This window comes from Gopherus flavomarginatus, chromosome 4, assembly GCF_025201925.1.
Source record: "Gopherus flavomarginatus isolate rGopFla2 chromosome 4, rGopFla2.mat.asm, whole genome shotgun sequence".
NCBI lineage: Eukaryota > Metazoa > Chordata > Testudines > Testudinidae > Gopherus > Gopherus flavomarginatus.
Window position 1 is genome coordinate 114,098,858 of NC_066620.1, and position 144,179 is coordinate 114,243,036.

General features: G+C 41.9%; 3 protein-coding genes across 6 annotated transcripts; 1 reads left to right on the forward strand and 2 right to left on the reverse strand.

Annotated features, from left to right (window-relative positions):
- The first annotated feature begins 30,495 nt into the window (after positions 1 to 30,495).
- Positions 30,496 to 69,049, forward strand: SLC2A12 (solute carrier family 2 member 12). Of its 4 annotated transcripts, none has more exons than XM_050949646.1 (5): positions 30,496 to 30,762; positions 38,900 to 40,237; positions 59,509 to 59,631; positions 65,647 to 65,779; positions 68,462 to 69,049. In XM_050949646.1, the coding sequence occupies exons 1-5, from the start codon at positions 30,636 to 30,638 to the stop codon at positions 68,559 to 68,561; spliced, it is 1,821 nt and encodes a 606-aa protein (XP_050805603.1). In that variant the 5' UTR covers positions 30,496 to 30,635; the 3' UTR covers positions 68,562 to 69,049. The 4 variants fall into 4 exon arrangements, with proteins under 4 accessions (XP_050805603.1, XP_050805604.1, XP_050805605.1 ...); XM_050949647.1 differs by having other exon boundaries at positions 59,509 to 59,589; XM_050949648.1 differs by lacking the exon at positions 59,509 to 59,631.
- A 7,635-nt stretch (positions 69,050 to 76,684) lies between these two features.
- Positions 76,685 to 94,953, reverse strand: TBPL1 (TATA-box binding protein like 1). The gene is made up of 7 exons (XM_050949942.1): positions 94,783 to 94,953; positions 86,129 to 86,315; positions 84,655 to 84,737; positions 82,913 to 82,976; positions 80,772 to 80,875; positions 80,577 to 80,671; positions 76,685 to 77,214 (listed from the first exon to the last, which is right to left on the reverse strand). Exons 2-7 carry the CDS (start codon positions 86,261 to 86,263, stop codon positions 77,135 to 77,137), a joined length of 561 nt encoding a protein of 186 aa, XP_050805899.1. The 5' UTR covers positions 86,264 to 86,315; positions 94,783 to 94,953; the 3' UTR covers positions 76,685 to 77,134.
- Positions 94,954 to 105,125: 10,172 nt separating this feature from the next.
- Positions 105,126 to 108,084, reverse strand: TCF21 (transcription factor 21). Its single transcript, XM_050949950.1, has 2 exons — positions 107,484 to 108,084; positions 105,126 to 105,598 (listed from the first exon to the last, which is right to left on the reverse strand). The coding sequence occupies exons 1-2, from the start codon at positions 107,931 to 107,933 to the stop codon at positions 105,509 to 105,511; spliced, it is 540 nt and encodes a 179-aa protein (XP_050805907.1). The 5' UTR covers positions 107,934 to 108,084; the 3' UTR covers positions 105,126 to 105,508.
- Positions 108,085 to 144,179: the final 36,095 nt, after the last annotated feature.

Sequence of the window (144,179 nt, forward strand, 5' to 3'; positions counted from 1 at the left end):
GTTGATAGTGCAGAATGAAATTTTACAACACTTTTGTCAAGTCAAGCTCTCCAAGAAAAAGAATTGGATTTGAAAACATGTGCAGACCTCTGTCAATCATTAGCAGACCACTAACATGTATGAGGAATGATTTTGAATGATTTGAAGACATATCAAAAGATATCTTGCCTGATACTAACTACAAAGAAGCCCAGTCCTGCAAGTGAATCAGGAGAAAAACAAGCAAATGATAGCAGTGCAACAGAGGCAGCATTGAATCCTAGAGACAAATTTCGCATATCTACTTACTATGCTATAATTGATACACTTGAAGCTCATATGAAGAGGACAGGTGACATGTACAAACAAGTATCAAGTAGATTTTCTTTTCTAAATTATATGGACTTATCTGACAAACAATATTCACAAGGTTGCCAAAAGCTAGTTGACTCACACCCTGTTGACTTGAACATGAATCTCTGTGGAGAAGTACGGCAGTTCCACTGTCATAGGTGCACAAAGTTTAATGAAACTGTGAAAGCTTCGACTGCTGCCTCGGTCCGCTTAACTATCTCTGGGCCCCGGGCACTGCCCTTGTGGGGAAGTGAGGGATGAACCAGCAGTAGTACCCCACTATCCCTAAGAATGCTCTGACTTGCTTCTTGAGGATTGGGTAGGGTCATTCCTGTATTGCCTTCATTTTGTTCCATTGGTACTTCACCAGGCCCCTTCTGACTACATACCCGAGGTATCTGGTCTCAGCTAACGCTATTGTACATTTGGATGGATTAATGGTGAGGCCAGCCTGAAAGCATCTAGTACCACTTCCACTTTCCCCAGGTGCATCTCCCAGTCAGGGCTATGGATTACCACATCATCTAAATAGGTGGCAGCATACTTGGCATGGGGTCAACGTAATCTGTCCATCAATCATTGGAAAGTCGCAGGGGCCCCATAGAATCCAAAAGGGAGGATGGTATATTGGAAGAGGCCATCGGGTGTAGAGAAAGTTTGTTTTTCCTTGCCGTCCTCAGCCAGTGGGATCTGCTAATAGCCTTTTGGCAAGTCCAAGGTGGTCAAGTATCAGGCCTTGCCTAACTGATCCATCAGCTCATCAATATATGGTATTGGATAGGCATCGAATTGGGATACCTCGTTTAACTTCCAGAAGTCATTACACAGCCTCAGGGTGCCATCAGGCTTGAGGACCAAGAAAATAGGGCCGGACCACTGGCTGTGTGATTCTTCAATCACCCCAAGTTCCAGCATCTTCCTTACTTCTGCCCTAATTTCTTCTCTTCTTGCCTCTGGTATGCGATATGATTTTATCATCACCCTTGCCACGGGACAGGTGATGATGTGGTATTTGATCATCATCATGTGGCCTGGCTGTGAGGAGAATATGTCTTAGTTCTGCTGGATCATTTCAAGAACCTCTATTCGTTCTTCTGGGGCTAATTCGGGGGATATCTTTACCTGCCCTCATGGGTCATCTGCCTGGGATAGAGCTGGCAGGACGGCCAGGCACGTCTCCCAGTTGATCCAGGGTTTCAGTAAGTTGATGTGGTATATCTGCTCTGGTCTTCGGCGGTCTGGCTGCTTCACCTTATAATTCACCTCCCCAATGGCTTCCACGATCTCATAGGGTCCATTTCAACTGGCCAGGAGCTTGCTTTCTGTTGTTGGTACCAGCACCAGCACCCATTCTCCTGGTTGAAATTTCCCTGTTTTTGTCCAGTGATTGTAGTAGGTTCATTGGGCCTCTTGTGCTTTCTCCAAAAGATCTCGTACTATGGGGTCACTTGGGCTATTCATTCTCTCATCTGAGCCATGTGTGCAATGACGTTCTTCCCTGGGTTGGGTTGTTCCTCCCATTCCTTCTCCGCAATGTCTAATAAGCCACGTAGGTGGCACCTGTGCAGTAGCTCAAAGGGGGAGAATCCAGTAGATGCTTGGGAAACTTCTTGTATTGCAAACATCAGGTATGGTAGGAGGGCATCCCAGTCTTTTCTGTATTGGGCCTCTATCTTTCGGATCGTGCTTTTAAGAGTGTGATTAAATCGCTCAACCAGACCATCTGTTTAGGGATGATAGACCGAGGTCTTCAAGGCTTGGATGTGGAGCAGGGTACATAAGTCTTTCATTAATCTCGACATGAAGGGAGTCCCTTGGTCTGTCAAGATCTCCTTAGGGATGCCTATCCTAGTAAAAACCTGCACCAGTTCTTTTGTGATCGCCTTGGATGTGGGGTTTCTTAAAGGAATGGCTTCAGGGTACCGTGTAGCATAGTGAAAGATGACGAGTATGCTTCGGTGGCCCTGGGCCATTCTTTCTAGTGGGCCCACTAGATTCATTGCTATCCTTTCAAAAGGAACTTCAATTATAGGCAAGGGTACCAACAGGGTCCTTAACTGAGGTCAGGGGCTAGGCAGCTGGCACTCTGGGCAGGAGATGCAATAGCGTTGGACTTCTGTCCATACTCCCAGCCAGTAGAGCCTCCTTAGGACTCTATCCAAGGTCTTGTCTGCTCCTAAATGTCCCCCAAACAGATGACTATGAGCTAACTCTAATACAGCCCTTGTGTGCTTCTGTGGCACCAAGAGCTGTTCTACTACTTTCCCCTGTATTGGCCTACCCAATACCACAAATCCTGCTTGATTATATAGTATGGCCCAATCTTGGGTGGCCTGGGTCATCAGCAGGTGATTGGTCTCTTGCTGCAGCCGCATGGCCTCTTGTTGGGCAGCTGCCTGCCAGTTAGCCTCCTGCTGCGTGGCAGTGGCTTGCACCAGTGCTTTGACCACATCTTCCATCTTGGGGCAGGGTGGTTGTGACCCACCTTGGATTATGTTCATGGCAGAGAAATACCACTTCTAACATCACATGTGACCAGACAACCGATGTTCGTATGGTGGGTCCTGCGCTTCCCTTGGCAAGGGGGCTAAGATGCCACCCTTTGCCCCTTCTCTTGGGCACCGAGGGCCCTGCTAGTGGCCCAGGAAGAAGGTAGAGGAGGAAAGCAGGGGAGGGGTCTGGGTTTGCTTCTCGCTCTGAGTCCCAGCCCCTCTCAGCCCCTGCGGGTTTCTCGCCCTCTTCCCCCTGGGGTGGGGTCACCCTCGGTCCTTAGACGCTGGGGAGGGAGTCTCCCTGCCCTGCCGGGACAAGGTCTCCTTTACTTTGGTTCTCTGGTCTTTCAAATCTCACACACACCTCCAAGCTCCAGTCCTCTCTCCTTCCTCCTCCTCCTCTGACTGCCTGAAGTAGGGAGTTTTATTAGGTTCCTGACAGGGCTTTAACTGACTACAGGTGCTCCAATTAACCTGTAGCAACCCTCCCTAGTCTACAGGGAACCATGCCTTAATTAGCCTAGGGCTTATATATTTCCCCTCTCCCACTGCTCCTTGGCCCTCCTGTATCACAGTGCGTAAATGATTTAGGAGATTTTCAGTGGGACTTACGATCCTAAATCACTTAAGTGCCTTCAGAAATTTGACCCATAGTCTATATGAAACCTGTGTGATTCCACACAGCAATAACTGCGTACTTGGGTATAATTCACTATGACATTGGGGCCCGAGAATGGGATAAAGGTTGCACATTGGCAACATTTAACATGTAAGCAGAGTCAGGATAAGCTCTACCCTGACATCTGGTGGAAAGAATTTCAGAGAGTGTATTTGCATAGGCACGCCTACCCTATCCCAGACTGCCGAGCTGTGGGACTGCTTGGTGACAAATGACTCACCCTCAGTTGGGTGGTACTTGCTAGACAAGGGACATGGGTTCCAAAATCCAGTGAATGGAGAGAGGCTGGGGACAGGTATCTGTGCCTGGTGGTGCAGTCTCCTTGTGGAGCCAGAAGCACCAGTTCCACCCCCTCCTCTCTCCACTGTGGAATGTCAGAGTTGATTTTTTTATTCCCTCAAGAATCTAAATACAGGTTACTGAGCTGAACTCACTTTGGGCTAATGGTGCACTAGCACTGGGGCTCCCCTACAAAGAGCTGAGATCACTAAGAGTTGAAATCACTAAAGAGCTGAAATAACTGAGCTGAGAGCACTGAGTACTGTGCTAACTAGTGGGGGAGCCTGAAGTTATACTGTGGAACAGAGCAGCTGGTGGAGTGGAGCAGTTGCGGGGATGGCTGGAGAGGATCACGGGACAGCTGGTGGCAGCAGAGCGGCTGGCAGAGCGGAGTAGCTGTGGGACGGGTGGAGCGGCCTACAGAGCGAGCGGAGCCAAGCAGTTTGCAGAGCAGCTCATGGAGCAGAGCAGCTGGTGGAGCAGAGCAGTTTCTGAGGACGGCTGGAGGAGCAGAGTGGAGCAGCTGGTAAAGCGGAGCAGTTCGTGGAGAAGGCAGAAGCAGAACCCACAGAGAGGCAGGGCAGTTGGCCCCGGACCACGTAAGGTGCCCCTTTCTATCCAGGCTGGGGGGAGGGACCTCTACAGATAAATTCTCGAACTCTGGGGTGGCATTGACCAGAGACTTTTGGGTTGTTGGACTTTGGGGTGATTGGACTTAAAACCCTAAGGGGAAAAAGGACACTGCCAAACGTACTTGGGGGTGGGTTTTTGTTTATGGTTTGTGTTATAACCCGGTTTGTGGTGTTTCTCCAATGGGATGCCGCATTGATTCCTCCCTTTATTAAAAAGATTTTGCTACACTCAGATTCCATGCTTGCGAAAGGGGAAGTATTGCCTCCTAGAGGCGCCCAGGGGGGTGTGGTATGTGAGTGTCCAAGGTCACTGGGTGGGGGCTCGAGCCGGTTATGCATTGTGTTACTGAAACGGAACCCCTGGATACTGAACCCGGCCCTTGTTGCTGCCAACTCAGAGGGGCAGAAGGGTTACAAACACATAAAAAATAAATACAGATTGTCTGTATTGACTGCGATGGGGTTACTGCATATTTAGGTGAGTGTGACTGACAGCAGAATGTGGCCCTCAATTCTGGGTACTTTTGAATGAGATTTCTGGAGGAGGGGTGCCTCTTCAGCTCCCTGCATACTTGTGTACCTCCCAAGCAAAATGTAATTGGTGCATAGTTATTATTCACAGGAAGGAACATGGGTACTTCATGCAGAATCATTTAGGATGCAGGTATTATTTATTCAGTGTGGGTGATTTTCACCCATATTCAGAGATCAGCACCAGGTTTATGTGCCACTTAAATCCAATTTAAGCCCGCAAAATAGGTCTTTTAACTATTTTTTCCCTCCCAAATGCCTTCCTGCTCAGTCCAGCACTGAGCATAGCTTGGCAGGACCCAAAGATGTGGACCATGATTTCTAACATGACAAATAGCATCCTTTTAATATAATGGTACTCCATACCAATAGGGGGGCAGATTTAATTATTTATCTGTTCTATATGCCTTAATGTGTTTCTGGCTCTGATGTTATTAAAGTGGTCACCATTTCCAACACAGGTTGGTATAATGTCAGTATTTCTGGAATAAATCTCATGCTTCCTCTCTATGGAAAGGTTTTCCCATATATTCAACTTTCTATCCGTGCATGAAATTTGCTGAAGAGCCTACCAAGCTCTGTGCTACTTCTGGAGTTTCTAAGTACCCTTTTTAATAATTTTTGTTTGCTGTTCAGTTGCAAGAAAGAAAATTTCATTTTAATCAGACTCCTTGACCCTTTTGGTTTTCAGAAAGAACAGAATAAAAACCTATGGTCAAATTCTGCTCTTATTTATATCAGTGTAAATTATAATAATACCAGTTTACATAGGTACCTAAGACAAAAATTTGACTCTCACATTTATAAATGGCAAATTGACAAGTCCTGCTATAGAAGCAAATAGCTTGGCACTAATCTGTTTCCACTATGCTGTCTGTCCTAAATTTTAGCTCTAAGAACAATACTTTCAATTATCCTTCCTAAATTTATAATGTCTATCTGTAAAGGTTTAAATTTTCTGCTTACATTCTCATTAAATCATAGTCTTTTGCAATGATCCTAAATAAGATGAGGAGTTAAACGAAATAATTACTCTGAACCTACAGATAAATAATACATTGATGACACTGTCAGGATATAAAAAGGATATTAATTTGTGAATGTAAATGTGGTATTTCCAGGAAGCTTCATTCCCTCCAGAGAGCTTTCTTTCTAGTTTATTATAGAAATCCACAATCTCAAAAGAGAGTACAGACCAGCCCTACTACTCAAATTAAAAGAATCTTTACAAAAGCTAAGCTTCAAACTAAAAGCTTTCCTTTCCCCCCATTCCTTTTAAATGTAATATTTAAATCTGCTTTCTAAAAGATTCCAAAATCAGGAATAAATAAACTTTTAATATTAAAAATTCTTCATCAGAAATTAGTTTAAAGAACATTTGTTTAATTAAAAATATTTTACTGGACACCTCAAAGTAAGAGATGTACAATGGGACAACTCTTTAAAGCAAGGTAATTTTAAGGTCTAATTACAATGCAACATAATTTGTAGACAGAACCTTCCCCTCGCACACCAAATTATCTATTTAGTTCAAGTCTAACCTCCCAGCAAGTGTATCGTGATAATTAGCAGATATAGTCTACTGCATTTTCTGATTCTAAGTTTATTGTATCACACTTTGCTTTTTTCTACTTTTGTGCATCCAGGCTATGATAGAATAGCCTGTTCCATATTCAAATTAATCTGAGTGAAGAAGCTTTTCCTTGCCAGTTTTGGCTTGAGCCAAAACCAAAAGACAGAAGTACTAATTCTTCTTTTAGGGATGGGCATGGGGGTGTGTTCTGAGCACAGGACCAGGAGATGGGAAATCCTGAATCCTAATCCCTGCTGTTACTCTCTGTCCTCTCAGATTAGTCGCATACACCTCTTAGTGTTATGCCAATTATATTAGACCAGTAAAAACCAGCAGGATCTTATTAAAGGGGACAAGACAAAGATGCCACATTTATTATGATAGCAATTTATGACTAATAATTAATATCTTAATTCTTATACACACACATTATACCTAATACCTATACACACACACACACACACACACATTCACACACACACACCCACATTCATCAGGTGTTCTGCAGCTGCTGCATAGTTACCTGTCCTGAAGATAGCTTAAGTTTATGGCTTGATTTTGCAGCTTGGGTTCGTAGCTTGTGGCAGCTAACTGGCCAGGAAAGCTGGGCACAAGGCTGAGCTGGATCTCTGTTGGGCAGGCACCGATGTTTTTCCATGTTGGCAGCAGAATGTTACCCAGAGTCTCTCATCTCACCCTTCTTTTTTATAGGCTTTTAGTTTGGATTCAAAGTTTATAGGTCTTGCTGTGTCACGCTGCCTCTGGGTTTAGATTGATTACCCATCAATTGCAGGCGTGACTTTCAGCCTTGGACCTGGCTTTGATCTTCCTTCTGTTGTTCTGTTGTCCTTTTCTTTTTAGGGTGGATGCTTCTTACTTTGTTTAGGGCTGTTGTCTAGGTCTTCAGCCATTGGTATTTGAACTTTATCTCATCAGGACAGGCTGGGGCTGGAGGTTGATTCCGTCATTCATACATACCTCATTCACACATCTAAACTAAACTAATAAGATTACAGCAGGGTTTGCAAAAATGAAGGTTGGAGGAAGCTTTTACAAAATGAAGTGAATGTTTTAAAATGGGGTTTGAATTACAATATGGAACAGAAGTTACAGTATAGGCAAGTGTAGTGAATGGTGAACAGAAGTTACATTAATAAAGTGAACAATTGAAAACAATTTCATTTATCAGTTCTACATTAGCACTCATGGTTCTCCTTGCATATAGGTTGATGGGAACAAAATCTAATGTCAGAGGGATGTGTAGCCAGAAGTTGGGGAAGCAGCAGCTCCTCTGCACATCCCTCCCATCCCAGGATCCTAAAGAAAGCACTCTATGCTCCTTCATGAATTTAGGACTTTGGGAAGTAGAGGGCAGATACAGCATGGGTAGGAGTCCAGGGAAGTACCAGGAGGCATCTGTACTCTACAGCATAGTCCTTGCAGATGTTATTGCTGCTAGAAGCAACATTAGCTGACCGTCAGCGCCTGCCCATCCCAGATTAACTAATGCTTGCCAAGTATTTTGAAGATTAAAGGCACTAGTGTATGTAAGTGCTAACTTATTTTCACCTCACCTTGTAAAAATATGTAGCACAGTGGTTTTCAACTTTTCTTCATCTGCAGACCCCTAAAAATTTTCAAATGCCGGTGTGCAGCCCTTTGGAAATCGTAGACGTAGTCGCAGACCACAGGTTGAAAACCACTGGTATAGTAGATAGGAATGCTGGTCTTGCTTTATTTCCCAGCCCAGTCACTTGATTTGAGTCATGGTTAAAAAGTTTAATTCCCTTATCATATGACCCCAAATGGCAGCTATGACTCTCTCTGCAATACAACTTGCTTCCAGGAACATCTGGACACTCTGCAGCCACCTCCTGCAGTTCCCTGACAGGCTCCTGCCTAGGCTGAGAAATTAAGGCAGTTTCCTTTGTTACACTTTTATTAATATTGTGTTTACCCAGGGCTGCCACCACAGTCCAGGCATTCAGCAGCCTGCCCCTCACATGTCCCCACAGCCCACGGGGACCCTCACACATCCAGCTGCGTGGCCAGCAAAAGCTCACCCCCTTGCCACTGGGGGCTGCTGTGGCACAGGGCCTGAGGGAGGCAGGTGACCACTTTGCCTCTCCTCTCAGTGCTCCCCTTGCTGGGGCACAGCCAGTTGGTGCATCAGGGAGGAGGCTGTGGTGGCAGCAGCTGGTAGAGTGGGAAAGTCCAGGGGCCTGCAGGGGGCGGAGCAGCAGGGAGAGAATAGCATGGGGTCTGCAGTGGGATGGGGGCAGGAAAGGGGAGGCTGTTGGGAGGGAGGGTGAGAAAATGTTTGCAAATATGCAAATTATCCCATTAAATAATTTACATAAAATGCCCCACGTGGAGCAGTACAAAGCCTGGCAGCCACACCTGCAGCGGTGTGGCAAACATATTCTCTTTGTTTCCTGGCCCGCTCACGTCAGGGCGGGTAAATTCCCATGTCACACACTGCTGACTCCTCTGGCTGTGGTTAGACGCTGTTATGTCATGACCCATAGAGTGCATATGGGAGACCAAGACCAAGCCCCTGGCTGGGAAAGTGTGCTGAAGTCTGAAGTTTGGTTATTCACAGAGATAAAACTCTCCAGCAATTGAACCTATACATAGGCCCTGAAGTCTGCCACATGACCTCAGCCCCTTTAGATGGCTTCAGGTAATGCATGGGGTGGTAAAGGCAGGGTCATACTAAGACATGGGCACTATGGGCATATGCCTAGGGCATCATCTCCTGAAGTCATGTGATCATATCAGAACTTTCACTTTTTTGAAAAAAGTAAGATGCTAGTGCTCCTGGTTGTGAAGAAAAGCCTGGAAACTTGACCTGAGTATAGCTGATGGAGTGCAGAGAAACTGAAAAAATAGATTCAGAGCGATACACTGCATCATGCATCTCTGGGAGGTGAAAGGTGGAGCACAATATAGGAGTGGTGTTGCAGGGCTGGAGCTGTGGGGGCCACAGTGTGCCTATGTACTAGGCTGTCCTGAGTAAAAGGGACTTAAACATTCCACGCAGGATACCCTTGATGTGGGATGGGCAACGGATGTAGAGCTTGTGAAATGGCTCTGTGCTGGCAATACTCCTGGGTCTCAATGTAGTGAGAAGGCTGGGATGATAGTAGGGGATGTTGCTGGAGTGCACTGTACTCCAACTATTCTGTGCTGGTTGTAATAGCTCAGAGACCAATACAACTTAGAGCAGCCTTGAAGCAAGCTCCCAAGCAGGGCCAGAATTAGAGAGGCACAAAAGTGGATTACAACACCCCTCCTGTTGTCCCTTTCTTGCACTGGCCACACAGGAGAGATGGAATAGAAAGTCTAACTACAAATACTCATTTTAGCAGTTTCTCTCTTGTTTAGGGTATGTTCTTCTTTTTGAATTATTTCCAACTGTTAATTGTACTGATATGAAAAACCAGAAAAAGAAAAAGGAGCATTAGGCCTTATGTACACAAGGGAAATTGACTGGTACGGGTGTTCCAAAGTAACTATTCTGCTATAGCTAGTCTGGTATAAATTAGCTATTCCAGAATAATTTTTGACAGGGAATATTTTTTAGATTTTATTGCAGAATAATATCACTTTTATTCTGTAATAGAGTCTCCACACCAGGCAGTTATTCCAGAAGAACCGTAGTGGATGTTCTGGAATAGTTATTGCTGGTTAATTTCCCCATGTAGACAAACCCTAAGTAATATGCCCATTCATTGGCTGAAATGTTATTGAGACATTCTATGCAAGCCATTCCTGTAGCACTGGTCTACAATTTTTGAGAAGTCGTCTGCTTCAGAGATAAAATGTGATATTTATTATGTATTTTGATGTGCTGAATTCAAATATGACAATTAAAACAACTGATTGGCTACTGTTTTTAAGATATTTAAGTTTTTACATTTTATGTCTATGTATATTGTGCAGATAGTAGAGTTTTAATCATAAATTGTAAACCTAGGTCTTTCCATGTGTCTATGGTTGCTTTACATGATAATATTTCACCTGTCCTGTTTATGTAACACTTTAAAAATCAGCAAAAGGGTTATATAAATAAAATTTATTATGAAACAAAAGGCAAAAAACTATTATGTACATAGTTTAGTCCTATTCAGTGTCTACTCGGCGCTTCTTGGCTTGTCTCTTGTATTCATTAAATGGAACATCTCTTGTCACTGTCCAGCAATAGTCTGCAAGCATTGATGGGCTCCATTTGCCCTGATAGCCTGCCAGGAGATTCCACTGCTGTAGTCTGGAGCCCAACAGCTCTGCCTTACTCTTGAGTAGTTCCAAATCCCTGACAAGGTCATTCAGTTCACCTTGTGTTATGAGGTGTGGTTCAGAGGAGGAGGATGGGAGAAAATGTGGGTCCTGTGACATTGATGGTTCAGGACCAGAAGTTTCATCCTCTTCCTCTTCCTTGTCTGACTCAAGTGAGAATGATTCTGGTGCATCAGGAACCGGCAGTCCTTCTCCGTGGGGTACTGGGCGTATAGCTGATGGAATGTTTGGATAATGGACAGTCCACTTTTTCTTCTTTGACATACGTTTCCTAACTGGAGGCACCATGCAGAAGTAACAATTGCTGGTATGATCTGTTGGCCCTCTCCAAATCATTGGCACTGCAAAAGGCATAGATTTCCTTTTCCTGTTCAACCACTGGTGAAGATTTGTTGCACAAGTGTTGCAGTACATGTGTGGAGCCCACCTCTTGTCCTGATCTCCAATTTTGCAGCCAAAATAAAGGTGAGAGGCTTTCTTAACCATAGTGGTTATACTGTGCTTTTGTGATGCAAAAGTCACTTCACCACAAACATAGCAGAAGTTATCTGCGCTGTTCACACAAGTACGAGGCATCTCTGCTCACTTTGGCTAAACAGAAATGTGTCCCTTTGCAAAATCAAACACTGACAAAGAAGAGAGCACCACACTGTATGATTTCTAGAGCTGATATGGGGCAATTTGTTCAGCAGAGTGATGTAAGCTTCGTTATGATTGCATCATCCATGACTTCTAGGAATAACATGATGCAATTCATATCATGTATGACGCAATACCAGCTTCAGATTGCATCATTCATTGTTTTGCCTCAAAAGCAAGTACTGTCCAAACCCAGTCATAGATTTATTCATAGATCCAGTCAAAGATGTATTTTAGTCATTTCTAGTTTAAATTGAGATCCCTTCCCTTTATAACTCACTTATCCTCCGCCATTCCCAAGTCAAGGGTTGTATATACTGACCCAATAGCATATCTTGAAAACTAGAGCCAATCAACAATTTTAAGCATCATTTTCATTCTCAGTGACCCAGAATTAGTAAAGTTAGACTACATTTATTTCAGAAACATTTTGACTGTAGAGCAGTGTAGTCTGTAAAAATATAGTGTTGGTGACACCTAGTGGAAGAAAAAAATTAAATCTTACATCTTCCCCTTCAAAGCAGCTCCCATTTCAAGTAAATAGTCCACAGAAACAAAAATGTCTCTCATTAAATATGTCTGAATGTTTGCTCAGTTTGGTATGCATCTGAGCACCTCAAAACATTAACTGACTTTTCCTATTGGCATTTGCAATAGGAACTCTAAATAGCTTGGGTCTCTACATAACTGAAGAGTATAGGTATAAACTTGATCCTGTGAGTTTCTGTGTTCTCTAAACTCTGCTTCTCTTTCTCTCTCACTCTATAACTGTTACTATTCATGCTACATGTATCATTTACAAAACATATCTCATGATAGTATCTAAGCACAGAGAAAGATCTTGCAAGTGAAAAAATTCCACAAAGCATCCTAAAGGCAGCTGATGTTATTTCCCAGTAGGACCACAGGGTGGAGCAGTAAAGGCCATTATCTTTGAAAATTTGTGGCAATTAGGGGAGGTCTTGGATGATTGGAAAAAGGCAAATACAGTGCCTATATTTTAAAAAGGGAAGAAAGAGAACCCTGAAAACTACAGACCAGTCAGCCTCACTTCAGTCCGCAGCAAAATCATGGAGCAGGACCTCAAGGAATCCATTTTGAAGCACTCAGAGGAGAGGAAGGTGATCAGTAACAGTCAGCATGGATTCACCAAGGACAAGTCATGCCTGACCAACCTGATTGCTTTCTATGATGAGATAACTAGCTCTGTGGATATGGGGAAAGCAGTGGATGTGATATATCTTGACTTTAGCAAAGCTTTTGATACAGTCTTCCACAGTATTCTTGACAGCAAGTTAAAGAAGTATGGATTAGATGAATGGACATAAAGTGGATAGAAAGCTGGCTAGATTGTCGGGCTCAAAGGGTAGTGATCAACAGCTCGATGTCTAGTTGGCAGCTGGTATCAATCGGAGTGCCCCAGGGGTCGGTCCTGGGGCTGGTTTTGTTCAACATCTTTATTAAATCAATGATCTGGATGATGGGATGAATTGCACCTTCAGCGAGTTCACAGATGACACTAAACTGGGGAGAGAGGTAGATAAGCTAGAGTGTAGGGATAGGGTCCAGAGTGACCTAGACAAATTAGAGGATTGGGCCAAAAGAAATCTGATGAGGTTCAACAAGGACAAGTGCATAATCCTGCACTCTAGGAAGGAAGAATCTCATGCACCGCTACAGGCTGGGGACTGACTGGCTAAGCAGCATTTCTGAAGAAAAGGACCTATGGATTACAGTGGATGAGAAGCTGGATATGAGTCAGCCGTGTGCCCTTGTTGCCAAGAAGGCCAACGGCATATTGGGCTGTATTGGTAGGAGCATTGCCAGCAGATCGAGAGAAGTGATTATTCCCTTCTATTCGGCACTGGTGAGGCCACACCTGAAGTATTGTGTCCAGTTTTGGTCCCCCCCACTACAGAAGGGATGTGGGCAAATTGGAGAGAGTCCAGCGGTTAGTAACGGAAATGATTGGGGGCTGGGGCACATGACTTATGAGGAGAAGCTGAGGGAAATGGGGTTATTTAGTCTGCAGAAGAGAAGAGTGAGTGGGGATTTGATAGCAGCCTTCAACTACCTCAAGGGCGGTTGCAAAAAGGGTGGAGCTAGGCTATTCTCAGTGGTGGAGGATGACAGAACAAGAAGCAATGGTCTCAAGTTGCAGTGGGGGAGGTCTGGGTTGGATATTAGAAAACACTATTTCACTAGGAGGGTGCTGAAGCACTGGAATGGGTTACCTAGGAAGGTGGTGAAATCTCCATCTTTAGAGTTTTTTTGAGGCCTAGCTTGACAAAACTCTGGTTGGGATGATTTAGTTGGTGTTAGTCCTGCTTTGAGCAGGGGATTGGACTAGATGACCTCCTGAGGTCTCTTTCAACCCTAATATTCTATGATCATTTCCTCTGAAAGACTCAGCATGTTATCAAAACATACAAAATATATGTACAAAACTCATTGAGAGGTCTCTGCATTATTATCTAGTGATTCAATTCATGCTCCAGAACCTATTTGTTTCCTTTTTCCTGCTCTGTCTGAAGGTAGTGGGCACTATAGCTACCTTTGCCCAGGGGACCAACTGAGCAATAAAGATCACCTCCCAGCGGGTCTGTGGAACAATGGAATTGTCAGCCTGAGCGTGAGACTTGTGTGCACAAGAGAGGATGCTTTCTCAGTGTCTGGCACACAGCTGGAACTCACTCCTGGAAGAGATGAGAACAACCACAACCTGAGCCGCTATCAGTTCTGACAGAACTGTCAAAGACTTTGATCTGACCTCGCCCTCCCACAATAACAAAGGGGGCGGAATAATAGAAGAGATCCCTAAATGCAGTGCTTCTCTAACTTTAAAGCCTAGTGTCCCAAATCTAAAATTCAAAAATACCTTTTGATTATAATTAGAGTAGCTACAACGGATTCTTAATCTGATACTATTCCGGTTCATATATATCACATTCACTAACCTGCAAAATCTCCACCCTGGGGTAGATGCAGTGGCAGAACCAGGTCTTGCAATGGGATAGGCATTAGGTGCCGATGGACAGAAAGTGAGTGAGATATCCCCTGAAGATACTAGACACGGACAATGGGCCTGCTGTTCCCCCTTGCCCCCCGGAACAGTAGCCTGGCCCCCATATCCAATGAAGGCAACTGCAGCTAAGGACAGTGAAAAAAGAAAATCAAAGTTCCAGTCATAGGCAAGAATGTTTTCTGCACACTTTGTATTGGTGGCAGGAGGAGTTTTCACAGCCAACCTTTAGTAGCAACTACAAAGTATTTTCTCATCCACATTTTGCACCAATCAATCTCACCCAGAACAGATGCATTATTGGAATGATAAAGCTTTGTTTGCACCCCATGGACTGGAATATTTGTCATATCTAGCTATCTGCATTTATACAATGCCAAATCAGAGTGTGAAGCAGTGCAAGGGAATAATGGGATGTAAGACACCATATATTCCCTTGCACCAGCTACCTGTACCACATTTGAAGAGGAGAGGAGGCTGTACAGAGCCAAGCAGGCCCTTCCTGGTAGAAGGAGGGCAGAGAAGGGGAGCGGATAGATTCAAGGCTTCATTCCTCCAAACACCTCCTCCCAGCTATACCGAGAGAAGTAAGCTGCACCATACAAAGACCTGGTGTAACCCACACACCTCTGAGTGTGGTGTTCTGTACCATCTAGTGGCACCAAGACCACTTAAAGACCAAGATAAAATGAGTCTGCTTAACAGCCCATTGCATGCATGCCATAAGCTCCAGAGGTCCAAGGTTTGATCAGGCTTGCTGACAACAAAGGTCTATCAAGTGATTCAATTCATGCTCCAAAACCTATTTGTTTCCTTTTTCCTGCCCTGTCTGAAGGTAGTAGGCACTATAGCTACTTTTGCTCAGGGGACCAACTGAGCAATAATGATCACCTCTTAGCAGGTCTGTGGAACAATGGGATTGTCAGCCTGAGACTGACACTGGCACAGGGCACTTCTTCCTTGGAGCAATGGGGAAATCTGTTACGGCTTGCTCCAAAGGGCAGCACAACAATGCATTATCCCTTGCTCGGGGCTTGTGGCAAAGCCATGGTTAAGCTTAGAGTGTTTTTCACGTTGGTATCCTAATTCAGGCAGTGGAATATTGATAATTTTAGAGGTGTCTGAGTTGTAGGCCAACCTAATGAAATACAGATTTACAAACAAGATCCAATGAGTGTGTATGCATAGGGGTGGGGACAGAGGAATTGGGGTCAGAGAGACTCAGTGACAAATCAGAGGTGGGGAGCTGTAAGCAGAGTACAACAGAACAGCAGCTGATTTCAAGTGAACAGGAGAGAGAGAAGGGACTAGAGCAGCGGTCCCCAACGCAGTGCCCGTGGGTGCCATGGTGCCCGCAAGGGCATCTAAATGCGCCCATGTCCTGGTAGCATTTCAGCGGCGATGCCTCTCGATGACGCCACTTGCCGCCGACAAGCGACGTCGTCGAGAAACGTTGCCGCCGAAATTTGGTGGCATTTTGGCGGATGCTTGACGACTACCATGGTCCTTCATCTGGCACCCACCAGACGAAAAGGTTGGGGACCACTGGACTAGAGGCATATGTGGGATGACATATCCAATGAAGAATCTACTTTGCTTGTGGTTCAAACATCAAAACAATCTGAGTTTTATTTTATTCAAAATGGTTCCTCCATCCAGCTGTATGTAGGAGGGGGCTTCTCAATGGCTCACAGGAGCCCCTTGTTAAAATCATATTGCTAAATTAAAGGGAGGGCTGGGCTAATTTCCTTTTCCCTGATGGGAGTTCACTCCCTCCCTGCATGTTGCTAACCATCTCTTCCAAAGATGACGTGGCCTCAGGGTTTATAAAAAAAAAACTTCTGAAGAGACAATTTTGGTCCGAGGAATATAGCAGACTATATCAAGTGTCAGGTATTTTCAGGAAAAAAGTGTTTTCAGGATGATACTCCACCCCAGGTCTCTTTACAAGATACTCCCTCCCCTCTGCCCTCACACACTCACCCCTACAAGCACATGCACAAAACTCATTTCAAACAGCACAAGTAGATACTATCAATATACTCAACATAATTTAGTCTAAACATTTCCAGGGAATTACACTTAATACAAGTTTGTCTGCCAAAATAGCATCCCCTTCCTCTTTGTAGTTATAATGAGAATGTTCTCATTTCTCACTAGAAAACAAATGAATAGTTTCACACCCCTCATTGCTGCTCTCTGTAAGCAAGTGCACACCTGGCACATGGGTCTTACCACAGTCTGAGGAGGTAACATTTTGTGAGAGCCCTTTGTCAAAATACTGCCAGTGCAGCATTTCACTCATCTCTATTTTAAAACATAAATAGAGGGCCAGCGCAACCCATTAGGTGCCCTAGCCAGTCGCCTAGGGCACTAACATTTGGGGGGCAGCGACCGCGGCAGCTGGATGTTTGGCCACCGTGGTCGTAGTCGGTATTTCAGGGGCAGGACCTTCCGTCACATCCGTTGGGGGCACCATTTCAGGGGCGGGACCTTCCGCCGCCTAGGGTGCCAAAAAGGCTACCTGCATTCCTGCATAAATACAGAGTTAGTGCCTAGAATACTGGATTGGGACTTAGAAGACCTTGGTTCTGTTCTAAATGCTGTCACTGGCCTGCTAGGTGATCTTGGATAAGTCATTTCACCTCTTTGTGCCTCAATTGTGCCACCATAAAATGAGGATAATGATAGTTAACTCCTTTGTAAAGCACTTTGAGATCTATGGATGAATAGGAGCTACGTATTATCATGAAGATGCCTTTGGTCCTAACACATCTGGATGCTCCTCATCACCCAGCATGACTCATATTCTAATCATTTTGGTACTAGCAGTGGCTAGTTTAATAGCAAAGTGTTGGCATAATAGATCAGATTAGGAAAAAACTGTTTGTTTTTCTTTCCAAGAAAAAGTCAGGGTGACACGCTAGCACTTAGGCTGTGCAGGACTCTTGCTCCTTCTTCTCTCTCTGTGTTCTGTCCCTTCTATCCTCCTCTCAGAGTTTTGATAACTCTTGTTAAGAATTATAGATATAAATGTTCAAAAAGTGACCAATGAATTGGAGTGACTTTATTTTCAGATGCCCAAGTTGAGACCTTAAAGGGGACTGAAATGCAGAGGGCAAGTGCTGAGAATGAATTTCCAACTCTTTTGAAGTTCATTCATCATTAGCTATTAGTTAACAATCTCAAAGAAGTATTCACAAAACCCGACTATTTTAAACATACATCCCTTAACATTGTTTTGTGCACTGTGTATATTTCACACACATTGTAAAACAACCCGCACATTTGAGACAGGAGGTGTATGTAACATAACAATCCCTTTTAGCATATAACTTTTAGAAAAGTTTGCTGAACTTTGGAAATCTGGTTCCAGTCATTCAGTATTACTCACTGCGTGTAAAATTTCTTTTAAATTGCAAACGATGCTCAATAAAATGACCAGAACTTGAAATATCGCTTGCCGACATTTACCAATTTTTTGTTACTCTAGATATTCAATAAAATACATCATGGAAATAATTAAAAACATGAACATTTTGTGTATGATGAAGAAATGGTGGAGGGGCATAAACGTTGTTGGGCAGACAAAATACATGTTAGTAATTTACATTTCTCTTGGTAAGGAAGGGTAGTGAGAATTTTCAGTGATGCATCACATGAGGACCATATATAGAAGAAACATATTTACATGTTATAAATTACAAAAACTTGAGGTAAATTTCCAAGTGAGTAGTCTTTTGGGGGGACTCCATTTTTTGGTGCCTTACTTGAGACATCTTAAAGAGGTCTGATTTTCAGAGGGTGGGTACCATTATCAACTCTCTGGTTTAAAGACCAGATACTGCAACTGACAGCACATGGGCAGATTACAGTACCAATGCAAAACTAATATTCAGCATAATCAAAGTTGTTAAAATTCCAAATGTAATTAACTCCATTGTGCCCTCTGCCTCTTCCTCAAAATACATGTAAAACGCATACTTCTATGAGCTAATCTTATAGTCCCAATCTACATTGAAGTGGCTGGATAAAATAAATCCTACATTCACCTACTCTTGGAAATAACATATTGACCACAAATATCAATCTGATTAATCACTTATTACAGTTTTACTCCATTAACTCCAATAGGAATACTGTATATATACTACATAGGTGGGAGAAAAATTAAACCAAAGATATGTCCAATTTGATGGTAAAAAGTAGGGCTGTCAATTAATCTCAGTTAACTCACGCGATTAACTCAAAAAAATTAAAAGCAATTAAAAAAATTAATTGTGATTAATCACACTGTTAAACAACAGAATACCAGCTGAAATGTATTAAATATTTTGGATGTTTTTCTACATTTTCATATATGTTGTAGTCTGTGTTGTAATTGAAATCAAAGAGTATATTATTTTTATTACAAATATTTGCATTGTAAAAATGACAAAAGAAATAGTATTTTTCAGTTCACCTCATACAAGTACTATAGTGCAATCCCTTTACCATGAAAGTGCAACTTACAAATGTAGATTTTTTTTTGGTTACATAACTGCACTCAAAAACAAAACAACGTAAAACTTCAGAGCCTACAAGTCTACTCAGTCCTACTTCTTGTTCAGCTAATCACTAAGACAAACAAGTTTGTTTACATTTACAGGAGATAATACTGCCCTCTTCTTATTTACCGTTTCACCAGAAAGTGAGAACAGGCATTTGCATGGCACTTTTGTAGCTGGCATTGCAAGGTAGTTACATGCTAAACATTTGTATGCTCCTTCATACTTTGCCCAACTTTCCAGAGGACATGCTTCCATGCTGATGATGCTCATTAAAAAAAAAGCGTTAATTAAATTTGTGACTGAACTCTTGGTGGTGGGGGGAATTGTATGTCCCCCTGCTCTGTTTTATGCATATTCTGCCATATATTTCATGTTGTAGCAATCTCAGATGATGACCCAGGACATGTTCATTTTAAGAACACTTTCACTGCAGATTTGACAAAATGCAAAGAAGGTACCAATGTGAGATTTCTAAAGATAGCTACAGCACTCAACCCAAGGTTAAAGAATCTGAAGGGCCTTCCAAAATCTGAGATTGACGAGACATAGTGCATGCTTTCAGAAGTCTTAAAAGATCAACACTCCAATGTGGAAACTACAGAACTCGAACTACCAAGCAGAACCCATCATCAGCATGGACGCATATCCCCTGGAATGGTGGTTGAAGCATGAACGGATATATGACTCTTTAGTGCATCTGGCATGCAGATATCTTGCGACACTAGCTACCACAGTGCCATACAAATGCCTGTTCTCGCTTTCAGGTGACATTGTAAACAAGAAGCGGGCAACATTATCTCCTGCAAATGAAAACAAACTTGCTTGACTGAGCGATTGGCTGAACAAGAAGTAAGACTGAGTGGACTTGCAGGCTCTAAAATTTTACATTGTTTTATTTTTGAATGTAGGGCTTTTTGTACATAATTCTACATTTGTAAGTTCAACTTTCATGATAAAGAGATTGCACTACAGTACTTAGGTGAATTGCAAAATTCTATTTCTTTTGTTTTTTTACAGTGCAAATATTTTAATTAATATCTAGTGAGCACCGTACACTTTGTATTCTGTATTGTAATTGAAATCAATACATTTGAAAATGTACAAAACATCCAAAAATATAAAATAAATGGCATTCTATTGTTGTTTAACAGTGCAATTAATCGCAATTAATTTTTTTAATTGCTTTACAGCCCTAGTAAAAAGCAAATTTCCCCACCAAAAAAACCTGTTTTTAAGGCATTTTGAGGCAATTTGGCTCAGATAAGATTTGGAAAAGTATCTAAACTAAACTTTTTGAGGTCCACTCAGCATGAACTCCTCTTGGTTTTTTTTCAAGACTGCATGTGTGCAACTGCTGTTTCTACGTGCTATTCTTTAATGTGAACAAAAAGGGTGAGCTCCTAAAGATGGCTGATATGAATAGAAAGGAGCAGTAAATGCTGATGACCCAGCAAATATTATATGTGACTTTCAAGGATAGGCACCCTTTCCTTTTATTTGAAAGAAAGGCTGCTGCACTGCCACAGAAGGTAAAACTTGAAGTAAACCTCAGCTTTTATTTCCTTTTTCCGAGCTCAAATTGCTAAGTCTGTCTCTTTCATTACACTTTGCTTCCTTGTCGTTTTTACCTTCAGTTTGATTTTTTTGCCAGAACTTCAGTCTTTATGCTAGTGGCCCAGCCCCAGCCCAGATTCAAGACACTTCTAATGCTGAGAGAACAGTAGGTGCAGTAGGAAGTTAGTAAGTGTTTTACCGATTGGGGAGGAAGGAAAATTGTTGCAGTGTTTTACCGATTGGGGAGGAAGGAAAATTGTTGCAGCATGGTGGTAGCTTCTGGGTTGAATTGATTATTTGTTTGCTTAACAGATGTCAATGATTTTTTAGAAAGGCTTTGTTGTGGGTTTTTAAAAATATATATAATTGAATTAAATAAGTACATATAACTTAATAGACCCTCTGAGAGAGAGAGAGAGAGAGAGAGAGAGAGAGAGAGAGAGAGAACTGCCTGTAGGTAAAGCACAGACCTCAGCATGTGGACACTTGGGGACACATGAGGACACTCTTCCCAGCTCTACTACAGAGTCACTGCGTGGCTATCTTAAGGCAAATCACATAACATCTGTGCCTCAGTTTCTCCACCTGCAGAGATGGGAAAATGAGACTTACCTTGCTCACATGGGTGCCATGAAGCTTAGCATAGGTTTGTAAGAAGCTTTTTTGGGCGGGGTGGATGGCTATGTTCAATTACTTCATATTAACTAATAAATAATAATAAGTGCGTGTTATTTTTTACAGCCATACTTTCTCAAAGATGGATTACTTATTTTTCTTGGGATATTTTTCTGTCTCTTTTTCTGTCTTTCCACTTGGAACTTTGCCAAACTCCATTGCTGAGTGGGTGTCAATGCCTCAGCTCATCTTTTAATGGCAAGGGGGAGAGGTGAGGCTAGTTGTGCTTTTTTATATTCTTTTTCTGGAGTACTTGCATGTTTGTCTTGGTTTTTCTTCTCTGTTTCTTCCTTTCCTGTGCTGTTTCTTTTCCTCTCTCTCTGAATTATCAGAGGGGTAGCTTTGTTAGTCTGGATCTGTACAAGCAGCAAAGAGTCCTGTGGCACCTTATAGACTAACAGACGTACTGGAGCATGAGCTTTCGTGGATGAATACCCACTTCGTCGGATGCATGGGGATATTCACCCACGAAAGCTCATGCTCCAATACATCTGTTAGTCTATAAGGTGCCTCAGGACTCTTTGCTGCTCTCTCTGAATTGTTATTTCTCTTCCTCCTACTCCCCTTCCCAGGATCCAGCCATGCCTGTCCAACTGACCTTATTTACACGAGGTGGACCTTTGCTTCTGAGAGCAAAAGCTCGACACTCAAGGAAGTAGGAATCCCATAGAGAACTGGCCCACTAGGCATATTTTCTTAAGGATTTGTTGCCAAATTTTACTTCCAGATTTTGGAAGAAACTGAGCAACTTGACTCGCTAGATATGAAGGCCCAAGGAGATAAGATGGGTGCACTCTTCTCCCGCTCTTAAAAATATATGAAGGGAACAAATTCAAAAAGTCAAAGAGGTGTTTCTATGGAAGTGCATTCTGCCCCATTTCCAATCCCACAAAATAGGACTGTTGGTAATGTAGACAAGACAGGAGCTGGGACCAGAAATATATGCATAGTGTAGGATCCACAAGAAACATTGGTCCAAAGCCTACATATTCCCCTCATTCAGCAGTTTAGATTTAAAAGTAATTCTTCAGTTTCTGTCGTGATTATTTTTCTAATTATAAGATGTTAAATCAGCCAAAAGATTAATTTCTGAAAGTAGATATAAGAAAAGAGCCCAACTGATGACTTTGATGCCCTCTGAGCACCAGTGAAACAAGTGGTTCCTGTGAGCGCTACTGGCTTACATTTTCACTTTCACCTTTTTACTTTATTAACTGCAATCCCTTCAGTCCTCCTACTATTTTCTGAACAGCATGACATCCTGTCTGCTCCGAAGCTGCAGCGTCGTGAGACAAGCACTTCTTATTATGTTGCATAGTGCCTGGTTAACTTGTTAGTCCATCCCAGTGGTTCTTAATCGTTTCCATATTGGGATTCCTGCTCTGTTACCTTTTCCATACCAGAATGCCCTTCCTTTAGCTAGTTCTTGCCAGAAGTCCCTTCTCATGGAGCAACATGAGAAGGATAGAGTGATTGGATTTGCAACCCCTTATCATCTGTTTGCAAACCCTCTGGGTATTGTAAACTGCAGCCCTATATCATTCTGCAGACTGGGACCCAATCAGTCATGTCCAAGATACAGCCTTTATGATAAGGGTTCCCAAATAAAGACAGGCTTTTTTATTCAAGATGATCTTGTGCACTGTCCTCTCCCCATTCACAATAGTACAGACATCTCCCCTCCAGTTTGTGATTGTGTAACATTACTGTGGCAATTATATTTTCCATACATGGAAAAGTAATATAAGGTAAGGACTTAATGTATTTTAGTTACCTTTAATATGGTGCTTCGGTCTTTTAGAAAAGAGTTAAATGCACCATCTACTTTTGCTTTTTACATTGTCTTCTCCCTCACATACGTCCTGTTTTTCTTCTCTGGAAATAAGGGGGAGGAGCCAACAGTATGTGACCAACCAGCCTTCTGTGGCAGAGCCGTACTTAGGATTTAGGGTCCTATGCAGTATTATTAAACTGGTGCCCCTATGTGCCATTGAAGTTGGTCCCCAGCAGGCGCTGATGGGCCCAGTGTGTCAAGGGGGCACAGCCACCATGCCCGCCCGCGGATCCCCAGAACCGCCCCCATTGCTGACACCCACTGAGCTTCGTACACAGCAGACGTTGTGGCAGTGGCTCTAGGCAGGCTTCACGCTGTCATATGGGGGCTGCATCTTGTCAGAGCCCATGGCTCTCCTACAGCCACTCGCCACTCCTGGCTCACCACGAACATTTTGACAGGAATTACCAATCAGTAATAACAACAACAATAATATGTGTGTGTGTGTATGTGTTTGTGAGAGAGAAACTGTGTGTTGGGGGACTGTGTGACAAAGTGTGTGTTGGGGAGTGTGAGACTGTGTGTGTGTGTGTGTGTGTGTGTGTGTATGACAATCTATTGGGGGACTCTGACTTGTGAGAGGCAGAGTGTATGTGAGTCTGAGAGCCAGTTCGCATGTGAGAGACACAGTGTGTGTGTTAGGAAAGTGTGAGAGACTGTGAGCGCACTGTCACTTTAAGTCCCCTCATCTTTTACTCTCCTTCCTCTCCCCCCCGACTCCCATCCACTGATTATGAGGCATATGTCTAGGGCCAGCGCTCTGTGGACCAGAATGTGAACATTCTGGTTTATGACATCCATTGGAGGGGAGGGATAGCTCAGTGGTTTGAGCATTGGCCCACTAAACCCAGGGTTGTGAGGTGAATCCTTGAGGGGGCCACTTAGGGACCTGGGGCAAAAATCCATACTCGATCCTGCTAGTGAAGGCAGGGGGCTGGACTCATTGACCTTTCAGGGTCCCTTCCAGTTCTATGAGATAGTTATATCTCCATTTATTATTATACTCCTCCTATGATCTTGGCTGTAGAGTTTGGGCATGAACTGCCAGCATTTCCTCTCTTTCTTTGTGTCCATTGACTACAGCCAGTCCTTTTCCAGGTCCTTCCTATAGTTGAATATCAATTAACACTAATATTATTGATGTCTCAGTTTTTCAGCCCCTACTGTATGAATAGATTCTCTCAACTGCTGAGTTATGGATTCGCTTACTCTCTGCTTGTTACTGATGACTTGGCAAAAAGTCCTTTGTTCCTGGCCGAGTGCCAAGCCTTGATCAAGACAAATGAGTAGTTCTCATTCTCAATGACAGAGAAATGCTCATAGATCAAATATGAACAATGAATATAGTCTTGCAGTTTCTTGGATTGGGGCATGAAAAACCCTGAAAAATAGTGATGCCACTAAACCTTGAGAGGGGTCACTTTATACAACTCTCATAGCTGTTTCTGTCTTCTCACTATGCCTCCCCAGTTGTCACATACATACATCTTTATCTCACCTGAATATTTAGATCCACTTAAAAATCTTTGTGAACCACTTCAGTTATCTCTTATCTCCACTCCACTGACCTGTGCCCTATCTCATCTCCAAAATTAAAAGTTTCTGAGAACCAGAGACAAGGAAATTGTTTTTTGTTCATCTCTGCAAATCAGTCAGTTTTTCCTTTGTATAACCTTGTCTATTTTTATACAGCTGTCACAAATTCACCAACATGGAGAGCTCAATGCTTTTATGATTTCCTTGTGTCATTTAGACATTTCCTATGTGTGCCACAAAGGGCAGTAGGGGAGAAATGACCAATGGCAGTGGTGACTTTCCCCAGTGCCCCATTCTAAATCCAAACAGCATTGCTTCTGAAGGTGTCACATTCATATCCTTGATCTTCTTGTTATTAATATAAAATTGTAGGCAACACACTATCAGAAGTTTGATAACAAATATTGGCCCTAGCCCCGAGGTCCTTACTATGTTTTTACTCAGCCCTTATTCAAGTAGACTCTTACTCAGCATGAGTTTTGCCAGAGTAAAGATTAAGCAAGAGAGAATAAAAAATTAGCAGCACAAATAAGTGGTTTGGAAGGTCTGGCAATAGAGGAATGATGAAGAAAACATAACTTATATACTATAAAGCAGAGGTCAGCAACCTTTCAGCAGTGGTGTGCCGAGTTTTCATGTATACACTCTAATTTAAGGCTTTGCTTGCCGGTAATACATTTGAACATTTTTTAGAAGGTCTCTCTATAAGTCTATAATATATAACCAAACTACGGTTATATGTAAAGTAAACAAGGTTTTCAAAACATTTCAGAAGCTTTATTTAAAATTAAATTAAAAAGCAGATCTTATTAGTTTAGTGTGATCCTTGCCCTTGCTTTTCCCTGCTGAGTCTGGTGGCACTTATTTGGATACTTTAAGCTGCACACAGGCTTCTGAGTTATAAGCTAATAACCGGCTGGCAGGAGGTCAGCAGCTGGAACCCCAGATCGGCAGCTGAGGCGAGTGGAGCTGGTGGCTGGTAGGGCTGAGCAGGGCCGGAAGCCTGGATCCTGTCTAGCAGAGGGCCTGCACTGGAACTCCAACTGGAAGCAAAGTGAGTGGGGCTGCAGAGGGGACCCCAGCTGGCAAGGGGCCAGCAGCCAGAACCCCAAAGCAGCGGAGGGCTGAGCAGCTCAGCTTGCTGCTGCTCTGGGGTTTCGGCTGCCGGCTCCTGGCTTCTGGGGTCTCAGCCCGCTGCCAGCCTGGGATTCCTTCCCTCAGGCCAGCAGAGAGTGCTGAGTGGGGCTGCGTCAGGGGGATCCTGGCTGGCAAGGGGCCAGCAGCGGGAACTCTAGAGTGGTGGCGGGCTGAGCAACTCAACCCACTACTGCTCTGGGGTTTTGGCCACTGGATCCTGCCATCTGGGGTCTCAGCCCGCTGCCAGCCTGGGGTTCCTTCCCCCAGGCTGGCAGCGGGCACTGAGTGGGGCTGTGGCAGGGGAGACCCCAGCTAGCAAGAGGCCAGCAGCGGGAACCCCAGAGCAGCGGCGGGCTGAGCAGCTCATCCTGCTGCTGCTCTGGGGTTTCCACCACGGGTTCCTGCTAGCTGGGGTCTCAGCCCACTGCCAGCCAGGGGTTTCTTCCCACAGGCCAGCAGCTGTCACTGAGTGGGACCGGCGGCGAGACTGCGGCTGGCAGGAGCCAGCGGTGGAAACCCCAGAGCGGCGACAGGTTGAGCAGCTTAGCCGGCCACCGCTCTGGGGTTTCGGCTGCTGGCTCCTTGCCAGCTGGGGTCTCAGCCCACCACCAGCCTGGGGTTTCTTCCCCCAGGCCAGCAGCGGGTTCTGAGTGGGACTGGCGGCGGGACCCCGGCTGGTAAGGGGCCAGCAGCGGGAACCCCAAAGCAGCAGTGGGCTGAACGGCTCAGCCCGCCCCGCGTGCCATCAAAAATCAACTCGCATGCTACCTTTGGCACACGTGCCGTAGGTTGCCAACCCCTGCCATAAAGAAACAGATGGAAAGGGCCAATAACAACAAGAAAATAATATACAGGAGAGAGGGAGGCTCATTCAATGTTGACTAAGGACGTATTACAAGATAGAATAGTCTTAAGATGGAGAAGTTCAAGTTTAGGTTAAAAAGTAAGAACAAACTTCCTAATGAAAAGAAGAATTCATCTATCTGAAGTACCAATATGGTCCCCATCATTATATTATCTGAGCATCTCAAGTCTTTTCTATATTTACCCTCACAACTTTCTTGTGAGGCAGGGAAGTGCTATTATTCCCATTTTACAGATGGGGAACTAAGGCACAGAGAGACTAAGGGTGTGGCTGTACTTTGAGCTGTGGGAGTAATTCCTAGTTTGAGGAGATACACCCACGCTAGCAGTGATTGAGCTAGCATGCTGAAAATAGAATGTAGTTGCAGCAGGGCAAGCGGCTAGCTGCTCAAAGTACATACTCACCCAAGACACTAGGTACAAACTTGGGAAGGCTAACATCTCCTGACACCCACACCATTATGGCTACACTCTGTGTCTAGCATGCTAGCTCAGTCATAGCTAGTGCAGTTACATCTCTTTGAGCAGGGAATTACACCTCCAGCTCGAAGAGTAGACATAACAAGAGAGACTTTCCGAAGATCACACAGGAAGCCTCTGGTGGAGCAAGGAACTGAATGTGGGTTTCCTTAAGTCCCAGAATAGCACCCTCTCCTCTAGCCAGGCAAGAGACAAGAGAGACGCTATTGAGGCATTATCAGAGGAAATATTCAGAAAGGGATCTGAGGTAACACTCTAATCAGAATAATGAACAAGGCAGTTCACTGTTTTAGACTGAATATCCTGTATTATTGTTTGTGTTGTTTAACAATCTGCTTAAGTAACACTGTGTACAGGCTGCTGTCCCACAAATGAAAATAAGAGCTATCTCTTGAGGCTACCTCAGTGGGAAAAATTAGGTAAAGGCTGCCTGAGAGCAGTGTTACATGGTAAAATAATGGCATTGCTTGGAAGAGAAACTGGGCCCTGGTCCTGCAAAAAACATACATATGAGCTTAACTTTAAGGACTTGTGGGTCCCTTTGGCTCCCAAGTTAAGCATTTATGTAAGTGTTTTAAAGGATAAGGCTCTAGGCCTTCTGACTCTTAGTCCATTTCTCTAAATTGATCAACTGGGAAATTTCTACTGAAATCACTAAATTTTACGTCTTCATTTATTTTGCACTCATAATGTAAAATCTACCTAACAGAAGTTTTGGAAACTTGATGAGAAGCAGCCTCTTCCTTTTATTACCTAGACTGGCAGCAGAATCCTTCTCATACTGGGGAAGAGAGCCTTGAGAGAGAATGTTTTTAGATGGGGGAGAGTAGGTAATAGCCCTGCTCTCAGTGCCATCACCTCTACCTAATAAAGATCCCTTTCTTTAGCACTCTAAATGGAGAGATACATGTGGAAGGGAAGTGAAGAATGGAAAAGGGATACTGTCATAGGGTCCCTCTCCAACTCTTGTAAAAAATAAACAAAAAGTAAATAATACTTGCACAGACCGCTGAAGCTGAATCAGCTCAAAGCTGGGGATAAATATTTTATGAAGATTTGCTGTGTCCCCTTGAGGGGGAGGAGGGGTAGAAGTGCTAAAAATTCTTAACATTTGTGAGGAGGGAGGATATAAACCTAATTATAGTGCTTTCAGTGCTATCTCCTCTGTTTTCTCAGAACATCCTTATAACTCCTCAGGGGTTGTCTCTGTTTCCAACAAAACAGACTCTTATTAGTTGGAAGGCAAACATAATGATAACCCACAGAAACAAAATCAATGTAATCTCTGACATACATGATTACTTAGTGATGGGCCATATTTTCAGACCTGCTCCATCACTCGTCCATGAACCCAAACTTCAAGGTTTGACAAAGTTTTGATTAGCCCCACCACCAAAGGAGAATGAGATGAGGGAAGTCCACCGTAGTTATTGTTCTACCTTTATGATTTTCTACTAGATCCTTCTCCTCACAAACACAGCCCTCATCTTTGCTAGCCAGCAGTGAGGGCCCAAAGGTCCCCTGATAACCTTTCTGTGGGGCCCCCTCTGCCACTAAACTGAAATCTCATATACTCTTGGCTATGCAATGTATTATGGTATGTATCGCCTCAGAGTTTGAAACATTACAGTGGGTCAAACAAAGAATCTGGCTTCCCCACAAACTAGCAGTCAAGAGAGGGGAATTGAGCCACACATGTTCTTCCACAGACAAGCATCCAGGAAGAGGGACTTGTTTCCAGCCAATATGCCACATAGGATAATGCCCTCAGGCATCACCACGATCATTAAAGAGAGAGGGGTTAGGGATTTTGGACACTAGAAGAAAAAAGGATCTGTTTAGGAGTCTAACAGAAAAAAGAGTCTAAGAGTTTTGTCTAAGTGTCATGTTCAGGCACAGAGCTATTTGAGAATAATGCAAGGAGCAGGACAGGCCCTCAGAAAAGGCTGGGTACAAGTCAGATTGTCACAGGGAAATCTTGCCATAGATAAAATTATTCATTTTCATAATTAAAACAGATTTTTCAAAACAAAATTACAGTTCCCCCTCCATAGAAACAGCATCTCATTTTTATCAAAAATTCAAAACAAACATGAATTATTTGTTTCATTTTTAAATATACCACATGCAAACATATCTCGCTGGAAGTAGTGAGTATTTTTTTTTTCAGACTCTGACAGCATCCAATAGCTGCTGACTCTTTGATATGCTCTTATTTGATTTTCTTTCTAAAAAAAAAATTACCAGTGGGAGAAAGATTGGTCTGACTCTTGAAAGACAATGACAAATGTAATGCCAAAAAATAAAATAAAAAAAATTAAAAAAAGGCCGCAGCAAGAATCTTTGTTATTTTGGAATCCAAATGTTCCTGCTTCTAGACCTTCCTGTGACCCACCGGTCAGAAAATACATTTATTTTCTCTTCTGTAGAATGTCCTTGTCAAGCAAAGGCTGATAAGTGGTGTTTGGTGTCTGTTTTAATTAAGGTGGAAAATGTTTAGGAATGCTCCTTCCTGAAAATTCTACTAGTGCAAGAGTTACCAGCCTTCCACCTCTGCCCTAGCCTTCCCTCCCATTCTAGCCCCAGGTGTTAATGCATTAACTGAAACAAAAACAAACAAACCAAACAAGAAAAAATTAAAAGTCTACAGCACACTAGCGGCTCACTTGGTGCATGCCTACATGAACAGCTAGCCTCACTGACGCCAATGGGCCTGCTCAAGGGAGTGTGTACATAGCTCTATGTACATAGCTCATCTTTCACTGTTGTAACCCTTGTTCCCCCCACCGTTTATTATTGCCCCTTTATTCGGTTGTAGTTAGTGGGAATTGTGGGTACTTATCAGTGCCCAGGATTGGGCCCTTTGACTCTAAACTCATGTGGCAGGCGCCTGTCTTTTTATTAATCTGTAAAGTGCCATGCGTAACTCTGGCATGGTAGAAATGTCTGAAAATGTACCATCACTTCCACTAGGTACTGCGCTCATAGGCTAAAAGACTGATGCTGCTTTGCTCTCTAGGATTTCTCTTAATAACTTGTTCATCACTCAAAAGAATTAATTGACACCATCTGTGTGTATTCAGTGCCCTAACTTTAGCTGACACTGCAAATAGTTTACATCTCCCTTCATGTTCCTTCTCTGTTTTTATTTTTTTTTAAAAGGTACAGTAACACAAGAGAGATCCTTTAAGCTAATGGCTAAAGAATGTGCCTTGAGCTCTGTGTGAATGCCTAATGGCTTCAACTGTTTGTTTAAAGGCAAAAACAATACTTCTGCAAGATGGCCCTCCCACTTGCCTGTGATAGGCTACCAAGAATAGCAACAGCCTGTGTCACTAGAAAGGGCAAAGCCTTCTGAAATAGAAACAAAGTTGTTCACAAATCAGTCTGTGCCATATACTCTGTAAGCTTCTGTATCACGCTGCTATGAGGAAAATAACCTGTGTGTTTGTTGGCAGCACGGGACAGACAATTGGCCTGTGAAGTGTTTCTACCCTGAAGTGTGGAATAGAGCTGCTAAACGGCAATGGTACCTGTGCAGAATGCGGAGGACCTCAACCAACAGTGCAGGAAAATGAGAACAGGGGAGAGTGATGATAACAGAGGCGACAGCAGCAGCAACGCCAACCTACACAAGCTTCCGTCTCAGACAGGTAATGTGGCACAATTTGAAAGCCAGCTGTGACTGAACGACAATAGGAGCAAATATATGTAACTAACATTCGGGTTTGGAGGAAAATAGCCTGGCAAAAGCCAGGAGAGTCTAAATTAACACTGTCCGTCTGTCCCCTAATTCCTGGCATTGCAAGAGAAGGAAAATGTGAGCAAAGAACGAAGTGTCACCTTTCCCTTTGAATGAGAGTGTTTGAAATACTTTCCCCTGAAGGCCTTAATCCTACAGATCATAGATGCACCCTCTAATGTGTAAATCCTTCTCCTTTTGCAAATTAGTCACCTGAAAGATCAAAAGAGCCATTGATGCCCACAATGTCTATTCTATTGTGACCCATTAACACTAAGGACCAGATTCAACCCTCCCCTTGAAATCACTGGGGCTCGTTGACTCCAATGGGAGTTGCACCTGCTTATGGCAGTTTGACTTTGGGTCTGCAGACTAGGAATCCAGTATAAAATTACTGCTGAAAAAAATATTTGCAATCATAGAACAACTTTAATCCATCTGCACTTTGCTGTTTTAACTGTCAGTTTCTCCCAGCTTCTGGTGTAACACATTTTGTACACATGGAGATTCTTGTACTGAGATCAGAAGTAGGTGACACAAAATCATTACATTCTGTTTCTGTGATTTAAAGCTGCGGCAGAAGAAAGAAAACATTGCTGTAAGCCAGAGAGGACTATGCCTGAGTTAGTGTTCGCTTAGAAATAAATGATTTGAAGTGCACAAACTAACCCAATATGTTAAGATACTATTGGCACAAATAATATTGTTGGAGTGTAATAAAAAGTTATGGATGAGGCCAGCAATATCCACTGATATCTGGGATCACGGGGAAGCTAAGGTTAATGAACAAAAAGCCACTCAGTTTGCAGACACACTATCGAACTATTGTTTTTACAATCTGTACATTATTTATGCAACATAATCTTCAGGTTACAATGTGCCCAGCACCCAGTGCTTTCCAACACCTCAGTCTTGACTTTTGCACTAATGCAGCCACACAGCGTGAACAGGGTTGGGTTTTCTTTTTGTTTTTGTTTTCTTTTTCAGTGACATAACAATTGTATAAATTTCAGTTTTAAAGTACTGTATTTTCAGCAAGACTTTTAGAAATTATTGTTAAAGGGCTGTAGAATTATGAATATATGAAATATATATTCCACGAGCTGGCCTGAAAATAATTTCCAGTTTAAAAGATCCATATCCTTCTGAACTGTTTTAACTTCCATGAGAAAGTAAAACTTTTTTTCAACCCTCTTGAATCCATTCTAACAGTCCAGCTCTCAGAGGGAAAGGAAAGAGATAACCAGGGGAAAATGAAGGAATACATTTTAGAAATCTCTAAAAATTTTCTTAAAATCAATTTTCCATATAAATGTTGCAGTTTTAAGGTTTGATATATCATAATTTACCAATGCTACAAACAAATGCCTTGTCCCACTGGAGAGGGGGAATCCTATTGCGTCATATAATCATATCTATGTGACAAACTCCGTTTATCATGCACTTTTGACTGCCTGACTTATTTTCCATTAACTTATTTTTGACAGAACTGCACTCAACTTTCCAAATCTCTGGATAGGTGCAAATAGCGAACACTTAAAAAAAAAATCCTTTCCGAAAACTGTTTGCTTCTTTCCCAGAAATGTGGAATTTCTCACCCCAAATTACCCTTGAGGCAGTTCAGGAAGGTGAGGGATTGAAAAAACAACATCTATTTCCAGACACTGTGAAAATGGGCTGGATTTGTACCAGGGGTGCAGTGATGAAAGACTCCACATCCCATAACCAACATATCCTGTTTGGGGCAGCAATTTCCTTCTGTCTGCATTACTGTACTACAAATAATAAATTATAACAACAAAATAATTTTATTTACAATTTTTTTTAAAAAATTGTGTCATTATGGAGACAGAGAAACTGAAATATGCTTTGTGGAGTAATTAAAAAACAATGTATAAACATTTGTGCACAAAAGGAATCTCCATGCCTGAAATAATCACAGATGTGAAGCTGCTGTGATGTGCTGGACAGGGTTCCGAAAAGCCCATAGTCAGGAGCCTGTTACAAATTGAAGGGCAGATAAGGATGGTTTTACCTGCCTCTGATGGAATCACCTCCCCTATGAATGCTTATAAATCTTTCCTGCCAGCAATGACTTACCCGTGCATCTCATAATATACAGTTACCTTTGAAATAGCTCAGATTGCACCAAATGACAGGTTAAAAAAATTATTGGGAAAGATGCACACCCTCCGTAACATCTTCATCCCCCATCTCCACCCCTAATTGTAATTTCAATTACACATGCTGAACTCTAGGCTATACTATTACTATCCTCAGTCTGCTTTTCAGGAACAAAGCATAAACATTTTAGAAAATGCTCTTAAAGATAAGTTTGTTTGTCAGGCAGTGCTGCTTTCTTTGTTGGTTGTGAGAAAGCATTTTTGTTGAAATGGAAAAACAAATGAGTAGCTTTCTCAATCCTTTTTATTTTTAGTTACACACCCATTGGCCATGGAGTTTATCCAGAATTTTTTACGGAAGCCTCCCATTAAAATATATATATTAGCAGCACTTGACAGTGAATTGCTATATATATTTTATGGTTCTCACAAAACCAAAAGAAATATATATATTTTTAAAAGAAGCCTTTTTTAAAGAGAATGTCTAAAACCTTCTCTGCCCAGAAATATCACAAAAAGCCTGTATTTAAAAGGAGTGTCTGTAAAACTACTGGAAGTGCTAAAGCAAAAGTCACATTGAAGTCAATGGGAGTTTTGTCGGGGAAAGACTTGGAGCTTGTCTTCACATGCAGCACTACAGATGCGCAACTGTAGTGCAAGTGAAGATGCTACTATGCCAACAGAAGAGCTTCTCCCATCAGCATATTTAATCCACCTCCATGAGAGGTCATAGCTATGTCAATGGAAGAAGCTCTCCAGTCAACATAGTACTGTCTACACTGGGAGTTAGGTCGGTATAACTACGTTGACACCCCTGAGCAATGTAGTTATACCTCTGTATAACTCTGTAGTGTAGACCTGGCCTGAGTGGAAGCTGAGTAAAGCTCTCAGGATTTAACCCAATGAGAATTTTGCCCAAGTAAGAACTGAGTATGGTAAGGGACATTAAGATTTGGCCCAATAATGATAAAAACATGTATAGGCTTCAGGGAAAAGCAATGACTGCAGATTAAATGTGATTCACATAGAACTGCTGAGAGAGTTTGCTGCTGAGACTGTAGAATGTTCTATTTGCCCCTTTCATGCCAGAAGGTGCTGTACATTCAAGGGCCAAATTTGAAAAGGCAGCACAATTCATTTCAAAAGGCTGCCAGGATTGACAGATTATGATAGGCTCATCTGCAGAACTGTGGTGGGTAGCGGTCACTGTCAGACAACAAATGGGAACTAGAAGCTTCCCTAAAAATTAAAAACCTGCTCTACTGGTGTCACTAGCTGTTCCCAAACCTGGTTGGGGGAAGAGACAGGAGGTGAGAGTTGTAGATCAACAGTGTAACACAAGTTTCCGCAAATTTGTAAAACTGGGTAGGTCTGATAACATGATCTTTAGGCCCTATAGGAGGTTCTCAAACTAGTAGTGAAAAAACAAAGCTAACATTTAAAATTATCAGTACAATAACCATCCTACTCTTATTAAACATTGGCATGCATCAGCGGTGCACAACCTTTGTGGCCTTGAGTCCCACAATGGCAACTTCCAAGCTGTCTGAGGGCCATACCAAACTGGCATACTTTTTTTAATCAAAAATAATTTATTTTAAAATAACCATAATATTTATCCCAGGGCCACAAGTCTTATTTCTGCCCCACTGAATTCCTCCACCAGGTCATAACTGAAGGATCCCTCCCCCGCCCACAGCACTACTAATGTATTAAAAGCAGAAGATCAAAGGTGGGAGAAGGTTAGTTTCTGCTGTGAGGTTAACACCTGTGTCACATATGTATACCATTAGCCAGATTTGTAGCAGGTGTAAATTGGGGTTGCTCAGTTGAAGCCAATTTATGTCCCCTGAAGATCTGGCCCAGAGTATAACTTTACACAAATCAGTGCTTCCAATAAACCTATTGGTCTTGGATTGTAGGCATAAATGGAGAAAAAAGTATTGGGTATAGTGCAGAGGAGATCACAGCAATTGAAAATAAATACAGAGCTATCCATTACTTTCAGATGGGCTCGGTATCTTTCTACCATACATCACTCTCCAGCCAAGTTGACTGAACTTCTCATCCAAACCTGCCCCAAAAGAATTAGTTGAAATAATCTGCACTATGTTGCAGAAGCCACTTCCCACTGGTACATGAGCTCTCTGCAACTAACTGGAAAATTAGCAGTCAATTTACTTGGCCTCTAATTGTGTGGTGGCCAACATCATGTTGAGAAAAAAAAAGCTATGCTGAGTGGAAGAATTAACCCAACAATAATAAACTAGAATTATCTATCAAAGGCTAGGGTACAAAGGCTTCACAACAAGCAGAATATGATCAGTTACATCTTTATTGTAGTAATAAACAGTGGATGTCAGTTGTATAAAAAACAGTTTATTTTAAAGTGGAGATACAATGGCATATGTTCTCCATTTTGTCTATTCTATCACCATCTGGTTTTTATTCCCAATGGTGCAGCCATCAGAAACTATGTGAAACAAGGGAGGTGCTAGCCCATTGGGGACCCTAATCAGGAATATTTTTAGGGACCTCCTCCCACACGACACATACTAATAATTAATAGGGAGCCCCCTTGGGCTGCTCCGGGCTTTAAGCAGTTACTTAGTCTGCTTATGCCTAGTGCTGGTTCTGATGTGAAATATCTGATCTTTTTGTTACAAAGAACCCAAGGATTAATGATGAGTGAATCCCAAAGTGTTCAGAGGTTTGCATCTCAAAATTTGGTTTATCTGAAATCTCCAATCTGTCTATCTGGAGCAGCAAAACTGAGTTTGAAATCTTAGTCTGGTTCTCGGTGGATAAGTGTCCACATCACAAAGGAACACCCCCAGAATCAGCAACTTTTGCATTCTTAGCAAAGCCAAAGATTTAATGGGAGTCCAAGATAAACTATATTCTCACATGTAGGGGTGGTCCCTCCAAGGTGGGACTGAAGCACTTTGGTTAGGAAGCATGTACTATTCTTGTCTATAATATACCAACTGTGTGAATAAGGGTCCTAGGGCTGTCAGTCTGATGCCTTTCGTGGGAACTAAATTCAACTTAGGAAAAATATTGGAAATTTAAAAGTAAAAAATGCTTTCTTGGCAAAAGCCTCTTTATTGGATGTCTGTTCCATTGTCACTGTTGGGAGGGCTTACTTATTTAGGGTCTGATCTAAAAGCCAGTGAAGTCAAATGAGAGCTGGACAAATTTATGAGTGTGATTGTTTGATGGGGTTGCTTGTGGTGGTAGGGGACAGGGCTCAACAGCCCTGGGGTTGGCCCACTTCTTGTTTACATTTTACATTTCTACAAGTTAATGTGTCAGGGCTTCAGCTGACCACTTGCAGGGGTCAGGATTGGAAGGGATTTCCCCCAGCACCAATTTATTTTTATCTTCTTCTTCTGGAACATCAGGGATGGCCATGGCTGGAGATGGAACACTGGACAGAGAGCACCAGGGCTCTGAGGTGGTGCCAGGCATTATCTCTCTCAAGTGCTTGGCTGGTTGGTTTTTGCTTACCTGCTCAGGGTCTCACTGATTACCATATGTGGAGTCAGCAGGTGGCAGTGACCTTGGGTTTTTTTCCTTCTCCTGCACTGTGTGGGTGTGGGTCAGTGGCCAGGATTATCTGTGTATACCTCACTTACTCATTACCCAGGCACTGGTGCACCTTGGTCCCTCCTATTCTCTGGCTGTGGCACATAATAAGCTAGTTTCCTGTGGGCCATAATACTTTGGTCTAATTTCAGGGCTTGTCTTCATGTACAGCACTACAGCAGCACAGCTGCACCACTGTAGCACTTTAGCGAAGATGCTGCTACACCAGCAGAAGTGCATCTCCCATCGGCATAATGAATTCACCTCCCTGAGGGGTGGTAGCTATGTTAACAGGAGAAGCTTTCCCACCAACACAGCACAATTCAAATTGGAACAGGTTCAGAGACGGGCTACTAGGATGATCCGAGGAATGGAAAACCTGTCTTATGAAAGGAGACTCAAAGAGCTTGGCTTGTTTAGCCTAATCAAAAGAAGGTTGAGGGGGGATATGCTTGCTCTTTATAAATGTATCAGAAGGATTAATATTAGGGAGGGAGAGGAATTATTTAAGCTTAGTACCAATGTAGACACAAGAACAAATGGGTATAAACTGGACACTAGGAAGTTTAGACTTGAAATTAGTCGAAGGTTTCTAACCATTAGAGTGAAGTTCTGGAACAGCCTTCCAAGGGGAGTAGTGGGGGCAAAAGACATATCTGGCTTTAAGACTAAGCTTGATAAGTTTATGGAAGGGATGGTATAATGGGATAGCTTAATTTTGGCAATTGATCTTTGATTATCAGCAGGTAAGTATGCCCAGTGGTCTGTGATGGGATGTTAGATGGGATGGGATCTGAGTTACTGCAGAAAATTCTTTCCTGAGTGCTGGCTGCTGAGTCTTGCCCACATGCTCACGGTTTAGCTGATCACCATATTTGGGGTCGGGAAGGAATTTTCCTCCGGGGCAGATTGGCAGAGGCCCTGGAGGTTTTTCGCCTTCCTCTGCAGCATGGGGCATGGGTCACTTGCTGGTGGATTCTCTGCAGCTTGAGGTCTTCAAACCACAATTTGAAGACTTCAATAACTAAGACATAGGTTAGGGGTTTGTTATAGAAGTGGATGGGCAGGGTTCTGTGGCCTGCTTTGTGCAGGAGGTCAGACTAAATGATCATATTGGTCCCTTCTGACCCTAAAGTCTATGAGTCTATGAGCACTGTCTGCATGGGTGTTAAGTCACTCAGGGGTGTGAATTTTTCACATCCCTGAACAATGTAGTTATACCAATATACATCTGTAGTGTAGACCTGGCCTCAGTTGTTGGGCTTAATATGCAGGTGCTGGGTAATGTTAGTGGCCTGTGATATACAGGAGGTCAAACTAGATGATCTAGTGCTCCCGGCTGGCATTAATCTCTATAACTGAATGGGAGTTTTTCTGTTACTTCAATGGGTTTGGGATCAGGTGCTAAAGAGATACTAAAAATAAAGGGGAAAAACGAAGTACATTCCATGATATATTTTTTCCTGCTTTCAGCAATGTCACTTGATATGACCAATGTTGTTGGGTTTTTCATTTGATCATATTGTTTTCCCCCAAACTGAAACTTTAGAACAAGATTTTGAGGACAGATTTATAAGATAACTTCATTATTGATGATTAGTGTTGCGGGGTTATGACCCACTCCAGCCCTGACGAGGTTGGAACCAGCCCTGCGAGAGGGCTGGCAGGCTGGGAGAACAGCCCAGGCTGAGTGGGGAAACAGCCGCAGCTATGGCCATGCCCCAGACGGACTCAGCTGGCCCTATAAATGGTCTGCTGGGCTGAAGCAGTCTCACTTTCTCTCTGCCTTTAGAGGGAGAAGAGGCTGGCTGCTTGGGAGTGTACCCAGGTACCCAAGGTGGAGCAAGGCTGGGGGAAGGCAAGAGGAGCTGGGAAGCTCTGGCCTGGAAACCCCCAACGCTGCAGGCCTAGGGTAAGGCCAGCCGGGGTTGCAAAGGGGCAGCCCACAGGTAGGCAGAGGCAGCAGGTCCAAACCCCTTTGCCTGTGATGAGTGGCTGATACACTGCAGTCTGCCCCAGGGAATGGGATCTAAGTGATGACTGGCAGTAGCCAAGACTGAGGTGAGGTGGAGATGGTGGGTGGGGTTCCCCTGGGAGGGGGAAACCCAGATCGGTGGAGTACTGCCAGGGGCAGCACCCCAATTAAAGGGGCACCGGGATCCAGGGAGGGACACGGGGGCCAGAGGACAGGTGGATCACCGGCCTGCAGAGGACGCTCTGGAGCTGGAATGAGCTAATTCCCGGAAGTCACCTGCAGGAGGCCCCGCAGTGGTGAGCCCGCACCTTTACAGTTAGAATGGTACAGAGCTCATTTTTGTTTTTCTTCTGTAATTCCAGGATGCGGAACGTTTACTTTTCTGTCATCTGCCATTGCTGCCATCAGTGGATTCCTAATGGGTTATGAACTAGGACTCATCTCTGGGGCTCTTCTTCAGCTAAGCAGTATACTAGCGCTTTCTTGCAAACAACAGGAAATAGTTGTAAGCTCCCTCCTCATTGGGGCCTTACTAGCCTCACTTACTGGTGGATTTCTAATAGACCGATTTGGAAGGAGAATTGCGATTATTATAGCATCTTGTTTACTTGTACTGGGAAGCCTGATCTTGATACTCAGTACATCATATGGCATACTTATTGCAGGACGGATTGCTATTGGTATTTCAATATCATTATCCTCAATTGCAACATGCGTATATATCGCTGAGATAGCCCCACAGCACAGAAGAGGCCTGCTTGTATCATTGAATGAACTTATGATTGTGATTGGCATTCTTTTTGCCTACATTGCAAATTATGTATTCGCCAGTGTTTCCCATGGCTGGAAGTATATGTTTGGCCTTGTGATACCAATAGGTGCCTTGCAAGCTATTGCCATGTATTTCCTTCCACCAAGTCCTCGGTTTCTTGTTATGAAAGGTGGTGATGAAGCTGCTAGCAAGGTACTGGGAAGGTTAAGGGCAACTTCAAATAATGCTGAAGAACTCACTGTGATCAAGTCTTCTTTGAAAGATGAACATCAGTACAGTTTCTTGGACCTGTTTCGTTCAAAAGACAACATGAGAGCCCGAATGCTAATAGGCCTCACTCTAGTGTTTTTTGTGCAAACAACAGGGCAGCCTAACATTTTATTTTATGCATCCACTGTTTTGAAGTCAGTTGGGTTCCAGAGCAATGAAGCAGCTAGCTTGGCCTCGACTGGAGTTGGAGTGGTTAAAGTGGTTAGTACAATCCCAGCCACTGTTTTTGTGGATCAAGTTGGAAGCAAAACCTTTCTGTGTGTTGGTTCTTCTATTATGGCAGTGTCACTGGTCACCATGGGGTTGGTGAATCTTAATATACACATGAATTTCACTAATATCTGTAGAAACCAGTTCCTGGAAGATTCCATTTTTCGTGATCCAGGAAATGTGAGTGCCAGCAATGAGAGTCTCAAGGAGCAGTTTGCTAGTATGCCTTCCCAGGGCAGAACATCGCCAACCACGCTAAGAAAATCTGAAATTGCTAAGGCGGAGGAGCAGAACAGCACAGCCTTGGCAGGAGAAAGGACCTCTGCAGCAAGCCAAACAGCATCCCACATAGTAATAGACACTGTGGAAGTTCCAGTTGCTCTGAAATGGCTGTCTTTAGCCAGCTTGCTTGTTTATGTTGCTGCTTTTTCCATAGGTCTTGGACCAAGTAAGTATTTCATATTTTTTATTCCTTTTAACGATTTATTTAAAAGTTAACTAATCACTGGTGTAAGATGCCCATGTTGACATCACTGGAAATTGAAGTTCTCAATCCACAGAATAAACATCACAATAAGCAGCAGTATGTGTTTCCATCATGCTGCTCTGCCAACAGACGCTGATCCTGTTCTGGAGAAACCAACTCAAAGTGTGCGACAGAGCAATTCAGTCTCCATTGCCCAGTCAGTCTTGACCTCTCTGCTAAGATCGCCAATAGAGGCCCTAATGGTGATGAGGGCATGTTACCACTACAAAGTAGGTTGAGAAATTTTAAAATAAGGCTATAGAATATCCAACCAACAGTAATTTTCAGGGTGAAATCCTTGCTCCGTTGAAGTCAATGGCAAAGCCAGGATTTCACCCTCAGTCACTGCCAATTGGTGTTGATTTGAATCAGCAACCTATAAGTGAAAAAATCCCATTGACTGTGTCTGGAGCCATCTTTAATTCCCCACACTCTACCCCTTTTCTTTTCTTTTTTCTTACCATGTAAATGATACTATAAAAGCTATACTGTGACGGCTCATAAACCTAAGTTAAAAACATATCACTAGATGCTTCAAATGAGCATAGCATCCCCAACTCGACAGAAGCTACACCGATTGACTCCAGCTGAGGTTCTGTCTCTCTGAGCGTGTAGCCACACTGACCATGTAACCCAACCTACTGCTAGGAAATGGAAAACATTTAATCCTACTGAGTAAACTCTCTTGGCCCCTACACTTCCTATCCTAAACAGAATAAACAACAAAAAAGTTAAGAATTGTTCAATCTATAAAATATCAATTTAAACCAAAGCGAGCTTTTAGAAGAAACACCACTGCAGGATCCTCGCTAATGACAGAAGACAACTTTCCTGCCATTCCCATTCCCAGTGACTAAAACTACTCTTTTCCTTCTTCTTTTTCACAAACTCTTTTATATTATTTTACCCATCAAATTGATTTTTTTTAAACCAGATTGTAAAATGTGCATGCACAAAGCCCATTATTTATTAACAGACTTTGTGTGCCTGTGTGCCCTGACACAAAAATGGCTTGGAAACACAGTGTACTCCTTGCAGTTAATTATAATAAAGAGTTTACTATGAGCATAACAACCCTATTGTCATACAAAGGAAAAAAGTGAAGACAAAACCCATCAATAGTTATTTATTTAAGATAAATAGCTCACTAGGATAGCTGCCTAAGATAAATATTCATTGCCAAGAGGGACCTAAGGGATAGCAGTTTGATAATTTTCAAAGTAGCAGCTGTGTTAGTCTGTATCCACGAAAAGAACAGGAGTATTTGTGACACCTTAGAGACTAACAAATTTACTTGAGCATAAGCTTTCTTGGGTTAAAACCCACTTCATCGGATGCATGTTACTCCAGCATACTTTAGTACATTATAACCAGTCTATGGGTTAGATTCTTCAGATTTACACCAGTGTAACAGAGAGCACAAACTAATCCTAGAATAGTAGGGAAGCATCACAATTTCAGTTCCTTTTCCATTAACAAGTTTTCTTAAAACAAGGAATTAAAAGTTTCTTCAAATGACACAAAATGTGGACATCTATTTTATTGGAAGGGGCTACTTATTCTGGCATTGGGGATGCAATTGAGTGTGCTTTCCACAGACATTTGAGTTCTAGGGACTTTAAAATAGATAGGTTTGAACAAGGGCACGTTTGCAATGTACACTAGATATGAAATAAATGTGCTGGTGTATCTATACAGTGTAGTAACTCAGTGTCCAAGACTCAGCTAAAACTGATTAAATACAGCAAGGAGTCCTGTGGCACCTTATAGACTAACAGATGATTTGGAGCATGAGCTTTCGTGGGTGAATACCCACTTTGTCGGATGCTCACGAAAGCTCATGTTCCAAAACGTCTGTTAGTCTATAAGGTACCACAGGACTCTGCTGCTTTTACAGATCCAGACTAACACGGCTACTCCTCTGATACTTGATTAAATACAGAAAGTTCAGATTAACTGAATCAAGGAATTGCTGGAGTCTATAAATAATAGAGGGTTTTATATATTGTAATTATATGTGCTGTGGCTGAAAGGCAGGATAAGGATTGAGTTTCATATGTAACTCCTGGCTTTTCTGCTTGCAGCTCAAACCCTTTAAAGATATTTCAAATGTGTATATTTCGTCTGTTAAATTCAATTTTCTTAGTGTTAGCTTTTTTAAAAAAACAGTCCCTCAATTATATAAATTGGCCCATTTAAAATGTTTGGATTTCTCATCCCCTCAACCTGTTACACTGTCTGCCAAATTGTTACTTTTAAACCACAACCCATGTGGGAAAGGGAGGGGCCTTCCCACAGAATAAGTTCCAGAACATTCTGACTGACAAAGCCAGACAATCTCCATGGGGCCCCCGATGGTGCAGACAGTAGTGGAGGTTTCACTGCCTTTTTCAATGAGTGCAGCATGCAACTTCCCTTCCATGTCTGGCTTATTCCATTGGTTGATATGAAGGAGGGGAGCTGGGGCTGACCTCTGGGTACGTCTACACTACAGGATAAATTCGAATTAGCTTAAACCGATTTTATAAAACAGATATTATAAAATTGATTGTGCGCGTCCACACTAGGCACATTAATTCGGTGGTGTGCGTCCGTGGTCTGAGGCTAGCGTCGATTTCTGGAGCTGTGCACTGGGTAGCTACTATAAAAGAATGAGGCTAATAACGTCGATTTGCGTCCACACTAACCCTAAATTGATATAATAATATCGATTTTAGCGTTACTCCTCTCGTTTTGTAGGAGTACAGAAATCGATTTAAAGAGCCCTTTGAATTGATATAAAGAGCAGTGTAGTGTGGACGGGTGCAGCGTTAAATCGATTTAACGCTGTTAAAATCGGTTTAACAGCGTACTGTGGACCAGGCCTCACTTGGCATCTGTATTCTCTCTTGAGTAATTAGCATCCCCAGGCAGATGGGATTGTGCCTAGCCTTGAAAGGGGCAGAAGGTTTCTTGCACCCACCACCTCATCCAGCGAAGCGAAGCTGGCCACAATAGCCTTCTATTTAGAAAGTATATGATATTTAGAGTATGTGTAGTTCAAATTCTTATGGAGAGTACATGTGAATCCATCAGGAACATGGCAGAACATACATTGGACATATTATTCCAATCCAGCTCTTTAATCTTCCTTTTTTCCTACTGTGCAAGGTATTTTGGCTCTAGTGTGAGGTCCAGTTACTACCTAAGATTTCTCGGCAGCCATTTTTTGTTTTATATTTTATACTTCAATGGTTTCTTCTTTTTACCAAATTATCAGAAGCAATTACATTTTCTTATGAAATGATTTAATAAATATCACTATCTGTTACCGTTTATGAAAGCACTCAGACACAACCATTATGAAAACAGATAGATTAAAGCCTTTTTGCATTATAAAAGAGTGTAGACAAGAGAGCAGCTGTCTAGTCCAGTTTTAATTCCAATATACTGTATATTTATATAAACAGGCCCTTGTCCAAGATAAGAGTGTCAGCTTTATTTGTCTGTTTTGCATTAAGTTTGATGAAGTGCGATCCAGCTTCTCGCTTACACTCGGTTTCAGACAATTTTTAGGGTACATTACAAGCACAATAAATCAGTGTTGCGTCACATTGCAGGACAGCACACATTATCTTGCTGACAGTACTCACATAAGCACCATGAGCTCCTATTAACTAAGGTGCAGATGTTAGACATACTTGACACACCTTTGGTTTCTTTATCTTCTGTCATCAACATCTGGCATTTAAAAAAGGTCAAATGGGGAGGAGCCCCATTCATCAGGAAACAAAAATACTCGCACAGCAGATAATTATCAATCCATAGTGAAAATGAAGCTGCAAAGGCAAAGTGAGTGAGGTGGAAACTTGTTTGATTTCAGTGAGTGTTTATAAAGAGATATGGGCCCTCAGGACCTATGTTCAGGCATAAGAACTTGCCGTACACATAGGACATGAGAAATTAGAGCCTACAGATGACACTATGCCTAAAACAGAACAGAAGGATGCTGAGTTTAATGCTGTACGTAGATGGTTCACAGATAAATTGCCTACACTGAAAGCTGGATAAAATAGTAAAAATGTATTTAATATAAACTAGGAAACAAACGTCTTCTATAGAGGGTATCTGCTCATGGTCACTAAAGGAAAGAAAATTAATTGGAATAATAGAAAAGCAAGTCATAGCTATGATGTGATGACCATTTGGAGACAGAAACAAAAAGTTCTTTGTTGTAAATAAAAGTAAACTCCATTGGTCACCATTAAGTTGTAAGACCAAGGCAATGGAAATTCCTGATGATGAGACTATTTTCCTAAGTGAGACCCGTGTATTTGAGTGTGATAATCCTGTTAGAATCATAGAATCAGAGAATATTAGGGTCGGAAGAGGCCTCAGGAGGTCATCTAGTTCAATCCCCTGCTCAGAGCAGGACCAACACCAACTGAATCATCCCAGCCAGGGCTTTGTTTTTTCTAAAACAAAAAACATGCAACACCAACCTGGTGTTTTCCATGCAAACAACAAGGCCACTTTCAGACCTGATATAAGTGTGTACAGTTCCGCACTAACAGCAATGGAATGGCACCCGTTTACAAAGGATCAGATTCTTTGTCCCAATCTGCTCCCTTTGTGCCTCTTAGGACTGAAGCTCACACTGCGCAAAGAGAATGGAAAACTCCAGTAAATCGCCTGCTGGGGATATTCGCCGTATCTGGAATTCACAAAGAAACAAACAAAAGTCTTGTGTGTTCCACCTCACATCCTCTGGCCCAGGGGTTGTGTCAGGCTTCAGGAGAGTGAGACAATAGCCATAGCATGAAGTGCAGTTATAGCCAACTGGTGTGTGATCTGTAGAGGCCTGTACCTAACTGGCCTAAGTTAGAGCAGCCTTCAGCCAGCTCAAACCTGCAGCAGGGCCAAGGGCAGGGCAGATTATCAGGCAGCTATAACCAGTTCCTGATGGCCTCTCACTAAGACGGACAGAGCACAGAACATATGGCAAGGTCTGAATTTATTCCAACAAGTGAAATTAAACCCACGGACATAGTTTCAATTCACAGTTTGAACAGAGCTGATAGAGTTTGGGGCAATGGCAAAACTAACACAGATAAGGGGAATTCTGCATGCGATTCTGAAATTGCAGGGAAAAGTAATTGTCCAGATGAGGTGTACACATTTCCCAGAGCTTGTAAAGCTGTGAAACCGACAACACTGACTTCTGTTATAGAAACACCAGATGCAGATCACGTCTCCCAAAAGGTGGAGAGACATTTTCTGCTGTTTAGGAATGTCATTTGGCACTTATTCTACAGTGAGGAATGCTTTTATTGAAGGGGAGCATGAATAATTTTCTGCATTTTGGTTTTATTTATATATATCTATGTGTTTATATATATGTGTGTAATTTCCCCCCCCCCCCCCCGCATGTTCTCTAAATACTTTCACAAAATGACTCCTCTTTCTAATGTAAAATCTTAACCTGTTCTCTTTGCAGTTGTAGAGGCTTTTAGGCAGTTGAACAATACACTTGAGGCCTAATCCTCTGCTGGTATAAATTAGTGCAGCTTCCTTGACTTCAATGGAGATGCACTAATTTACATCAGCTGAGAACGTGGTCCTTCATTCCCAAATATTATCCTCAATAAAATCTCACCTCTGGCTCTGTCCCTACATACACTACGGAGGCCTGATCTTGCACACACTGACTATGATGAGTACTGCTGACTACCTTGATTATTCCCATTGAAGATCTATTACAAAGTAGGCATTTGCAGGATCAGGCCCTATATTTGTTATCTTTAAATAAGTTAAATAGTTTGATTTAATTTGATTTGTTATCATTAAAAAAGTTAAATAGTTTGATTTAATGTCTGGGAATCTTATCCTGAGAGTGGAATTGAACGTCCTTTACAGGGCTTCAGAGGAAAATTAATTTCCCAGTAAGCAGCTTTATAAAATTGGAAAGGCAAAGCCAACTTTAAGTTTTTGTTCTCAGGGGTGTTTTTTTTTTATTTAATAAGCCTAACATTCACAAGTTGACATTTTCACCAAGAAATAAATGGACATTCTGTTAACCTCAGCCATTCATTATGCGGCACTGGGGAGAATAGAACAGAATTACATATCAATTTTTCAGTTCATCACTTTTCTCCCCTTAACTTCTAGAGTCAGAAGATGTTGTATAGCTAAGCAAATGGGACCTAATCATGCCTGTGTGTCTATGGAGAGGTCATGGCAATGCAATCACTGCACCAGGGGGAAGGGCAGTGTTGAGCTCAATTTCACAGTGGCCTTTGCATCCCACTATGCAGAAAGTGTTTGTTAGTGTGGTATAATGGGCAGTTACTTGGACCCTCCCCCTTTCTGTCCCCACCCCGTCATGGAAGAAGTATGGAGAGGTCCAGTGCAGCCTCTGTGTTGCAGTAGCTATCATGGAGCAACACCACAGCTGCTCTGTAGGGAGAGAGAATTCCTATACTCACTCCCACCCATCTCCCAGGCACCCAACCTAGCTACTGTGGCTTGGCAATGGGCCCAGTAAGATAAAAATGATTCTATTTGGACTCCATTAGGTGGCCTTTGAATTAGTTTGCATTGAATAAAAGATTTTTGCTCACTAATGTTGTCACTGCAAAGCTAACTGGGTGGTCAGCACCAGGGTTACTTTTGCTCGGGTCTGAGCAGCCATACTGCAAAGCCATACCCGAGTTACTGAGGGTTCATCTATACTTCGAGCTGGGTCATAATTTGCAGCTTGAGGAGACATGCCTGAGCTAGCTTTCATGAGCTAGCATGCTACAATTAGAAGCACAGTCAGACTGCCATAAGGGATGAGAGGGTCTCACAGCTCCATACCTGTCCTAGATGCAAGCTACACAGGTGGGTAGTTCTCCCCTCCCTCTGCTGCTAGCCAAGTATCTACTTAGCATTTTGGATGCCTGTTTACTGGGAGTGGCTATCCCTTCCTGCTGCCACAGCTACACTTATATTGTTACTGTGCTCTCTTGATCAGAGCTAGTGTGACCTGTCTCCTCAAACTGGAAAATACAGCTTCCAGCTGGAATGTGGACATACTCCATCTTCTCACACTGGTGCTGCATTCACCTGTGTGTGTTGCTAGGACTTCCGGGGGCATATCTCATGGTCCTTTATTCTGCAGTAAGCTGAGCCACTCTGTTTCTATCCTAGTGAATTGTAGGACAATTTGTCTGTCCTTTTGGGCAGACAGAGGGAACTGTGGAAAAGCTGTGAAGGATTAATAGCACTCCAGTGATTTAGCCCACATCCATGGCACAAAGGGAAGGAGGTTTACTGGTCTGAGTGTGAGAACCACTTGAGTTTTAGCCTATATCTCAGGAGAGGCCAGTAGCCTAGGTGTAAAGCACCACTACACTCTGATGAGAGGGTTTATGCATGGATGGGAGCCACGTTAGGAGCAACTCAGTGAGAGCCTAAATTAACTCTCCGATGAAGACATACTCTATGTAGGACCAATCTTTACTAGAGGCCTGTGAAACTTCTAATAATGAAATCTAACTAAAGCAGGATGAAACTTGGCTAGCTTCAAGTTTTGCTGCAAACCCAAATTTGGGCCAGTTTTGCCAAACTCGCCAAGAATGTGTTGAAATTCAGATGAGATGGAAGCCAAATTCTGAGTGAAACCGAGATAATTTATGCTTAACCTGGAAACATCGGTTTTGTATGAGTTTTGCTGGGAGTTTCTGAGTTAATGTAAATCCAAAGACTTAAGGCAAGATGCAGGAGGCAGTGTGTGTGTATGTGGAAATCTAGTCAAAGCAGTGAAATATTAACCATTGGAGGAAATGAAGGGGACAAATCCCCATCCAGCTTTTTACTATTTTGTAGTAGTCCTCTTCAGTGGGGACACAGATTTCATGTGTTTTCATGTGGTTTAGAATAATTAACTTCCAAAAATCCCAAGTATCTGTCTATAGTGACATGCCCTTGCAAACCAAAACCATCCTCCTTGCAGTAACTCCACTGAAGTTATTGGAGTTAAATCAGGGATGATATTGGCCCACTGCATTTTGCACATCTGTAATCATTAGATTGACTTGTTACGTGGTTTGAAGATGCTAAGTGTCTTGTTTTCTGCATTTCTTTGGCATATTCCCTTCAAACACTTGGTGCAAATTTAAAACAGAACAAAATAGCCAGCTTCACTTCTGGCTTTGATCAACCTCACTGATGTGATGACAAGAGTGATATGCCGTGCTCATATTTATGATCAAGCCCCTATTTCCTTCTACCTCCAACATATTGCTGCAGAACCCAACTTTGACCAAATTTTAAATGGGGACATCACATCTCCTTCAAGACACTGGAAAATCTGGTAAAGAAAATAAGTGAGTGAGGATGCAGTGCTACTTGCAACATCATTAGAACTGTGCAAAGTTGAAAAATGTTTGTTTGGATCAAATGAAATGTTCCATTTCATTTTTGCAAGGGGTGAATGCTTTTAAAAATAAAACAAGCAAAATTAAAAACAAGTCATTCTGAATAAAAAAATTGAAACATTTTTTAAAAATGTCAAAATAAATGTTTTAATTTTTTCAGGGTTTTTTTTGTGACTGAAACAATTCTGCAAATTTGACTTTAATTTACGAAACGTTTCAGACAACCCAAATTTGCATTTTTCAGTTAAAAAGTTTCAGTCTTAAAATTTTGCCCATCTCTAAATATAACCCATTACTCTCAGCAGTTGTTTTAGTTGGACGTTATTCAGCTACAAAATAGTGCAAGCTACACGGCCTTACAATAGATTGGAAGACCCTGGTAGAAGATGAGTGTTCTACAACTCTCATCAATATCTCTGACACTAGACAAAGTAACATTTCAAGCTTTTATAAGACGTCAATTTACTGTATTTGTTTATAGTGCACAGAAATTTAATGTTAATCTTTCATACTACAGTGTTCCCTTATACATTTGTTTGAAGTATTGTATTTATGAGTTTATAAGTTTTACAAACTCTTCATGATCTTGTCTTACAGTTCACACAAATAAAATGTCCAGCATTTACATGACTTAAAATAAGCAAAGTGCTTAAAGTTAATCATGTGCTTAAGTGCTTTGCTGGATTGGAGCCAGAGAGCTCAAACCTGGAAAACGTGTGATTAATCAGTTTACAGCAGGGCTTCTCAAACTTCATTGCCCCGTGACCCTTTTCTGACAACAAAAATTACTAAATGACCCCAGGAGGAGAGACCAAAGCCTGAGCCTGCTCAAGCTCAAGCCCCCGTACCCCGGGGGCAGGGAAAAGCCCAGGGACTTCAGCCCCATGCAGTGGGCCTGTAACCTGAGCTCTGTCTTCCAGGGCTGAAGCCCTTGGGCTTCAGCTTCAGCCCTGGGCAGTGGGGCTTGGGCTTTGGCCCCAGACCCCAGCAAGTCTAAGCCAGCCCGGGTAACCCCATTAAAATGGGGTCATGACCCACTTTGGGGTCCCGACCCACAGTTTGAGAACCACTGGTTTACAGTATAGAAACCCTCAAACAAAATTAAAAAATGGCATATTTTAGGGTTATTTTTCTTAGAAAACAACTGATTCATCTTTTTATTTGGAGGTTCATAGCATAGCCAGCATGCACAGCAGAGTCATTTGAGAGTTTGCTCTGCTCTACTACACTGATGTTGTTTTGGATTTGATGAGCTAGAACGTATCCAATTCATTGTTCATGTGCTATTCAAATAACGCCACATGTAGTCTTCATTTCATATCATGTCCATAGGCTGATAGACTGCAGTGTAGTGAGAACGCGTGCCAAAACACCAGAGAAAACACTTGCTCTGGATTGAAGATCATCCATCTGCCAGCATTCAGTTTGAATTTTCATAGAATACTTGATGCAAGTAAAGTACCAGCTACTTTGAATTATCCTTAGGTAGTCTGAAGCTGAGAGCAGTGTGAGTTTTCAGTGGAAGCACTTGTGCTTAAAGTTAGGCATGTGCTTAAGTACCTTGCATAAGCAAGGCTTCTGGTAGGTGCAAATCCAGTTCCATATTGCTATGCCAAAGAGCACTACTTAGAAGCAGAACTCATATAGTTCCACTGTGCAAAGTGGCAGGTTGCATGTAGGGGAGCTGTGCAGGAGATGCACACAGGGGCTGAGAGGGGTAGGACCTGGTTAGCTAACGTGTAAAGTGTTTTGACGAGGCAAAGCACTATATTTGTGCTGAATGTTATTTAGTAGTAGCAGTAGTAATGCCACTGACCCAAACTCATGTCGAATGAATTTTACAAATGCATGCAGACCATCTCATTCATATATATATTATTGCAATAACAATACATTCTAACATTTTATTTTTCTGTGACAGTGACATTTTCCTCTGCAAGGCATCGCACAAATAAAAATATAGAACCTTTTATCTGCTATCAAAAGGCTGCTATTAATTACTGAATGTTTGAATGTAACATTTGCCCTTCATGTATTGTAGGTCAAATATTACATTCAAATATAAAGTAAATAGTGGCCTTTGATTATTGTAGCAAAGGTTTTACATTAATTTCACTTGACATTCACTGGAGCAAGTCTGTATGGGGTCATTCTGTGAAAAAGTTTTAAAGAAGTGTATCAAATTCAACACAGTCCAGTTTCCACACTTGGGAAGATGATTTTTCAGAACTTCCTTGATCTTGTGCAGGCTTAGTACAAAAGCCCAGAGCAATTTTTATTCAACAGGACCCTAAGTAAAAACACACTACTTGATTTCACCTGCAAAGATAAACACATCATATCAAGTATTGTAAGGTGACAAAGTGCTTGATGCCAAAAAAAGTATTTTTTTTTAAAGTCACAAGTTTATAGCTTATCCAAAGTAGAACGTTCAAGGGGAGCATGTTTTTCAAGATTGCTTCCCAAAGACACATGACGGTAGCTCAAGCCTGTTGCTGCATTTTGCTGTATGATGCCTCGATCCTGCAAACATGGGTGGGCTTAAATTTAAAGCATGAAGCCGGCACACTGAGTTGTCTGCAAGATTGGGGCTGTAGGCTCCAAAGTAACTGATTCATAAGGTTGGTCTGGATTTACAGCAGTGCAACTGTGAGAAAGATCTAACTCATTTGATGTGACTGTTTGGTATGGGGAATATATACATGGGCTTTTTTAAAAAAAATAAAAAAGCACATGCAGTATTGCCTGTATCAGGCCCAACTCTACAAACTTTCCATGCACAGAACTTTGCCTTCTGTGGGATTTGGAGGATCAAACCTCAAAGGGAGATGCTCAGAAGACAATCAAGAACAGATATGCCCTGAACAACCTCACTCCATAGGAAGGAAATGTCAAAAACTTTCATACTTTTTCCTGTTAAAAGAATACATTTTCTGTTTGAAAGCATAAAGACTAGAATTGCCCCTGTTCCTGGGTCTCAATCAGCAGTCATTTCTGTTCTGTGGTCCCCTCGGGAGTAGAATGTACCCTCTCTTCTGTACTAGAAATGCAGGTACATTCACCCACCCAAGTTGTGTATTTTTTTCTCTCCATACTTTTCTGGAGTGAAATATGCAATAATCCTGAGTAGTTTGTGCATAACTTGTTTATGAATTAGAACCTTTGACTTCTATGGCCATTCCTGTGCAAATGCCTCCCAGGATTATCCTAGATTCACTATTCTGAACAAACACCCACAAGCAGGAATACATATTCCCCATTTTAATAAGAAAGGCATTTCTTAAGCTACAGTATGTGACTTACTATAAGCAGTCACATTTTCCATTGAAGATTATTTTTTCATTCTTGTGTGCTTGCCTGCCAAGTGTGCTGTTTGTTGATGGGGCAGCATGAGTGCCAACATGGGCAAGAACAAAAAGGAATCAGATTGTGCAGTAAGGTTACAGAGAGAACCTTTACCTCATACTTCAGGGTTTAAACCAATTTGTATTAGAGATTAGGATGAAACCTGATGTGGGAAGCAAATTGCCCCATACCTGTCTACTGTGGGGGTTCTTACACTTTCCTCTGAAGCATCTGGTACTGGCCATGTTCAGAGACAGGATATTGGTCTAGGTCAGGGTGGGCAAACTAGGGCCCGCGGGCCACATCCGGCCCACCAGCCATTTTAATCCAGCCCTCAAGCTCCACTAGGTAGCAGGGTCTGGGGTTTGCCCTGCTCCGGCACTCCAGCTGGGGATCAGAGTTGGGGGCCACTCCAAGCGGCTCCCAGAAGCAGTGGCATGTTCCCCTTCCAGCTCCTATTCATAGGGGCAGCCAGGGGGCTCCGCTCCACATGCTACCCTTGCCCCAAGTGCAGCTCCCATTGGCTGGGAACTGTGGCCAATAGCAGCTGCAGGTGCAGCGTCTGCGGACAGGGCAGCACACAGCAGACCCGCCTGGCTTCACCTCCACATAGGAGCTGGAGGGGGGACATGCCGTTGCTTCCAGAAGCTGCTTGAGGTAAGCACCACCTGCACCCCTGAGCTACCGTCCCACACTCCAACCCCCTTCCCCAGCCCTGTTCCCCTCCTGCCCTCCAAACCCCTCGATCCCAGCCCAGAGCACCCTCCTACACCTCAAACCCCTCATCTCCAACCCCACCCCAGAGCCCGCACCCCCAGCTGGAGCCCTCACTGCCCCCCTACCTGTCCCAGCCCAGAACCCCCTCCTGCACCCTGAACTCCTCATTTCTGGCCCCACCCCAGAGCCCGTACCCCAACCCCAGTATCGTGAGCGTTCATGGCCCGCCATACAATTTCCATACCCAGATGTAGCCCTCGGGCCAAAAAATTTGCCCACCCCTGGTCTAGGTGAACCTGAGTCCTGATGCAGGATGGCAATTTTTTTGTTCATATAGAACAGCTCATCTTTTACACAACAGTAATCACCTTTTACAGGGAAGCAATCCACATCCATGAATATTCTTTTTCTTCTACATATAACTGAATATATTTGAAAAAAAATATTGTATTGCTTCCCAAAGACACTAGAATTGCTACAATTCTTATCAAGTATCTAGCACACAGAAAAGAGGTCATGAGTTCTAACAGGGATGTTTAACTACTCTGTTCTAACATGATTGGAGGAGCAGACAGAATGAGGAAGAAGTACATATTTTATGGTTCAGAAAAGGGCTTATATCATTGCTCAGCTTATCTCCATATCATTGATGCTCATGGTTTGGACACAGACTCATCATTTTTAAGAACTTGAACACTGTTTTCCACATCCTGATTGTCTTCCATATGTGACTTCAGGGATTTGGCCCAAAGAATTTATCATAGCAAAAGAAAAAAAAAGAATTTAAAATTTGCATCACCAGTCCAGACCATTGGTCCATCAATTCTGGTATCTTGCTTCCAGCAATAACTAATGCCCAGTTCATGTGAGGAAAGCAGAAATAAGATACCCAAAACATCAATGTACCTAGAAAACTGTAGAATGAGGTACATGGGAAAATGTTTATTTCCTGATCTTCCAAGGAGTTGGGATACACACTGAGGCATGGCATTTGATTACCCTTACCGTAGCTTGCTAGTTTTACCAATGGTAATGAAATGCAATCCCTTTTCAAATCTAGACACAGTTTTTGACTACAGGCAAAGTAATATATCCTTTCACTTGTTCCATATTTACTGACTATTAATCTTGAGTGGCTATTCTTGTCATATTATAGGATAGAGCCAAAAAGGAGGATTGTGTTCATTTACATAGATTTTAAGGCCAGGAGGGACCATAATGATCATCTATTCTAGTCTGACCTCCTGAACAAGACAGGCCATAGAATTTCATCCCATTATTCATGCATCTTAACAATCTTACCTGGTTTGGAATAAAACAACTGCTTCTAACTCTGCCTTTTTTCAAGTTAAAACATTCCTAGCTTTTGCACTTGTTTGTTTGTAAGCCTCCGCATACTTCTAGCAATCGTTGTCCTTCTCTGGAGTTGCTGCTAAAGTATTTGCAAATGATCAAATTCACTGAGGTCAGTGTCAAAACACTGTACCGAGTGATGTTAATGAGGATCACATGACTCTAAGCTCACCACACAATTTACAAGTGTGATTTTCCACAGTATGCTTTATCTGCCACGCAGGGCCAGCTCCAGGCACCAGCCCAGCAAGCAGCTGCTTGGGGCGGCCAACAGTGAGGGTGGCATGTCTGGGTCTTCAGCAGCAATTCGGCGGCGGGTCCCTCACTCCCTCTCGGAGTGAAGGACCTGCTACCGAATTGCCATGGAAGACTGAAGCGGCAGCGGTAGAGCTGCAGATCACAGTTGAGGCTTTTGTTTCTTTCTTTGCTGCTTGGGGCAGCAAAAACCCTGGAGCCAGCCCTGCTGCCTTGGAAGAAAAAGGTTATAGAAAAAATAGTCAGTTATGGCAAGATTGTCACATTTCCCATCCATGCAAGAGAATAAGGGGGAAATGTTCCACCTTGTTCCTCTGCATGGGCTACCAGCACCACTGGTCTGTAGAAATGGGGAGAGAGCAGGCTCCATAGGCAGCTGCATCTCCTTCCCACCCACCCCACTCCCCGAACTCCCACCATCCATTTAGATGGTGGAGGAGCAACTGGAGAAGGAGAGAGAATGGGTAGGAGTAAAGTGCTGCTAATATGGGGCAGTAGCTGATTTGTTCCAAGGGGGAAATAAAGGCAAACCAGGGAAGGAATTGTGACTCACTGTTTGAAAGCAGCATGAACTAAACCAGCAAAGTCTCTTATTCCAGAATAAGAGTGTCTGCACAGAGGGTTAAAGTGGCATAACTGTAGAGGTATAATACCAGTATATTTCCTCATGTAGACGAGCCCTCAGAGTCACAGAGCTACATGTTCAATCTAGACCCCATTACATGTACTCCAAAGGCCTGTATCTTATTCTGGAAGACATCCCACTGAAATCAGTGGAAATGCCTGTGGAATAGCATACTATTTTTTGAGTGTAAGCAGAACAGCATCTGGCCCCAGGTAGTTTAGCAAAATGTGATGTCCTACACTGCAAAGTACTTTATCACTCTTTGGAAATACTTAGAGCCAGGAGTCCCGCTGGAGAAAGACCTGAGGAGAGTTTGTCCTCAGAGCAAATGTTACTCATTAGCTGCACCCTCTGATTCATTGCTTCTCTGTGCAGTTTCAGTGTTGTGCCTGGTTTTGTATTTGCTCACTTATTTCTCTCCTTTGACTTTGAAAGTTTGTTACATATTCTAAGACAGTGGCTCTCAAACTTTTTTACTGGTGACCCCTTTCACATAGCACGCTTGAGTGCAACCTCCCTTATAAATTAAAAACTCTTTTGTGTATATTTAACACCATTACAAATGCTGGAGGCAAAGCGAGATTTGGGGTGGAGGTTGACAGTTCGCGACCCCCCATGTAATAACCTTATGACCCCCCTGAGGGGTCCCGACCCCCAGTTTGAGAACCCCTGTTCTAAGAACCTTTTGCCTACAGATATTCTGCTGACATTGCTTATGAGATAATCCCCTTCTTATCTTCAGTTTGGACCGCTTGTTGCTAACAGATCATTCCATTCCTTTCAGTCTTACATACTTCTACCTCTTTCATTTCTAAACTGTAAATCCACCTAATCTCGTCTCACAATTTATGCTGCTAAACCCCTGAATTCTTTCAAGTACTCTGCTTTTTAAATCTGTCCATCAAGGGCTTGATTCTGCACAACACAGGTGCAGGAAAGGAAAACGTGAACAGGGAACTGAATGCACAAGCCCAATTTCTCATTGAAAGCACTGAGAGGGGACTTCTTAGTCAAGTGCCTCATTTGCGTACTGAGGATCACACTTAAAGCTGTGTAATTCTTCTAATATGCTCATTTTTACCACACCCTGCCCCTCATGTGTGGTTTTATTTGGTCTGGTTTGTTTTTGTTACATTCCATGCTTGAGTGTAAGTGAGAGAACACACAGGGCTGAGGCATATTTTCACTTAGGCCTCACCCAAAGCCCATTGAAGTCAATGAGAGACTTTCCCTTTGACTTCAGTAGGCACAGGTCATATCCCTCAGCACAGAGGATCACGCTTAGGCTGCATCAACACTGAAGCTGAAGGCACAATTCCCACCACAGGTAAACGTACATGTGCTACCTTTGATCGCACTAGTGAGCAAAAAATAGCAGCAGAGCCATGGCAACACAGGTGATGGGATAGACTAGACACCCAAGTAAGTGCCTAGGATCCTGGCTGGGATTGTTCTCTGGGCAGCTAACCCCTCTCCTCACCTGCACAACCACAGTTACGCTGCTATTATTAGCATGTTAGCCGAATCAAAGCTAGCAGATGTGTCTCTCCCCTAGCTGGAAATTACACCTTCACCTTCAGTGTTGATGCACCCCCTGTTCTTAGCCTCACTCCTCCCTGGCATTCCTTGACTCATACTCAAGTTGAAAAACCACAGCTTTGTGCTCTCTGCAGCATGCACACCACCCCAGGACTGTCCAGATGTATGCTGTGTGATTATTACTGTAAAGCACACTTTTGAAGCAATGATGGAATGCTATACATGGTGGGGGAGGAGCATTATTTTCTGACCTGGAGTTAAGGTTTGGGCTTATTGCTATAGTGCTGAACGTATCTGCTGAAGCGAGTGCAGGAGGAGCAGTCAGTTACTCTGCAGAAATGGCTTTAGAGATAGGCAGGTTAGATTTTCTGAGCTTTGCATGGGGACTAGATTCACAGCTCTCAGTATTAATTATGATGACAAACAGAAGCTGACACCTAGTTACTGGTATCCCAAGAGGAAAATACAGCCCTTTTGTGCCTGTTGCAGCTGCTGTTTCTTAGCAAAAGGACAAACAGTGATAGTAATTCCAGAGAGGTGTCAAAAGACGAGAATCATTCATTATTTACTATTCAGATTAAGGGAAAAGAACATATTAGGATATGTCTACACTGGCAAAGTTACAGCTCCAGCAGTTACAGCACCACTCAGCGAGCGCTGAAGGGAAACCGCTGTTGTGTGTTTACACTGTCAGCTGCTTGTGCAATAGCGTGTTCACACTTGCAGCACTTGCAGCGGTATTCTGAGCGGTGCACTCTCGGCAGCTGTTCCACAGAGAACCTCTTTCTCGTCTGCCACTAACACTTATAAGAAGGTGGAGGGGGCCGCGAGGAATCCTAGGTCTTGTCCCAAATGCCCCATGATGCATTGCTTTGCATCCCAGCAATCCCTGTGCTGCTGTCTGCATTTCGCACCATCTTTCAACAGTTTGTGTACTGCGTGCCCTGCCTCTTTGGGCTGCAGGAACGGATCCCAAACTGTTGACCAGTATGCTGCTCAGTCTGACCAACACATCACGGGTGGCAGTGGAGTTATTCCTTGAACTACAAAAACAAGAGGAGTGGCTTATATTTCTCTACTTCTCCTGGATACTAAATCCAACCACTCAGAGCCAGCAAAGTGCAGGTTATCCACATTTTATTCCCAGAAATGTCTCTGTTTTACCCACATTTGTCACTGCCATGGTGCAATGAGTTCTGCCCCTGCCAAACAGGAACCCTTTAGTCATACTTGGTGTGGCATATGGCCAACAGGAAGCACTGGCAAATCTTCTATTTTAAAATCGTAATTTTCAGAAATTTTAGTATAAGTGTACAGGAAACAAACATTTAGTGTTCTACAGGAAGAAAATCACTAAGGGCCCAGAGTCATGGCTGTGACCAAAGACCTGAAGATGCCTGTGCCCCACCTGTATGCTCTCCTGATGCTGTCCACTCCTCCTGCATAAGCTATCACCATCCTCCAGCCAGGACCGGTGCTAGGGGTTTGAGCGCCCTAGGTGGACAGCAATTTTGCCGCCCCGCGCGCTGGTCCCGCGGCTCCGCTGGAGCTGCCGCAGTGGTGCCTGCGAGCAGTCCACCGGAGCTGCGCGAGCAGCCGACCGTGCGCAGGCACGACTGCGGCAGCTCCACCGGAGCCGCGGAGCACCGGACCCTCCGCAGGCACCACTGCGGCAGCTCCACTGGAGCCGCCTGCTGCCCCCTCCGGCAAAACGGTGCCCACCAATTATTCTGGCGCCCTAGGCGATTGCCTAGGCTGCCTAAATGGTAGCGCCGGCCCTGCCTGCAGCTGATCTAAGTTATGCTCTGCTGCCAAAATGGCCTAAAGGCTCTGTTATGACAACAACAAATTGTCAGGGCACAGGAAAGGCCTAGTATTCTTACTTGGGACAGGTGGACTTAGGAGCTACTAAACCAACTCTCCACCAGAGGAAGATCCCCCGACACTCGGACTCTCCTCTTGTGTCTGGATAACCCAGTTTTTGGATCACTTTGCACTGGTGGTGTGAAACATAAAGCAGCCATAGCACAACCAAAAATCAGGGCCTCTGTCTTCAGTTCCACTTGTGCAATCCGATTAAAATCACGGTGTGTAAGTGAAGTCAGAATTTGGCTTTATGTGTACATGGATATTAGGGTGATACACAGGTCCACCAAGAGCGGGTTTGGGCCCCCATGAAAATTTTTTTCAAGCCCCCCAGCAAGAGCGGGCCAGCTAAACATGGTCCCCTTCCGGACTGCCGGGCCCCGGTAATTTGTACCGGCTTCCCCCACCTCTCGTCGGCCCTAGTGATACAATATTATATATAAGACAAAGGCAAGAGACTCATGAAACAAGAATAGAAATATATTAATCATATCTACCTTTACCTCAAGAGGAAAGAAAGCTTATATATATATATATATAGCATATATATATATATATATATATATATATATATATATATATATATAGCATACAGCTGGAATAGCAAACTTGCTGTATTTTTGGCAGGTATTCATAATTCAACGTAACTTGCAGTGGTGCTCACAAACCAATGGGTACTCTGTTTCACTGCCTCCACATACATTAACATGTATTCCGAGAGAGAAGTTTTGTCAGTTCCCTCTTTCACATTCAGCTGTGCAGGGATTGCACTGTCAAACCTTGCCTCACACTTTTCAGACGTAGTGTTATGCATACGCTTGAAACAGGAAAACATTGTTCTAGTGTTGGATTGCCCTGAAAAGCCTATAGTACACTAGTTGAAAGGCATTTTATTGACTGAATGTGACTCACATGACTAAGGTACCACACATAGCTTGGAGTTCAGGCCTTGGTCAAGTGGGAGCTGCTGGTGTTCAACACTACAAAACAAAATCAGGTCACTCATTCAGGTGTCTAATTGTAAATTTATGTCCCTAATTTTAGGCACCCAGGCTTCCTTTCAAAAATAATGTCTTTTTTTCCCTTCCTTTCAGTGACCTGGCTAGTGCTGAGTGAAATTTTCCCTGGTGGGATCAGAGGACGGGCCATGGCTTTAACCTCTAGCATGAACTGGGGTATAAATCTCCTCATCTCCTTGACATTTTTGACTGTAACTGGTAAGAATTCTTTGTTTCTTCTTGAGTGTATATGCCCATTACCGGGCATTGTGATGCTTTCTCAGGGTGTGTAGCATTGTATGTCACCCTGTTAGCCCTGTGCCTCAGCATAAAAGGGAACTGTTGATGTTAAACTGAGTAACAACTCCCTGCCACTCCTGTTGGTTAGCCATCCCCACAGATCCCTCAGGACTCTACCAGTCCTAACTTTGCCTTGCAGGTTAACCCTTGGTGCACTTCAGTTCCCGAACCAGAAGCATCTCTCTAGCCCATCACTGGATGCTCACAGAAATTACCAAGTGTGCTGGCTTTAAAGAGATACACCAGCTTTCTTGATTTAACCAGGAATTCACACTCTACTGAACACAACAGCACTGAGATATACTTACGAGGAAACAAAGAAGTTTATTAACCAAGAACTGAAATTTATGTGATATTAAGCAGAGATAATATACAGAAAATGGTTACAAATAAAACAAAAGTATCATCCCACATTTGGGGAGATGGGATAGCTCAGTGGTTTGAGCCCTGGCCTGCTTAACCCAGCATTATGAGTTCAATCTTTGAGGGGGCCATTTAGGGATCTGGGGCAAAAATCTGTGTGGGGATTGGTCCTGCTTTGAACAGAGGGCCAGACTAGATGACCTTCTGAGGTCCCTTCCAACCCTTATGTTCTATGATTCAAACTTAACAGGCTACAATCCTTGTCTAAGGCAGTCTTCTCAACTACAGCCACTTCTTAGTGTTACCAACCCACCATTCATGGTTACAAAGAGTACTGACCAATCTGCCCCCTCAGTGATGGATAACCAAAACATCTTTTTGCTTCTCCTTATATTCCCCAAAGTTGGTCTTTTTCACTAGTCAGGATGAACCCCTGGGGATCACACTCCAGTATGTTCCTATGCTGATTTCTCATCCTCATGTTAATTTGCTCCTCCTGTTTACTTCCAACACAAAATGAACTGTCCAATGTTTCTGGCATCACCATGCTCACTTTACATCAGAAAAAGGGAGATAACTGTTCTCCCTCTTGTCTGGAAGAAAACCTGTTTCTCCCTTTGGTTACAGATTTTAAAACTTAATATCAGTAAGTATCCATAATTCCTCCTGTAGTGTTAATACATGCATTTCACAATTATACTAATGACCAGTGCATCACCGGATTTCATTTGACATTTCACACAACATTCTTTACAGATAAACACCGTGACAGCAATGTGTGAGGTGTAGTGAGTTTTTCAGGCCTGACAAGAGTTGCCGATGCAATAGTGAACTACCAATGTGCCTGTGCATCAAAGGCACAATGAACCTTTACTGTATGGACAACATAACATGAAACATTAGAAATAAAATGCAAGGGCCAAATTCAGAGGTGATTTGCTGCTGAGTGTTCCTGTCCCCATAAAGAGTACACTAGATCAATTTAGACTTCAACTGCAGCCCTGACTGCCTTCCACTCATGCATCAGTAAGTAGGGGGTAAATATGCCTGAGGAAGCGTAATGGAATCAGAGTACGGGACTAACTTCTATTACCTCTGAATCTGGCCACAGGTCTCTTTCTCTGGCTATCAAAGATCTCTTCACTAATAAGCTATACAAATAATAGTTAGGACTCAATCCTGCTTCCCCTGAAGTAATGGAAGTTTTACTTTAGACTAGTGCTGGTTGAAAGTTTTCCAGTTAAATGTTTTTCCATTTAATCAGAACAAGTTCCTGCCAAGTTTCAATTCTGATGAAGTTCTGTTTAGGAAAAAACTGGGAAATTTTTTTTTATAAGGCTGAAGCATTCATAGATTCATAGACTCTAGGACTGGAAGGGACCTTGAGAAGTCATTGAGTCCAGTCCCCTGCCCTCATGGCAGGACCAAATACTGTCTAGACCATCCCTGATAGACATTTATCTAACCTACTCTTAAATATCTCCAGAGATGGAGATTCCACAACCTCCCTAGGCAATTTATTCCAGTGTTTAACTACCCTGACAGTTAGGAACTTTTTCCTAATGTCCAACCTAAATCTCCCTTGCTGCAGTTTAAGCCCATTGCTTCTTGTTCTATCATCAGAGGCTAAAGTGAACAAGTTTTCTCCCTCCTCCTGATGACACCCTTTTAGATACCTGAAAACTGCTATCATGTCCCCTCTCAGTCTTCTCTTTTCCAAACTAAATAAACCCAATTCTTTCAGCCTTCCTTCATAGGTCATGTTCTCAAGACCAGCAAAGAATCCTGTGGCACCTTATAGATTAACAGACGTTTTGGAGCATGAGCTTTCGTGGGTGAATACCCACTTCTTCAGAAGTTTTCAAGACCTTTAATCATTCTTGTTGCTCTTCTCTGGACCCTCTCCAATTTCTCCACATCTTTCTTGAAATGCGGTGCCCAGAACTGGACACAATACTCCAGTTGAGGCCTAACCAGCACAGAGTAGAGCAGAAGAATGACTTCTCGTGTCTCGTTTACAACACACCTGTTAATGCATTCCAGAATCACGTTTGCTTTTTTGGCAACAGTATCACACTGTTGACTCATATTTAGCTTGTGGTCTACTATGACCCCTAGATCTCTTTCTGCCATACTCCTTCCTAGACAGTCTCTTCTCATTCTGTACGTGTGAAACTGATTGTTCCTTCCTAAGTGGAACACTTTGCATTTGTCTTTATTGAATTTCATCTGGTTTACCTCAGACCATTTCTCCAATTTGTCCAGATCATTTTGAATTTTGACTCTGTCCTCCAAAGCAGTTGCAATCCCTCCCAGTTTGATATTGTCTGCAAACTTAATAAGTGTACTTTCTATGCCAACATCTAAGTCGTTGATGAAGATATTGAACAGAGCCGGTCCCAAAACAGACCCCTGCAGAACCCCACTTGTTATACCTTTCCAGCAGGATTGGGAGCCATTAATAACTACTCTCTGAGTACGGTTATCCAGCCAGTTATGCACCCACCTTGTATTTGGTTATGCACCCCATCTAAATTGTATTTGCCTAGTTTATCGATAAGGATATCATGCGAGACCATATCAAATGCCTTACTAAAGTCTAGGTATACCACATCCACCGCTTCTCCCTTATCCACAAGACTCGTTATCCTATCAAAGAAAGCTATCAGATTGGTTTGACACGATTTGTTCTTTACAAATCCATGCTGGCTATTCCCTATCACCTTACCACCTTCCAAGTGTTTGCAGATGATTTCTTTAATTACTTGCTCCATTATCTTCCCTGGCGCAGAAGTTAAACTAACTGGTCTGTAGTTTCCTGGGTTGTTTTTATTTCCCTTTTTGTAGATGGGCACTATATTTGCCCTTTTCCAGTCTTCTGGAATCTCTCCTGTCTCCCATGACTTTCCGAAGATAATAGCTAGAGGCTCAGATACCTCCTCTATTAACTCCTTGAGTATTCTAGGATGCATTTCATCAGGCCCTGGTGACTTGCAGGCATCTAACTTTTCTAAGTGATTTTTAACTTGCTCTTTTTTTATTTTATCTTCTAAACCTACCCCCTTCCCATAAGCATTCACTATGTTAGACATTCCTTCAGACTTCTCAGTGAAGACCGAAACAAAGAAGTCATTAAGCATCTCTGCCATTTCCAAGTTTCCTGTTACTGTTTCTCCCTCCTCACTGAGCAATGGGCCTACCCTGTCCTTGGTCTTCCTCTTGCTTCTAATGTATTGATAAAAAGTCTTCTTGTTTTCAGTTATTCCCATAGCTAGTTTGAGCTCATTTTGTGCCTTTGCCTTTCTAATCTTGCCCCTGCATTCCTGTGTTGTTTGCCTATATTCATCCTTTGTAATCTGACCTAGTTTCCATTTTTTATATGACTCCTTTTTATTTTGTAAGTCATGCAAGATCTCGTGGTTAAGCCAAGGTGGTCTTTTGCCACATGTTCTATCTTTCCTACCCATCGGAATAGCTTGCTTTTGGGCCCTTAATAGTGTCCCTTTGAAAAACTGCCAACTCTCCCCAGTTATTTTTCCCCTCAGTCTTGATTCCCATGGGACCATACCTATCAGCTCTCTGAGCTTACCAAAATCTGCCTTCCTGAAATTCATTGTCTCTATTTTGCTGTACTCCCTTCTACCCTTCCTTAGAATTGCAAACTCTATGATTTCATGATCACTTTCACCCAAGCTTCCTTCTGCTTTCAAATTCTCGAGTTCCTCCCTATTTGTTAAAATCAAGTCTAGAACAGCTTCCCCCCTAGTAGCTTTTTCAACCTTCTGAAATAAAAAGTTGTCTGTAATGCAGTCCAGGAACTTATTGGATAGTCTGTGCCCCGCAGTGTTATTTTCCCAACATATATCTGGATAGTTGAAGTCCCTCATCACCACCAAATCTTGGGCTTTGGATGATTTTGTTAGTTGTTTAAAAAAAGCCTCATCCACCTCTTCCATGTGGTTAGGTGGCCTGTAGTAGACTCCTAGCACGACATCACCCGTGTTTTTTACCCCTTTTAGCCTAACCCAGAGTCTCTCAACACTTCCGTCTCCTATGTCCATCTCCACCTCAGTCCAAGTGTGTACATTTTTAATATATAAGGCAACACCTCCTCCCTTTTTCCCCCTGTCTATCCTTCCTGAGCAAACTATACCCATCCACACCAACATTCCAATCATGTATATTATCCCACCAAGTTTCAATGATGCCAACAATGTCATAGTTGTATTTATTTATTAATTTATTGTGGTATTTATTTATTAATTTATTGTTTCAACCTTATCAGAATGAAATGTTATGATTTTTTGTTTTGAAAAAAAGACTTTATAAATTATAATGTAACAAAATAATAATAAGAAATAGCTAAAATGATTTGATCAACCTCAAACAGTTTATTTCCAGAACTTTATTTCACCAGAAGTTTAGAAATTTTTTGGTTTTAGACCACTTCAAACAAAAACAAGTTTCCAAATGTCAGAATTTCCTGCAGAACAGAGTTTCAACCAGGTAGAGTTCAGCAGAAGCAGAGTAAGCCCTCAGCTGATTATCTTGGACCTCACTGCAGGTCTGGTAGAATTCAGTAATGTTAGATGGAGTGCTGAGATTAGATTATCAAAAAGAGGTACGATTCAGACTTAAAACAGGATAAGGAAAAATAGACTGCTTTTCCCTGGTTAAAACACAAGAGAAATATCAGGCCAGATTCTGTTCAGTTAAATGAATGTAATTCCACAAAAATTAAACTAGCAAAAGTGGAGTTAATCTGGATTTACACAGGCAAGCAAAATTTGGCTGTTAGTCTTCAGTCAAAAGACTGAAGATGCATTCAGGTTCCAGGAGTTGTACTTGCATATCTGAGCCTACAATAGAGCCCAGAGTGACAGCCTTAACTTTAAGCTCATGACACAAATTGACAGATGCTAGGAGATTGTGATTCTGATCTCTTGTATTCTCCATTGTTCCAAATGTATTTTCAAAAACTGGTTATTGACTGGAACCAACAGGAGTTAACTCCTTGATCCATTACTGGCACACAGTGGACTGTCAGCAATGGAAGTACTGGAAACTGCCAGCATGAAAGGATTAGTTAGAGCTGGCAACTCTTGAAATGTTATTTTTGCTTCATAAAATGTTCACATCAAAATATATGTTGGAGGCATTTCAGATCCTCTGACCTTTCTGACCTGCACCAGTGGCTACCAGACCTGCTATCGGGGGATAGCAGCTAAAAGTCAAGCCAGTAGAACATGGCTGAATTCTATTTGTGGTTTCTTAGTTTGCTTGCACAAGGCTGGAACTAGTGGTGCTGGGAGTGCTGCCGCATCCCCTGGCTTGAAGTGGTTTCCTTCCATTATATGCAGGCTTTACAGTTTGGTTCAATGGCTCTCAGCACCCCCACTATATGTATTGTTCCAGCACCCCTGCACCAGGCACAATTAAAAATATAAGTTTTCCTTTTGGCATAACAGTTACTTACAGATACAAGGACTCAGTGCTGTCAACCCTGATTTCAATTGGACTGCTGAACCACCCCCTAGTAATACTAACAAAACATTTTTTTTTCTTTTATAGACCTAATTGGTCTGCCATGGGTGTGTTTCATTTACTCAATAATGAGTCTAGCATCACTGGCTTTCATCATTGTGTTCATACCAGAGACAAAGGGATGCTCTTTAGAGCAAATATCCATGGAACTAGCTAAACAGTAAGTATCAAGAGTATTTGCATCCCCATCACACTCCCAGTTGACGTGTGGCCTTTTACTGCCAGATTAATAAACAGAAAGTTACTTTAGGTTTGCTTGCAAGATCAAACTCCTTGAGGGTTTGATCCTTCATTCTCTGAAGTGGCCCCAAAAGAGGATTTATAGTCTCCCACGTTCAACTTCATTATGATGAATAAGTAAACTGTAAAAGTATCTAGACTAGAGGTCAGGTTCTCCAGCTGCTTTGTATCAGAACAAAAGAGGGAAAGTGCACTAGTGAATCTGTCCTTTAATGATGTGAAGGACCTCAAAAGCTTCAGAGGTTCAGATGAGTTTTAAGCACACAAAAATTCTGATCTGAAAGAACCTTCTGAATTGCTCAGGTCTTCAGATCTGTTGGGAAAATCTCACCAAAAAAGACCTACCAGGAAGTCTTGTATATGTCTCTACTCAGTTGTATAGGGTAAATTCCAGCACAGCAAGAGTGGAGTTAGATGGCTACATGGGAATAAGGATACTGGCAAATTTTCCTTCTGCTTGGCCCATTCTGACAATCCTTTATGTGTTGGAGTTCCATTTGCGTCCTTCCATAATTCATAAGCAGAGGAAGTCCTATGTGATTACATATTTAACAATGAACCCTCAAATCTCGTAGGGGCACAAAGTTACAGTTCTATAGTATTTATATGCTGTATTCATATTCTTTAGGTAGGAGCTTCACTGATCAGAAATTAACTGATGCCTTTTAAGGGTGTGCTAATTTGTATGTGTGTCCCCTGAAAATTTTGGGAGGGATATACAGGACTGAGATGTAAAACTCAGGACTTTCCTGAAGTGTTGCAATCCTACATAGGGCACAGGACTGCAAAGGACCTCCTGGGTCAGAGACTTCACAGGGAATCCAATCAAATAAGGCTGTTCACAAACTTATCAAGCTCCATTTTAAAAACTAATTCAGTTGTTTGTCCCATTACTCCAATTGGAAGACTGCTTCAGGGCCTCACTCCTCTGATGGTGAGAAGCTTTTAGCTACACCAGCAATCTGCTTTAACAAAGATCAGCCTCAAAGGAGTCCAACATCATGGAAAAAGGGGTAGGGAAATCACAGAAAATGATAGTTGGCCATTGTAATTCTTATGCAGTCATGTTACAAGATGTCATAAGGTGAAATCCTAGCCCCACTGAAGTCAATGGGAATTTTGCTGTTGTCTTTATTGGTGAAATCCTGGTCCCACAGAATTCTTTTGGCTAATCAAACCAACCATTATCTAAATTTGAGTAGACTATTGCTATCCAGTCTCTGCTGCTGCTCTGTGCCCCTTCACTAGATACTACTAATTTGAAGGACAGGATATAACAAGTTCCACTGGCTGGATGTTGAAATGAGAAAAATTCTTATAAGAAATAAGACATTTTTTGACAGTGAGAGTAATTAGCCATTGGTGAAACTTATCAAGGGAGATTCTTTATGACTTGGGGTCTTTAAATCAAGACTGGAGCTTGGCTGTTCTCAGTGGTGGCAACTGACAGAACAAGAAGCAATGGTCTCAAGTTGCAGTGGGGGAGGTCTAGGCTGGATATTAGGAAAAAACTATTTCACTAGGTGAAGCACTGGAATGGGTTACCTAGGGAGGTGTGGAATCTCCATCCTTAGAGGTTTATAAGGCACAGCTTGACAAAGCCCTGGCTGGGATGATTTAGTTGGTGTTGGTCCTGCTTTGAGCAGGGGATTGGACTAGATCACCTCCTGAGGTCTCTTCCATCCCTAATCTTCTATGATGCTATAATTCTATGGATGTCTTTGTAAAGATACTCTGTAATTCAACCAGAAGTGATTTGGCTTGAAAATGTTCACTTACATAGAGGAAAGAATAATTCCCTCCACTGTAGGAATTCCTAGGTGTTGCCAGACTAGATGATCATAGTGACTCCTTGTGACCTTAAAAATCAATGAACTTGAGAATACAATAGGGTAGTAGCTGACTACCAGTCTGAGAAGTACCTATTTATTGGACAAGATTTAAGGACTCAGTCTCCTTTGCTCTCACCTTTCTCCTCTATCATTAAACAAACTGCAGAAAGAGAAAGAATCATTACAAAGGTCCAAGCTAGCAACATGCAAGTGACTGTTACACATGGTGTAATAAAGTATTTTCCTTTCTCCAGCTAATTCAAATTAAAAAAGTTAAGCAAAACCTGCCACCTAGTGGAGAAGTAGGGTAACGTGCTCCCACAGTTCATGGGACCCTGTATTTATTTTCAAAGCTCCAAAGATATCTATGTTTCTGAATAAATAGTAAAGTAACTAAAATACTTACACAGACAAAAATTAAGCTGTAGGAATCCTGTGTCAAAACTAAAGCTGTCTGAGTGATATCCCAACAGTCTAGTCAATGCATTTGCCAGTTTTTGTTCCTTACATTACTCAGCAAATAATGTTTTACATGATAAGCTGTAAAAACTGTTTATTGAATACATTTATTCAACAAATCCTTGAAGCAGTTATTGAATTACTAGCTAACATTAGCTAGATATTACTAGCAAATGACTGTGCATTATGTGACCAGCTGTAATCAAAACTTATTTCTGTGTCTCTGAACTGGTCAAAGAGGTAGAAATATTTACAAAGGGAGAACAAACTTTGCCCATTTGATTGAATGCTAAATGTTTCTTCTCTTTCAGGAAGTATACAAAGAGCTCCCTTTGTTGGATGGGCCAACGCAGAGAGAAACTAGTGCCAATAGAACTTCCCAAGAAAGATCATCATGAGCCTTTCTACTAGACTGGAGAAGGATATTTGTCCAAGGGCTACCAAGAAAGTTTCTCTAGAGAACTAATGCTCAAAACCATTCTGCAGTACTGACACTACTACACAACACTCAGTCTGTACTCCATTCTTTAGTAGCTTTATATTGTCACTGAAAGAAAAAACATTTAAGATTTTTGTAGTTTAAAGTTTATTAAAATGGCTTAAAATAAGTAAAGCCAACATTCCTCACCTCCTCCAAATTAACCAACCTCTGAAATATGGGAGGTGGATGGGTATGGAAATAAAACAATTACAATATTTAACATAGGGATAACCACACTCCTAACCTCTTCAACTTGTGGGGAGCCTCAGGGAGATGGAAGGGATTGATATCTCTTCTATCCTAGCAACTGGAGACAGGAACAATCAGAGATGACTTCAAGATCACTTTGTGTTGCAGCACAGGTCACATTAGACTGGAAGCCTTGAATATATAAAAGGAAGAATCTGTGCAGTGCAGTTAGCAGTTAGCAGTTTGCATTTAGCAGCTTTATTATTCACATCTGGCCACGCTGGAGGTCTCCATGACTCTCTCAGCACCCTTGGCCCAGCGTGCACAAGTCTTGTGTGACACTTGGATTGGATTTCACTGTCTACTTTAGTTATTCCAGAGTCAGGAACATGAAAGTGGTCTTCCCCGAACAATCACCACTCGCCCTGCGTTAGGCACTAGCTAGATCATGGTCAGTTGCTTTGCTGAGCAATAAGCTTGATTAACTTTTAAAACAGCAGCAGCAGCAATTAAAGCTACATTGCTGAACTTCTAGACTTGGGATGCTTGCTGGACTAGTACCTGCTAAAGGAATACTTGGAAAAAGTAAATCAGCAGGACACAAATGGCCATTTTCCAGTGCCCTCTTACATGCTGAGACACATAGGACTTCAATCTGTATTCAGTGATGACCATAATTAACTGATTGTACTGCTTAGAAATGTCAAGCTGTAGCTTTCACCAAATGCAGCCTCCAGCACTCAACAAAAGTATACTGAGTGGCCATGGTGGTTACCCTGGACAGCTCGAGTGGAGAAACGCCTACTCTCTTTGCCTAGAAGGTCATTAATGTTCTGGTAGAGTGAGCTCTTAGACAACAAATAAGTGACCCAAACAGATGGGTAGTCTTTTTTTTAGGGAAATCCTGATGGCTCACCGCAATCATACAGTGGAGTCTCTTCTCCTCATGACCAGGATTTAGTCAAGGAATCAGAAATGATACCTTCAGTTGATATTTGAATGCAACTTTGGGCAAGAAATGTGGCACTGCTTTAATTACTCTCATCTCATTGAAAAACCAGATTTTTTTGCACAAGAGGAACCGTAATTTTTGCAACCCATCTGGCCAAAGCTATAGGCCTACTCAGGATACAGGTTGTAAAGGAATTAAGCTTTCCATTAAGGATTCAAGAAGTGCATATATTAAATACTAAGTTCAAATCCCATAGAAAAGCTAAGATACAATTTACTAGCAGCTGTTAGGAATTTAGCTACCTCGGGCTGTGAGCCTAATGATGACAGCTTCACCTTATCCTGCATGCTATGGAGCCTGATCTCTCAGAGAATTGACATCAAAACCCTACCCAACCTTTTTATACAGGAAGTATCAGTTGTAATCCATCCTCCTGCCAACGCAGGAGTTTTAATACCATGATATTTTCCAGAACTTTCTTTGTTTTAAAGGACACAGGCCCTGGAGCTTCCACCAAATCCTTTAGATCGTTGCTCCAGAGACTGGTAAAATCCCATGGTTGGCCATTTTTTCCTGACACTGATGGTATCAATACTCACATTACCATGAGTGTCAATTTTGGGCTGAATTCTGATCAATCAGACAGATCAAGAATTTTCCCTGAGTCATCTGCAGTTTCCCTTTTTGAGCAGAGCTATAGTCACTGCTTGCAATTCAGAAGTATTGCTGTGCACCCTAAGTGGGGCAGAGCCCCAGAGCAGGCAGAGCACAACAGCAGCTTCCTCAAACTCCCCCTTTCCCTCCAAAAGCACTACACTGCAGGAAGGAGGAGTTAATAGAGGTCGGAACCTCACCTGCAGCCAGGAGGCAGCTGTTGGAATTGTGGGGGCAGCTGGAGTTGTGCAGTGAGAAGCTAAGGAGTGGGGAGGGCCAGAGACAAGTGGAATCCAGGAGAGCAGGATTTGCATGCACACATACATTTTGTAGGCATTCAAGTTTGAATTTTCAACCTGCCATTGTTATATGCACTTTGAAGATGGCAAGGGGGTGTGCAAAAGCCAGACTAAAACCTGCAATTTATTCACCTTTTGAAAGTCTCAGGAAATTTTGGGTTCAGGCTCAGGATTTTCAAACTCTTTGGGTTGGTCATACTGTAACTCAGCCTGAATTTTCCTTCCTTTAAGGCGTTATAGGCTGGTTAATAATTTAAAAATACTAGTGTCCTTCCCTATATTAAAGCTCCACTTTGGACTATTGAAACTGAAGAATATTAAAGGTTATGTTGTACTGTTTATGCCGTGTGTTTATTTTGTGTTTCTCACCACGTGGATAATAAAGCATCTAGGCTGTTATGTTTTATGTTTTGTTTGTGTGTTAAACACACACCAGACAGAAAAGCAAAAAGAGACAGATTCACTTTCATTTTCTCACGCATCAGCAAAATATTGTGCTAGGGCTGCAAACACTGCAGTGTTGAAAAAATACAGTGAAATTAAACAAAGTCACAGAATATTCCTGTTGCTCCTAGACATTTGCACAAATGTGCTTTTAGAAAAGAAGGTTTGGGCCACATGTAATGCAACAGTGTTCTATTATTTATATGAAGCTGTTCTCTGGGCTTCCGCGTGCAACTAGTTTTCTCATTTTTATCTTTTTGGCACTGGAGGAGAGTGACTTCCCAATCAGCAGACCCCCTTATGGCTCAGGATGGGGTAGCAGGCTCTCATCACCCGGAACCTGCTGCCAAACACCACTCCAGCCCTACTGTGCCCTATGTCTTCTCATGACTCAGCTCTTTAGCCAGGTCACTTATAATCCCTCCTCTTCCGGGGGTAATAGGAAGTCCTACCAATAAATTATTCAATGACCTTGTGTTAGATCTTCAGCCCCTGACTCTGATCTCTGTCATCCTTACACTCCTTGTCTCAGAGCCTCACAACATCTCTACCTCCCCATGTTCCCCAGCCTCTCTAGGTTCACCCTTTTTTCAAGGAAGGGGCTTCCAGTTGTCCCCTCTAGAATTCCAGCTAAAACCATGAACTTACACTGCTTCTATCCCCCTCAGGCTCAATTTCTCATCCCTTTTAAATTACTCCCGTAGGTGCCATTCTTTAGCTGAACATGGAGTCCCAAGGCTACCTCTCTTAGACTCTAATGCCTGTTTCAAGGTCCACGCCAGAAGCTACCTCCCTCCTACAGCTTTCTCCCAGTTATCCTGCTACCTAATGTCTATCAGACCTAGTTCAAAGAGAGGGAACTCTCAATCTTCTAGATGTGCCCCCCCTCAAGCTCTCTCTCTCTCTGTCAGCCTTCCTTACCCAGCTGTCCAATAATTGCAATCAAGCCAGGATCAGCAGGAGAATAGTTGCTGCATCACAGGTGAAGCTGAGCTGCCCCCTCTCTTAAATGGCCAGCTAGCCTCTGACAGGCACTGATCCTGCACTGAGCTCTACCCAGACAGACCTCTAAGCCCTCTTTCATGGTTACACTTGCAGAGAGTTATTAATATCGTATTCCAGTCAGGCAGCTTTGGGCAAGTTATCTTTTTTCACAAGTCATCCACTTCAGTCCTTCAATCATTCTTGTTACCTGATGGATGATTTGCTGCCAATTTGTCAACATCTTTCCATTACTAAGAAGTGCCCAGGAATAAATGCAGCATTCTTAAGTTGGTACAGTCTTAGCAATAGCATTTAGCAGGAGACTGTCAGCTTCCCCATTTGTGCCCCTATATCTTCATGATCCCTCTATTCAGGTACTCCAAAGCTGTATTGGTTTATTATTACCACCATACTACATTCCATGGGTCTCATGTAATTTACTTTCTACTATCAACCACTTGGTCCTTTGCAGCATTTCTGTTTTCTAAATAAATGTCTGCCACTAAATATTGGTGTTATATCCTGCAAGTGTTCCCACAAAAAAAAGACAATTGGCTGAGGAAATCTCATGGCAGTTACCTCCCAACCCATTCTCATGAATGACTGGACATGTTTGTGCTCCAGCTCTCACCTCACATTCCCCATTGTCCAGGCACCTGGCTGAAAGAAAGAGAAAAGAAAAATTCTCTGGGTGCCAGCACAAAGCCACCATTAACTTTGCTGCAGCTATCTAACCGGACTTCCAACATCTCCAAAATGAGATAATGTAGACTGTGGCTTTCCTTTTTACTGTGCAAAGCTCTATGCAGCCCCAACCCTCTGGAGCTCCAGTAGGGGGATTTACACGAAGTCACAGTGAATGATGAATGATGGCACGGAACTGGCATTTCCATCTCCACGGTCCACCTAAGCAGGGTCCCTTTTGGGATGGACGTGGAGGGGAAGATAAGGATCTATACATCTAATCACAGGGGCCTTTTGTATTATTTCTGTCTTAACACAACCTCCCAGTTTGCAATTATCTGGAAATTTAACTATCACACATTTTGTCTTCTCTTCCAGATCTTTAATAAAGATATTAAATAAAACAAACATGGATCACTGCAGCAGCCTATCGTATGCCTCCCCCCCCCCATCTTGATACATCACTATGTTTCTTTATCCTTCATTCACACTCCATCAGGCAGCTTTCACTCCAAGTAACTACTAATATCCAAGCCAATATCTTTTTCTCCAATTAATTTTAATGAAGATCCAGAAATATTTCGCTGACTGCACGCAATTGATTTATGATCTGATACAAAAGAAGCAAGGCCACCTCTTGTAGTTGCATACCCCAAACTCTCCTTCAGCAGTAAAGTACTGACGGATCACAACCCAGCCTTTATACCATGATTTTGGTCTTAAGAAACTCATCATATTTACTGCTCATTGTCCTGTTATCTAAATCAGCATGAATTCAGAAGTGCTGCATTTCTCACACACACACAACTTGAAAGTGAACTATGCAGCTCCTCCAAACTAGCACCTCTAAAACTTGATACCATCATGTATTTCTTTAATGACACATTTTACATAAACTGTTTTAGAAATTAGAGTTCAAAAATTGTCCCTATAAGTTATTTTTCAGAAATGAACAATTGGTTCAGTGATCAGGGCAAAAGCCTGGGACAGGAGAGTCCTAGGTTCATGTCCTTCCTCTGCCACATGTTCTCTGTATGACCCTGGGAAAATCATTTAGGGATAGAGTCACAAAATGAACCAACACCTAAGTCCTAGATCTTCTGCCATCTTCTGGAATTCACAGCCCCAAAGTAGGCACTCAGGCTCCCTATACATTGTAGAATCAAGTGCCTAAGAAGGGGAGGCTCAGAAGCCAGCAAGCTGAGCAGGGAGATGTCTAGCCTAGCCAGCACTGAAATGCAGAGGAAAGGGGTGGAACTGAGGGCCCTGAACCACAAAGCTACCTCAGCACTAACTCTGATTGAGGTGGGCCTTAAGTACCTGAGTGACAGGTTGGAGGTAGGAACCTATGTCCACTTAGGATTTGGCCTCCTCATCCCATTATAGCCAATATCCCCATGGCTACAGTATTCACCTGCTCTGCTATAGGGTAGGAACTTGAACCCAGGTCTACCTGATTCCAGGTGAGTGTGCTGACCGCCTTATGGAGAATTCTGATGTGGGTATCTATCATGCTCTTCTGTTGAAGATGGATAATTAGTCACTGGGCAACAAAACACAAGAGACTAATTTTATAGCCCAGTGGTTAGGGTACTCACATGGGCTGCGGGACAGTTGGGTTCAAGTCCCTTCTCCAATAGTTAACTATTTATACAAATTGTCAACAGGAGAAACTGAGAGAAATCCACCCCAAATACTAAGCAGCTGGTAGTTTGGGCATTCCCCTAGGATTTGGTTGACCTGGGTTCAGGTCTTTGCTCTAAATCAGGAAGTGGGGATTCAAATCTGGGTCTCCTCCCAGCACAGGTAAGTATCCAATGACAAGGCTATGGCGTACTTGGAAATTTGTGTGGGCTAGCAATGCTCTGAGTACACCTACCCAATGGGCCCCACAGGCAGGGTGGATGAAAAACTAAATTTGCAAATTCTGCTGAGGATCACGTGGTTTCTCCCAGCAGTTCATTAGATGGTGGTGGGAAGGGGGGTGTGGCAGCAAAACAGCTCTGTACCTTCCTACTGGCAAAAATTTAGGCTGGCATATGTGGGGACTTGAGCACCTACAGAGTTAAGTGGCAGCTGAGCAGTGATTTTGTGAAAGTCAGTGGCATTTAAATGTTAGACTTAGGTGCCTAAAGAGGCAGTTACATGCATAAGTCCCTTTATTTGCAAAATATGGATAACAGCACTTCTCTGGCTCACAGGGGTGTTGTGAAGATAAATATGAATTGTGAGGCACTTAAATGCCATGGTGATGAGGAACAGATAAGTACTTCAGATAGATACATAGCTGCTTAGTTCCTTAGTATGATAAATTCAATATAAATACTTGAGACAGAGGACACAATTTTATTAGGCACATTTACTTAACAGTAATGAACAAGACTGGCTACCACATTTGCTTCCCCCTTCCTCCCTCATCTTGTTACCGCCCTTGTTCTCCATGACTTTTCAGATAACTCCCACTGGTTCAGGACACTGTAGAATCCATAAGATACTCTACAAACACACCAATTTGTGTTTTGCAAGTATTCCTTTAACTGCCTTTTAACCAACATCTGTACAGACATATTTCTCTTTTCAGTTACTTAAAGATAAATTTTTAATTTTTCTCAGCGATTTTAGAGTGAGTTTAGTTTCTCACATTTATTGAAGGCCAGACATGCTCTCTCTACCCTCACACACAACCTTCATTGATACAACTGTAAAAACCATTCTTATTTCACTTAATGCCTTTGGCTACCAGTAATTCATTCTGCCTTTTCACTGCTGGATATTCTTTTCCTCTACCAACCTTGACTGTATATTTACTGTTTGTTTCCCTTCCTCTGCCATTTCCACATGAAGACACAATGGCTGTTCGCAATTCCTTCCATTTCTTCTCTACACACAGGATAAAGGTTAGGCTGCTGTGCTTTAGCTATGATTTCTTTAGAGTGCTTTATTTTTGTTTCACATTTATGGATTTCACGTACTACGGATGTTCACAGTATATATTTTTTATGACTCGAGTTAAGGTTGCCACCTGCGGCACCAAAATGCATTTTGTGTTAATTTCTGATGGTTCAGACAGGAAAATAGACATATATACATTTATACATATTTATTGTAACTTTTAAAAGTAACATTTTCATTTACTTTAAGTATTCACCCCTCCTGTGTTCCATATGTGCATGTATTAAGAGGATAAATACTGGCTTTCAAGTCCAAAATTAATACCAATGAAATTACATGCGAGAGCCAAGCTCTGTTGCTTGTTGGCAGTTCTTGTCAGGATAATACTATTATGCAGTACCAATGACACAGGACTTGGTTAGTCCTTCATAAATAGCATGGTAATTACATTGCTTTGCTTCGGCTCCAAAAAGATGATCTTTCCTTCACGGTCAGTCACCAGGAACAAGCTCATGCAATGGCTCCTTTTTCATATCCAACCAGTAGACAAGGGTTGCTTGTCTTTTCCACTGAGGCTTCTTCAGAATGTAAGCTTTTTCCATCACCTAAAGATGAAAGCTCATTGGCCATTATGCTTAGAAGCATATTCCCTTCAACACGACAGCAAGAAAACTGTTAAAAATTGGCATTTAGTTAAGAGAACTAAGAATACAACAAACCAACTTCTGCCCTCTGATACATGTACACAACTACCACTGATTTCAGTCTAGCCCTCTGCATATTACTTTACACACACACACACACACACACACACACACACACACACACACACACACACTACAAGCAGGAACAAAAGTATCAGCAAGGGATTACATTTACATTGTTTCCAAATTAATTTGCAGCTATACAATTTTAATTGTAATAAAAAACGGGAAAAGGAATATAACAACAGGTATTAAGAGAGATTTTCCAAATTTTTATTTGTGCACATTCATCAAGTGAAAAAGATAACTTTTACAGCTTCTTTGGTGCCCAATATTCAGCATACAAAAATGTAAAAGACTATTCACAAATAAAACACAAGCTCAAACTAAAAAAAAAATGTTTGAAAGGTAGTGCACATCGTGACAAGTTTGCTAATGAATACATAGAAATTACTGCAAAAATAAATAGAACGTCTTTTTAAAAGCAGCAATTTCGTATCTTGTAAACTTTTGTTTTTACAATACAGCACTGTTCAAAATAAAATCCGAAGGGATTGGAGTTTACACTGCGGCAATGAACAAGTAAAAGAGTCTGTATTTCCTCAGCTATTGTTGGTCCAGTTTTCCTTTTTTGCTTTTAGTCCAACGTGCAGCAGTCTTTAAAGGTGCTTGGTTAGGGAACCTAACCATTAAGTGGTGAATTATAAAATTTCTTTCCTGCTTTCAAACACGAATGGGTAAATCTGTTCCACAGCACTGGCAACAGCCTTTACATTTGGCCCTGAGACATTTAAAAAATGGAGAGAAGAAGGAGAAAAAGTCAGGGCATTAAAAAGGCAAGAACGTAACAGTACCTCAAAAACCTTTCAGAATATATTAGCTGGCACAACTTTACACTGTAGACATACCTTTTTTCATAGTCAAGGAAGTTATTAAGTACTTAGAGGAAGAAAATGATATGCAACCTCTAAAGCCTGCAATGACATTTGAACCGGTTGTTGACTAGATTAGAAATTAATAACTCCATATCTGTCACTTTTATCTCAAAAGAAATGATATACTGTCTAGTACACTGGAACAGAAGAATCCCAGAAAGAGTGGGGTTAGAAAGCATGCCATATGCCTTCTGATTTGCTACTGTCCTCAGAACCTGTGTACCCACAGCAAAGGATGGCCACTTCAATTTCTCATTTCACTGAGCTAAAGGAAACTATTTGTAAGTGATGGATTTTAACCTAACTATGTCTCAGTTATTAGACAGTTCAGTACAACAACAACTTGATGGTCCGTAAGTTTGTAGTTTGGCTTATTGAATACCTCTGCCATCAACCTCAGGACATAACCTTTAGCCCAAGATCTGGTTATCCTCAGTTTATCATCTAAACTGATTTACTGATGCTTTGGAGAAGGAAATGGAGACTGAGTTGGTAAGGTCTGCTGACGGCACTAAGTCACTGTGTAACAAACTATGAAGGCTGCAAATGATTGAGCAGAATGATAAATAAAATTAACTTTGGATAGGAGCTTACTAATGTACTGACCAAAATAGTCAACTTTTCAACCACACAGATAGTGTGTGAACTTGTGATTTCCTCTGAGGAAAACTATTTTGGAGACTCAGTAAAAACGGTCTGCATAATTTGCAGCAGTATTTAAAAAAAAAAAAAAAAAAAAAAAGTATAGAAAATGCAGAAAATACAACTAAAATTGTATCAAATCCTAGCATGCCCCTACTTAGGAGCATAGCCAACTTTTGATGACCTGATATTGCATCTGTGGACTTTCTCAATGAAGATGATTAAAGGGGAGATTTGGGAATGTGCCTGCTCTTTATGCCTTCAAAAAGCCCTTCCTAAAGGTATTTTGGATTGTGTAGGTGGAAAAACTAGGAGGGAAAAGAGTTAGAAAATAATTAACTGATTCAAAATTTTGCAATCCATAAAGACTTCTGGGTCACCCAATGAAAACAGCCAGTATTTTTAGGCAAAATAAAGATAAGGACAACAATATTTCAGACAACTTATATAATTCACTGCCTCTCAAAGTCCGTATCAAATATCATAGCTGAATTTTTAATGGCCTGCATAATTTTAAAACCATTAATAAAACTAAGGACCAGGGTAAATGAAAACTAGGACCAGGGTAATCAAGTCATACATTTCATGGCATAAACTGATTACTGGTGGGGTCCCTTTCTGCCTCATGGATAACACTATCAGTTTGGCTGAGTGAATTTAGGGAGGGTATTCTGCCTTCCTGTAAAGCACAGCTATTCACCACTGTCAGAGACAGGATACCCGACTTAATGAACTAATGGTTTCACCAGGAAGGAGAAGAGGACTCTAGAAGTTTCTTCCTAATGTAATGATCTTTAAAGAGATCACAAATTGTTGTATGTCCTATTTATGTGCAAATTTCAAGACATACTATTTTAGTGCTTTTTTGTACATTTATGAAAATAAGAAAATGGCCCAGGAAGAGGATCGTTCTCAGATTTTCAAACCTTGTGAAGATTATACGAGGCCTATCAATCCACATACTCTGCTTTCCAGGCAGGCACTACTGAATGCACTGCACCTCCCTCCAATTTGTCTGCTACCACAGAAATATGAAGTTCTAGAGAGCAATGCCAAGTAACATCCAGCAGGCTGTGGAAAGCAGAAAGAGCATGAGCAGGTAAATGGGTCTTACAAGGATAGTAGTGATTCTCCCAAGGCTGAAGACCTGGACGGGACCCTCCACAGCAAGACAGAGGATTGTGGAGGTTAGCACAGGGAGAGATGAGACACAGAAGTTGAGGAAACCCAACACTCATTTTAGGGGAAGAAAAGCTGGAATTGATGACACTTCCACCAGCTTCCTCATTTCTTTTTCTCACTTCATCGAACCTGCAACTGTCCCCACCCACATCATTTAAAAAAAAAAAAAAAAAGTATTTCTTCTGAATTTTAATAGAGGTTCTTAGTTATGAACTACAAATAGTTAAATCACAGTTCAATAAGTTGGCTGCATTTCTGTGGAACATTAAAGCTTCTTATTTATTTGAAAAGTAATTTTTCCTTCTATGTTTGGCTGTTACTAGTTCAAATTAACTTGCTGGAACATTTACATTTTTGGTAGGTTTCCAATTTGGATATTTGTGGATTTTAACTATAATGATTGCAGTTAAAAGAAATGTATTCTATAAAATGTTAGATATTTGTCAGGATCCCATATCCCATACCCCCCAATACAAGTGTCCCTAAGAATTATTTTAGATACCAATATCTTATCTGTCATTTTCAACCAACAGAAATTTAGTATGGGATAATTCCATATCATGAATGTTGAAGTTCTATTTTAATTTCCCACAGATTTTGAATCTTTTTTATTCATGTTTCCCCCCCCTATTTTAGCAGGTGTTGTATTTGCTCTCAGCTGATGTTTGTGCATATCTGGGAAACACAGCAAAGTCCTTCTTGAGATATGGGGCAGAAGATGCCAAATAGGAACAGAGGGGAATGGGAAAGGTGGCACAAAGCCTCCTAGAAAATTTTATCTATCTATCTATCTATCTATTTAGCTGTTTGTTTCATTTTAAGTTTCCAGCAAAGGTTATGTATAATGTTTCCATCCAAAAGAAGCAGGAGGATGTTTACCCAAGCATTTGATAGATTAGGACCAAAACCTGAAATAGGACAATCTCTAACACCCCCTAGTTGTTGATCGCAGGATGATGTTGCCATTTTATACTGGCTGTGCCTCTCTAGTCTCAAGGTGCACGCCTGTGATAGGAACTGTTGCTTAAACAGCAGTAGTTTATGGGACTGTACAGAAGAAAAATGAGAAGGAAAGTTAAAGTTTTAGAATTTGTAATTAAACAAGAAAATATCCTCAGTCTCTGGTATATAAGATCAGTTTCCTCATATGCCTCATCTCCTCGGAAACTGATTACATCCACGTGTACAAAACAAACGTATTTGATCTGCTGGGAGTTTTACATTCTCCCACAGTTATTCAGGCATTTTCACTGAAAGACAAATTATCTGGCAGCATTAAGTACAAATGAAATCTCACATGCCTGTCTCTCTGTTGCTTTGAAAGTCTAACTGAACTCCCATGAAAGAAAGTAAGTTAAATATTTATTTTGGCATCATAAAGTACCCGTTACTGTGATACTTCCTGTTGAAAAAATCTGTAAGGTAGCTCTGAGAGGTTTTATTCTGTAGCACACTGCAGGATGAAGCTCCGGTTCATAACTAGAAAACAGAAAAGATTGTCAAAGACACGTCTACATTTGCTAATAAAAAGCTGATACACTGAAGAAAAAGATAAGAATTCTCTTAAGACCTACTGTACCTAGCATGAGGTCTATTATTCTTCGTAAATTCTGGCAATCTGATTTCAAAGGGCATGTTGCACACCGCTAAAACATTGACAACCTTAAAATCTGTGAAAATTACCTTTTGGAGAGAGAAAGAGAACAAGAATGAGAAATGTTATGATATCTGATATGGAAAAGATTGTCTGACAATAATTTGATTATTTCAACCAATAAAACCCTGTGTTTAACATAAAGCTGATAAGAGTAGGAATCCAAACAGAACTAGCGTAAATTTTCAAATACCTTAGTTCTGAACTATCTTTGTAATCCAATAACTTGTCTAACAAAACAAAAAAAAAAAAAACCCCAAACACACAATTGCCTTCTCAAGTAGATTCAATTACATTTAGAATGAACATGCATGGTCTATATCACTGTAGTAAGCACTTGTAACTAAGTTAAAAATTAACTAAACCAAATTATTCAAGAAACATCAAAATAAATTACAAACCAAGCTTTCCCATGTCACGTTACTAGAACCCACTAAGGTGATACATAATTCGTCCATATTAACAGTTTATCATTGTTTTATTTAACAGTTTCTCCCACAGTTAAGAATAAAAAAGAAAATGAGAGAAAAATTGTTTGTTTGCCTTCTCCAGCAGCTACTACAGAGAAAGCCATTTCCTTTTTCTTTTTGAAACAAAAAGCTAAACTGTTGGTTTCCAATAGACTTTTAGCCATCCACAGCCACAAAATGCTACATTATGGTGGTAAAATGCCTATGGCAAATTACCAGCAAAGCCAATGCAATAGTGGGAGATTTTCCTGAAACTGTTAACACAGACAAGACCAATGAAGAACCATTTTTGCTCAAACTTGGAGGGGGAGGGAGTGAATTAAACAAAAACCAAAAATCGCAGCCTGAGAATGAGTCTACCAAATTTCAGTTTGAACAATTAAATTACAAGCAGCTGAAAATGACCCCTTAGAATTGAAATGCTTGTGCAATATTAATTAGACATCAACATGTGCTCTGCCTACAACGTTCACTCTTACAATAAAGTTAAGCCACATTAATCTGTTTCTGCACATAAATGAACCTGTTTATTTCCTATAAAGCCATTACTAAAGCTCTGCATAGGTATATATTTCGTTTGACTTAATTCAACATTCTGCTCCATCATTTTCACTTTTACATGATATCCAATACTTAATAGCCCCATAACGCAGTTTTTCAGTTTGATTTAACGCACTCAGGATAGTAAGAGTTGGTGTGGGCTGACTGCCCACCTCTAAAATTTGGTGGCCATTTTATATGCTAAACAACCTTGGAAGTAGGCCATTCTTATTTTCGAATCATCACTCAGATGTCTAGCAACTTGCCTAATAGTAAATTTATGGTTTATTTAATTAAATTAGAGCAATTGGTTGCATGATAGCTTTAAAACGTCATTACATGCCCTTCTGCTCAAAAAACAAACACCAAACTGAATGGTTCTATCAGCCACGCCTAAGACACTTACAGTAGCAGACTTTGCAACTGACTGGTAGATGTAACTGACTCAAGCTTAGGCAAGAAGGAGTTCCACTTTGTAAATTCTAAGTTAGGAGTAAATTCTGGTCCCGGTGCACAGTCTGACTAACTAGACTATAGCAACTTGCTTTAGTTTAATTAAATAAATAAATAAATAAATAAATAAATAAATAAAAAATCAAAAACTTATAGCAGTTAGGAGTTGTTCACCATAATGGCTATCCTAAAACTAGATTCACTGGGAAAATGCCATTCATCATATTTTACAAATGGATGGGGCAAATTTCTACTTTTCTTCATTGCAATCTTTTTAAAGATTTTGAGTATGAGGAGGACATTATATATATGCAGGTGGTTAATTTACTCAATCTCCTGAAACAAATTTCTGCTCATGAGCTGATAAGAAAGCATGATGCTGAACTACCACGTGGGAGCCCCAAATATACTAAAATAAATGCAATCTCTTGATAACCTGCATTGCTACACAATGAGAATTTGAGTGAGAAAATGCTGGTTACGAAATTGTTACAGCACCTCTTCTGCTGACTATCAGTTTTGAAAGGTCCAAACATGCTAGTCCCTATCAAGAGAAATTTGTTCACCCCAAAAAGAGAAGGTTATTATTCAAAGGATCAATACCTGAAAACCTAGTTTCTGCAAAGTACGAGCTAATCGTCTGGCACCAAATTTAGCTTCTTCTTCACTATAATTTAAAGGAGAGAAATAATAAGTGACTAGTTTTACTAATAGCTACTGCAATAAAACTAAAATTTTAAGATGTATACATACACATGTTCACATACTTACATATGTAATCACAGCAAAAACTATATTAAAAAAAACATTAAAATGAAAAGTGAAGAAGTGCCAGCATTAAGGTAGCCTGTACATATGAAATCAGCCCCCTTGGGCATATGCATTATGACAGCGTTTTCCAAACAGCAGGTCCCGACCCACCAGTGAGTCTTGGAAAGCATCTAGGTGGGTCACTTGTGGCCCAGAGGTGCTCTCCCCACCCGCACTTTCACTTCCCCTGGAAGGCAGCAGTGTAGGGAGAGGGATTTGGGCAGCAGCAGCATGGAGGAAGCAGCTGAAGCAGGAACTGGACAGTCAGCAGCCTGGTAATATCACAGCCCAGCTGCAGAGAGAGAGGGGCCAGCTGAGGCTGCAAGATGGGGCAAGGTGGGGAAAGCAAGAGCAAGGAGACTAGGGGGAGCTAAGCAGGGGGCTAGGGGAGTAGGAAGTTGGAGGGCTGAGAAAGGGAGGCAGGGGGAAGAGAGGGTAATGGTGAGTCCCCCCAAAAAGACAAAATGCATTTGATGGGTTGCCTTAGTAAAAAGTTTGGGAACCACTGTATTCTGTTACAGTCTTCAATTACACAATCGATATTTTCCACAGGACCCTTGCTTCATTCAGTTCACAGAATGGACCTGCTCCTGGGATAAATCTGTGTATTGAAGGAGACCGTTGTCTGTAGAACCCTGCTTCATTTCAGTCCCCTTGCCCAGCCAGTCCCAGTCCCCCCAGTCCCAAGTCCCAGATTCCACCCCTCTCCTCCACCAGCTTGCAATTTCAGTCTCCCTCCCTCCGGCTCGTTGTCCCAATCCAGTCCCTTGTCCCCTCTGCATTGGAGTCAGGCAGCGACCTGTTCCACGCTGCCTGGTCCCAAGCAGGTGGTCATGGAAAACACAAGAGAGATAGGCTCCCAGTTCAGGTGCCAGGACCCAGACCTGGCAAAGCCCACAGCAATTGCAGGGAAAGTCCTGCTCAGTTCTGGGCTGGAGTATGCCAGGTGCAGATCAATTCTTCAGGGAATGTACCGGCTAAAATTGAAGAAGCCTCTATTGAGAATGTGCAAATGGAGATTTTTTTTCCCCCCAGGGTTTAGAACTTAGCCAAATTTGGATGGATTTTCACAGGGACAGCAAAGAATATTTCCCTGACACAAAGTACCCCACTTCCCCACACTCCAATTTCAAGTCATTGCTCCAAAGCATGGAGATGCTAGAGTATTTCAAAAGGTTGCCAGACTTTTTTTTTTTTTTAATGTAGGTAAAACATGTATTCTTCCCTAGTGTCATTCTCAGAATGAATGGGTGAACTGTTTTTGTTGAAATTTTCAAAAAAAATTCAGCCTGAAGCAGACATTCAGCACAAAAAAATTATGCCCAAAGGGTTAAAGTTTGGCAAAATTATAAGCAACTGAAAACAGGCTCTTATAATGGGAACTGTCGTGCAACCTTCATAATAGATGGTTGTACCAGATCTGCCAATAATATATGCAATAGATTTCATGACAATAAGTGGTATTTTTCAATGTCATATACAAGAATTTCATCCAGGAACAATTTTTTCCTTCTCCTACAAAAGGGGAAATTTACCTTGTGGCTCCTGTGCAAATAACTTTTCCTGAGGACCAAATTGTGGCTGTAATCCTAGGTTTCCTAAGCTTCATTAATACTTTCTGAAGGAATTAGAAGAAAAATAGGTTTTAGTGTATGTGTGATTTCATACTGAAAAAACAAAACAAGTATAAAACTAATAAAATACTTCCTTTATTCTATTTTAGCCTTTAGGACTGTTTCTTCCTTGTCTTCAGAAGTTAAATCAATATCAACTCCTCAAAAGATAAAATAAACCTGAAGTATCTTAGCCAGTGAGCAAGTATTAAAGTAACAAGTTAGCTGGTGGCTCAAGTGAACAGAAATTATTAAAAAAAAATTTTTTTTAAGGCCGGTAGCATTGTGCTAAAATCATCTTCTCCTGTCACTATGACCACATCACTGCTCTGACACTTTCCACTAATTGTCTCCTTCTGCACGAATTCAAACTTCTTGATCTCATCTGCAGAGTTTTACACAACTTCACTTTGTCTACATTTCAGATCTCATTTTCTTTTGCTTCCCCAAGCATCCTTCCTCTGCTAATTCCCTCTTGATTTCTCACTCTGTTTGTCTCCTCCTCTAACCTGCGAAGCTGCCCATTCTTTCACACCATATACCTGGAAGAGCCTCCCTACATCAGTGTACCTAGCACCTCACTATTTTGCTTCAAAATCTCAACTCAACACTTTGATCACCACTTGAGCACTTCCCCGCTACCACTCATGCTTGACCATGCTAGAATTAACATACACAAGATTGTATAATACCTTTCTAACAAGCTGTTCCCCTTACCTATACATGGGAGCTAACTGTACACATTAGATTAAGTTTCTCAAGGCAGTGATCTGTGTCTTTCTTTATTCCTGCACAGATATGTGCACATCTACAATAGGGGGCTATATAAATAAATAAGATTCAAGCCAAGTTTTTGGCATGTCAGAATGAGTATTTTTCTGGTCAACCCAACTAGCCCTGCATGGATAGGAAGATGGACTAGATCAGTGTTTTTCAACAACCAGTCGTGGACTTGTGCCGGTCCCTGAAATTTCCCTGACACAGTTTAGGAAGGCAGCAAGCTGGTCCCTGGGATCAAAAAGTTTGAGAAACACTGGATTAGATGACCCAAACTCATCTTTCTCCCTGTTTATTTTAATATTAGGTGAGTGTGCCAGAAACAAACTGCACAGGTTTAATTTCACAACATTTCTTATGGCTTCAAAGCATGCAATATTTGTCTCTTCAAATTTAGTATCAAAGAACAGATACAAGCCTGGCAAACTTGAACAAGAAAGAAACTGGAAGAAGTCAAACAGATGAGAACCCAGCCATTCTAAACACAAGTCTGCTACACTGACTATGGTATTCACACTACCAACTATATCCACCATATGGATATTGACAGAGCTCTAAACTGATAAACATGTGTAAAAGTTAGTCTAGTTTGGCATTTGAGATATGTTCAATTTCTTACCCCAACATCACGCTTGTAGATCACATTTGCTCCCTCTAATGCAATCTTCCTCAAGTTTAAATGACATCTGGTTCTAAAAACACACACTACATTTGTAATTAAAATGTCCAATGCAACATCACTGTCTGCATCCATTGGGGTGGTTGAAAACTCAGATTCCCCACCAGCACACCATGAAGATCACATTCTGAAAAAGAAAACAATACAATTAAAAATACTGTGTCACACAGTTGTCTAAAAACATTCCTTTCATGTACCTTAGTTCCTTAATTGAGATAGTCTTAGAATCTGGAACTGAAGAATGAATTTTATGCCATTCTGACTCATTTATAGTATGTGTTAACCTCAAAGTTTTGCATCCTGCATATCAGAAAACAGGAAATCTATTGCTTATTCAAACTCGCATTTCAATACAGTGAAATCAACTTATCAGAAATAGTCATGAAAGAATTAATTATATATAAAAACTGAAAAAAAAAGGAATAAGCTATCTTAAATATAGTATGCTGCTCTTTCAACAGAAATATTTTTTAAAAGCTGAATATGAAGATGAATTAGGATTTCTATGAAACAAAGGAAAAGCTTTATAGCACCTACCAGTAATAACCTTTCCTCAATTCCTTCCTCAAATCAGTGCAGGACAGATTTAGATATAAGGAAAAATTTGTTTCTCTTGACTATTTCGATTAATGGATGATTACATGGATGACATTTAATTCCAAATATAAGGATCAAATATTTGCCAAAGTTTATGCTTTGGAGCCTTCTCTTTGCCTTTGAAACTGTAAGAAATGCACAAAACATGCATACACTAAAAGAATAAACAGACTTTCAAAGTATTTTTTTATCCTTAAATTAGCTTTCCTGTGTATAGTCAATGCCATGAATGAACAGGGAGGAAAGGCACTTGATTAGGGATCAGGGATGGGCTAGGCTGTTGGGGCACAGGGCTGCGGGCTCTGGGGTGGGGCTGGGGGTACAAGAGGAGGCTCTGAGCTGGAATCGAGGGATTTGGAGGGTGGGAGGAGGGAGATCAGGGCTGTGGCAGGGGATTGGGGTGTGTGGGGGTGCTCAGGGGTACAGGCTCCAGGCAGCGCTTACTGCAAGCAGCTCCCGGAAGCATGCCCCCCACCTCCAGCTCCGAGGTGCAGGCCAGGTGGCTCTGCGCACTGTCCTGTCCACAGGCGCCATCCCTGCAGCTCCATTGACTGGGGACTGCGCGGAGCGGGGCAAGCCCTCGATCCGGCTCCCTGGCTGGATCGGGACAAACCTCCGACCCCGCTCCCCAGCAGGAGCTGAGGGCTAGATTAAATGGTCGAACGGGTCAAATAAGGCCCACAGGTCGTAGTTTGGCTGTAGTTTGGACTACAATAAAAAAAGAAACTTTCACCATTTGATGATTAAAAGTAGTTCCTGTTTTATGCCAGAAACTACTTCAGAATCTTCTCTCCTACAAATAACACATACTAGCATATTAGAGAGAGAAGGTGAGTCAGGTAACATCTTTTATTGGACCAACTTCTGTCATACTTGAGGATTGTTCAGTTTCTCATTAGTGAAAATCAGTCCAATGCAACTAAAATACATTAACTCTGAAACATCTCTGAGTTCAAGTGCTCTGCTAGTAATACACTGAACGTTCATTTCCCAGTGCAGACTTGGTTATTTTTTTTTAAACTAATTATTTCAAACACAATTTTGCCACTAACAATTAAAATTCAAATAGAACTATTCAATGACAACATCAATGTTTTTTGTCATTTTTACCAGCATACACCCATCCTCCCTAAGACTGGATAGGAAAGTCAGTTCCTTTTCTTCAAAAAACAAAACTAAAAGACCTTCACAAAACCAGAGAGGAGGCAGGGGAAGGAAGAGAGAAGATATATATCTAAGGATATATCGACACTGTAATTGGGACCATGCCTTCCAGTCTAGAAGACAGAAAAAAGCTAGGTCCGCTTGAGCTAGTGTGCTAACAATTGCAGTGTTACCATTGTGGCATGGGATAATCACCTGAGCCCAGGTATGCATAAACCTCCAGGTCCAAGATCAGATGACTAGCCAGTGCCACAACAATGTCTCCACTGCTATTTTTAGCATGTGATCCACTGAACTCAGACTCAGGAGATCAGGAGTGTCTGAGCTCGGGTGATTAGCCACTGCCACAAAGTGCGCACTGCTATTTAGTGTGCTAGCTTGAGTGGAGTTAGCACATATCTGTCTATCTATCTGAGTGGGAAGCATGCTCCAAGCTGCAGTATAGACATACACTAAGGGTCTCACTGAAGCACTGCAATTTATTTTCGTAACTTTTTACCAGTATAGAAAAGTAAAAATTTTAATGCTGCTTGTTAGGAAAATCCTTGAAATATTACTGGCTGGCAAAATGGGCAAGAATTTGGCAAGGAAAGATTCAAAAGCTAAAGCAGACCACAACTCAAGAGATGGAGGCCACAGTTAAGGTTAAGATTTTGTCAAGGTTATTTTTAGCAAAAGTCACATACAGGTCGCAGGAAAAACAGAAATGAATGGAAGCCTGAGCCTCCCAGCGCAGAGATGGCAGCCTGAGCCTCACCGCCCAGGACTGATAGCCCGAGTCCTGAAGTCATGGAGGTAATGAAAAAATCACGGAATCCGTGACCTCCTTGACAGACTTGTAAGCCTTAGCCACAGTACATTAAATCACTGTTGATCCATTCGCTGAAAATCCCATAACACCTCATACTGAATGAACACAACAAACAGCAAAGAATATAATGAAAGAAAAGCAGTCAGCCTTAAGATAAATTCTCTATGCTGATCTGTTTTATCAAAAAAGCAGGAGGCCACGAGACGAGAAACAGCCACATGTAAAAGGAGACCATCATATATACTCCCTTGCTAAACGAAATACAGAGGTAAGATCAAAATATTTATTAGAAATAAGCAAGAGGGAAACCAAAATTGTTAGTATCAACTTTTCCACCTAAGCACTTTTAATGTTAATTTGCCATGCATTCTTGGTCTCCTACCACATGGCACCCTGCCACAATTTCTGACCAATAGCGTTCTCAGACACATCTTGAATGGAGGACTACAGCTGGATAACAAAAGAGAAGCAGAAGCAAAAGAGAACCATCATATAATAGTGACACATTGAAATGCAGATGTGTTTTACATATGGAACTGGCTTCTGTGTGATCATTGTCTATTTCACTGTGCAGCTGGCTCCATATCTGAAACATTATGTCATAGCTCTTGGCTTATCCAAAGAAAAAGGAGGCAGTGGGGAGAGAGTAAAAGAATCAAAGGAAAGGCAAAAGAATAGTGAGAAATAGGAAGAAAGCACAGAAGAAACAAACAGAAGATGATATAGGGTGTGGAGGAGAAAGAAAAATGGTAACTAATATTTTTCTACTGAGAACTATACATATCCCTAAGCTTACTTATGCCCTCTCAGGTCTGTTTTTGATGGCCGATTACAGTATAATGCTTACTTAACCACACCACAGCTGCTGTTAAATAATATAACTGCTTTCCTGAAAGATGCCTCCAACTCTTTATCACAAAACACCCATCTTTTAGAAGTAAATGCCAGCTATATGATAGAAGAGGTTAAGAACAGTGGGTACAGGGAGGAGAGATTACAAAAACAGACAATCCACAAGTTCAGTGTGGGAGCTGAAAATTCCCAGCAAGAACACTAATATACTGTGGGGCTCAGCCAATCAAAGTGATTTCATCCACAAGAATATCATAAAGAACAATTTAAATGTGCAGATTTTGGCAAGCTGATATTTTAAATTGTAACAGTAATGCATCGATTTTCATCAGTAGTATCCTGAAAGCTCAGATGATGCAAAGCACATAACTGGAAATTTCAAAATGAATTTTAACTATCACTTTATAATTGTAGTCTACAGCTTGTGACAGTTATTGGTAAAAAGTGACATTTGCTATACAAGCAGTATCTGTGCCCAATGTAAAAGACTGAAAACCACTTTCCACTCCACTGGTTGAAAAAATAAACAAACCCGAACATTTAATATTTCAGTGTTGTGTGTTTACACAGTAAACTACTTCGGATGTTTAATACTGATTTAAGTTCCGTCATTAACAGTAGTATGTTGAACAATCTATTTAATACAAAACATTATTACTTTAGGGTTCTTTCAGAATATGAACCCACAAGAGTCAGGAATTTCATAGCCAGAGTTCTTGTTCACCCTTTGTTACATATGCATAGTGATTAGGTCTTTCATTACATGATCTTCTGACATTGAATAAAACAAGTGAGTTCCCTTTTGTGGTGTAAAAGGCGGGGAGGGTGGGAGGGAGCTGTCACTGTCTCAGTAACAGTCCAAGAAGTTGGATAAAGGAGGAAATCTAAAACAAAATCTTCAGACATTCATTTTAGTACAGTATAACATTATACTGAGAACAATGAAATTTTTGATTCTGTGGAAATGAAGTCTGGTCGGCCACCCTCCTTCAAGACAGAAATATAGATTCAGCTGCATGGTTATTCCTTTTTAAGAAAAGGGCAAATCAAGAATCTTAACAAGAGGAAAGATGCAAAAATATATTCAGAGTTTATATATAACTGTTCTTTAAATTATACATAACATATTTAAGCGGCAGCATGGTCCAGTGAACGTGGTCCAGACAGGGGGCAGCACATGATAGGGTAAAATCTTGACCCCAGTGAAGTCAATGATCCACCTCTAATATCTATTTCTAACTCTGCCACTGATTTGCTATATGACCTTGGGCAAATCACTTAATCGATGTACCTCAGCTTTTCTATCTTTAAAATGAGGATAAAAGTGCTTATATACCTTTGGTAAAGCACTTTTTGAGATCACTCAACAAATAGCTTTACAGGGCTTTCCATTATTACTCCAGATGTAGCAACTATACTTGTAAAGGAATGGGAACAAATTTTCCAGTTCTTTCTAATTGTGCATTTATTATTTATTAATTATTATTACTATGGGCCAAATTTCTAAATCTGCCCTATTAGATTCCACTAGATTTTGTTGATTAGCTCTATTCATGAACTTTCCTACCTAAAAGTATTAAAAAGATACTGTCAACTTAAAGAGTATTGCAACATTATGCCAGTGCTTGAGAAGCACTAGATAGTGTGCTTTTTATTGTCCTAGCTTAGAAAAATGCCAAAGGTGAACGGCCTATTTTGGGGAAATCAAATTCGATACTATGTTTTTCACTTTTAATTACCTAACATATTAGTAGCACATGCACAGAAACATTTTAAATAATACTTAACCTGACGTTATTTTAACTGATAAAGCTACTACCTTAAGATAGCTAGAAACAATTAATAAAAGTTCATACCAGTCTGTAATACATGGACACCTGTCATAGATGTACCGATGACAAGCCTTAAGGTCTTTCAGCATATTGATGCTATAAAGTACTGTGAGGGAATTAGCTGATGTAAGCGAATAACTACTCATGGTTTATGGTGTTTCCAGAGTCTTTTAATGAGGGAAATGACACACTCTTACTTTTATTGAGATACTAGTCTTGCTCTGCAAGCCACTTTGGCCTCAGTCCCACAATTGGATCTGTGTGGAAAGACCACTGTGTAGTTGCAGAGTTCACCCATGCAGCTCTGAATGCAGAACTAGGGCCTTCATAGGCTGTTAACTAATAATGGTACTGTCAGTCTATTATACCAACATCCATGTGATGAAATGATTCAAATTACAACATTTATTTTGTATGACAGAAATAAAGCTGTAATCGAATGCTTTATGTTTGCTTTCTTTTATAAACAAAGACTTAGGTTCTACTTGGACATTATTTTACCTAAATGCTGAGGTGTTCCTTAAAACATAATGACAGTCTGAATTCAGCAGAAAACGTTCCTGACCTGAGTAAGCCTTGAGGATGCAGATGTTGGCTTCACAATACTCTGTTTTATTTAAGGGAAAGGTTAGCTTGCCACAGGAAAAAAAAACAAAAACAAAAACACCAAACCACAAAAACTCCCTAAACCTCTAGCTCTGCGGCAAGAAGTTGGGAAGCTACTCTGGGCAGAGAGCTTCCCAACCAACTAGTAAGCTATGCAGCTCTCAAATTTTAGGGCCAGTACGTCCCTCCGCCCGCGTCACTTCCAGCAGCTCCCATTGGCCTGGAGCAGCAAACTGTGGCCACTGCGAGCCACGATCGGCCGAACCTGCGGACTCGGCAGGTAAACAAACCGGTCTGGCCCACCAGGGGCTTTCCCTGCACAAGCGGCAAAACAAGTTTGGGAACCATTGCCCTATACTATACAGATTTCACGAGGGAGACTAGATTTCATGGGGGAGAGAACATTTCGTGGTCTGACGAATTTTTCATGGCCATGAATTCGGTAGGGTCCTACCTATGAGCTATGCAGCGCTGATGAAGGATTGATGTTTCCTAATATTTCAGAGCTGCATAGCTTACTGGTTGGTTGGGAAGCTCTCTGCCATCCTTATTTCTGCGCTGCTGCTGGCAGCGGCGCTGCCTTCAGAGCTGGGTAACTGAAGAGTGGCAGCAGCTGGCCAGGAGCCCAGCTCTGAAGGCAGCGCCACTGCCTGCAGCAGCACTGAAGTAAGGATAGCAGTGCCACAACCTCCCACCCCCCCACATCCAGTAATCTTGTGATCCCCCCCCCCACTCCTTTTTGGGTCAGGACCCCTACAATTACAACACTGTGAAATTTCAGATTTAAATAGCTGAAATCATGAAATGTACGATTTTTAAAAACCTATATCCATTAAATTGACCAAAACAGACTGTGAATTTGGTAGGACCCTACTCATAAGAGTTCCAGTAGCACTTGTGTAATGCCTCTATAGTCTCAGTGGGGAGATGATTTGAGAGTCCAATTTCTTGCACACTAAAAACAAACTTTAGAAGAGGAGGATGAACCTTTCCCTTCACCAGAAACCTTTCCCTTCACCAGATTGGTGGGCTGGTGTATGTTTTTGTGTGCCTGTATGTAATATGTATATCACAATTTCTTTCACACACACATAAAGTTGTCATGCAGAGGTTCCTCTTAGTTTCCTAATTAGATGACTGTCAGTCAGCCAGGTACATAAGGATACCAGATGATAGTTATTTTGCCTCTCAGTATCATAACCATCACAAGACATGGATGTCAAGCTGGGCAGAGGAAAATTGCTTCCTCTGATCAAAGATGGCCATCGTAATGCCTTAAGTAATATTTTGTTTGTACTATATCTCATTTCCCTCCCTTGTGTTTGGTGTGTTGTGTTTATTTTGATTTTTGGTTTTTATAGATTGTAAGCCTTTAGGGCAGAGTCTGCGTGTTTGTACAGCACCTACCACACAGTGGCATTGGTTCCTACTGGGGCCTTTAAGTGCTGCTGCATACAACTATTATTGCTTGTATCCACTGCCAAGAAAGTATTTCCTCTTTTGAGCTGGTGATTCTCTACAGGTTCACAGTTTAGGAAACTCACTGCATCGAAGTCCTGTTGCTCCTAGGTTAAATTTTCCTTTTACAGAGCACTTACTTAGCAGCACAAAATTGTTAACATGTGCCACCCATATTTTTGTTAGGAACATTGTCAGGAACTTTAGGTCCCCAGTCTAGGTTTTGGAAGGAAAGGAGATGTTATAAAGCCTATTATTTATAGAAATATTTTCATTAAATGTATAAAAAATAGCTTCAAAAGCTTTTTATAAAAGTTGTGTTAAATATTCCTTTGTAGTAGTTGCTGCAATGTTTAGGCTGGATTATGCCATTGCATCAGAACGAAAAATAAAACTGACTAGATTCTTGTTTTGGGACAAACTGAATTAAGTACAAAACACAAATGAACATAAATAGAGAAAAGTAAGTAATCATTTTTAGCAATGATTTGTTTTTTAAACTTAGCCAAAATATTTTCATTGAAACACATGAATGTTAGATTTTTACTTAACTTTTGTTAAACTACAAAGCATAGATTTCAGGCCTAAATCATTTGACAGTTTCCATTTCACAACACTGATCACCTGGGACAGATTCTATATCTAGTTTACCATGTCACCACCAAGGGTTAATCTAACCAACAAATGTTATTTTAGGAACTTACAAAAATCAGACTTGGGTGGGGGGGAGGGTTGGTTAACTATTTGCCATTTTGAGGAGCCTCTACTGGTTGCCAGGAAACAGTGTGTCCCATGGAGGATGCTCTTGTCTCGTTCTCCTCCGCCTTACTTTCCCCTTCCCCTGGAAAGGGGCAGGGGGAGGATGGGGGGCTGGCCAAGGGTTTGAACTACGTTCTGCGCACACACCGTTACTTTTGCTGCACGCCAGCTTTTGGGACGGGGGTTGGGGGGGGGAGGGCCCAGACACTGCCCGGATCTGCCCCACACCGCCCAGAAAGGAACCACTGGGCGAGAGCGGACGTGGGAGCGGCCGGGGCTGAGAAGCCCAAGCCCAAGCCCGAGCCCTGCGCCCCTGGCCCCGCTCCGTAGGGGGCAGCACCCAGAGGCGCCTTTATTGGGGTATCGGGCCCAGACTGGCGCCTCCCGTCCCCCCCGCAGCACCTGCCTGCCAGGCCCCCTGCAGCCGCCCCCGCGCCCCGGCCCCGCAGCGCCCGCCCCCAGCGCCAGACCCTCCCCGGCCAGCGCCGCGGGTGAGCGGCGACAGCTGCAGTTACCGCGTGGGCCGGCGGTTGAGTGTCCCCGGCTCCGCCGCGCGCGGCCCGGTTGCTACGCGCCCCGTCGCTCTCGCTCTTTGTTGTTCCGGGTCCCGGGCCCTGTCCCCGCGACAATAAACATCGCAAAACGCGGCAGCCATAGAGACGGCTCCGGCTAGAACGGCCGCCGGAAGTGCCACGAGGGCCGCGCTGGCCGCGTGCTTCTGAGTTTTCTCGCCTCCCTGCCTCGCGCTGGGCAGCCCAGAGCAGCGTGCGCGGGGGGAGATTTGCGGGACGAGGAGGGGCGGGGCTTGGAGGGGAGAGGAGCCGAGTGTCCCGTTCGGGGCAGGGCGGGCTCGAGCCTTTTTACCCTCCTCTGCAGCCGGAGCTGCGCCTGGGCTGCTAGTGGCGGCCCGTGCGGGCGCCCAGGCTCGTTCCCTGCCCAGCAGCCCGCGAGAGCAATGCTTGGGCAGCGCCTCGCAAGTCACGTGGGCTGCAGCTGTTTGCTCCCCCCAGCCGGGTTTTAGTCGGGCTGGCAGCATCTGTCCCAGCCTGGCCCCCTGCTGCCTTTGGTTGTTCCAGGTATTTTGCAAAGTGGTTTTATCCAACGAGTTTGCCGCTGCTCCTTTAACTTCAGTGTCATTTCCAAATGTCTATGTTGTGTGGTTGGAGATGTGTTGTTGGTCCCAAGATATTAGAGACACAAGGTGGATGAGGGAATGTCTTTTATTAGACCAGCTTCTGCTGGTAAGAGAGACAAGCTTTTGAGCTACTCAGTGCCCTTCATCAGGTCAAGCTCAAAAGCTGGTCTCTCACCAGCAGAAGTTGGTCCAATAAAAGATATTACCTCACCCACCCTGTCCCTCTAACTTCCAGATCAGATCTAAATTTACGCCACAGTGACATGAGAGAGGAGCCTGGATTTTATTTTATTTTGTTTGGTTTTAAATTTGTCTGGTCAAGAAAAGCATCTGGAAAGTGGAACTTCTAAGAGGATTACATGTGACTGCAGCTAGCAGAAAATGTTACTGGTTACAGCCTGACAGGCTTCACTATTGTGAAAGAAATGGCCTCTGGCTATGCACATAAAGAGTGTGATTGCACTGTATTCAATATTCAGTCTCCCAAAACATACTTTCAGTCACATACATTGCTCTTTAAAATGTAACTTAAGAACATGTAATAGCAGAAAAACTAGAATAATAGGTGTATTCCAATAATGTCTGTTGGCAGGGGGCTACTTGTGATTGTGGTGTAGTGGTTAGAAAAGTTGGCAGTCAAGACTCCTGGATTTTGTTCCCAATTCTGAAATGGACTTGAAATGTGACCCTAGAGAAAGTCACTTAACCTCTCTGTACCTCAAATTACCTCCTTGTAATATGGATATGATACTACTTCATAGTAGAGTCAACAACCTTAATTTTGTAAAGCATTTTGAGAACCTTGTCTGAAAGGTACTACACGGTGCAATGTATTGCTCTTAGTTAAGGTTTTCTGAAACTTTAGTTTTATAAATTAGTAATTTTTATGTAAGAAATTACAGTGGAATAGTACTGATTGTGTACAGGACAAGTGAAATGTTTTAAAATTATTTATTTAAAAAACTACCTCTCAGCATTGGGAAAACTTGTTCTACATCCACATTAATTTTCACCTCCAAAATAGGAATTGGTCAGGAGCAATTTTCTCAGATTTCTCCACGTCAAATATTTTCTCTAGCCTCTGAGAGAATATTAAGAATAGCACTGCTTATAGCAATTTTTGCAGCATTGGGAACATTACATCTTCTGCCCTGTCCTTGCTTAATGCTTATGTGCAACAGGACTGCCACCTTGTGGCTCATGAAATGGACACAAACTTATATAAAGTGAGGGAGATATCTGTTATTGGATGAACTGCCATTGATGAGAGACTCAGAGTACCTTTCCCACACCCGAAGAAGAGCTCTGTATAGCTCGAAAGCATATCTGTCTCACCAACAGAAGTTGGTCCAATAAAAATAGTACCTCACCGAGCTGGTCTCTTTAATATCCTGGAACAACATGGCTACAATAACACTGCAAGAAATGTACATGGAAGACGCACAGTAAATTGTGGAAACTCTTTAAAAGGAGGGATTCTTATAAGTTTAGAGCAGTTACTCATATCCTGTAGTTGAGTGACACCCCAGGGAATCCCTTGCAGTTTTCTAGGGTGTGTCATGTGACTTTCCATTCCTTGTCCATGGTCTGCTCAGTCACCCTCAGATGTTATAAAAAATCTCTCAGCCATTGCACAGATTCCTATGGTACCTTCTGTGGAACTTGGCACTTCCTCTGAGGTGCTATATATACTTTCCCAAAGGATGCTGAGGTTTTTCTCTGGAGGATTGTGGTCGATTTGTGAGTAGGCAGTCATGTTATGAAAAAAAAAAGATAATTGCGGTTTAGCTAAACTTGTGGCTTTAATGCCCAGCTTTTTGCTTTTGAGCATGTTATTAGATTCCTGGTGTTACAAACAGCGGCTCTCTAAATGTACTTTTTTCCCACAAACCTACTGTTACTTTTTCAGATCCTTACTTCTCCTAGTGTTATTTCCATAGAGATGCTTAGTCATGACCCTGATGTTATAAATATATTTTTGTATTCTAAAGAAATTAATCTCACATTATTTTGAGCTTCCAACTATCTGTTATCATTTGTTCCTCATTCATACTGGGCTATATTTTCAAGACAGGACCTCTAATTGTCCACATAAGTATGCACAGGCAGGTGCATATACAACTATTGTATTTGCATGTGCAAACAGACAATTGTGCATACAAATTCAATGATGTTTGCGTGCAAATTTGGCAGTTGTGTAAGCAAATGTTTGCACACAATTAGAAACTAGGTAAAAAGTTTAGATGTTTATCCAGATACCTCGAAACTCTTCCCTATATTCTCACAGAATCATCTTCCCCTGTTTCCTCTCCACAAGATCTTTGATTACTTGCTTTCCCCTACAGCATTCCAGATTGGACTGTGGCTGCTTCTTCCTCCAACACACAACTAATTCTTTCCTGCCTCCCTGTAGTTCTCTACAGGTTGCATGCTCCCGCTTACCTTCCTTTGAAGATCTATTGCATGGACCAGCTATTGCTATCTTTTTGATCCCATGGATAGTGTCCTGAATTGTAACTTGGGAGACCTGTTTTCTATTCCTGCCTCTGTCATTGATCTGCTGTGTGACTTTGAGTGAGTCACTTCACTCTCTCTCCGTTTCCCCTTCCACCATTTGTGTTGTCTATTAGATTGTAAGCTTCTGGAAGGTGGGGCAGTCTCTTACTATGTTTGTACAGTGCCTAGCACAATAGGGCCCTGTTCTCAAATTAGGCCCTAAGGTGCTATGATAAAGAAAATAATTATAATTGAGCCTTCAGCTATTGTTTGTTTTGTAATGGACTTGCTAGTTACCTAAGTATCCCAGACTACACTGAAAGAGCTAGTGTGCACTCTGTTTTAATATAGTAGATATCTAGAGACAATCAGCTCCTGCACTAAATCTTAAAGTGGAGGCAGCAACATCTTATTGGGGAGATCATCATCAAGGGAGAGCTTATACTGAGCATCTCATGGATTGTTGAGGAGCTCTCAGAAGGCAGCAGCCTCTAGGGAGAAAGACACAGCCATGGGAAGAGGCTTGTAAGGGAAGGAACCCACTGGTTGTTGAGTTTAGCTATCAGATTGAATAGTGCAAGCACTTTGGCTTATCTGCTACCCTTGCCGTCAGCATACTCATATGCTTCTGAGATAGATATGCCTTTATGTGCAGTATGACAGCTCTCATTTGGTCTATTCAATCATATGATGACATGTCTGGTGTAAATAGTAAAAACAGCTCCACAGTAACCATTTATATCCAAACAAACAAAAGATTATTTCTTCAGATTTTATTTTACAACCTAATGCATGGAAAAAAAGTAGAGAAGCACTATACCAAAAAGAAAATGGAAAAGATAAAGAGCTACTGACAAGATTCTCCTTTAAAGGCAGCAAAGAGTCCTGTGGCACCTTGTAGACTAACAGACGTTTTGGAGCATGAGCTTTCGTGGGTGAATACCCACTTCGTCAGATGCATATGTATTCACCCACGACAGTTCATGCTCCAAAACGTCTGTTAGTCTATAAGGTGCCACAGGACTCTTTGCTGCTTTTACAGATCCAGACTAACACGGCTACCCCTCTGATTCTCCTTTAGTAACTTTACAGCAGGCAGAATGGAACCATCTTTCCTGCTTAACCATATCTAGTTTCAGCAGCTGGGATTTAATCAAACATACAGATTGTATCCTTAGCATAAAAAGACTCTGTTGGCAATACCAAGGAAATAAAGAGATAAATAATAAAATTAGAAGAGCAACAGAATATTAGCCAGGCTCTAGAATTTAAGAGGTGTTGAATGACTCTTGTGACATGTTGAGCACGCTACATTGTCACAGATTTGTCTTCTGCTTTCTACTGACAATGTGGCTGGATTGTGGTGTGGGATAAAATGGAGAAAAGGGGAAATGATTATGTTTCTGTTTGTTTCTAGTTTCTTCCTATATTCTTCAGAATCACTCACCCAGTTTCAGACTCTGTATTTCTATCATCAGTTTCTCCAGGGCCTGATCCTGCAAAGTGCTGAATTCTCTTTGCACAGAAGTGCTGAATACTCTCCATTCCCAATGGCTGTGCTCCCTTGAAAATACAAAAGCCTCATCCTCACTGAGGAAATTGTACAAATGTTTCAGTTGCTCTTACCAGTTCAGTTCTACCAGTGTTAACAATGTTGAGATTCCATAGTGTAGATGGGTTGCTGACTGTGTTTTTCTATTTCTATATTAATTTTCACCCAAGAAGCATTATTAACTATTTTTTATCCTGCCTCTGGGAGAACATTAAGTATAGAAGAAACATGAAAAGCACTATATGTAAGTGGTAGGTGGTGGTGTTATTCTGCAATCTCTTTTTTGTATAAAAAACACTGCATATTATTGTTATTGTTTCAATGACAAAAAATATTGCCTTGATGGTTAAATATGTCACAATAGGCACAAACCCAAAAGCAAGGGATAGCACAGTCATTCTGGTCATTTGTCATACACTGGCTTTTGTCTCATATATGTTTGAAGGGTGAGAGGTATGTAGCTGTAATGATCTGGACTGCCGTCCAGTTAAACAGTTATCTCCGTGTGAGTGCTTCATCCACGGGAATGTTCATTGTCTCTTCCTCCTCCTCCTCCTCTTTGCTGCTGTAGTCCAGAATTTCACAGATGTTTTTCCCAGAGTAGACAAAGGCAGCTGCAGCTCTTAGGCTCACTCAGCTATGTTCCCTTCCTCTTTGGTGGTCTGACTTCACCCTTTTGTGATCTAGATGCTTATGGTCCGTCCCCCTCCCTTTTGAAGGACTGAGCAGTGGCAGGAGAAAGAGAGATCATTCTATGGCTGTTCATTCGCCTCTACTCTTGACTCCTCCTTGGGTAGCTACACAAGCTCAGGAGCTAGTTTGCTGCCTCTCCCCTTTCCTGGCCTCTCTCATCTGGAATGGCATTGTTTGCAGTATTGTTGTAATCATGTTGATCCCAGGATACTAGAAAAACAAGGTGAACCAAGTAATATTTTTTATTGGAACAACTTCTGTTAGTCCAAAAAAAGATATTACCTCACCCACATTGTTCCAAACAGCAGCTAAACAACCCCAAACAGACGTTTCTAAAAGATATGCCATAGGAATTTGGGGGGAAGTTCTATAGTGTGTGTTATACAGAAAGTCAGCTTAAATGATCACAATGGTCCATTCTGGCCTAGGAACCTATGACTCTAGTAAACAGTTAATCCATATTTATAGCTGGGAAATGGACTTGGGTACGATTTATGCAAAAGAGTGCACTTGAATATAGATCTGCTTGTCTTTTTCACTCTTGGTGAAAATTACCTCACATATTTTAAGGAATGAGGAGGAATATTTGTCAAATGTCTTTCTCACCAGGGACACTTCAAATTCTTCACTTAGTGCCTGTGCCTATTTGTACACACATATTAATGTTTATTTAGTAAGTTTAGAGGTTCAAGTTTCAGGGCAAAACTATAAGTCACAAGAATGCTTAATTTCAAAACTGTTCTGACAGTAAAGGCTTGTTCACAAAGAGTTTTTAGACTGTTTTAACTATATCAATTTGAAACCTATATAGTTAAAGTGGTGACCCTTGTGTGGTCATAGTTATGCAGATATAACTTGCTCTTGTAAAGGTATGAGCACCTTCATTTGGGTATAACTGCATCCACAGAGGGGTTGCACTGATTTAACTGTTTCAGTGAAAAATCATACCCCTGAATGACATAATTAAATCAGTACAAAAACTGTGTAGACCAGGTTCTTCATCGGTGGGAAAGGACGATGTGAAACCAATATACTATGATCAGACACTGCAAAATATTGTATTTGGTTGAAGCATGAATATTTTTGACCTCACACTTGTGACTGATTGCCTAGGAAAACGTACTTGTGACTTCACCAGTGCCATTGCTGTCATATTCTTCATAATACCTATTTTCAAAAAAACCCTGGTCCTTAGATCGCATTGGTGTTATTGATTATCAGTGCTGTAAAAACGCAGTCCCTATCCTCAATTCACAGTCTAATTCAGATGCAGAGAGCAACGTTCACACACATGTGATGCACAGGTAGAGGGTACAGTCTTGTAAGAGTGCTGTGTATGTTTTAATAACCATCTGGATTATTGAGTCTAGACTGCTGTGTAAAGGCTCAACAGAAGAAGTATGTTTTCATGAGGGATATGAATGATAAAAGGAAGATCAAGTAGGGCAGGAGGGCGAGGGAAAATATTTTTATATCAGAAAAATACAATACTCTAGTAATATGGTGGTGGGGTTGAGATACATAATTTCTGTGATGTTTATTGGTTCAAATTATCCCACTTTGTTCCTGAGATGTGTGGCAGTGGCTGTTGTGAAGTTCCAAAGAACGCAATGCTTCCAAGTCATTGGGTTTACATGGAATAAACGCAACTCCATATTCATTACACATCTGTGGGTTGCTCTATACAGCAACCAAGTGCACCTGACTGCAGAAGGAAAAATAGACTGACCTTTATTCATTTTGAGGAGTACATTACTCCACAAGTAGTCTTGAATGGGACTACTTGCAGAATAAGGTTTTACCGAAAGTGAGTGAAGGTGACAGAATCTGTCTCCTTGTATTTACTATGTAACTATGGAACTTTTGTCTCTACATTGGTTTCAATGCAGGCTTTTATACATGATTGCAATTATATTTCTCATAGTTCCATTTTATACTATTTCCTTTTTCATTGCTCTGTTCCTGTACATTTAAAGTGGTAAATATCCCTTGAAATCCTGGCCTCTAATGAACAATTAATATCACCAGATTAAAAAAGGAGCAGAAAAATGTTGAGTGAATTTAGTCATTGTTGAGAACTGGAGTGGTGAAGAGATGGAACCTATTTATGTAGGAAATCTGGAGTCCAATCCTGCATTTTTTGTACATCCAAAACTCCCATTGACTTCAAGTTGTGAAAAGAGAAGAGCACTTGGCTTCAATTCTTTAGCAAGCAGTAGTTAATAATGACCCAATTCATGATTTTAAGTTTCAATAAAATTCTTTTTTCTGTTTCATTAGGTAACATAAAAATGTGAATCTAAAGGGAACCTTGATTATAAAGTACACCTAGTTTGAGGTTGTGGGACTTGATTCTGTTCCTCCTGAAGGGAATGGTAAAACTCCAGTTAATTCTGTGGAAATACAAGCATGCCTCTGGTCCTACAGTTTTTATACAGGCAAAGTTCCCATCATCTTTAGGTGTGCAAAAAATTCAGGATTGACCACCTTATATTTACCCTATAATAAGTAAAATATTCAGGACCAGATCTTCAGCTGTTTTAAAGTGGCATAGCTCCACTGAAGTCAAGGGGATTATGTTAGTTTGCCCCAGATGGGGATATGTGTCTGGGTTTTTAATTTCACCAAGTGTTAAGTTAAAGAAGTGAAGAAAATGAAATTAAATAGCACTATTATTAACAAGTATTAGAACAGTTACTTCAAATTCACACACACACATATTTCCTACACAAACATGTTTATATATATATTTTATAGGTAGTAGTTTTCTTTAGCTGTATGAGACCATAATGTGTTTACCAGTTTATTGCTAGTTACATGAATTTACTAGATCATAGTTCTCTTGTAATCTGGATTCACCTGAGGGACTAAATAATTTGTGAATCTAAATGTAAAATTAAATCAGAGGTTAGTAAAAGAGAAATATAATCAGTAACTCACTACACTGATCTATTGGACAAATCAGGAAACCGATTTGCAATAAGCTATTATCCTAAACTATTATTAACATTCATCTAATAATACAGAGTCTGTGACCTCACCACTCCTTTTTATTTGAGTCCGGACTCTGTTTATGTAAAACAGGGCGGGATCCTACTCCCCTTTCTTAAAGAGGGATTTTGCCTGAATAAAGTATTGTAGATCAGACTTACACTGGGAGGAGACGTCAGAAATGAAATGGAAGAAATGACAGTGTAATGGAGTCTAAAGCAAAGAGAAAAAACGTTAACAAAACATCACTAGAAAAAGAAGAAAGTGCGCCGGGTTTGGAGATACAAAATCAGAAAGATATACCTGGGCCCCAATCTCGCAGTCCTTACTGGAACAAAACTTCTATTGGCTACTATCTAATTTATTTATCTTGGCCAAAATTATCAGATGTAGAGGTCTGCTGTCAAGGGGAGTTTTGCCGTTAACTTAAAGGGTTCAGGACTGAGCCGTAGATAACCGATGTTTGGCACTGAAACCCATAGTTAAGCTCGTAAAGAAGTAGTCTGTTTTCCCCAGGTGCGGAGCATCAGCAGCTCCCATTGACTTCTATGGGCTTGTAGATGAAAATCAGGTCATTAGATAGCTCAGAACCCGGTCCTACAAAAACGTTTTCATCTAATTTGACTTAGCCCAGGGGTCTCAGTGGCTTCAATGAAAGGCATTGGAATGCACAAAGTTACTCAGGTGCAAAAGTGCTTGCTGGCTCGGGCCAAAAATATGAATGTAGGTGCCTAATTTTAAACCACTACATTTGAAAGTTCTGGCCCTAGATTTTTCTAGCTGTCTTCCCAGTGATATCCAATCGGATCACCACCTAGCCCCTAGTGTAAATCAGCTATATTGCCTGCGCTCTCTTGTCTTCCCTTGACTCCCCAAAGCAAACCGTTAAGCTTCCCATGACACTTTTAACTTGTTTTGTTTTGATTTTTGTTCTTGTGCATTTCCCATTTCCTGGCAAACTCTTCCTGGTGGAGATAGAGACGGTGTAATGCAGCGACCAGAAAGCCAATGTTGTCTATTTTCGTAAAGAAAAAGAAAATACCCAGGTATCAAATTGAACTGAAAAAAATATTGAAAGAGCAAGTGAAGCGGAAATTTAAAGCCCCTCTGCTAATAATAACAGTATAAATAACCGAAGACATCTTGTAAACAGTGCGGTCATAACCCTGAAACATTAAACAGCTCGGTGGGATCTGGCGCATCAGCTGCCTGTGGACTCCGCTGGCGCAGGGGAAAGAGCCCGGCGCGGTCTGTTTATCTCAACTTTAATCTCCCACAGACTAGCTGATCAATAGAGAGGAAGATGTTTAAATTACAAATTCTAGGCACCACGAACCCGAGCCAGGGGGAATCCTTCCTCTGGCTGCACTTGGTCGATAAGTAACACCTCTTTCCCCTCAAATTAAATTGTAGGGGAGGAAAACCGCCTCCAGAATGGATCAGGCCTCGGATTTCCCCCCTGTGTAGTTAGTAAAAGTTAGTCTTTTTTAAATTACAGTAAGGCGCAAGCCTTGACAATCGATATTAATGTGTACTTCGTAAGAAAGCTGGGCTATGAAAACTATAGCATCACATGGCGAGCAGTAGGCTACGAACTTTGTTGCTGGTCAGTTTCAAATTGCAGGCGGCTGCTTTAGAAATGCCAGAATCCCTAATCTGCCAGGTTATTATTGCACTTCAGGGGTAATTCTCTTTCTTCACAAAATATAAAAAAAGAAGTGCGACCTGGCAGTCAGGCTCCAAACACCGTCATCCTCCCCACCCCGAAAGGATACGGTCTAAATCATCTTAATTGGGAAAATAAACACTTTATAATCTAGGGTCAAAGAGTTTTGTTCCCGGATCTATCATCCCACATCAATTGTGGGTGCTTTCAGGAGAACCGAGAACGAGGTGTTATTCCACAAAACGCTGAAATGAAAATTAGACGGCTCTGTATTTATTTTCAATAGAAAGGAAGATTTATTCACAGAAATATAGCAAAACCTGTTTGAAGAAAATATATCTATATATCTTTATCGTGAATTACTTTATAGATGTGACTATCAAAGTCAATTATTCTATGAATCTACATATGTCACAATGTATCATACAAAAGATACACATTGGTACGTTTTGTTTGATCTTCCTCGCTATTAGCGCTTGAACCAGCAAGGCTGCTTTGCAGGACAATCAACTGTACACGCGTTAATAAAGTTAAATATATGGGATCTTTGGGGTGGAGTCTTTGCTAATGTACGTTTGGTCTCCTCTTTACTGAGGATGAATCCCCTCGTCTCTATAAAGTGTTCCTTAGCGAAGGGGGAGTCTCCAGCTTCCCTCTTCATTTCCCCCGCCTTACACACTGAAGATGGTCTCCTAGGCTTGAGGTTGGTCAGGATGCTGTAGGTCCACACAAGCGATTTGTGTTCACCACTTCTTTCAGGTCACTCTCGGGTTTGCCAGCCACCATAAAAGGCCAAGTCTGTAGCAGGAAACGACATGGGATGGAAAAGGGAGTTATTAAAACAGTAGGGTTAACACAATGATATTACAAGTGTCTAGTGAGACTGTGCTACACCAGAACCCACGGGCAGAATAGCCTCGCCACATTTTTATCAGCGATAAAAAGTGGCTGAGCTAGGCAACCAAGTGCTGGGTTAGTCATTTCTAACGCGCATAAAAACGCGTAGCCTCCCAAAGACATTCGTCTCTTTCCCTTGTGATTATATATAGTCCTCCGAGTCATGACTCGTGTTCTATCCATCCCAGAAACCGCTCTCTGTCGCTTTTTAGATAACCGATAGCGTTTTCCTGAGCACAAAATTAATACTAAGATATACGAGTAAATACAGATCAAAACCGTTCTTCCTAAACTGGGTAATGTCAAGGCACCGCTCTCATGTGCTGCTTCTCTGCTTTTAAAATGAAATCCATTTTACCAAAAGTCTCAGCATTCTATACTGTACCTACTACTGTAATTATACTATTAGAGAGCCAATTCCTGCTGTCCTTATTCAGGTAAAAGTCTCACTGAGGTTAAGGCGAGGTTTAGCTGAGTAACGAGTGCAGGATTAGACCCATAATTTAAATTATATTATTTCCCCCTAGGTTTACCGCTTCATTAAGAGCAGCCTCCTTTGATAGCCTTAGCAATAAAAAGCTGCACACCCAAAAATATTTTGCAAGGAGTACAAAGGGATTGCCCTCAGACTGCATTCTGTCCACTTGTTAGATTGCTGTGTCTACCCACAAATTAAGATTCAACTATTTAAAAAAGAAACAGCTCAAACCCTTATCAAATCACCTTGTGGAGGGCAAACTGCCGGTTATTTTTCTGCTGAGCCCAAAATGTTTGAAAAGCAGCTTCAAGGAAGATCACCCCACTGAACGGCCACAATGTTTGATTAAATTCATTTATCATGCAATGTCCAACCATGTATTAAAATTTAAACGCTAAATGAAGAGTAAGAATGATCTATTTTAACCAGCGATTTTAGAAAATATATTCAGTCCTTGTAGTGGCTTGAATTATTACTATTATGGATACAGTTGGCAGTACAGCGAGAATGAATTACACACACGCACACACACACACACACACACACACACACACACGAGAGAACTTGTGTTTCATTTATCTTTACTGTACTTCCAACGGTACAGTAATAGCTACAATTACCTAATACATCTTTTCAACCCGTGGTTAAATTAGACAACTCTCACCTAGGATTTAAAGGATTTTTTTTTCTACTCTGAAGTTCTCATTTATAAAAGAAACATCCCGAGAACAGTAAATCTGAGGTAATGAACGAACAGATCTATGGTAATGTTTTAAAAAAGCAATTTTTTATGTGTGTGTATGCTATTTTACGTCAATAAACACCAGAAAATACAGAAGAAATGAAGACTGAATCATTCGTTAAGAAATCGGACCTGTTCCTATATACTGAACACTGTTAAAGTACTTAATTGAACGAGAAATCCTGTTTGGATAAATACTGCGTGTAGAGACGTCATCTGTCTCCCAACAGTGTGTGTTTAAAAGATGTTACTGAATCGATTTGCACAGTTGTAGCGTATTTGACCTGTCACCCCCCCTTTTGAGCAGATTAACACAGAAAAGGCTAGTGCCATTATAATGTTAAGATCTTTTTATAAGTCAACTAACAGCGTTTGGGAAGGGAGGTGATTTGAATGGCGTCTGATTTATTCTAATAAACGCAATAACTCAACGCCCCAAATATACTCTCAGTGGATTTGCCAGAAGTCCTCTCTGAAGGGTACAACACATGTTGATTTCCCCCTCCCTTCACCTCAGTGATCAAGTGTATTGATGAACTATTAAACGCGCCCAGGCATGACCTTACCAGATTGACTGGGTGAATGTAACCATTTTCGTACTTGTCATTGGCCAGGATCTGTCTCAGGTGAGCAATGTAGCTGGATGCCAGTCTCAAGGTGTCCAGTTTGGAAAGCTTGGTGTCTGGAGGTACCCAGGGCAAAGTGGTCTTAAGCCTCGAGAAAGCTTTGCTGAGTACCCGCATCCTCGCCCTCTCCCTGGCGTTGGCAGCGTTTCTCTGGACTTGCTTCCCCTCTTGGCTCACTCCATTTAAAGGGCTCTTTTTGGTGGGAGCCTTTTTCCTCTTGCCAGAGGCGCCTCTCCCCTTTTGGGGGGACGCGTTCTCGCAATTGGAACCCTCTTCGTTGCTCTCGTTCGACGTCCCAAACTCTTTGTTAGAATCCATTTTCAGGCCATCGCATTCCAGCATTTCCACCTCCTGAAGGTCTTCCACATCGCTGAGCGAGCCAGTGGACATGGTCTGAGAGATGCACAAGGATCAAAGCTTCCTCGGGGGCAGGCGTTGGGTGAATACCTCAGGCTGAGAAGACGTTTCCTCTCGCCCTGGGGTGTGATAGGTTTGCAGTCAAGAGAGGATCCCCGCCCCACCCCCGCTTCTTGCCCGTGTTTGAGTGAGAGAGAAAGCTGAGGAATTTGGTGAGGACACTAGTAATTTATCTGGGGAATAGAGAGGCGGATCCGGCTGCAGCCCAGGGGAGGGGCCCTGTCCGGCCACTGCCTGTTGCTGCTCACCACGTTCACAAACCTCTGCTCAAGAGCAGGAGGGGGAAACAGGCACCAAAGAAGAGTTCCAGTGATCTCAACATTGTAATTCAAATCTTCCCAACTGGAGCAAGGCAGCTCCTCCCTCCTCTGCCCCTTAGAACTCTGCATGGCTCTCCCTCCTGCCTGCTAGATGACCCAGGCGGCTGGTGTCATCCTTGTCCCTGACTCCTGATGAAAGCTAAAATGCCTCCTGATCAGGGTGCCCAGCAGATCTACCAGGCATCTGACTTGGAGATGGATTTTTAACACATAGCTTCTGAACTGTGTCCTGTAAACTCATCTGAAAGAAATTTGTGGATGATTGTTTGAGAATGCATCCTCTTAGGACATACTCTGAAACACAGAAGCTGGGTCCCTTAGTGAAAGCACAGAAATTGAAGGCAGGACATCAGAATTCTGTTATAGGCTTCCTGTGTGACTATGGCTAAGCACCTTAATCTCTCTGTGTTTGAGTTTACTCATCTGTAAAATGGGAATAATAATAACAATAATAAATATAATTAATAATTAATTCTTCCCTAATTCTCAGGTATGCTGTGCAATTTATTTCATCAGAATCTGAAAAGCACTTAGAAATTCTTCCAACAGAAGGCACTGTATAAGTGCAAAATGATATTATAATTTAATGTTAGAATATTTTCTTTTAATAACAAATAGAATAAAAATATATACCTGCACATTGAAATGAAATCAGGAAAGATATTTACCAAATGTTGCAAAGTTTACATAAAAAGTTGCCTTTAAATAAAACATCAGTTTAAATAAATATATTTCTTTCAAAGATTTTGGTACTAATGTTAATATTTATTTTGTTCATTTATATTGTAGAAATATATCTTGTTGTCTATGTTCAGTTTACTGCACGATCCATTACCAAAGACCTGCTGGGAAGTTTGTCTGAGTAAATACAGCATGAGCTGGTCCAGAGAATAGGAATTTCAAAAGAACTTAGCTTTGGCCTAATTCTGCTGCCATTGAAGTCAATAGGAATTTTACCACTCATTTTAATGAGTGCAGAGTTAGGTCAATACTGAGTGTTTTCATAATCCCACCCATAATGTGTACATGTGTAATGTGTAAATGTTATTAAAACCCATGTAAAGCTTTTTCTGAACTATATATAGTAGATTTTCAAAAGCACTCATTGCTGGCCTAACTCCGCTTCCACTGAAGTCAATGGTTAAATGCCTCTGCCCCTGGAACCAAGTGTAGAGGGAGGTCCATAGAAAAGTAAATGCAGGCTGCTCTATGTATTTCCTTCCCTATCTCGTCCCCTCCCCACACATAGATCTTGGACCAAAAATAAGTCTCTCTGGAGATTGGGTTGTGCATATGTGTGGGAGGAGAGAACAGGACTACAGGGAAGCAGATCCACATATGGGTGGTGCCCTCTGTGTGTATGCAGAACGCACAGTCTGGTCCCCAAGGAAAACAATTACTTAGGAGACTTCATTGCAATGTGCAACTTAATTGCTCCAGGCCTGATCGAAAGCTCCTTGAAAACAGGAGAAAGACTCTCATTGGCTTCCGTGGGCACTGCATCAGGCCCTTTGTCCACACTCCTAAAAAAAACCCCAAACCAACATAATATTTAGGGGATATTGTGATGCTAAATTAGTAAATGATGGTATAGTGATCTGAGATCTTAAGATGAGAGTTTTTATAGAGGAACAAATATTATTGAATATAGATTTTAATAAGCAATGAAAGTATCTCTTAACTATTCATCCAGTTAGGTTTTCCCTTAGTTATATAAGCCAGAAAAAGAAGTACAGATCTAAACTTTAAACCAGTTCTTGTCATTTGGTTGCAAGATAACACCCCCTACTTAGAATAAGATAAGTATATTAAGATATCATATCTTCAAGCTCTGGGATCTGTTGGGAATTCACTAACCTCTAATGTCATGTTATGTTAACTGTGCCCTGTTTGCGTTTTCCCTGTGCTAAAAACTAAACAAATTGTCAGCATATCAGCTCTAATTAATGAATTAGGATTTCTTTCGTTATAACATCCTTGTTACAGATCCAAAAATTACTAATCACCAGCATGGAGATTTATGAGCTTTCTTATTTTCTGTGCCTGATTGTTGTTTGTGCAGGTGGAGATTTAAATGACCATATCCACTGCAAGGATTTATGGCCTAAGTGATTGATGTTATTAACCAGCAACAAGATTCTTCCCAGAACAGGGTTGACAGAAATATCAAGTTGAAGGTGCTTGCTTCTTTGAGCACAAGTGACCACAGATTGCAATATGTAAAGCACAAGAAAAGCCCAGATAATAGTAAAAGGATATCAAGCAGCATGTCTCCATAGGCTTTCAGTTAAGTGACTTTTAACTGCATCCTAGAAATTTCTCAAAGTCTTGACTAGATGGGAAAGCAAAAATAAATTTCAGATTTTATGAAAACATCTAAAAATGCATCTTCACACACACAAACAGTATGAATCTGAATTTTAGAGACAGTGTGCATCTTTGGCTTTCATTGACTTCAAATGGAGTTTAGAGCCCTCAGCACTTCTGAAAATCAAACTAATATAGATCGTATATTTTTATAAAAATAGATAGAGGGTCTGAGTGTATACATGCACACACATGCACATATACTCTGAAAATCAGAATAATCTAGATCATATTTTTAATATAGATACATACACAAAAAAAGCGTGTGTGTGTGTGTGTGATTAATTTTGTAATAGTCTTCATTGAGAAATAGACAATGAAAAGTAAAAAAAGTTAATGATTTACAGCTTGTATATGTTTCCAAATCCCACACATTTCACAGGATATCCAATAGAATTAGGCAATTATGCTGTTTTACAACTCATCAAAGCCACAAGACCAGACACTACAAAAGCAGACAATACTTCGTAGACTTAACATGTTAGAGAGATTGTGGTAGTGGTGATGATAGTGGTGGGGGTCCTGAGGTTTAAGACAGATGAATGGTGCCCTGCAGAATTGGATTTTATCCCTGTTTCTGCCAGAGTTCCCATGGAATGCTGGGCAAGTCACGAAACCTAACTTTTCAAAGGTGGTTACTAATTGTGTATTCCTTATTTTCTGGGTACCCAACTTGAAACCCTGGGATCTGTTTTGCAGAAGTGCGGAACACTCACAGCTGGAACTGAAGTCAGTGGGAGTGGTGCTTTGAACGTATCAAGTGCTAGACTAAGTTTAGTACTGTGAAGAAGCAAGTTTTAAGAGTCTCAGATTGGGCCCCCCAAATTGGTGGTCACGTTTGACTTTAGTCTCTTTGGCCCAGATCCTCAAAAGTATTTAGGATCCCAACTTCCATTGAAATAAAATACTGAAATACCTTTGAGGATCTGTGGCTCAGCTCCCCATCCACCTGCAGCTTCTCACCCCAGTCCCAGTCTCTTTGCCCAGGCAGTCCCAGTATCCCCCACTAGGCTCCTCATCCAATCTCAGTCTCTCTACACACCTTCCCTAGCTCCTTCTCAGTCTCTTTGCCCAGCCAGTCGCAGTTCTCCCCTTGCACCTTGGCTCCCTGTTGGATATGTCTTGTCTTCCCATAGCTCTGTTCACCCCTGTTGGTTCTCAGTCCCAGTCTCCTTGTCCAGCCATTCCCAGTTTCCCCCAGTCCCCAGTCTCAGCTCTTTGACCCCAACAGGCTCCCAGTCTTCCCTCTTTGTTTCCTGGCTCCCAATCTCCTTGTCCAATCGGTCCCAGCTTCCCCTTTCTCCTCACCCTGCTCTCAGCCCTCCTCTCCCCAGCTCTCTGTCCCAGTCTCCTTACCCAAACACTCCAAGCATCTCCCTCCTGGGCACTCAGTCCCAGTCTCCTTATGCAACCAGTCCAGTGTCCCTCAGCTCCCAGTCTTTGTCTCCTCCATTTCTATCCCAATCTTCTTGCCCAGCCCCTCTGTCCCTCTGCCCTAGATCCCCGTCCCAGTTTCTCTCTCTCTATCCCCCACATCAGCCTCCAGTTGCTATCTTCCTGCTTCCACTAGGCTCCTTATCCTAATGTATTTCTTCTCCCTTCACTCCGTATGCCTCTTGTCCTCTCTGCATGTGCATCAGACACCTTTCTCCTCAACACTGCCTGGCATCAGAAGGGAATTGTTGAGAGCACAGATGAGACAGGACCCCACAGTTCTAGTACTTTGTGTAGTTCCAATTTTCATTTTATAATTTTTACAAAAAAAAATGTTTTTGGACTGACATAACTCATAGTTGTGTTTGGTCTCAGCTAAAAGCTAAATCTGAGAGAGTAGAATGACCCCCCAAAACCCCACACATTGCTACATGTTAATTTTAAATAGCTATCATCATGATAATAAATACATACAACAAACTACATTAAAAGAACATTAGATATATAAAGTCAAGCAACCAAAAGTTAGGAAATGCCAGAACTAAGGTTGTCCTTGCAACACTAATTTGGCTCCTTTCGTGCCTACGCTTTCTGATACAGTTTTTAATTATATGATCACATGTTATTTTTTCTACAGGACCCCTGCCTCATTCAGTGCACAGGAGTTGTGTAGTGAAGGAGGCTGATGTCTGTAGGACCCTGCCACACTTGCTGTAGGAGTTGGAAGACGTCTAGTGAATGAGACAGGAAACTGCAGGAAGAGAAAGGATGCTCTTGTTTTTAAGGCAGCTGAATGATGCCCTGGAGAATTGGTGCAAAAGGCACATCCGTGACACCAGAGTGAGTCCCCTGCCAAATGTTAAGTTCCTGCTCCAAAGCATGGAGATGGTGGGGCTTTTCAACAAAATGGCCGTAAGAATTGTTTATCATGGGCCACACAACATATTTTTTCCCTAACCTCATCCTGTAAAATAGCTGAACCATTGCTGCTGAATTAAAAAACAAACAAACAAACAAACAACTCAAACTACCATGGAAAATTTCAGACAGAATTGTTAAAATTTGCCAAAATAATAAGCAACTGAAAACAGGGTTTTATAATGGTAACTGTCAGGCAATCTTATATATAGGTCATCATCTATAATTGCCTAGATTCTTCCACTTTTACACATGTAGAGTAGTATCTTACTAGTTATGCAGTCCTATGGAAATCAACAAAGCTGCCCACAAAGTGATACCTCATGAATAAGAGTGGCAGAATCTGGCTCAAAAGAGCGTTGACTTCAGGTGATATTAACGGTCAAAACAGAAGCTGGAAGCAAAGGAAGTGTGTGTGCATTTGTGACCCTAGTTATGAAGGCTGCAGTCAAATCCCTGTGTGACTCATTTCCTGCCTCTGTGACAGGTCTCCGATAAGGAATACTGGGAATCCTCTTGCCTTGCTGGGTTAAGTTTGTATGGGATCTATTAATTACCTTTACTGGTGAACAGGCATATTTATAACAGCAGAAGATGGATACATTTTTCCTTCAAGAGACACATTACAATTATAGGCACACACAAACATGTAGTTTCAGTGTTATCACCACCGTAAGTTTACCATCATAAGCTACCATTTGTGCTGTCCGTGAGCAAATGAACAAGCTTACAATTTGCTTTTCATAACCATGCACGCAAATAAGCCTTGATTTCTCCAACTTTTGTAGGAGCCAAACACAAAAAGGCTGTGAGCACAGCTGATGCGTATGCATTTTAAAATGCAAGCAAGAACTCACAGACAATGATGTGTAGTATCCACCCATCTGTGCTACACAGTATATTATCTAGTGCTTACAGGATGCATCTCAGAAACATTGCCACATAGTTGACATTATAAGTCACAGGTCCCTCTACGAAATACTCAAAAGAGAAGTATGCAAGAAGCAATATATTTCATGAAAAATTATCACTGAAGAATTAAAGAGCAGACATAACTGTTTTTATTTTGAATATCTCTTTTCATACTGTTTCTATGTTGGCTAATTCTTTGCATTTTTGTGGTTTTAAAACACGATGAAGCTTGTTGATAAGAAATAATTTCCCTCTTTTGTCTTCCAATAGTTAGTACCTTGGACACAGTTGTGAAAGATGGTTTCAGCTTCTTGAAAAAATGGAAAAGCAGGATGCAAATGCCCAGACCTTGTCATTGTTGGGGTATGTGTGAGGGGGGAATCACAAGAATTTTGGTGGGTTTTGTTTCTTTGGCATGACATACACGCGCACACACACACACAGAGACTGATTTTCAGAGGAGTTGAGCATTGAAGCTCCTATTGACTTGAACTTCCTAAAATCAGGCCCCAAGAGTATCCATCTTTTGTCAAGATAGGGACTGCAGTAGCAACTTTCCAAGATGTCAAAGGACACAGGTATGTGGTATAAAATGCAACAGCTTGCAGCGGCTGCTCTCACCCTTAATAGAGTGGGTCATTCTATGTCCTCCATCTACATCCAAATTAAGCATCACATGCTGGGATCAATTGTTTCCATGGGCTGGATTTCTCTCTTATAGGTGGAGTTGGTCACAAATTGCACTGTAGGGCTCCATGGGCTCCATTGGGCATATGGAGTGGCATTTTCCCACCCCTGATATGGGGCCACATTAAGCCTTCAGAGGTGCATGTACAGCTCCACTGAAATCAATGGGAGCTCCATGCCCATCAAAGCTAGTATTCAGCTGAAAATGGTACTACAAAAAACCAGAAAACTAGTTACATACATACACACACATATGTGATTGCAGGGAGGGACATGGATTTGCTCAACTCAGTAGTTTCTTGGAGATGTGTGTGTGTGTGTGTGCACAGCTCTGAGCTCAGAACAATTAGCCAGAACAAATGGAGCTGGGGCCAGGGGTACACAGAGGAAAGCGTATCTCCTAAGGGGTGCAGAGACCACAGTCACCCTGCACTCCTTTAAGCTCTGACAGGCCTTGTACATGTCTCACAAACAATGACTTTCCTAGCTCCTGGCACACCCCCAAAGTGGGGTCATGGCTGTTTGCCACAATCCAACCCTTTGGTTTTATGATGCGTCTAATAGATGAAGAGCTGTAATACATATAGAAACATGGTTGTTTTATAAATCAGTGTTGCAAAAGCACATAATAAAACTCGATGTATGTAATTTAGAGAAAAACAGTTTTTAAAAACGAAACAGGGAAGAGAATAAAAAGACCAGAAACACGTGTGTGTGCGTGTGCGTGCGTGTGTGGTGTGTGTGTGCACAACACATGCTGAAGGGGAATTTCACATGGTTGGGAAAGGACTGAAGAATTAAAATTACAGGAGAAGTGAGAGGAAAAGATGACAAAAACTACAGAGTGGAAAGGAGATCTTTCTTCCCCCCTACTACTACTCCATAGGTATAGCTAGGTACTGATTATATAGATATAGAGCCCAAGATTTTCCAAATAAACTAGCAATCTGATTGCTTCTGCTTTAGATGTCCAACTTGAGACCCGTTAAAGAGGCCTAATTTTCAGAAAGTGCACCCCCTTTCTGGAAATCAGGCCCCTTTAAGGTAAATTAAGTTGGGTGCCCCAAAACTGAGGAATGCAAAGCACTAGTCACTTCAAAAGAGCTGGGCCACGGGTTTTTTTTTAAACTATTTTCTAGGTAGTATGGAAAATCATACTCACAAGCATCCTGCTACCAATTTCCATTTATTTTCCTCTACAACTGTTCTTCTTGCCCTTTCCTGGTGTTAGTCGTACTCTTTGAGGCTGCTGTCTTCTACAAATAATAATCCTTTTCCTTGAGAAGCCTCTCACTGGGTAGAGTAGAAGAAATACTTCTCCACTCTTCTGGGGATTATTTGAGGGCACACCATTGCATCTTAAATAATATTATCTTACAGTTAGAGTGCCTTTCATCCTAGGTTATCCCCAAATTTTAGGAATTTGACCAGGACATATGGGTTAACGTAGTGGTCTTTGCTAGCATGTCCCAAGGAAGGATTAGATCCTAGACCTAGACTTGCTTATCTTAGAAGATCTGCTGAGATCACAGCCCAAGGTAGTATGGGTAGAGAGGCATCTATCTTTAAATGATGCCTTTTTAAAAGTTTTAGTTGTTGCTGTATATTTTTATCCCATAAATTTATAAGGGTTTAACGTATTTTAATTTGTTCTGTCATCTCTAAGACAAGCTAATGGTAAATCTTACATTTAAATTTGAACTTCTTTGATTATAATTTATGAGGAGAATTTAGATAGGATATGGAATATCCCCCATAATCAAGGGCCATTTTGGTAGAGCTTAAAATCCTATGACATTGAGGCAAATTGTACTGTTCTGCAAATGTACATCACAATTTGCTGGGGGGAAAATTCTGATCCAACTGTTTTTGAACTAAACAAAGATATAAATGTGATCATTGTGGTAAATATTGTAATCCCATGCAATATCTTTGGGGACCATATTACTTTAAGTTCATATATCTCTGTGGGCCAGGGATTGTATGCAACTCCTTTGGGATGGTTACCACAACTCCTTCAGGAACCAAATATAGTGGGAGATGATTAAGGTGGTTCATATAGGTTGTAAAGGACAAGGTGGGTGAGGTAATATCTTTTATTGGACCAACTTCTGTTGATGAAAGAAACAAGCTTTTGAGCTACACAGAGCTTTTCTCCAGGTCTGGGAAAGATATTCAGAGTGTCACCATTAAATACAAGGTGGAACAGGTTGTTTAGCGTAAATAGTTCACACATGTTGTAAGAGACCATTCTAAGTGAAGTTGCTTATTAAAAGTCATAGGTCAAAAAGGCAAGACTAGTGGGTTAGAGATTGTTGTAATAAGACATAAATCCAGTATCTTTATTAAGATCATTATTTTTAGTGTCTCGTAAAGTGATGAATTTAAACTTCCAGACTCATCTTTTGAAGGTGTTGTGCAGGTTTTCTTGGAGGATGAGAACTGAGAGGTCAGCTACAGATTGATCGCTTTGTGAAAAGCGTTTGTCCGTGGGCGATATGATGTTTTTGTCTTTTAACATTTTTCTATGTGAGTTCATTCAGAGAGGCAGCACCTCCTTGCATAGACTGGTTCAAGCTGGGATTCTTGGAGACCAACAGACAAAGAAAGTCCTTTTGGCATAAAAAAGCTCCAGTTAAACTGCCTCAGGGCCTCCCTTCTGGTCCAGCAGTTGGACAAGGTGGTCTGTCCAAAGGGGGCCCAATCCTTGCAGAAGGGTTAGAAAGACTGGCCTACTGAGGCCACATAAGACTGATGCATGACATCCGGTGAGCTTTTAGTATGCAGATAGGAACTTCTATTGGTTTTATACATTTTCTCTGATATGCTCAGACCTTAAGAAAAAATGTGCTCGCTCAGAAAGAGCTGTGTGGTAACTGCTGGCAATACACAATTCATAGCCCTTGGAGAGAAAGCAACACACCTTTAGGCAGACTGGCTTGCTGGGAACATCATAGTGTAAAGTTGGAAGCTGACCAAACTTAAAGCCCCTGGTCAGAAGGGAGTGGGATAAGAGTCCCTGCCCAGAGACAGATGATGGCTAGAAACTTGAGACCTGACTAGCCACTCCTAGAGTGGACCATGGAGAGGGGGACAAAGGTGCAGTTACCCTGAAACTGTGACAACAACATACCCACATTGCTGTCAAACCCTGTTGCAGAGATTCACCCCAAAGTTGAAAGGTAAACATAAAATGAACAGACATGTAGCTTTGCATCCAAGCCCTTCCTATTCACCACTGTAAGTGAATTCACATTGCAGAGTTGTACAGATAACACCAAGACTTACATGGCTCAGCTACCCTTCTAGGACATGATTTTCAAAGGGAGTTAAGTGATCAATTTCTTTGGACTTCCATTGGGTATCTTAATCTCCTAGGCCCTGTGATGGGGTGTTCGACCCAAACTAGCCTTGGAGGCAAGAGAGGACAATTAGCCATAGGCTGCACTTGGAGGGGAACTAGGACGCAATGAGGCTTAACTGGGGATGAAGCTCACATGAGCAGAAACAGGCAAGGCTTCTATAAAGACAGGGAGCTGGCAACAGAGTACTGAGGAAGTTTCCAGTCACACTTCCTGACAGAAGGGGGACCCTGTAATAGGAATGTAGGAAGCAGTCCAGGGAAGGACTAGTAAAGTCTGAAACCATATAGACCTGAACTACTGGTTTGAGGGTCCCTGGACTGGAACCTGGAGTAGAGACTGGGCTCAGGTTCTCATACCAGCTGCTGTGGGAGTGGCATAGTCAATGTAGTGGTCAGGAGACTGCCTGAGAGACTCTGATGGGATCCTGGAAGGGGAGGGTGACTGTGACTTGGCTGGAGGGCTAAACTACAAAGATGAGGTGCTGCGACTCTAGATTAGAAAGAGAGGGGCTGCAGAGCAGGTGACTGAGGTAACTGGCTGAGTAACTACAGGATGGGGTGAGGATGGTGATGAGCTAATTCCCGAGATAAGCCATGAGGAGGTGCTGCCGAAGAGTGAATAGCCAACCCCAGGACAGGTCCCTTTGAAAATCTGAACCCTACAGCCATAGTCTAAGGTATCAGCCTATATAAGAACTGGTGTGGAAATACCCCAGGCGAAGCTTCCCAGATCTCCCTAATCCACCCCAGCACCACCCAGCAGTGTGCAGTGTGTTCTCCCTTCTTCTGCTTTCTTACTCTTCTGGCTGGCATGTGGGAGGGTCTTCTCTGTAGCTCTCCTTGTCCCTTTTGAGGTGACTGTTGCCCCTTTTCGGGTGCTAGCCAGGTGCAATCCCTTAAGTCACTGAAGATAATGGGACTATTCATGTATGTAAGGGACCCTCACCACGAGTAAAAGTTGCACATTCTAGTCTCTAAAGTCCCCAGTGTGAAGATAATAGAGTACGAAGTAGGCTAAGGCAAATGAGGACAAATCAGGGCCACCCGAGGGGGGGGCAAGTGGGGCAATTTGCCTCAGGTCCCAGGCCCCACAGGGACTCCCAGGAGAGTTTTTCGGGGCCCCTGGAGTGGGGTCCTTCACTCGCTCCGGAGGCCCCAGAAAACTCTCAGAGGTCCTGGGTCCCTGGAGCTTCTTCCGCTCCGGGTCTTCGGCAGTGGGGGGTCCTTCCGCTCTGGGACCCACTGCTGAAGGGCCCCCTGCCGAATTACCGCCAAAGACCTGGCTGCACTTCGGCGGCGGGTCCCGCTTCAGCAGTAATTTGGCGGCAGGGGGCCCCGCCGCGGGTCTTCGGAGCACTTCTGCGGGGGGTCCCGGAGCGGAAGGATCCCCGGCCGCCGAATTACCGCTGAAGCGGGGGCCCTCCGCCGCAGAAGACCCCAGGTCCCCGGAATTCTCTGGGTGGCCCTGGGAAGGATAGCCCAATGGTTCGGGTGCTAACCTGGAATTTTGGATATTCACATACAATTCCTTGCTCTGACCTTGGGCAAGTGTCTCAGTGCCTCAGCTCCCCCTCTGTAAAACAAGAATAATAATACTTCTCTACATCACAGGCTTATTATTTGGTGTTCAGTCCCTATAGTAACCAGGACCATATCAATGCCTAGGATAAATAGACTGATAGATAATTGGAAGGTAATGATTAATGTCAGAACAATAGAAATGTGATGAAAGTTTTGAATCTTTGATCTCATCTTATTTCTTGAAATCCCAATTAAGATGGTACATTTTTACACCCCTGTGTCTTGCTCACAAGCTGGACGCTTTACTAACTTTAAGGCACTTCGATTTGTCAATTTATATTATTTTAGATAAGAGCACTGGTACCCCAATTTGGATGTAATTCAGAAAGGTGGAAAAACAGATTCTGTAGGAAGAAAAATGCTAACTTTGATCATTTTAGTGATGACCCCAGGATTTAACAGCAAAACCAAAAAGGCCATTGTTGGTAACATTATAGCACAAGTAGCAAGTGACCTTAGCCTAAATTACTCAAAAGTCCCCAAGCTCTCCAGGAAAGAAAATAAAGTGTTGCTCAAAGTTTCCTGTAATTCTCTCTCATTGATGACACAGGATTCCCTTGGGAGATCTAAAGACATTTATAAACGTTCCTTACACCCTTTGTAACCCTAATTCCCGTCTATAAAGAGTCTTACTCCAGGCCACTTCTGTTGAATAAATAACTAATGCATCTGCTCAGGGTGAAATGACGTCCCCATTGAAATCAATGGCAAAACTCCCATTGACTTCACTGGGGTGAAGATTTCAACCTTATTGTATAAGGATTACGCTTACTAGCCAGCTATCCTCCAAAATGATTTATTATCTGAGCATTTTAAAAAAGCATCTACACAGTATTTTAACATCGAACAGTTTATGGTGACACATGACATGCTAGAGGTATGCAGAGAATCAAACCTTGTTTGTCTCAATCTGTTTTCAAAACCCAGTAGTTTCACACATAATAAATAGGAACTTTTTTATTGTTTTATATTTAAAAAAAGTTTCATTTAATTGGTCCATCTGAGGCCAACAGCATAAATTAAAAAGAAAATAATGGATATTTACATTCCCAAATAAATATTAAGAAATCCTACTTTAAACAAACCAGAAGCAGCACAATTGTGAAGATGATGGGGCATATTTTCACCACTAGATCTGGCTGACACATTAGAGATTGAACCACAGACTGGCAGAGCTAAAAGCATGAATTGCTACAGCTTGCATTAAAGAGCCAGGATTTGAATTTGTGTATGAGAACTGAAACATGCAAACCCAGAGGGATACACGTAACACACATACTGACACCAGTGGGTTACAGACACCTAAATGAGTACCCAGTCTTTCCAATGAGTTCAGTACTCAGCAGCTCCAACAGCCCTTTTGAACATGCAGTCTCTTCTTTAGCTCCCCATAGGGGAGCAGAGCTCTACTGAGAATCTGACCCAGGAAGGTTTTGCTTGGGGGCCTGGTCTTTTAGGTCCCCAGCACACCTTCAGCTCTTATAGTACCATGATACAGTGGTGTCATAAACAGATAGCTAAGGGTTAATGTCTCTTTCACCTGAAGCACCTGACCAGAGGACCAATCAGAAAACCGGATTTTTTCAACTCTGGGTGGAGGGAAGGTTGTGTCTGAGTCTTTTGTCTGTCTGCCTGCTTTCTCTGAGCTTTGGAGAAGCAGTTTCTACTTTCTAGTCTTCTGTTTCTAAGTGTAAGGACAAAGAGATCAGATAGTAAGTTATATGGTTTCTTTTCTTTGGTATTTGCATGAATATAAGTGCTGGAGTGCTTTGATTTGTATTCTTTTGAATAAGGCTGTTTATTCAATATTCTTTTAAGCAATCGACCCTGTATTGTATCATCTTAATACAGAGAGACCATTTGTATGTATTTTTGTTTCTTTTTATATAAAGCTTTCTTTTAAGACCTGTTGGAGTTCTTCTTTACTTCAGGGAAATTGAGTCTGTACTCACCAGGGAATTGGTGGGAGGAAGAAATCGGGGAGATCTGTGTGTTGGATTTGCTAGCCTGATTTTGCATTCCCTCTGGGGAAATAGAAAAGTACTTTTTGTTTCCAGGATTGGGAACAGAGAGGGGGAGTCCCTCTGTTTGGATTCACAGAGCTTGTGTCTGTGTATCTTTCCAGGAGCACCTGGAGGGGGGAAGGGAAAAAGGATTATTTCCCTCTGTTTTGAGACTCAAGGGATTTGGGTCTTGGGGTCCCCAGGGAAGGTTTTTTCAGGGGGACCAGAGTGCCCCAAAACACTCTAATTTTTTGGGTGGTGGCAGCAGGTACCAGGTCCAAGCTGGTAACTAAGCTTGGAGGTTTTCATGCTAACCCCCATATTTTGGACGCTAAGGTCCAAATCTGGGACTAAGGTTATGATATGGTGTAGCAGCGGTGGGATATAGACAGAATCCAGAAGCCAGTAGGAATATTATATTTTTCTTTTCTCTGCTAAGGGCTTTTTAGCAGAGAGAAACAGTTGGTTTTAAAAGGGAACCAGAGAGAATTTTTTTTTTTCTGCTCTCTCTGGCAGTTTGTGGCTTGCATGTTAAACAAGAAGCCATTACCAGACTGTTAAAGGTCTTTTGTCATGCAATAGCCCTCCCATTAGGAGGCAAGTTCCAGCACTATATGCATGCAAATAAAGTGGTTTTTCAGGTTTACTTAACATTGAAAATTAGCTAAAGGCACTGTTGCTAGGCAGACTTCAGGAGGCAACAAAGAACCTGCAGTTCAGAAGATAAACACCGGAGGGCACCCCAACACAAAAAAACAGAAATCATAACTTCTAAGGCAAAAATTGAGGCCGAAGAGCAATACAAAGAAGCTGAACACAGGCGACAGATGGAGATGAAAGAAAAGGAAGAAAGCATCAAACTGGCAGCCTTCCAAAGAGAACAGGCAGCCCAAGAGGCAGCACACAAAAGAAAACTAGAAGAAGAAGAGGTAGCCTACCGAAGGAAACAAGCAGAAGAAGAGTTGGCCCACAGAAGAAAGCAAGAAGAAGAGGAGGCGGCCCACCACCGAGAAATGAAAAAACACCAAAAAGAAATAAAAAAACAACAATAAAAAATTGAAAAAACAACAAAAAAAAAACATGAACTAAAGTTGGCAAAAGCTGGGCTGCATGTGCCAGCCAACCCTAACAACCCGGCGCCAATTATTGCTCCACAGCACAGGAAATTTCCCACCTACAAGGCAGGTGATCACACCGAGGCCTTCTCACAAGAGGAGGAAGAGGCATTCAGTACCTGCAGCAGCAGGATTGGCCCCACAAGTGAAGTACTTTGTACATCATAGAAGGACATTTGTCCATTGCAGATAATCAAACAGCAATGATCATGACACAGAACAAGTATGAGTTCTATATAATGAAGGCTGTAGCTTTATTGGCATTACAGAAGAAGTGATAATAGAATACATATAAACTATTTTACCTCAGCAATGGAAACCTAGTTATTACGGTTTTCTAGTTTGGATAGCTCCATATACGCTTCCTTTTTTCTCCACATAAATTCCGCATTCTTCCATTTTTCTTCATCCTCCTTTGCTTCCATCCTATCTTTTTCTTCTCAATCTGCCACACTTCTTAACAGATCTACCTTTCTGAGCATTCTAATCTGTCTTCCAGTGGTTTTCTTAGTGATGCTAAGCTGATATGAGTCCACATTTTCAAAGAGGTTTCTACATTAACTGTAAAATTATACTCACAGCTTTTCGCAATTAAATGTGAAAAACTCAAATTTGCATGTCCCTAAACTGCATTTGTGCATGTAGGTTTGATTTTCTGTGCATACAAATATGTAGCTGTTAATACTTGTGGGCACAATTTGAGAGGCTGATTTTGCAAATGTAGTTCTTTAATATTAATCTTACTTTTATGGAGTGGACATGTAAGTATAGATGGCAAATACAACAATAATAATAATGTTATTTATCTGGTGCTCTTCTTTAGTGAATCTCAAAGTGCTTTATGAAGTATCATTCTCACCAAAATGCATTATTAATTCTCTCCAACAGTTTTTGTTAAAGATAAATTGTAAAATACACACAAACTACTCTAAACTCTTTGTTTTCACTTTAAAAGAATGGATAAGGAAAGTAAAACAGCTCTGGAATACATGTTGGGATACATGGAGGTGTTGAAGAGGGGGAGGGGAAGTGCAGTGATGAATGATCAGTCGTTCAATTGTTTTCTTTCTTGCAGAAATCAGAGACAGAGTACAGTTTATCTTACCCTGACTTTTAGCAAGACAGATTGCCATGCAAAACCCCCAGGCTGAAATCATCCAACCACCAAGCAGGGTGAAAAGACCATCCCAGTTGCAGTCTCATAGCTCACACTAGCTCCAGCTCCTGTTAAAATTCTGGGTTTTTTTTTCATTGACTCTGAAAACATTAGCATGGCATTTAAAATCCTGGGTTTGCTAAATTAAAGGCAAACTGAAGTGATTCATTTAGGGCCAGATTCTGCCATCCTTACTCACACTTAGTACTTTAATCCACAAGTAAGAGTAAGATTACTTGAAGGGTAAATTATTACTCACCCTGAACAAAGGAGGTAGGCTGTGGCCCTTAGTAACAGCAAATGGTACAACATCAGTAATGTGCACATTACTTTAGATTAGAACTGGGTGAAGTTTTTCAGACTAAACATTTTTCACTCAGTAATGGAGATTTGGGTCAACTGAAATATTTCACAAATTTAAGTCAAAATGCCTTTATGTTTCAAAGTTCACTTCAATTTTATTAATTTGTTACAATGGTAAAAAAAATCATTGAAGGCAAAATGAAACATTTCATTCTGGCTCAGACAAAACATTTTGTTTGATCAACTTTTTCAGTTTGCCAAAAAAAAAAATCATTTCAGATAGACCCCAAATGAATTTGGTTTTTGATTTTTTGGTTTGGCCTCCAATCTGATCAATCAGTTCTTTGCACATCTCTGCTTTAGATATCACTGAGCCTGATTATTCTCTCAAGAGCATTAGTTTTATGCCAATCTTATTCCATTGAAATCTGTCAACCTACTCCTGATTTTTACTAAGTGAGAGGAGAATGGGGCCATACAAAGCTAAAACCTCACAAAATGGCAATTTTATTCCTAGAAGGGCTGTTATTCATTTGGAGTATCTCTCTGTTTATCCTTAGCATATTTTTCATCTTCATTCCTTCTCACTTGGATCAGCACTTTTGGATCCAAATTGAGTATTATTTATTTGTTTAATGAAATCCAGTGGAGGTGAACAGAGGGCAGGACAGACAAAGGAGTGTGCTAGAAAAAGGTAGGCTCAGTACAGTATCTGTAACACACCAGCAGTGGCCAAGTGCTCAAACAACTGTTCTGCTAGTGGGCTAGCTGATAAGAGGGAGGTATCAAAGCTAGAGATTTTAATGAGATTTATGTGAGTGTTGAATTAAGAAAGTAGCAGCAGATTCTAATCCTGCTTTTCTCAGTATGGGCACAGGAGTTAATGTGGGCAGCTGAAGGAGACAGGAGGTGGAGGGAGAAGATTTTAAACTATACTACCAATAAAATTAGATTTCAAATTGATCCTAACAGTTATAGATTATAAAATTATAGATCATAAAGACAGAAGGTACAACTGTGATCATCAAGTCTGACTACCTGTATAACACAGGCCACAGAACTTTCCTAAATTTATTCCTGCTTGAATAAGAGCAAATCTTTTAAAAATCATCCTGTCTTGATTTTAAAATTTCCAGTGATGGAGAATCCACCACATTTAATCCAGGCATTTTATGAATTCTGACACCATTGGACAAATGTTTTTGTAAGACTCTAGTTCAACAATCCATTTGATTATGTGGTTAAGTCCATCCCTATTTAGCAAAGCGCTGAAGTGCATATTTAAAGTTAAGCATGGGCATAAGTCTCATTGGTGTCAAGCTCATGCTTAACTGCTTTGCTGAACTGGGGCTGACTAGCTCTTAGGTGGGCAGAGCAGGCTTTACAGATGACGTGATCTCTGTGCATGTTTCTGATCAAGCAGAGAAGTTGTTACCTGTTCTCATCTCAGTCCATCGGAAGGGTCATAGGAGATGGTCCTCCCTGTGCACTGCCCAGATCACTCTGCCAATTTGTCAAGAATCCCATCGGATAAATAGCTGTCTCCAAAGACCTTTATAGTGACAAATCCAAATAAATCAGAGTCACTTTTACTGAGCACTTTAGTGGACAGCTCTGGTTTAATGAATCAGCCGTCAGACCTCCAAGGAAGATTCCCCTTCCCAGCCCACGAGGAGCAAACATTTGCTAAAAGGTGGCTTTTAGGGTGAAACTTTATTGATCCACTATATGATATTGCATAATTGCTACTTGGCAATATCACTGACAACGAGACAGTCTGCCAAAGAACAGGGGTTCACTGTGCAGTGCTGCTTTAGAGAGGCTACTGGAACCCCTAAGAGTGGCTAGTGGGTCTCAGATCAGTTGCATGATCAAACAATCCAGTGCACATGAACAAAAGCATGTCATAAACTGGAAGCTTGCTATAAGTCTGAATATTTTACACATTAGTGTTTAGGGAGAGAATCTGGCATTTCTTCATGATTGCTCCTCTACCCTCAGATGGGAAAAACACATCACATGCCCAAAACCTTGTGGATTAATTATCACAGGTCTTGCAAACAGTTTTAAGGTTTAATGCCTTGATCCTCCCCCCGACAAACTTCCATCTCCATTTCTTCTCCTCCCCCCACCCCCTTTGGGATCCATCCAGCTGCCTGCTCAAATACCTGCTGGCGCCAGAGGAAATTCCCCTGTAACAGATATCCTGTGGTGTAAAACCAATATTTTGTTTCCAGGGTCATCTCTCCCCCTTCCCACCCCCCCACCCTTCTTGCCTCACCAACCTGCCTCTTGGCCAAGCCAAAACATCAGGAATTATTGTGAATCCTCCCGGTGAGATTTGGGAGCACTTTAATAGGCTTGGTGATTGCTAGCTTACATGTTTCTTCCGTTTCCCCCTTACTTTGTGGAGGTTTCACTTCATAATTTGTCAGGGTAGGCAGATCCCTTGCCAGACTTTGTTTAAGAGAGCTTGACTGTAATTTAATCAGACTGCAAGTGCTTATTAGGGGCCAAATTTTCACACCATTCTCTCACTCAGTCCCTTACTCCATATGAAGACCCAATGAAGTCAAAGAGACTATTTGTGGAGTAAAGTACTATCAAACTTGAGTGAGGGCATCAGAATCTGGCCTTAAATAAGAAGGTTCTATTAAAAATGCTGTACAGAACTCCTCCAATGCTAATGTACAATTCGGGTTCCATTTAGAAATACCAAACACAGGTTTGAAGTAACTCAACCATCATGTGATCACTCCTGATATTTTATTTTGGAAGTAAAATCATCACAATAAAAATGAAATGTAATAGAAATGCTGTCAGGAACTCTTATCTGATTCATATTTTAATTCTATCTTCATTTTAATTATGCTTTTTTGCAATATATTGCTTCTAATATATTTGATATAATAGTTTCTAACTTAGTTTAGATCAGTGGATTGTATTTTGTTCTTTATCTGTTCTAACAGGTGACATATAAATTATAGCTCCAAAAAAGGATATAAAATGAACACACATTCTTTGAGCTGCCCATTTTCATTAAACTTTGCGATACATCACAACTTCTTTACTTACGCAAAAAACACATTCCCTTAAATAAGTACAGAAGGTTAATATTGTTCAGTTATACAAAACCATGGAAAATGATGTGACTACATGAAATTAAATTAAACATAAGAAGAAAAAATACTTTGCCTTAACAAAGACTCCTCACAGGTCTTTATCACTGGATTTCATTTGAGTTTATGTTTAAGGGCTTGTCTACATGGTCCAGCAATGAACACCAGAGGGGAGTGAATTCTGCTGCGTACCAAATGTGTTGCACACTACCTGGTCCATGTGGGTGCTAGTGGAATGCACTATAAGTCAATGGTGTGTGTTAACATAGTTGAAACACTACTTTATCAATGCACACTAGGAAATGTTTAGTTTGCACTAGCAGAGTCTACCCAGACCAGTTAGTGCACAACACACTTGTATGCATTAGAATTTACACCCTGCTGGTGCGCATTATCACATCATGTAAGCCAGCCCTAAGCAAGCCTAGTTTTTTTACTGCTTTCTCATGAAGGAAACAAATACAGTAACTGACTTTTTGTTTGCTTTTCATGTTCTTTAATTTAAAAACAACAGCTCACACAAAAGGGCACGATACAAATGTTCATGTGAATATAGAAATTTTTGCCAGATGGCCTGCAACTTAGGCAACAGTACAATTTAGAGAGGCAAGTTTACTGCTCTATGGAGGTGTCATTAAAACTCTCGTATAATGTGCCAGAAGCCTTTTTCACTTCTTAAGATCTCTTCCATTTTTTGTACAATATATTGCACAAGTTATAGGACAATCATAGTAAAAATGTGGGTTATTAAGGGCTGATCTTGCTTGCACTGAGTCAGTAGAAAAACTCCATGGAATAAAGAGCCCCATTGAATATATGGGCACAGATAAGATATTGTTTTCTGTGGTCTTTCTCTTATTGAGAACAAAATGTAAATAAAAATATTTGTGCATGTTTTATAACTAAATTATCCTCATTTCCTCCTATTATCCCACCTATTTAAATTACTGAACACAGGAATTTGTCTGTCTAATCCTGAAGCCTGCTTCAGGGACCCACCTGACCATAATGGGCCAAGCTTATTGTGCAGTGATGTACATAGGGTAGATTCCTTCCCGTCCCCAGCAGGTGGCCAATTTATTCATTGAAGCATGAGAGTTAATTTCCCATATTGTAATCTTAGCTCACCTACACAAATGGTGTTAGTGATTCTAAAATCACCCAACCCTTTCTTATATGCAGCTACAATACTTGGTAAAAGCACCAAGTATCTTGGGACAGAGCTTGCCTGGCCCTAATGCAGCCACACATAATGAGAGTAATGCCCCTGGTCCTCCTCCCACTTTGTGACCTGTCTACATCTTAGCATGTGTGTGTGTGGGGGGGGAAGGTAAAATGGGGTTACACACCTAATATTCTTGGTCCCCCATCTCCCTGCTTTGCCCCGCCCCAGGTGGGTGGGAAGTGGATGAGGGAAGGGCAACTGATAATCTTGGTTTTGCTCCACCAGTACACCAGCCATTGGATTTGGCAGAGCATGGGACTGGAAGCAGAGTGGAGGGATTAATCTGTCCCAGGTAAGGGAGTGGTGCACATTATTTCCCCCTGAGAGTAAATGGGGAGCAGAGAAGGAATTCTGCCACTGCAGATCACACTTCTTTCCTAGAGCTTCTGCTGTGGAGGTACAGCAACACGCTGCCCTTATACAGGTGGTAGAATCAAAGCTCAGTCTACCTCTTTGTAAGAAGAAATATTTGTGCAAAGGGCCCAAATAGTTGTTAACAGAACCTTCAGGGGGCAAGAAAACGATTTTTAAAGCTCTGCTTAATTGCTTCAGTGGCATAAAACATGAGTCAGCTTATATAATGCCTTCCAAGCAGACTTGGAACCATGTGTAAAAATAATTATTTCAGAAATAGGAGGTTGGTGTTGTAACTGTTCAGCAGTAATGTTATTAGAAAGCGTGAGGGAGTGTGAGGGAGTTATTTACGATAACCTACCTAGATTCCTAAATTGGTCAGACAATTCATCAGAGAAGTCACGTGAAATGTGCAAGGCAAAATGAGTGGATACAATCATTCTCCTCTCCCTCTGTAGCATCCTGGTGGGTGACAGAGCATAGCAGTGTTGTTTTTGACATTATTATGTTATTCTGAAAATAAATCTCTTTTGATAGCTCTAAAAGGTGAATAATTGGACACAGTTTAGTGCTGACAAAAGGGAGAGTAAGAGTGGGTCCATCTCATGAGGCCACCAACAGATGAAGATCTTTAAGCCTCACCCTAGTTAGTGCTTTTGCAAATGAGGATAGTAGTTGCTGTGATAAAAATCAAACTGCATTGGTGGTTTCTGAAACTATTCTTGATCCAACAAAGAACTGAGACATATCTTGTCATAAGTAGCAAAGAGTCCTGTGGTACCTTATAGATTAACAGACATATTGGAGCATGAGCTTTCGTGGATGAATACCCACTTCGTCGTGTCATGCATCCGTTAGTCTATAAGGTGCCACAGTACTCTTTGCTGCTTTTACAGATCCAAACTAACAGGGCTACCCCTCTGATATCTTGTCATGTAATCTAAACTGTGAAAAGTATATCGCTTCCCCTTAAAATTGAAGGGCAGTAAATTTAGAACAAGTAAAGGAATTTCCCACTTTTCTCAGGATTTAGTTAATATGTGGAGTTCACTGCCATAGATGGTTATTAAGATAACATATTGTGGCTGGATTTTTAAAGGAGCTAGATCAGGGGTTCTCAAACTGGGTGTCGGGACCCCTCAGAGGGTCGTGAGGTTATTACATGGAGGGGGGTCATGGTCTGTCAACCTCCACACCAAATCCCGCTTTGCCTCTAGCATTTATAATGGTGTTAAATACATAAAAAAGTGTTTTTAATTTATAAGGGGGGGTCGCACTCAGAGGCTTGCTGTGTGAAATGGGTCACAAGTACAAAAGTTTGAGAGCCGCTGAGCTAGAAAATGTTACGACTGTGAGCAACATCTGTAACTAAAACTAAACTCAGTAAATGCAAATGCAAATTAAAATTATGATAAGGGTAACCTAACCTCCTATTTTATGGCATAAAATGATCCTCTTGTTCCCACATAATTGGGAAATTCCCTCTTGTTCCCATATAATTGGCTAGATACATTATCGGTCATTTCCCCTCTTCCTTTGACACCTAAGATACTGTTCAGAATCAGAGACAGAGTACCAGATTATGTGCTTGAACCTACTATGCCTCTGAAGTAACTGGTAAGGCTCCCATGACATGGAATGGCACTTCTATGGTCCTATGGAATTGTCTGAGAGATTCAATACCAAATACCTGTATGACCATTGAATGTGTGAGAGAAAAAGTGTGCCTTGTTTCTAAGGACTGCACTGGGACAGAAGATAATATTCCCTTTCTCCCACTCTAGCTTTCTTGTTTATTTAAACTATACTCCCTTGGGGCAGGTACCATCTCTTACTATTTATTTGTTCAGTCACTAGCATAAAGGAATCTCTTTAAAGGTCACAAATCCCATCTAGGATTCACTTGTGGGCACACCTCCCACTAATATTAATGAACCCAAACCTGTAGTCCTTACCAGACAAAACTGCCATTGACATCAGTGGGCATTTAATCTTATGAGGTCTTCAGAGTTGGGCCCAATGAGAATTACCTATATGCAGGAAGGGGACAATAAAGCCCCAAAAGTGAAGGAAACCTGTTTTACTATTTTTGCATTTACTTTCACCCTCTTGTTAAATTGTGGGGTAGAAGTGCTTTAAGGGACTGACCTTGGCCCCATAGAAGTCAATGCCAAAGCTATTGAAGGATCAGGCTATAAATAAGAAACACAAGGGCCTGCTTCTGCCTTTTTATACTGGGTGAAGCACCAGTGGAAAAGGCCCTAAAAGCGCCAGTTCTGAATAGGGTGGGTTTCCCTCTGTGCAGGCACTGTTGAAGACATCTGGAATGTCTTCCAGAATGCAGCCAGGGTCATGCATGGGTAGCAGGAGCACAGCATGCAGTGCTATGCAGATATGGGGCAGTGCTGAAGCCAATACAGCAACCCGAGGAGGCTGCTGTAACTTAGACTGGCTCCCAGAGCTACATAAACTACACTGGGGGCCTTTCCAGCCCCTGGAGCAGCCCAGGATCAGGAGGGCAAATATGTGACTTAAAGCCACCCTAACCCCCTCTTCCCCTTGGCTGCAAGTTCTGAGCTACACCTGTTAGAGGTGGAGCACAGAATCTCACCCAAGATGTGTGTTTGTCAGTGAAAATGGAAAGATAAGGGTCAGAGTAGTTCTTTAAATATATTTTGGGGATGAGCAGGATGGGACGCTCAGTCTTCTCATTGCCCTTAATGTTCCAGTATTTTTAAAGTTTTGTGAAGACACACGTGAGTTTCTTATTTAGAAAATATATGGTGATATGTTAATTCATGGCAGCAGAACAAAAAATAAATTAATCAGTTGCATAATTCACCAACTTCTAGGGTTCTACAAAAGCAGTGCGCTATGTTCTCAGGGAACTTACAAATGTATGTTTTTTGCAAATTACATTGGATAATAAGGAGCAAGCCAGAAAATCATTGTGATAAGGCTTTAAATGAAAAGGAGGAGGATATTTCAGGCTACAGTGATGTTAGAACGGGCTTGTTAGAATTCATTTGCACTGAATGACTACACCAGTTTCTTACCATTATCAGGATTGCTGGTTGTTTGTTTTCTTCTGCCACTGACAAATAGGGTAAAGTAAAATGAAACAGATCATTGCTCAGTCTGATCACTGATAAGATACATTCCTAGGAAGAAGTTCTGCCAGACTTGATGCACAAACATTGCTTGATTTCTTTCATTAAACATTTTATTTCACTTTGCAATATCAATTCATTTTCTCCTCTCTTTTCTTTGACCGTGTTTGAAAGCAACCTGAAATAGAATAGGATTCAGGCATGGATCCACACATACTGAACTTTAAAAAAAACAAAAAACCTCAGAGTAGAAAATGAAGCTGTGTTTTATGCACATACGTTTTGTGTACAGATGATTTCAGTTGACCTACTTCTCAACAGAAATACAGACTGAATAAATAATGAATAATTTAAAACCTCATCTGAGTAACAGAATTATGGCATATCATCATCTTTCTGGATAAAAACTGTTGTAACTGGCTAGGGTTTCAAACATAAGGAAGGGATTTTCAAATTCCTATTGCAACTCAATTCCCTTAGGTATTTTTGAGAATCCCACCCTAGAATTCCTAAAGTTAGGACCTACTTGCATAGTTAAGCTCCTAAAAAAGAAGTGGGCTGATTTTTAGAGGTGTTAAGCACACACTGCTTCTACTGACTTGACTGAGTTAGAACTATTATATTTGGCTCATAAAGAAGATCCAGCTATTATCAAACCCCAAGGTATAGCTTTTTATCACATTTTGCCATATTGAGCTATATAATATATAGAGAGTAAACTAATTAAAGTTGGTAAATGCTTTGAGATCCATTTATGAAGGGTGCTAAATATTTGTAGTACTTCCAATGATATTATTAGAGATGTTTTCTTCATGTCACCATCACTTACCTCACAATGTTCTTCTGTTAGGGCAAGGTGCTAAACACTCTGGCCCTGAACTTCTGCAAGGTGCTCAATACTTTGACCCTGATCCAGCAGGGCATCTAAGCATGTAATTGACTGCTGCTCAGTACCTGGTAGAATCAAGTCCACACACTTCAGCTTGCTTCTGATTAATTTCTTCTCACTGACTTTTCCCTGTAGTTCAGTCAGTAACCCACTTTCTCTTCAGATATTCTGTCTCCAGTTGCCCAGTCACAATCCATGTTGAACTTTTCAGTTCCAAGAGTCCTTCCCTTCTCCTATTAAAGAATAAAATATTATTTAATGTATTTATTTAGGCATTCTCAAGCTTCCTGGACTTCTCTCCACAACCAGTGATCAACTTGCCAGCCACTGGCACCAGAACTGGGGGGTAGAGGGAAAGTGGCCAAGGCCCCCCACATTTTAACAAAAGAAACATATGTGCTGTGGGAAAAACATGATCATACTGCTAAAGGCAAAGATGCACTATGTACTCCTGGGAGAATTCTGTGCCACTGCGCAAGTACAGAATTCATGTCCCCCGCAGATTCCCTCCACCCTGCAGAATAATAAATTCTGCCAGGGAGGGCAGGGGCATTTTGGCCTTGGCCACCCCACTTCTACAACAGTTCAGGGGCTCTTGCTGCCAGTTGTTCCTGCTCTCACACAATTCCAAGCTATCTACTGTACCTGGTCCTCTCTATTATCATAGAATAGTACCTCATCTTTCTGTATTCTGAATTATTCATCCCTTTACAGGATTTACAGGAGTAACAGTACACTTCAGTGGCTACATCCTTCTGGGATGAAGGAGAGGAAGCCAGCAATGAGCCCCAGGTTCATTACAATTCTGTTTGAAACAAAATCTTGATGTTGTATAATGGAAATCAATCTGCATGGAGTAAAGCAATGCTAGTTTGATGGAAATCTGAATAAAGGAATGGTGATGCATTTCCTAAGCCTCAGTTCTTTGATCAATTTAATACCTGAAAGAAAAGTTGACAAATTTGAGGCAAGTCACAGAAGAATAGGAAAGATGAAGGACCAGATTTCAAAAGGATGTATAGTTAGACCTGATCCCACATCTATTGCAGGCAATGACAGCCTTTCCACTTACTGGGATCAGGCCCTTACTGAGTACCTAAAATCAAGATGTACACTCAGGAAGAGAGCATAGAAGGCAGTGAGTCTGCTGAAAAGCCACAACGAGTATCATTTTATTACCCCTTCTGGTCCTTAATCTCACTTGTGCATCGCCTAAATACATAGGCCTAGATTCTCTCCTGTTTTGACATCTGCAGAGTGCAAGACGGGGCAGAAGGGCAGTCAGGGAGCCAGTTGCAATTCTCTGATTCTTAAATTGCCCCTACCCCAATGTACATTAAAATCCAATGAACACCAGCTGACTCTGTTCCACTGGGGACCACGCCATATGTCATAGCAGAACTGGTAGAGCACAAGCACACTTTGCAATGCACCTTACACCAGAGCAGGGGAGGGTAATTGGTGTAGGAGCCAGTTATTTTGACTTTATACCCACTGAGACATTCTCCCTATGTATTTGAGGAATTCTCAGCTACCTAGTTAGGGCCAGACTCTGACCATTTTGTACCGTGTAGAGGTGGAAAATGACCAGAATAGGGGAAGATATTCTGGTTTATAGGGCTAAACCCGTAGGCCAGATGCTGATGCCACTTGCATAACTGTAAATGCAGACTATCAGTTTGATTACTCCCAATTTACATCAGTGTAAATGAGCTCAGAATCTGGTCCACAGGGCCAAGTCCGGTCCAATAGGTCAATAATAAAAGGTCCATTGGCTTCAGTAGGACTAGAATTTAGTCCCTTCCTTCTCTTACTGATATTTGACTGCAAATGCAGGATGGGAATATTTAAGTAGCAAACAAATTTATAGACTTATTTTGCTATGACAATCTGTTGGTGCCCTGATTAATGATGATCAGCTTTTCATTGAGAAATATTATGTTGCCATACAAGTGAAGGTGATGCTATGGTAACACACTTCTTTTTAGCACAATGGAGTGGTTTATTTATTTTTGTCAGTCAAGCTGAGGCAGTAAAATTTAAATATTATATGTGAATGAAAAGTAATAATTATTATGTTCTGCTGTTAGAGGTTCCAGTGTTTTTTGTTTATTTAATAATTTTCTGGAATAGCTCACAGACATTGGCTCCCATTGTCCAAATATTTCATCTAGATTCAACTTTATAGCTGTGCTGAAATATAACTGGTCATCTGGCCTAAACCAGAAGGCAGCCAATTATATTCACAGGAAAACATTAATCTAAGCTGAAGAATTTAGAGCACATATGTGCAATCATTCCTTCTTATACATACCAATTTTGTTCATCATCTCTGCCCCCCATATTTCACCAGTCTACCGAGCCAGTGCCAACTTCACCAGCATTGTCCAAAGGAAAGTAAAAATTATCACACGTGTTGCTTTTCTTCTGTGAATTCCGAACCTGGTCAAAAAGCTCATTGAAACTAATAAGATTTTTAGTTTTCCTGTGGACTACATGGAGCATGCCCTTAATCCGTATTTCTAACAAATATAGGTTCAGAGCAGGAGGGAGGCATGGTTTCGGAGAGAGGGACTTGTATAAGGTAGGGGGGAAGTACCAGGAGGCTGGATAGGAACAGAGGTCAAGAGCTGGGGGCAGGAGCAAAGCAGAGGGGGAGATATATAGGCAGGGGGCACAGGGGCAGTAAGTTCTACAGCTACTGGAGAACACTTCCCCTCCAGAACCTGGAATTGAATCCAGGAGGCCTGAGTCTCTACATTCCTCTGTTGTCAACAAATAGCTCTGAAACCCACTGGATTGTCTGGGATAACAGGCTACTTCAGTTATCAGTTACTCTGTTATCTCAAGCGATAGAGTTCTGTGCTGTGGATCTGAAGGTCCAAACCCTGGTAATGACCCAAGATGGGGGTTAATATGGTTCCACATGATGGAATTTCTGGGAGATTTTCCAGGGTTATATTTAAAGTAGGAAATTGTACTAAAAAAACAACAACCAACTTTAAAACAACGTGAACGTTCCAAAGCCAAGCATGCAGTTAGAAAATAGAAAAAAGGGATAGAAAATACCAGTATTATAGTTGGCTGAGCAATCTTAAATCTTGTCTCCTTATGTATATGCATTAGGATTCAGTCAATTATATGATCATGTACTTTTTTGCCTCATTCAGTACACAGGGTGGACCTACTCTAGGGATGAATCAGGGTTGTGTAGTTAAAGAGGCTGCTTGTCTGTAGATCCACTGCTCCATTTGTTGCAGAAGTTGGAAGGTGTGTAGTGAATGAAGACAGGAACTGTAGGAGGAGAAAGGTCTCATGGTTAATGCAGTTGAATGGAGTACTGGATTCTGTTCTTCCCTCTGCCACACAGTTGTCATGTGATGCTGCACAATTCACCTCCATCAAACTTGTCACAGGTGGTCACAAATTGTGAATTCCTCATTTCTGGTTGCCCATCATAAGTGTAGGCACCCCGTATAGAGCAGCCTCTGAACTTAACTGGGGGTGTTCCAGACGGGAAGATACTGAGTGCTGCAATCCAGCCTTGGAGACTACAGCTCCCATGATGCCTTAGGGAAAAGAGATTTTGACTTCTAGGAGTGAGGGGAGCTGAGATCCTGGTGGGGGAGGGGAGATTGCCTTATAGCACTCTATCCCAGCCCAGAGCTGCTGCTAAGAAACTGCTGGGGTTTTGACCAAGCATGGAGTCAAGGAGGCTATTGCTGGGCTTCATTGGAGCCAGGGCAGAGACCACTGCTGTGCCCACAACTGACTGAGGTTGTCTCATGCAGCACATCACTCACCACCAGACTGGCACCTCCCCCTGGTACTCTGGGGATTAGCTCAAAGCTGATGCCTCCCCATTGGTGGTTTGCACACTGTCACTGTTTGTCTGCAGCTCCTCCCACAGCCCCAGGAGCCACAGCTTCCTCTTCATTGCTCAGCCCTCTGGCTATGTCACTGTCTGTGTTCCCCCCTTCCAGGGGAGTTTAGTTCCTCAATAGTCCTGGGCAGTCCTTTCTCTCACTGCCTGGGTGCCACTTGCCCAGTGGCTAGTAGGGGAACAAGGGCCTGTCCTCTTCTCCAGGTTCCAGCCCAGGGACCTTCAGCTCAGCAGTCTGGGCCTCCTGTGCTCTTCCAACTACTCATTCTCCTTTTCTTCCTGGGCCTACCAGTTCCCAAAAGCCTCCTCCCTTTCTCCTGGGAGTGTTGGCCTTTTCCCAGTAGCCTCTTCTCCTTTCAGCTCCTGGGCTTTAAAGGCCCCACCAGTTGAGTCTCCTTTATCATCTATCTAATGGGTTAATTGGCCCATCTGGCCTGCATTTAACCCTGAAGTGTGAGTGTGGGGGTAGTCACCCCATCACATGTTGGCATGCAGTGAAAGTTGTATGAGTAACCACAACCTTCTTTGTTAGGAAAGTGCTATTAGGGGAATGGGGATAGTGAAGAGACTTAGAGGGGTTTTCTTGAGTCTGAAAAGAAAAGACATGCTCTCATCGGCTAACCAGGATCCAGGGTTACTGACCTGTGGTTGTAACAACTCCTAACTTAAGAAGGGTTGTGCAGCTTGGAATGATCCCAAGTTACACTCATTCTGCCCCTTGGTGCCTTGGCTGGACTTCTCTACTGTACTAGCAGAGTGCTGTCCCCAGCTTCAAGATCTTCAAGCATGCCCACATGCCCGTCTGTGGAACAGAGCCCTCAGAGGGACAGCTTGTCTAGTGGGTAGTACGTGCAGTATCACAACTCAGCAAGATGTCCTTTTAGTCCAGTCCCTCACCTGAGGATGGGCTTAACTTCACCCCACACTTGCAATGTTTTTGCCTTCTTCTTATCAAAGGGGGAGTGAGATTGGATGTGGCTTATGTCCCTTCTGCAGCTGGGGTAGTTGTTAGGGGAGCACGGGCCCTCCCTCTCCATCGGGCTCCAACCTAGGACCTTATGAAGATCAACAGCATCTGGCACCCTGGAATGCCCTCAGAGTTACCTTCCCTGGGTCCCTTCCTATTGCCTGTCTCTTCCCAGAGCTCCAAGGCCATTATAAAGTAACAAAAGAAAAAACAACTAAGCCTTCAATCTCATATGGGCTCAGCATGCAGTCCTGTTGCTCGCAAAGAAGCTTCTTTGGCACCCTTGTCCAGGAGCCCTCGTGATAGGTGTGTCTTCCTCCCTGGCCTAGGCTGGGTTGTTCCTTTTAACTTGCCCTCCAGGCCTGGAGGGGTGGGGCCGCCTGGGCCCAGGATTGTCCTTTAATCCCTTCAAGCCCAGGGTGGGGTTGGTACACCCCATCATGGTCTAGAACGCTGAACTGAAGAGAGGTGCATGTTCAGGCATGGGTAACTGATGGCAGTATGAATGGTTACATTTTATTTACTACTGTCAACTGCATTTATTAATTGATTTTTTGAAGTGCCTCAGCTGACTTAAAATGGCTGTGACATTATAATTAATTACAGTGTTATGTCATATTTTTCTAAATCGTTATGTAAAGGTGTATTAACTCTAATCTCAGAGTGTACTGTTTGTATAGACTTTATAATTGGTACTTTGGGATTAGACTCACTGCTTACTGAGGTTTATTTCTGGAGGCTCCCAAGGAACACCAGTGTGTGGGTGCACAGGGCTCCACCAAGTGGAGGCACTGCCAAAATGTATTTACTTATACGTAAATGGATTGCAGCAGGGGGTGGATAGAGGATTCCCACCTATCCAGCTTTGCCACCAGGATACTCAGAAACTCCTTTATTGTCAACAATATCAGGTGCCTGATCACATAGGTGGGTGTTGCCTGCTTCTAAGTAACTCAGGATGGAAAGGGAACTGTTATATAAAATACTTGGGGCCAGATTTGCTCCCACTGCTGCAAAACTGCCCTACATTTTCTAGGCCTTCAATTGCTCCTTTTTCAAATGTGAATAATAATACTATTTAATCTCACCTGCCTCACTTTTAATTTATGATATTTCATGACCCTTCAGGGTCAGATAGGATTTGTACATGCATGGAAAGCTGTTTTACGTCACTTAGAAGCTGCAAAAATTGTAATATATGTAATGTAATTGGATGAAAGGAATGATATAGAAGTGGCCCTATACTATACATAAGAATTTGTACAAATTATGGCCCCATCACAATAGCATCACTAAATATGGCACGCATTAGCTTCCTTATTCGCAGTCACAGCAGGGAAACCAGGGATTGTATGGGCATAGAGACTGAACTCCCATCTCACCACTAGAGGGGGCCCATCCAGAATAGGCTCAGATACATTGATAAAGCAGTGCTGCTAGTGTTGTACCTATTCTATGGACAAGAAGAGAACTCAGTTCACCAGATATTTTCTCTTGCCGACGCACACACACACATAGGATTCATATCTTAAATCACAGCAGATATTCAAATACATGTTCAATTATATATATGTGTATCCATGCAAATTATTAAAAGTTGTGTGATGTAGTGTGTACTGTGCTTTTGTTTTGATTGTGTCATTTAATTCATAATTCTGTTGAGACTTGAGATGAATCTTAAGTAGTTTTTTGGCATCAAGACATGCAAAGTTTTAACACTACGCTTTTGCTTATGGTTTCTGGTAATATTTATGCCTTGCACGTCACTTGTGGAACTTTCAGTAAAAAAAATGTGCAGAGTTGCATTTGTTTTTTGGCCTTATGGACTATATAAAAGCTATTTTAGTGCTTATTCTAAGCTAGCTATTGAGAAAAATGTAATGTTACTTGAATTTTATAAACAAGTTTCTATAGGACTGTTTTATGTTATTATAACTACTTAGTCTTTACACTGAAGAGGCAATGCAGAAGACTTTGTATTAGTGAAAATCCAGGAAGCACATGTGGTAGTTTCAGGTATGTTAAAAACTTTCCTTACTGTTGAGTCCAAGGAATTTTTTCCAGGAAGAAGAGCAAAACAAACTAGATGACAATTTATGGAGCTGAAGCAACTCCCATTTAGTCAATAGAAGTTTTGCCATTGATTTCAATGGGAACAGGATGAAGCACGAATGTGAAGGACTTCACTTAGATAATGTTTTCACCCCTCAGCCACAGTAAACTCTTCCTAGACTATAAACTCCTTGGGTCAGAGACTGACTTTTCATTATTTGAATAGACAGTATCTAGCACATGGAGATCCTGATCCCTAACTGGGGGGTGTAGACATTACCATAATAAAGCACAATTATTATATTTGTTAGTTTGTTAAAAGCAGAACCTGTTGTTACGTGGCAAAGCTGAGCACTCTTAATGATACAATTTGAAATAACTATGTCAGGTATAGTAAATATGTTTGCTGCCTAGTATATAAAACAGAAGCTGATCCATTTTCAACGTATGATAGGCAAGCGTTACAGGGCGACTGGCCCATGCAAGGAGAAAAGGGGCCAGCTACACCTGTGCCATAATTAACTGACTCCCGGCCAGAGGGGCCAGGGCTAATGGGGGGGAGGAGATATTAACATTAGGCTGGGCTGGGCTTGGGAGAAGCATAGACACGGTCCTCAAGCAACAGCATAGGCTCTCTGCAAACTTTCCAGGTGCCAGGGCTAATGGGATGAAGTGTTAGCATGGTGAACACCTGGGCCTCATAATAAAAAGGCTTGTGAGAACACACTCAGGAGAAAGCAGTGATGGGAATGCCAGGGAGCATCTTTGGCTTATATGGGAAGCCATGAGGTAGGGTCTGTAGGAAGCAGGGAGGTCCCTGGGAGAGTCTACTGGGAGTTGAGACAGTAGGAATCTGCTAGGGAAAAGGGCCTCCAGGGAGAAAGTTCTGGAAAGAAAAGCTCAATTAAAATGAGTGAAGAACTCTCCAGGGCCTATAAATAGGGGCAAAGAGTGAGGAACTTCAGCTAGTGAATGACAGACTATAAGAGACCCACAAGGGGGAAAGCCTAATACAGAGCAGAAAAGAATTGTAAGATAGACCAGAGAAATGTTCCCTCTAACTATTCCCATCCATGTGCGGAATGAATTTTGCTATGTGCATCAATATGGAGGTGATGTGTAGTGGGATTTGGGCAGAGGGGTTCAGAGGGGGCTCGGGGCTGGGGCAGAGAGCTGGGGTGCAGAGGCTGAGAGCTCTGGCTGGAGGTCTGGGCTCTGGGGTGGGACCAGGGATGAGGGGGTCAGGGTGTGGGAGGGGGCTCAGGGTTGGTGCAGAAGGTTGGAGCATGGGGGGAGTGAGGGCTCCAGGTGGGGATGTGGGCTCTGGGATGGGGCCAGGGATGAGGGGTTTGGGCTGAAGGCTGCTGTGGGGAGAGAGGGCTCCCTCCACCACAGCAGCTCCAGGGCTGGGGGAGTCCTTTCTCCCCACTACAGCCTCAAAGCTGGGAGGGAGAGGCATGTCTCCTTGCCGTGCCACAGCTTTGGGGCTTAGGGAGTCAAGCGTGTGGCCCTTGATGGCCTTCTGTGTGGCCACGCAGGTATGCACTGTAGAGAGAACTTAGGCTCAGAGGGTGGGCTGAAGAGTAGCCCAAGACTTGCAGAATAACTTTATTTTTGCTTGACATTTAGGTGGACTTTCCTTTCTGTGGAAGGAGACAGAACTTTAAGTGTGACTTGGCTGGAGAGCTATGTCACCCAGAAGAAGAGTGCTGAAGAACCAGATGAGCTTACAAAAGGAGATTCTAGAGCAGAAGAATCCCTGAAGTGTTGCATGCTGGTCTAAGGAATTGCCCCAGTGACAGCAAGCTTCAAAGGGTTTGGATTTCTGGCTCAATCTGGATGAGCATCCAAAATTTCAGAAGCTTTTCTATCCCTCCTAAAACTGGGCTGGGAGTCTCATGGGAACAGGCTGACACATTCTAGTGCTTTCAGGTGCAGTCATGGCTAGTAGGACAGCAGGAATAGTCTCTTCTGTGGTATTGTAGAATGTCTAATTCCAGATACAGAAGACATTTTGGAAATTTTTGTTCTTGAAATGGCCAAAAGGTTCAAGGATATTCTTAGTTTTGAACCTATTCACTAGTTGTTAGATTCAGTGTGGCAATTTCTCCTTGGGGGGAGGGGAAGAAAGGGGAATGAATGTCAGGGATCTTTGAACCAAGGCTGAAATTCTGTGCTGCACCTCCAGAAGATTCAGTGCAGAACTCATAGCCCAGCTTTAAGCCACCTATGTCTCTGGGGTTCTAGGCTGCTCCATGGACTAGTTTGACCACTGGTGTGCAGCAGCCTCCTAAGCTATGCATCTAGGCTGCTCTGTCTCTGTGCTATGGAGATTCCCTGACATGCTCCTTCCTGCTTCTTATCCTGCCCCTGTCATTCTTCTGTAGCTGACATGGGTGAGGAGGAGAAAGCCAGAGCCGCTCCTTGGGTACAGCGAATTGGTGTGACTACCCTGGGCCCTGCGCCTTGGGGGGCCCCATGCTTTTACAAAATCACGAGGAGGCAGGCGGGGAGGTGAGGCGGGTGGTCGAGCGGGGTGAGGAGGCGAGCAGCAGGCGGGCGGGGGCAGGCAAGGAGGAGCCCTCCTATGAGAACCTCCCCCTCCCCTCAGTCTCTCCTGTCCATTGGTGGGCCTTGCCAATCAGCACCTCCCCCTCCGTCTCAGTGCCTACTGCCTGCTGTGGAGCAGATATTTTGCAGCACCAGGAGGCACTGGGGGGGAGGAGGGAGAGGCATGAGGGTGCAACATGCTTGAGGGAGGGGGCAGAACTGGGTGGGGAAGAGGTAGGAAGATGTGGGGAGAGGCGGGGTGGGAGCAGGAAGAGATGGGGCAGAGCGGGAGTGGAAGAAGCAGGGCAGGGATGGGGCCTCAGAGAAAGGGGTGGAGTGGGGGCAGGGCCTGGGCAGAACCAGGAGGAGCACCCCCATGCTCCCCGAACAGATTAGAAACTCGGTGCCTATGTCCTGGGCCCCACACTGCTCTAGGGACGGCCCTGGAGAAAGCATAGGGACACTTAGTTGTCATGGTCCTGTGTGGAGCCTGTGCCAGGAATATTTTCCCTAGAGCACAAGTAGGGACAGCAGAGGGGAAAATCCTTCCCTAAAGATAATATAAGAACAGATTTGAGATAGAGACTGCTTGATATTGAGGTATAATTTGGACCCTGGCAAATGAGACCCATTTTGAGCATGCCATTGTCAGTGATTTCCAGAGGCTCCAAGGTGATATCTATTCTTTAGAATTTAGTGAAAAGAGTTGTCTGCATATATTGTTTTCTTTAGATTTGCATTGGAACTAGTAAAATCTTCAGCTGTTGTGAATTGGCAAAGTTCCATTGAAGTCGCAGACCAATGCCAGCTGATGATCTGGCCTGGCTGTTTTAAAGTATTAGACATAGTGAAGGGACTATATCTATAGTAGTTTGCTCAAGGATCTGCTGTTAATTTCTGCCTGGATATCTATTTGTGACATCGTTTTTATGAAGATGTCTCTAGAAATATGGATGAGAATACTATTGAGTAAAATCAGATCACCAGATACTAAAGGGCTCACTAGTGGAGAAAGGCATGGCAAAAACCAGGTGAAGCCAGACACATTCACATTAGATATAAGGCAAACTTAACCGTGAGGGTGACTAAGCATTAGAACAAACTAGCAAGGGAAGTGGTGCCTTTTCCATCTCTTCATGTCTTCACATCAGAACTGGATGCCTTTCTGGAAGATATGCTTTAGCCATACATAAATTGTTGGGTTCAATGTAGGGGTAACAGGATGTTGGCCAGTGTTAAATAGGAAGTCGGACTAGCTGATCTAAAGATCCCTTCTAATATTAAAATCTATTAATCAGACACTACAAAAACAGTGACCAGATAAGTATCTAGGTAGCTAGATCTGACTCAAACTGTCAACTAGAACTCAGTCAATACCTGAACCTAAACTATATTTTGGTTTTGAAAATTCAGTTTTTTGTCAATTTTTCACTTTTATTAACATTCTTCTAGACTTGCAGATTGCAGCTGAAAGTGGACATACTAAGTTCTCAAGCTTTTACTGACTGCCTGAACTAGGAGGTACTGGAAATATTATAAAAATGTCCATTCTTGTGTGACACCCAGACTTCTTTCTAATCAAAAGACCCAGACTCAGATAAGCATCCAAAATACCTGGAAGTTTATCTAACCCACCAAACTGGAGTGATCTGAAACTTTCAAAACTTCAATGGAAAACTTTTTTGTGAAATATTATGACATTTTTCCCTCTTGTTCTACTCCAAACCTTTAGCAGGGGCAGCTATCACTACTTGCTATACAGCTCTGTGTACCACACATCAAATATACAATGAGCCAAGGTGACATCTACGTTAGAGTGTGAAAGCTCTGTTGAATGCAAAACTAGATAACTTCTGAATACTGTGCAATACCTTAGGAGAATACTATATTCAATTTGTTTTAGTTTTGTC

Excerpts from the sequence above, each read along its gene's own strand:
- SLC2A12 (XM_050949646.1), top strand. The coding sequence starts at position 30,636 with ATGGTACCTGTGCAGAATGCGGAGGACCTCAACCAACAGTGCAGGAAA. Across the intron at positions 40,238-59,508 it reads TTCCATAGGTCTTGGACCAA|TGACCTGGCTAGTGCTGAGT; the intron begins GTAAGTATTTCA and ends CCTTCCTTTCAG. Across the intron at positions 65,780-68,461 it reads TCCATGGAACTAGCTAAACA|GAAGTATACAAAGAGCTCCC; the intron begins GTAAGTATCAAG and ends CTTCTCTTTCAG.
- TCF21 (XM_050949950.1), bottom strand. The coding sequence starts at position 107,933 with ATGTCCACTGGCTCGCTCAGCGATGTGGAAGACCTTCAGGAGGTGGAA. Across the intron at positions 105,599-107,483 it reads ACATTCACCCAGTCAATCTG|ACTTGGCCTTTTATGGTGGC; the intron begins GTAAGGTCATGC and ends TTCCTGCTACAG.
- TBPL1 (XM_050949942.1), bottom strand. The coding sequence starts at position 86,263 with ATGGATGCAGACAGTGATGTTGCATTGGACATTTTAATTACAAATGTA. Across the intron at positions 84,738-86,128 it reads TCTACAAGCGTGATGTTGGG|AAAGTATTAATGAAGCTTAG; the intron begins GTAAGAAATTGA and ends TAATTCCTTCAG. Across the intron at positions 80,876-82,912 it reads TGCAGAAACTAGGTTTTCAG|GTAATTTTCACAGATTTTAA; the intron begins GTATTGATCCTT and ends TCTCTCCAAAAG.